The 118892-nt window shown below is 54.6% G+C and overlaps 6 protein-coding genes across 21 annotated transcripts; all 6 read right to left on the reverse strand.

Annotated features, from left to right (window-relative positions):
• Positions 1–9082: 9082 nt before the first annotated feature.
• PFKFB4 (6-phosphofructo-2-kinase/fructose-2,6-biphosphatase 4) lies at positions 9083–45863 on the reverse strand. Of its 2 annotated transcripts, XM_061195350.1 has the most exons (14): positions 45714–45863; positions 39984–40100; positions 39728–39824; positions 33466–33532; positions 31000–31074; positions 30582–30638; positions 30088–30209; positions 28177–28384; positions 27452–27598; positions 16118–16222; positions 14496–14625; positions 14328–14390; positions 13382–13446; positions 9083–11569 (listed from the first exon to the last, which is right to left on the reverse strand). In XM_061195350.1, exons 1-14 carry the CDS (start codon positions 45808–45810, stop codon positions 11510–11512), a joined length of 1410 nt encoding a protein of 469 aa, XP_061051333.1. In that variant the 5' UTR covers positions 45811–45863; the 3' UTR covers positions 9083–11509. The 2 variants fall into 2 exon arrangements, with proteins under 2 accessions (XP_061051333.1, XP_061051332.1); XM_061195349.1 differs by lacking the exons at positions 9083–11569; positions 13382–13446 and having other exon boundaries at positions 13827–14390.
• Positions 45864–51136: 5273 nt separating this feature from the next.
• On the reverse strand, positions 51137–51463 carry UCN2 (urocortin 2). Its single transcript, XM_061195352.1, has one exon. The coding sequence runs from the start codon at positions 51461–51463 to the stop codon at positions 51137–51139; it is 327 nt and encodes a 108-aa protein (XP_061051335.1).
• A 1068-nt stretch (positions 51464–52531) lies between these two features.
• On the reverse strand, positions 52532–84244 carry COL7A1 (collagen type VII alpha 1 chain). The gene is made up of 118 exons (XM_061196718.1): positions 84160–84244; positions 83498–83678; positions 82690–82849; positions 82511–82604; positions 82257–82418; positions 81928–82091; positions 81721–81850; positions 81502–81618; positions 81253–81399; positions 81051–81167; positions 80826–80975; positions 80615–80743; positions 79459–79602; positions 79245–79370; positions 79000–79143; positions 78272–78391; positions 77973–78116; positions 77490–77615; positions 77243–77389; positions 76855–76980; positions 76357–76503; positions 75995–76129; positions 75763–75909; positions 75545–75681; positions 75141–75267; positions 74909–75055; positions 74652–74824; positions 74519–74554; positions 74408–74434; positions 74268–74312; positions 74132–74194; positions 73614–73685; positions 73483–73518; positions 73303–73338; positions 73049–73120; positions 72871–72948; positions 72596–72622; positions 72460–72513; positions 72256–72318; positions 72105–72164; positions 71952–71987; positions 71708–71752; positions 71593–71628; positions 71192–71236; positions 71075–71110; positions 70921–70953; positions 70538–70570; positions 70314–70367; positions 70178–70237; positions 70047–70082; positions 69869–69949; positions 69733–69768; positions 69491–69535; positions 69182–69253; positions 68893–68937; positions 68618–68644; positions 68402–68431; positions 68191–68271; positions 68079–68114; positions 67968–68003; positions 67797–67877; positions 67504–67539; positions 67033–67095; positions 66709–66753; positions 66051–66086; positions 65943–65978; positions 65736–65831; positions 65592–65627; positions 65470–65505; positions 65306–65353; positions 64939–64974; positions 64685–64807; positions 64406–64606; positions 64280–64315; positions 64146–64199; positions 63894–63962; positions 63774–63818; positions 63596–63658; positions 63403–63447; positions 63041–63076; positions 62870–62905; positions 62678–62722; positions 62427–62459; positions 62287–62349; positions 62161–62196; positions 62001–62081; positions 61796–61864; positions 61618–61653; positions 61496–61537; positions 61296–61340; positions 61162–61206; positions 60593–60628; positions 60450–60509; positions 60201–60308; positions 59950–60021; positions 59760–59795; positions 59484–59543; positions 59317–59361; positions 59050–59085; positions 58902–58937; positions 58771–58827; positions 58563–58634; positions 57935–58006; positions 57656–57691; positions 57285–57365; positions 57003–57056; positions 56861–56914; positions 56724–56786; positions 55611–55673; positions 55390–55506; positions 55130–55207; positions 54979–55032; positions 54760–54808; positions 54027–54059; positions 53792–53878; positions 53475–53564; positions 53189–53392; positions 52532–52879 (listed from the first exon to the last, which is right to left on the reverse strand). The coding sequence occupies exons 1-118, from the start codon at positions 84242–84244 to the stop codon at positions 52854–52856; spliced, it is 8829 nt and encodes a 2942-aa protein (XP_061052701.1). The 3' UTR covers positions 52532–52853.
• A 4228-nt stretch (positions 84245–88472) lies between these two features.
• LOC133095404 (cytochrome b-c1 complex subunit 1, mitochondrial) lies at positions 88473–97437 on the reverse strand. 6 transcript variants are annotated; one of them, XM_061196721.1, is made up of 13 exons: positions 97327–97437; positions 96933–97076; positions 95295–95381; positions 94058–94187; positions 93668–93866; positions 93007–93086; positions 90998–91113; positions 90616–90759; positions 90315–90475; positions 90107–90192; positions 89528–89616; positions 89106–89181; positions 88473–88665 (listed from the first exon to the last, which is right to left on the reverse strand). In XM_061196721.1, the coding sequence occupies exons 1-13, from the start codon at positions 97393–97395 to the stop codon at positions 88601–88603; spliced, it is 1446 nt and encodes a 481-aa protein (XP_061052704.1). In that variant the 5' UTR covers positions 97396–97437; the 3' UTR covers positions 88473–88600. The 6 variants fall into 6 exon arrangements, with proteins under 6 accessions (XP_061052704.1, XP_061052705.1, XP_061052702.1 ...); XM_061196722.1 differs by having other exon boundaries at positions 96933–97073; positions 97327–97433; XM_061196719.1 differs by having other exon boundaries at positions 96933–97103; positions 97327–97423.
• Positions 97438–104613: 7176 nt separating this feature from the next.
• Positions 104614–105470, reverse strand: TMEM89 (transmembrane protein 89). Its single transcript, XM_061195353.1, has 2 exons — positions 105177–105470; positions 104614–104799 (listed from the first exon to the last, which is right to left on the reverse strand). The coding sequence occupies exons 1-2, from the start codon at positions 105468–105470 to the stop codon at positions 104614–104616; spliced, it is 480 nt and encodes a 159-aa protein (XP_061051336.1).
• A 995-nt stretch (positions 105471–106465) lies between these two features.
• Positions 106466–117904, reverse strand: SLC26A6 (solute carrier family 26 member 6). 10 transcript variants are annotated; one of them, XM_061196734.1, is made up of 23 exons: positions 117803–117852; positions 117002–117038; positions 115786–115944; positions 115564–115703; positions 115213–115323; positions 114501–114664; positions 114139–114303; positions 113909–114061; positions 113512–113594; positions 113280–113427; positions 112894–113007; positions 112646–112723; positions 112217–112312; positions 112019–112125; positions 111781–111850; positions 110711–110803; positions 110521–110625; positions 110106–110198; positions 109118–109297; positions 108856–108910; positions 108464–108600; positions 108118–108242; positions 106466–107335 (listed from the first exon to the last, which is right to left on the reverse strand). In XM_061196734.1, exons 3-22 carry the CDS (start codon positions 115902–115904, stop codon positions 108228–108230), a joined length of 2226 nt encoding a protein of 741 aa, XP_061052717.1. In that variant the 5' UTR covers positions 115905–115944; positions 117002–117038; positions 117803–117852; the 3' UTR covers positions 106466–107335; positions 108118–108227. The 10 variants fall into 10 exon arrangements, with proteins under 10 accessions (XP_061052717.1, XP_061052713.1, XP_061052712.1 ...); XM_061196730.1 differs by lacking the exon at positions 117002–117038 and having other exon boundaries at positions 112894–112959; positions 117803–117904; XM_061196729.1 differs by lacking the exon at positions 117002–117038 and having other exon boundaries at positions 109118–109294; positions 117803–117904.
• Positions 117905–118892: the final 988 nt, after the last annotated feature.

Here is a 118892-nt window from a genome sequence, read left to right on the forward strand (position 1 = left end):
TCTGGGAACCCCATCTCTGAGGACACTCTATCACCCTGCCTCCTGCTGTGACACCCCTACCCCCGTGGTTACTCTACCCTGAGTCCAGGCAGGCTCACCCCTGCCTCAGAGCAAGCCTGGCTCCCATGGCCTGGTCTGAGGGAAAGGAACTGGCAGTTCCCAGACACACATTATACCATCACCTGCCTCAGGATTGAGCCAGCAGAATTGGGCCATCCTTGTCTGCTGCCAGAGCAGGGCTCTCACAAGGCACCCTGAGAAGTGGCCACGGCTAACAGGCCTCCACTGCCCCCTCACTGTGGGTCAGGGCATAAGGGAGCAGGACCCTATGGGGACTTCCCCGGATAGATCCCCTCCCCCATATCCTCTGCTGTAGCTCCTCTCAGAAGTACCTAATCAGAAGTATCTGATGCACATTTCCTGAGTTGTTTTATAGATGCTAAAACTACCACCAAATGGAAGAAATTAACTACTTGATGATCATGAGCACCTAGCCCCAGGATTGATAATGTTAACACCTGTGACATGGCCCTGTTACTTCACCATCAAACAATCAGAGAATTGTGCACATGCTGATCACATACCCTGTGACTCCCCTCCTTCACCTGGCCTTTAAAAACACTTTGTCGAAACCCATGGGGAGTTGGGGTGTTTTTTTAAAACAGTTTTTTTTTAAATTATTTATTTATTTATTTTTGGCTGCATTGTGTCTTAGTTGTGGCACGCAGGCTTCTCTCTAGTTGTGGCGTGGGCTCAGTAGTTGTGGTGCATGGGCTTAATTGCTCTGTGGCATGTGGGATCTTAGTTCCCCAATCAGGGATTGAACCCATGTCCCCTGCATTGGAGGGCGGATTCTTAACCACTGGACCACCAGGGAAGTCCCACTGGGGGTGTTTTGAGCACTAGCTGCCCTGGACTCCTTGCTTAGCACCCTGCAATAAACGCTGCACTTTCCTTCACCACAGCCTAGTGTCAGTAGATTGGCTTTACTGCACTCAAGTCAGCAGACCCAAGTTTGGTTCTCAGTAACGAGTCCCCGCAGAGTCAGGGATAGGGAGGTGGACTACTGTCTTAGTCCCTTGGGGAGGCTATAACAAAACATCATAGATTCAGTTATAAATGACAAACATTTATTTCTCACAGTTCTGTAGATTGGGAATTCCAAAATCAAGGTATCAGCTCATCTGTGTCCATTTAGAGCCTACTTCCTACCTAGTTCACAGATGACTTCTTTTCCCTGTGTTCTCAGGTGGCAGAAGAGGCAAAGGAGCTCACTGGGGCCTCTTTTATGAGTGCACCAATCCCATTCATGAGGGCTCCACCCTCATGGGCTAGTCACTTCCCAAAGGCACCACCTCCAAATACCATCACCTTGGGAGTCAGCAGTTAAACATATGAATCTGAGGGGACACAAACATCCAGCCTATGGCAAGCATTCTTTTTTTGCCCAGGGTTTCTGACCTGCCACCCACTCTGCACCTGCCACAGTTAAACTCATTACACTCAAGGCAGAAAACATGAAGTATCACACTAACCAGGCCCCTGAGCCAGTGTGTACATCCGGCGTGCCACCACGTTTCTCACCTGAGCGCAGGGGCTTCACGTAACAAGGAGTGAGGCCCGAGGAGACAACTCGGGATGCCCTCAGTGCAGTTCCCCAGACCTAGGAGGCTAGAGTCCTCCTCTGGGCCTGGTTCCTCCATGGTCCCCCTCACCACTGGTCAGAGGGACTCAAGACTCAGCATGCTGTGCTGGGCACACTGTGGGGGCAGAGGGGTGACTGCCCCCAGGCAGGATGAGGGGCCCTCCCTGACACAGCCCAGCCTCATCCCAACCGGCTGCCTCTGCCCCCTCAGCTCCACAGTCTGAAGCTGAGCACTGCCCAGGTCCCCCTTCCCCACGCACAGTGGCCACCACACACTCCCCTCCATGTCCACCTCGCCAGCCACCTTCTGAGGCCTGTTTCACACCATGGGTGCCCCGCCTTGCGCCTCCCACAGGCTTGGTTTCTCTTCATAACTCAGTCCCTGCCCCCAGTCAAACTCCTAAGAGTTGTCCTTTATTTTTTTCTAATTTTTACTGGGGGACTTCCCTGGCTGTCCAATGGTTAAGACTTCATGCTTCCACCGCAGGGGGTGCGGGTTCAACCCCTGGTCAGGGAACTAGGATGCCGCATGCCACGTGGCCCAAATAAACAAATAAATAAATAAATTTGTATTGGAGTATAGTTGATTTACAATGTTGTGTTAGTTTCAGGTGTACAGCAAAGTGAATCAGTTATACATATATCCACTTTTTTTTAGATTCTTTTCCCATATAGGCCATTACAGCTAAGAGTTGTCCTTTCTCACCTCCCATCGCCTGCCTTTGGCCTCTCATCCCCATCTAGGGGCTTCTCTCCTGGCCTAGTCCTCCCTGACCTTTTCAGTATTGGGTTCCCTCATGCCCCCTCATCTTCCCACACCTCAAAGACACCCGTGTTAAACCTTCATGGTTGAGCATAGTGGTGGCTCCAGGACCCACCCAGAGCTGTGCATGGGCAGGAGCGGGTGAGGCCAGGAACACCCAGTGGCTTGGAAGTCACAGCCACGCATCCAGCATGCATGTGCCCATGTGTGTGTTCCGGGGGGGGTGAGGGGGGGCGGGAACGGGCAGGGGTCCCTGTGAACAAGGCCTATGAAGCTGGAAACTGTCACTTCCACAGGTTGCCCGAGGAAATCTGCTTCTCCCGGACAGAAACCAAGCTCCCTGTGCCAAACTTCGGGGTCTCAACAAGACTGAGGAGTCCCACGTCCATGTAAGGACCCAGACCAGCTGGACTAGCTCAGCAAAACAATGCCAGGCCACAGGTGAGGGGCTGGCAGCTGGGGACCTTTGTGCTTGGCTCCGCCCCCTCAGACAACCTTTCTTATCAGGCCCCGCCCCACCCCCTTTCATTCCAGTAGGTGCCCTCCCCTCCTGCTTGAGGCAGACCCTACCTTAAATTCTGCCCCTTCCCCATCTGGCCTACCTGAAAGGCTCACACTTTATCTCAGGGCACAGCCCCCTGTGCCTCTTGTTGTCCTGTCCCAGGCCGGTGGCACCTCAGGCCCTCCCCTATGTCCTCACCCTCTCCCTCTGTATTTCTCCCTCACACTGCCTGCTGATGTCCTGGACCATCTGTTTGTCACCTTCCTTACCTCCCACCCACACCTCTCCTCTGGCCCTCCCCACTGCTCACATGCTCACCACCCACCAGCATCCCAAGGCACAGTGGACCCTGCCCTGCCCTCCCTCCCAGCGCTTTTGGCCTCCGAGAGTCTGTGCCCATCCACCACCATCCTTGCCCTGAGGACTCCCAGAACTCCATCTCCAAAGACCTCCTCGGCTTCCATGGGCAACTCATTGTCCCCAAACCTCTGTCCCCATCTCTGCCTGGTCACCCAGGCATGCTGCCCAACTCTCTCCATGCTCTGCCACTTTCACCTCCAGAACATTCTTTTACCCACCACTGACCCAGCTCTGAACTCACCTGCTCCCCTCAATGCTTCCTGTGTGGATCTCCCTAAAGTACAAATCAGTCACACACCCTCGCTCTAAACCCTGCAATGGCTCCCTGTATCTCTTAAGACAAAGTCCTGATTTCAGTCCCACAGCACTGAATGGGGCTCCTTGTGCTTCCTTGCTCTCAGCACCCACGACGTGCATTCCGCCACCTTCTCTGGCTCCCAACTTAAACACCTCCTCCTCCAGGAAGCCTCTCGAGATGCCAAGTCTGGGTTAGGGCTCCCCTCAGTGTTCCCACAGCCCTTGTGACCCCCCAGCCCAGCACCAAACCTTGGGTTATGTGGGTGTCTTCTGCTACTTTGCGGGCTAAGTGAGGCTGGGACTATGTTTTCTGTATCCAACACAGGGCCATGCACACAGCAGGTGCTAGATAACAACTGGAAAAGGAAATAAAGGATCTCCTTTAGCCCATTGACCACTTTCCCCTGAGCACCAGCCCGGAAACCGCTCCCCCTGGGGGATGCGCTGCCTCAGCCTCCCCAGTCCCCTCTGTGGGTTCCACCCACCCCCACTCCCACCGCCCTAGCATGCATCATGCTGAACTATAGCTGTCTGTGCATCTACCTCCCTACCAACCACATCAACCTTAGTGCTGATGCCCATAGTAGATGCCTGTCCAGGCCCGTCTTCTACTTTTCCCTCCACATCCACCCCCTATCCCACCCTGTCCTGGGGTTCCCTCTTTCTCTTTCTCTCTTCTCGTAGTCAGTCGTCAGGCTTAGGCAACAGAAGGCAGTTAAGTTGCAGGAGATCCATCAGAGGGTGGGAGGAGAGTGCATGAATGGCGCTGTTCCTTCCCTACTCCTTCCCCAAAGCTCCTGTGGGCCTTCAGACACACCACACCCCACCGCCAACACCACCCGCTCCACCCTCACAGCCACAGCTCGAGCGTCCCTCCATTCAGGGCCATAATGCTGAGAAATTGAGATTTTTATCTTGAGAGCCCCAGGGAGTGACTGATTTAAGAGATCCCTCTGGTAGACAGATTACAGTAGAAACTGAACAGGAGTGGGGGTGGGGCGTTGGCTCCCACCAGGTTCCACTAACCCTTCCCCTCCTGGGCCTTGACCCTGTGGGTTGTGGACAGGGAATGTTGCCTGACTTTCCTGTAAACAAAGAATGTTGCCCGCTATCCCAGTTCTACAAGAATCAAGCCATTAGCCACTGCAGCAACCCACGGATGGTGCACCTGAGGGGAATTCAGGATGGAGAAAAACAGGAAGCGTTCTGTGCTTTGGATACTGACCCTAGATAGTTAAGATGCATATCAAAGGAATAATTTCAATGAACCCAGGTCCTTGCATGTTCCCATACATAGAAAAACATTAACTTGACATGTCTGTTCTTTGTGATTAGTAATCTTGATGTTCAACTACATATTTTTGTTTTTGTTCTTCCCACAAAAAAACTCCTGTAGATCCTGGCTCCTCCCTTATCTCTTCAGAGCAATTCCTCAGAGCTTTCTGAGAGGCTGTCTTCTGGGCTTTAGTCCTCAGTAAGGTCCCACACAACTTCTAGGTTGTGCATTTTTCTTCAGTCCACAAGGCCTAGGGAAGGAAAGTGCTCCCAATGCTAGCCCCAGGTGCTGCCACCCGAATTCACCCACAGCTCTGTAAACGGCCCTTTTATCGGACTCTCCTCAAATACGCACAGTGTTAATAATGACTATTTTCTGGGACTTCCCTGGTGGCTCAGTGGATAAGACTCTGCACTCCCAGTGCAGGGGTCCCAGGTTCGATCCCTGGTCAGGGAACTAGATCCCACATGCATGCCGCAACTAAGAGTTCGCATGCCACAACTAAGGAGCCAGCGAGCCGCAACTAAGGAGCCCACCTGCCGCAACTAAGACCCAGTGCAACCAAATAAATAAATAAATATTTTTTAAAAAGACTATTTTCTGCTGGGACTTTTATGTGGCAGTCAAGCTGTATATGGGAACTCTGCATGGGGCCAAAGCAATACCCAATGATGCTCAGAAAGCCCAGTGTCCCACGGTGTGGGTGGCAAGGTGTGGGTGGCATCAGCCTAGGACTGACCCACAGGGCCAGAAGTGTGAGAGCTAAGTAGAGCACAGCTCTCCTGCCATTGCTCTTCAGCAGCACCTGGGCTCCCTTCCTCCATTTCAGAAGGCAGAAATGCCAGACATCCACTTCCCAGCTTCCTTTGCCCGAGGCTCAGCCAACCAGATGTACCCTCCTTGGAATCAGATGTACCTTCCCTAGAGTCAGACGTACCTTCCCTGGAGTGTGCCTAGCGGGCTGGTGACCAGAGCCTCTGCAGTGGTGGGGGTCACGGCAGCCAGGTAGCAGCATGCAGTGTCTGCCAAAGCAGAACTGTGCCTTGGACATGGCCTCTTTGTCTTGTCCTCCTGTGCCCTTGGTGGTTCTGGGAGCCACACAAGTTCATTTTCATAAATTCCATTTCTGATTACGTTGGGCAGAGTCAGTTTCCTCCAACTGATAAAGTTGTCAGCAGGTGACCAGGGAAATGGGGGTGCATCCGGAGTGGACGTTTGCCTGGCTGGAGCTAAAGGCCGTGGAAATCCAGCCAGGATGAAGGGAAAGCCTTTGGCAACCCCAGCAGGCTGAGGAGACAGAGCTAGTACAGCCATCACCGGTGGTGTGGTACAGATCTTCCACGACTTACGATGGGGTTACTGATAAACCCCCTGTAAGTTGAAAATGTATTTAATACATCCAGGACATTGGTCGCCTCCTCAGTGAGGACTTCATACAACCCTGAACCACGCCCTCGGCTCTGTCCCAGCACCCTCTAATACACTACTTACCTCTTTACTGTGTCTTCCACCACTAGAATGTCAGCTCTGTGAGGGAGGGAGTTTGCCCCTGTGCTTGCTGCTATATTCCTACTGCTTAGCACATGGTAGGCGCTTAATGTGTTAAGTTAATGAATTAAGTGAAATGAAGATGCATATGAAAGAATTAGAGGAATCAGATTGCAACCAACCTCCAGCCCTTCTCCACCTCCCTTGCCCACTGAAGCAAGGTGTCCTCCCCTGAGACCTCATGAGGGAGTTACTTTGCAAGGGGAGTCAACTTTTCTCATGCCCCTCCTCCCCAACTCCTTAAACTAGAGATGGATACCAGCATGTCTGGAGACCTTATTACAAAGTCAGACCCAGAGGGGATGGCGTATGTATCAAAAGAATTTAAGACTTTGGTATTTTACATTAGCTAAAATATACACACTATGCCGGGGGGGGGGGGGGGGGGGGGGCAGGGAAAGACTGAGGCCCTAGACCATGGAGATAAGAACATCAGCTTAGATAGGGTAGACTTTATCAATGCAGGTGAGCTTGCCAGGAACTTTGGATTCAATGTGCAGGCTTAAGCTACTGGGGGTTGTTCTGCCTGTCTATTTGGTTGGCTGAAATGAAAACAGGGTCTCACTAAATGCAATTGAGATGCCAAATGCTCCCTGGTGTAATGTAGAGGAAAGAACCCAAGGCCTCAGGAAGATTCACTCATTCATTCAAAATAAATGTTGGACTGAATTTGTCAGGGACAACTCACCTTTTCCCTGAGTCCCTGGAGACGACCCAGAAGATACTCCCTTCACCAAGGCCCTAGGAAGTTCATCGCTGAGAAGTTTCCATTTGCCAGGGCTGCTGTAACAAAGTACCACACCCTGAGTGGCTCAAACAACAGAAACTTACTGTCTCATAGTTCTGGAGGCTGGAAGTTTGAAGCCAGGATGTCAGCAGGATCCATGCTGTCTCTGAAGTTGCTGGGGAATTTTGGATGAGGGGCACACCCTACTCCAGTATGACTTCATCTTAATTTATGACACCTGCAACCACCCTATTTCCACATAAGGTCACATTATGAGGTATCGGGGGTTAGGTCTTCACTGTATTAATTTGGGGGCCACAATTTGACCCATAAGTACCATAGTCACGGCTGTCCATGGGTCAGAGATTCTGGTTGGAGACACTATAGTTGAAATACCTTCTTGATTTCAATGCAGATACCAGGATCTTTGGCAGGATCCCCAGGCCCCTAGGACAAAAACTGATGGGGAGGTCAGTAGAGCCCTACTGGATGTGTATGACAAAAGAACTAGAGGGCTGACCACCAGAGACCTGACTGCAGAGGATAGGATCTCTCACCAATTTTCCAGATAAGATCAGTTCACAAACCCAGGGGCCCTTGAAGGAAGTGGGGTGGGTGCCCTGTAAGGTGGGCCCTGTGAAGACAGCCCAGCTTCATGCTGGTACTTTCCCCACAACCCTTCCTAAAGAGACCTGTAGCCATTAGCCAGGGTTTGGCAGATACCACTTCTGGTCTACCCCATTTTCCACTTTTAATAGAACAGTTTTTGTTTAAACAACAATGTGTCCAGTCCCAGGGGATGAATAATGATTGGTCTAAACCAAACATGGCAACTCGCCTTTACAGGTGATAATTATATTTTATTAATATATAATATACAATCATAGTATAAATATAATTCAAATGTTGCTGAAACCTATGTCTTTGCAACAATATTTCATTCTATCCAAATATCCTCTGATCCTACCTGATGGCCACTGTTTCCCAGCAACCCAAAATGCTACAAAATTCTTCAACCTAACCATATATAATCGCTCTTTCTAGGTTGTGGTAGAACAGTGAACCTGAAGAAAAATTCTGATAGTGTTGTATTTCATTCCTTCTGTTGTTGCTTTGCTGTTAAAATCTTCAAAACCTTCTTCAGAAAGTGCAAGGAAGCCTCTAAGGAGGTCAGGTATCCACTCCAGGAACTCTGTGCCCAGAGACAGGGTGGGGACCATTCAGCGGTCCCCCAACCTCACCTACCAGGAAGACAGTCATAGCTGATATCCCTCTGAGCCTGGGAATGAAGCCCAGGGGTTCCTGTCATCCACTGTGACACAGCCGCCCTCTGCCCTGACACACTAGGAAAGGCAAATGCCCAGCATTGTTATGTCCATGGAGGAAGACCCCTGCAACACCCCAGCCCCAGGGCAGAAGGTGTAGAAAGTCCAACAAGATTCTGAGGCATGGGGAGGAGGAGGGATAACTTTGAAGCTTGGGATTTACATATACATACTACTATATATAAAATAGATGACAAGGACCTACTGTATAGCACAGGGAACTCTAGTCAATATTCTGTGATCACCTATATGGGAAAAGAATCTGAAAAAGAATGAATACATGTATACATATAACTGAATCACTATGCTGTACACCTGAAACTAACACAACATTGTAAATCAACTATACTCCAATAGGACACGGGTTCGAGCCCTGGTCCGGAAAGATCCCACATGCCGCAGAGCAACTAAGCCCGTGCACCACAACTACTGAGCCTGTGCTCTAGAGCCCGCGAGCCACAACTACTGAGCCCACATGCCACAACTACTGAAGCCCGCGTGCCTAGAGCCCGTGCTCCACACCAAGAGAAGCCACAGCAATGAGAAGCCCACGCACCGCAAGGAAGAGTAGCCCCCGCTCGCCACAACTAGAGAAAGCCTGCGCGTAGCAACAAAGACCCAACGCAGCCAAAATTAAAAATAAATAAATAAATTTATTTTAAAAAACAACAACTATACTTCAATAAGATTTTTTTTTAAATGCAAAAGGAAAAAAAAAATTCTGAGGCATAGGAAAGGGTGCCCCTTGTCATCATCTTCCCCACGCCAGAAGTGACAAAGAACACCAGAGAATCAGCCAGCACGCTCCACCCACAGCCTTGTGCAGGCCCTCCATCCTCGACCCAGCCTCTGGTTCCCCTCTCCAGGGATGCCAATATTTGGGACCCACATTTCCAGGGACCCTACGTCTGTTTCTGTCTCAGTGGTGAGGGTCCAGCAACCTAGGTCAGCCCAGAGAAAACCCGGGCCCTGCCCAGGGCTCACTCCAGGGCAAGACGGTTTCCGCTCCAGGGATGGGTAGTCATGGGGGTGGGAGCTGGACCAAGGGTCCCATACAGACCTGTTGGGAGGGAGCACAGCACAGGGGTTTGCAGAGCGGCTGGGAAGAACCTCACCAGTGGCGAGCTGGCCACACGACACAACCTTAGATTATTCTTTTTTTAAAAAGTATTTATTGCAAAGAATGTTGGACACAGTGTGATGTGTGGCTGAGATCCAACAACATCCATTCCAGGGCGAGCAGGAAACATGTCTTCAACAGGAGCACATCAACCGTCCTGGCTACAACCGGGCAGCCAGCCAGGTGGACGGCTGCCCATGCAGAGCTGGCTCAGGGTGAGCCCTGCTGGGATCCCAGACTTCCCTCTGCCCCATCCCAGTCCTTGTGACACGTCTCCAGTAGCCCCTGGCTGCCCTCTGGACAGAGAGAAAAGGCCTCGCTGGTCTCACCTCAGCCAGCCTGAGGTCTTGGAGAGGTGGTGACATCTAGATGTACATGCCGCTGACCAAAGGGACCTGCTATGGCCAACAACTGAGCATGACCAAAAGTCACCAATACTCTGGCGGACATGGAAGCAAAGGCTGCAGTCCCCACATCCCAAAGGCAGTGGTGTGGTCCTCTGGCCCTGGGTCTAAGGGGCCTGGGGCTCTGACAGGAGATAAGTCCAGAAGGAGGGTCCTGCCACGGCTCTGTCCTGGACATCTCTCCACCCATGTCTGTCCATAGCTGCTGTGGCACTCAAGGCCGAGAGACCATCAGCCTGGGCCAGGGACACAGGATCCTGGGGCCTGACTTCACCAAGGACCACCACCTGTGGACAGCAGCGCATCCAACTACAAATCCACACACTTCCTCACCCAGCCTCACAACTTGCTGGCCAGCCTGTTCTCCCAGCTACAAAACGGGAGCCGGAACCCGCGGCCCAGCCCAACTCCCTGGGCCCAAAAGAACTCAGGGGCGTGACAGATGGCAGGCTTCCCGAGGTCGTTTTCATCAGGCTCCTGTGTACAAGAATCAGAGGCTGGGAAAATCCTGCCCTGGCCGGGGGCTGCCTCCAGCTCTGGGCTTTCCCGTGCTTAGTCCCGCGGGTAGAGGTCAACAAACGCCAGGACAGGCTTTGCAGGACCATGCAAGCTTTTCCGAATCCTTCACAGCAAATGCAGGTCCCTGCCACCAGTGTACACTCTTGTGTGGACACAGGCAGCAGTGGGCAAGGTAGCCCAGTCGCATGGCCGGGAGAGGAAGATGAGAGGGCAGCCTCTCCCTCGAGCACTGGGAAGGGCGACTCATACAACTGTCCCGTCTTCACGTCTTTCTTTACGTGTTGCACCATGAGAGCAGTTGGAGAGGGGTGGCCTTGGCTACCAGCTCCCACGAGTATTCCAGTGTAGGCATAATTGGGAACGGGTAATTGCAAACACCCCGATCCCTGCATGTTTCTGTGCATTCCCATGTGCTGAAGTGAACACACTGCTTTCCTGAGCGTCCACAAATGCAGACGCACGGACCCAAGGGTCTGGCCAGTGGAGGTGGCTGCCTTGGCGGAAGCTCTTCAGTTCCTGGCGAGGCAGGATGGGGAGGGCTCTTTCCCACTTACTGAGGCAGCAGCAGCTCATGAACACCTTACCTCTGGCTCAGGAAGTGGCCAAAGAGAGGGCAGCAGAGCCCTGGCAGGGGTCCCCAGGTCTACCCAGGCAGCTCGGCCTCAGTGGGTGGAAATATCACAGCAAGTGCTTTCCGTTTCACATTTTTGGGTTTCACACTTCACAAAGCCCACCCGGCTGGTGAGAGAGAACAGAAGCATCAGGGGCTGGGAAACCTCTCACCAGCCCGGTGCAGACGCAGTCAGGCCAAGTGGTTTTTAGCAGCAGGTTGGGCACCGCATACGACCCTGTCGCTGTCAACAAGGAAACAGGTGGGCTGGGGCAGGGATTCTGGGTGCCACCAGCCATGCATGGCTTTGAGGGTGTTCCTGTGTGGTGACTGTCACACAGAGCAGACGGCCTGGAATGACCTCGTCCGCAGAGATCAACACCTGCCCGCGGGTTGCAGTGGACGACACACGGTCACTGGTGAGCAGGGACCGTGACAAGGGCTTCCTCCGGAGGCCGAGAGATGTCTACATTCTGCACAAAATTAAACACACAGAACACTGACCCTTTGCCAAGGACAGACAGTCACCACTATCTGCTTTGCTCATCGCTATGGCCGCTGGACTCACATTCTCACCCCGAGGAGCCCCGGCCACAGGACTTAGACCCCGACCTTTCCTAAGAGCTAGGGGTCAAGAGCCTCTTGACACGTGGTGGGTGACAAACACCAGAACAAAGGTGGGGGATGGAGGACACCTCCAGTTCCTGCTTGCTCCTTGCAGGCAGGTCAGGCATTACCCAGAGTGAGGCCATCCCCGCCTCCTGCCGCAGGTCTGGGTCAGGTGGGGAGAAACAGCTGGCTGGGAAGGGGACCAGCTCCTGAGGGTGCCCTCCTCCAGGCTATGTCGGTGTGTTGGTGGACAGGTGTCAGATATGGCCCCAGCAGCCTGCGGACATCTCCTGTTCTACAGCCTGGTCTGTCCCCTGAGAGCTGGGGCACAGGGCCCCCTGCACCTCCTGAACAGCCCCCCTCCCCTGCCTCAGCTGCAGAGCCCAGTTCTGTCCACAGCCGGCTGAGTTCAGGGCATCTCAGGCCTAAGGGATGGGGGTCAGAGACTCCCCTCAACTCTGTAAGACTACGTGATCCTATGTGATCCCTGATCTTGGTGGCCCAACGGAGCAGGTCACCAATGACCTGGGCCACAGCCCAGATCTGCAGGGAGGGAAACATGGCCCCTTTGGCCACACTCCTGAGTTCACAGGGCTGGCCACTGGAATTGTAGGGGCAGGTGCAATTCTCACTGGGGGCAGGCTTCCCAAGGGCCCCTTTCTCACCACAACCTGCCCCCAAGGATGGGCCAGGACCTGGAGATCCTGCCCACCTTAAAAGGAACCATCCCAGAACCTGTGGCCAACAGAAGTTTGCCTCTCAGAAGCGCCTACCCAGAGGCAGGCAGGGTGCCTGCCAACTACCCCATGGCCATGTTGACTCCTGCAAATGGACCGGGGCACCAGCCCCTGATGCTTGCTGGGTCCAGGGGCCTCTTTCACCATCACCCCGTCAGTGCTGGGGGCCCAACGCCTTCTGGGCTTTCCTCAGCACGAGGGGCCTGTTGGGACATCTTCCCCTGAGACCTGTGTGTGCCAGACTGGGCCTGCATCGGACTCTCAGGGCAAACAGGGAAGAGGTTTACACAATGACTGGTTCTGGTGAGGGGAAGCAGCCTTAGGAAGTAGGAGGACACGTCCACACACCTCAGCCTGCGGGGCCCAAGGCCTGCACCCTGGGCAGGGACCCAAGGCCCAGCACGTCCCATTGTGGGTGGCAGCAGGCATGACTAAGGCCCCAGGAGCCTTCCTGGTGCAACAGACTCTGGGAATGGGGCCCAGAGGGGCGGTCCTGCTCTTGGCCTCAGTGGGAGAGGAAACCAACATGGCAGAAGGATCCCACACGGGCATGAAGTGCTTCTGGGCAACACTTCAAGGAGCTTCTATCTTTAACGCTGGGGGAACACAGAACAGAGACGTGTCCTTCCGCAGGAAGGTCTCTACGCAGCACCGAGACACCCTCAGCCTCTGCACGGCCCTTTCCACAACAAAGCAGGACATTTTTCACTTTTACTTTTTAAAGGTGCTCAAGTTGGACAGGTGCTCATGAGGCCTGGGCTGGTGGGACATGGAAGCGCCTGCCCCCTGTAGGCCTCTAGCCTCTGTTCTGGCCACAGCGTCACCCTGACAGAGAACTCAAGCTCACTCACTAGATGCCCCAGCTGGGCCTGGCCCTGGGTTGCTGTGTCTGGACCCCCAGAAACGTGCCCACCACCCCAGCAGTGACCCGGCTGCTACCTGAGGCCTGTCCCGGTGCGTGTTCACGGCCGCCACATTCAGGAATATGGACTCCACTTTACAACCTGCCAAAGGGAAGATGCAAATCCATTCCGCCTCCTGAAAGGCAGTTGAGCCACAGGGGTAGAAGCTTCTCCCGGGAGGAGGCCTTCGGTGCTGTGGGGCTGAGCAGACGCCTCAGCCTCACTCCAGTCCTCCCACCTTAGGCAGCCGCGGAGGCCCCGTGAGGAAGCACTAGGCAGCGTGTCAGGCCCGAGCCTCTGGGCCACTGGCCGGCGCAGGCTCGCCGAGGAGCCCGGGTACCAGGCAGAGCCACGGTGAGGATGAGCGGCCCACCTCGGGGGCTGAGGGCGGTCTGAGAAGCAACAAGCCTAGCTCAGTGAGGGGTCACTACGCTGAGCAGACCCGCACCCAGCCCCGTCTCACACACGAGGCGGGATCACCACGGTGCCAGGCGCTCAGTGCAAAGGGGGACGAGGCGATTAACACGCACTGGGATGAGTTCAGCTGCCACTGAGCTTTACAGTGATTGTCCCGAGGGCACAACCACGTGAGAGTGCCTCGTCCAGTGTTGAAGGGGAGGAGCCGGGACCCAGGAGGATAGGAAGTTGTGTGAGGCCTCTGCTGGCAGAGCCCAAGGCAGAGGTGCATATTTTCGGGTCTGGGTCCTGGGGGCCGTGGGGCTTTCTGGGGGATTTTGGAGAAACCAGTAGAAAAACCCCTCATGTGGGTGGGTGATGGCTAAGGAAGGATCATTGGGGAGGCTTCCTGTGGCCACAGGAATTAAAACAAAAAAAATTAAAAAGCAAATTGGGAAAGGTGGTGGGGTGGAAGGAGGAGGAATGAGCATCTAATGAAATTTTCAAGGGAGGGGTTTGCAGAAAATCACGGAACCCTGCAGAGAGCCCGTCTGGCAACCAGGTCAGCATGCGGGAAGCTTCTTTACCATAAGCCACAGGGGTCAGCTTCAGGACTGTGTGCAGCGGACACTTGAGGTAGGGCAGCTGTTCTGTGGACACAGACGGAGAGGGCTGGCACCAGGGATGCCCAGGTGACAGTCCCCTTCAATCTCTCTCACACACACATCCCACCTCCCCAGGGGCAGCGTCTGCACCTGCCGCCTTGTCAAGGAAGTAGGCCAGGAGGCAGCGCATCACAGCCTGGTGGCAGATGACCAGCACGTTCTCTTGCCGCTCCAGCTCCATGATGACAGGCTCGAGTCGCTGGACCAGGTCCTCATAGGACTGCAAGGGCAAGTGGGAAGCGTCCCTCAACCCAGCTCCGGGGGTAGGGATGGAGACGTTCTGGGTAGTGGGCTACCTTCTCCTGAACTCCTCACCATTCTGGGAGGTTGGTGACGACTGGCAGTCTGACAAAGGGATCACCTCCCCTATCCCAGGGCCAGGCCCCAGTAGGACCGAGAGGGCAGTGCTGGGGCTTAGCCTGCGTCCAAGGGGCCACCTCCAGGCGCATCCTGGGGCCCTTTGCTGAACTGGAGGCCTGGGCTGGTGGGATTCACATGCTGGCAACTGATGACAGGTGGAGAAGACACGGCTCCCTTCCTACCCACCGCACGTGGAGTACACAGAACGAGGCTTGTGGGGAGGGGAAGCAAAAACTTCCCAAACTTCCCAGAGTGCAACCTGTCAGAATGCCTGAGCTCCCAGGAAGGACCCTCACAGTCTGCCTGCCCTGTACCTCCCCTGGGGGCCGTGAGGGAGCCCTTGGACCAACCCCGGTGACTGGCAGGTCTAGAGCTTTTCACTGGGAGACCCAGCCCTGGGGGTTCACCCCTGTTTGCACACAGTGAGCCGTCCTTCAGAAAAAGAAAAGGCCTCAAGCTTGGAGCTGAGTTTGCCCCATGATTTGATTGGGAGTAATACCAACATGACTTGTGCCAGCCCCTGGTATTTCTGGGGAAATCCTAGATTGCTTCTTTTGGCAACTAACTTCCCTACCAATTTCCCCCCTGTATTCTCAACTTTGAGCAGCCAGCTGCTTTGTTTCTTTTTACTATTATCTGGTTTGGTTCTAAATCTGGGCTCTCCCTCACAGTATGATGTGGGGAAATATTAATGCTACCCGAAGCTGTCCTATTCCCGAGGACAGCACAGCATAGGCACCTGTGAGCCTGGCATTTGGGCGGGGGGTTTCTGCATGTGTACATGTATGTGTGTATGCAAACCTGTGTGTCTGTGGGAGGTATTTTTATTTGGCCACTGCCCCAGGTCACGTCCTAGAAGTGGGAGATACATGAGTCAAAGGTGACACTGTTTCTACCTGGGGCCTGGGCTGAGGCGAGAGCCAGTCTGAGGGGAGGTGACAGTGCAGGTGACTTATGGTAGCCACGACTCACCTGGGGAAAATGAATCCCTAGGTCTGGATTCAGGGCTAGGGGTGGTGTCTGGAGCTGCAGGGAGGATGGGGTCACCCTATGACACTTCCAGGGATGGGGAAAGTAAAGATGGGAAGTGATGGGAAACAGGGCTCCAGTAGGCCTCAGGGTTGGGATTCCTGGGCAGCACTGCTCACCCACCACCCAAGGAGGGGCCTGCAGCCTGGGCCACGGCTGAGAAGTGGTGGAGGTGACACACACACCCAGGCTGTCTACCTCTGAGGCCAGGCCCCTCCTGCTGCCCACGGAGCCTCTGCAGAGCCCCTCGGGGCCCTCAGTCACAGGCGGTCCTCCCAGGCAGGCAGCAGGTGGCTGGGACTAAGCCCCCATATCCCACCTACCTCCCCCTTGGGGTACCGGTACCGGTACTTGTCCTGGTCTCGCAGGGCAAATTCCAGTGGATAATGATCCTGAATTTCCTCGTAGGTCATTTCCTCACAGACGCCCTAGGGAGACACCGCAGTCATCACACCGCCCACACCAGGCCCAGGGATCAGCCCTGTGTCAGGGGGAGGGCATTCCTGGGCCACTGGGCCTCTCCCAGCTGGGAAGAGCAGGCACCCTGGGAACACTAAGCAGGGGCAGCCTCACATTTGGAAAAAGCTATCACACGTCTTTTCCACCCACCCATCGTCCATCCATCCAGTTTATGCCATAAAAATAAAAACAGAAATGTTAACTATGTGTCTTTTCTAATGTGTCTTTTTGTCTTCTGTGCTATGGAAATACTAGAGCAGAGTATGGATTATTGCACAGGCTATAAAGTAAGATTTCCCTCGTGTCATTCAGGATACACACACACGCACAGCATAGAGTATCGTATACAAATGCCATTTTAAAACAAAACAAAAGAGCCCAGAAAAATGTGTGGACTGACCGGTGTCAGTCCTTCTAAGGCTCAAGCCAAGAACCAGCACACAGGAGGTGCCCAGAGAGGAAGCAATAAAACGCCCGTAATAAAAAGCTGCTGGACTATTTACAATAGCCAGGTCATGGAAGCAACCGAAATGCCCATCGACAGACGAATGGATAAAGAAGATGTGGTACATATATACAATGGAATATTACTCAGCCATAAAAAGGAACGAAATTGGGTCATTTGTAGAGACATGGATGGATCTAGAGACTGTCATACAGAGTGAAGTAAGTCAGAAAGAGAAAAACAAATATCGTATATTAACGCATATATGTGGAACCTAGAAAATGGTACAGATGAACCGGTTTGCAGGGCAGAAATTGAGACACAGATGTAGAGAACAAACGTATGGACACCAAGGGGGGAAAGCGGCGGGGGGGTGGTGGTGGTGGTGTGATGAATTGGGCGATTGGGATTGACATGTATACACTGATGTGTATAAAATTGATGACTAATAAGGACCTGCTGTATAAAAAAATAAATAAAATAAAATTCAAAAAAAATATGTGAGAAACTATAAAGTGGGGGTCGGGAGAACAAACTGTGACACTACAATTCATAACACACACAATAAACAAATTATTCTGAAAAATAAAAAATAAAATCAAATAAAAAGCTGCTGGTTTCTACCTTTGTCCTCAGGGTTTTTTTCCTAGACAAAGCCTTGGGGGCAAAGTTGTCTATTAAAAAGGAAAGATGATGAGGAAAATTTAAACCTATAAATGCCTATATCAAAAAAGAAAGATCTCATATCACTAATCTAATCTTCTACCTTAAGATACTGGAGGGACTTCCCTGGTGGCACAGCGGTTAAGAATCCGCCTGCCAATGCAGGGGACACGGGTTCAAGCCCTGGTCCGGGAAGATCCCACATGCTGCAGAGCAACTAAGCCCGTGTGCCACAGCTACTGAAGCCCACGCGTGCCTAGAGCCCGTGCTCCGCCACAAGAGAAGCCACCGCAATGAGAAGGCCACACACCGCAATGAGGAGTAGCCCCCGCTTGTCACAACTAGAGAAAAGCCTGTGCGCAGCAATGAAGACCCAACGCAGCCAAAAATAAATTAATTAATTAAAAAAAAAAAAAGATTAGGGGGATTCCCTGGCAGTCCAGTGGTTAGGACCCCATGCTTTCACTGCTGAGGGCCCGGGTTCAATCCCTGGTCGGGAAACTAAGATCCCACAAGTCACAGTGTGGCCAAAAAAAAAGTGATTAGGGTGATGGCTCAGAAGGAAGTGAAGGACAGTAGAGAAAGCCTCTATTGCCTTAGAGAATACGTATATTAGCACGAACAGAATGTTGCTAGAAATATGAATGTTTAGGGATTCCTCTGGAGGTCCAGTGGTTAGGACTCTGTGCTTTCACTGCCGTGGCCCCAGGTTCAATCCTTGGTCAGGGAACTAAGATCACGCAAGCTGTGTGGCGCGGCCAAAAAAAAAAGAGAGAGAGAGAGAAAAGGCAATCTTTATCATAAAGCAGCAGAGAACTTGGCTGAACTGTGTTCTAGTGTGGGCAGCTATAACAAAAAAGGCAGATAATGACAAGTGATAAGGAGGATGCAGAGAAATCAGAACCCTCATACACTGCTGGTGGGAATGTAAAATGGTGCGGCCACTTTGGAAAACAGCCTGGCAGTTTCTAACAAGCTTAAACGGAGTTAACATGGGGGACTCCCTGGCATCCCAGTGGTTGGGACTCTGTGCTTTCACTGCCAAGGGCCTGGGTTCAATCCCTGGTCAGGGAGCTAAGATCCCACAGGTCACACAGCACAGCCAAAATAAAAAAATAAAACAAACAAAAAAACATAGAGTTAACATATGACCTAGCAATTCCACTCCTGGCTATCTACCCAAGAGAAATGAAAACACGTCGACACAAAAACTTGTACGTTCAGAGCAACATCATGCCTAAAGCCAAAAAATGGAAACTACCCAAATGCCCATCGACTGGTGAATGGATAAATAACATGTGGTATATCCATACAATGGGATATTATTCGGCAATATACAGGAACAAAATACTGATACATTCTACCACAGGAGGAATGAAATGTCCAGAATAGGCCAATCTATAGAGACAGAAAACAGATTAGTGGTAGCCTAGGGCTGGGGGGAAGGACTGGAAGGAAATGGGGGTATGGGTACAGGGTTGCTTTTTGGAACAACAAAAATGTTCTAAAATTGATTGTGGTGATGGTTGCATAACTCTGTGAATATACTAAAAACGATTGAATTGTACAATTTAAATAGGTGAACTGTATCATATGTGAATCATATCTCGACAAAGCTGTTGTTTTTAAAAAAGGAAAAATAAGACAGTAAATTGTGGATTGGGCTAAGAAAAAAATCACAACATTAAAATAGAAGACTAGCCCAAGGCTGTTTACCAGAACAGAGGAAAGAACAAAGATAAACATGGAAAGATGACTAACAGATCATAGATACTAGGATAGTTTCCAAACTAAAGATAAAGAAGGGAATCCAGTGTATCTAGGAAAATAATCAGATTAACCTCAAAGGAAAAAAAGATCAGGGCTGCTAAGGCTTCTCTGAAAAACCAAATGCTACAGCCATATCCATGCCCTTGGAAGGCAGACACCAGACCCCTAACCTGCGTCAGGGAGCTGCTATTTGCACGAGAAAGAAATCAGGGCTGGAAACCTCCTGTAACTCCCACCAGCCACAGCTGATGAAAGCCCACAAAATGGGTTAAATGAGCTATAAAATGGGTCACAGAAATTGCTTACTCTTTTGAAAGAGTTCATCAATTCTAAAGAAGAGCTACAACAGATTAAAAAAAAAAAACCATGACGCTATACTCTGCCCAATTACAGTTAAAAAAAAAAAAAAAAAAAAAGGGCAGAAAGGAAACAAATGGAAATAACACATCCTCATAATTCCCAACAGAGTCAAGAATTATTTTCCAGTTACTAATTTTGATAAGTATATTTTAGTTATTCCTTTATTTACAAGCATTCTGCTTAAGAATGTTTTTGAAAAGCTGTAAGGTAATGACTACTGGAATAAAAACACTGCTTGCCTTCCAAATCACAGAAAAGATGATGTTTATACAGAAAAAAAAAAATGAGATGAAGAGAAATCTGCAAGGTACTGGGGGAAAAAAAGGACAAAGATAGCAATTGTAATAATAAATATGAATGGGTTTAGATTCCTAAATGAAAAAAGCTCTCAGGCCAAAAACTAAACCAAAGATATGTTCCTTTCATCTAAAGAAATGACAGAAAAAGGTTAAAAATAAAAGGGAGTAGGCATAACAATAAAAACATGGACAAAAAGCAAGGATGCCAAATTAAAACCAAAGTGAGATACCACCTCACACTCATTAGAATGGCTACTGTAAAAAAAAAAAAAAAAACAGAAAAATAACAAGTGTTGGCACAGATGTGGAGAAATAAGAACACTCGTGCACTGTTGGTAGGAAAGTATAATGGTGCAGTTGCTATGGAAAAAAGTATAGCGGTTCCTCAAAAAAATAAAAATAGAATTACCATATGATCCAACAATTCCACTTCTACATATGTACCAAAAAGAAATGAAAGCAGTGTTTCAAAGAGATACTTATATACCCATGTTCATAGCAGCCCTATGCACAATAGCTAAAAGGTGGAAGCAACCCAAATGTCCATAGATAAATGAATGGATAAGCAAAATGTGGTATATACATACAATGGAACCATAGTCAAGCTTAAAAATGTGATTCTGACATATGCTACAACATGGATGGACCTTGAGGACATTATGATAAGTGAAATAAACCAGTCACAAAAGGACAAATACTATATGATTCCATTTATGTGACATACTTAGAGACAGAAAAATCATACAGACAGAATCAAAGAGACAGAAAGTAAAATGGTAGTTGTCAGAGGCTGGGTGGGGAGGAGAAATGGGGGTTATTGTTTAATGGGTATAGAGTTTCCATTTTATAAGGCGAAAAGAGTTCTGGAGATGGGGACTTCCCTGGTGGTCCAGTGGGTAAGACTCCGCACTCCCAATGCAGGGGGCCCAGGTTCAATCCCTGGTCAGGGAACTAGATCCATCATGCATGATGCAACGAAGATCCCACGTGCCACAACTAAGACCCCACACAGCCAAAAATAAAGTAAATAAATAAATAAATAAGTAAATAAATAAATAAATCCGCATGCCACAACTAAGAGTGCACATGCTGCAACTAAAGATCCTGCATGCCGCAACAAAGATCCCACATGCCGCAACTAAGACCCGGTGCAACCTAAATAAATAAATAAATATTTAAAAAGTAAATAAATTTATAAACATTAACATGGTTACAAAAATAAAACTATTAAAAAAAAGAGTTCTGGAGATGGATGGTGGTGATGACTGCACATTGTGAATGTATTTAATACCACTGAACTGTGCACGTAAAAATGGTTGTTAAGATGATAAATTTTATGTTATGTGCATTTTACCAAAAAAAAAAATTGGAAAAAGAAAAGCAGGGATGATAATATTCAAATTAGTCAAAGTATAAATCCATGCAAAAAGTGTTTTATATTGAAACAGGAACCATCCAAAATGAAGGCTGAGCCACAGTGGAGTAACTGGTACCAGATTTGCTCTCGGCCCAACATAAACAATTCAAAAAAACTGGACAAAATGTATGTAACAATTGTTTGTAGACACTAGACAACAGGCAGAGCAGGGTTGTGATCCTTCAGAAGGGACACAAGGAGCCTACGACTGCAGCGATTTACTGCAGGCACTTCCTGGACTGCAGAGCATCACAAGAAAAGAAGAGGACACAAAAAAGAACAAAACTGAACTCCTAGAGCTTAAAAACATAACACCTGAAATATAAAGTTCACTGGATGCTAGATGAGTTTAACAAAAACAGCAGTAAAGATAAGTGAGCTTGAAGATATAGCAATAGAAGCTATCCAAACAGAAACTTGGAAAGAACAAAAGACTGAGAAACAATGAACAGAAGCTCAGTGACCTGTGGGATTATCCCATAGGTTCTATATACTATACCAAATGGTCTAACATACAAGAAGTTGGAGTCCAGGGTAGGAGACAGGGTAGCAGAAAATATATTTAAAGAAATGATATCTTAAATTTTTTTTCAAACTCATATTTAGAAACCTAGAAATCCAAGAATCTCAATGAACTCTAAGCAGGATAAACATAAAGTAAAACATACCAAAGCACATCATAATCCAATTGCTTAAAATCAATAATAAAGAGAAAATAGAGTAAAAGAAGATCCATTATATACAAAACGAAGATAAGAATGACAGCAAACTTCTTGCTAGAAAACAGTGTTACCCAGAAGACAATAGAGGTGGTCCATTGGTGGTCCAGTGGTTAAGAATCCGCCTTCCAATGCAGGGGACAAGGGTTTGATCCCTTGTTGGGGAACGAAGATCCCACATGCCACGGGGCAACTAAGCCCATGCACCACAACTAGAGAGAAGCCCACGCACCACAACTACTGAGCCCGTGCCCTCTAGAGCCCGCGTGCCACAACTAGAGAAGCCCACACGCCGAAACTAGAGAAAAGCCCGCACGCTGAAACGAAGAGCCTGCGCGCCGCAGTGAAGACCCAGTGCAGCCAAAAAAAAAAAAAAAAGAAGAAGAAGAAGAAGACAACAATGGAACAGCATCTTTTAAATGCTGAAACAGAAGGAAGTCTGTGCTGTTTCCTCTCATTTGCCCCTCCATATCCTTCTGCTTCTCCACCTGCTCTCTGCCCCAGGAGGCTGACCTTTGTGCACGCATCTACAAGGCTCCCATGGCCACTAATGTCTTGTTGGGCTAGGCCATGAGGAACACTGGCAGGAGGTCACAGGGAGGGAGGAGAGTGAGGCTGAGATGTTTACTCTGACTCCCTCCTGAAGAAGTTGCTTTCAGCGGTCTAGGCCCTCACCCAAGGTTCCATTCCACCAGGCTGCCCTTTCCTCACTGCTCCCTGTCCCCAGGTTCCTATATCCTCTCTCTCCTCTGCCCAAGGGAAGCAATGGTCCCTGTTGTTACGAGGTCCCTATATCCTGCCCATTATCTTTGAAAAAGGGTCCTTTTATAAATCCTCATTGAATTAACCTAATTGGAATGGCCATCTGTTTCCTTTTATGTCCCACAAATTCCTAAGTCATGAACTTCACTTTATAATAAAACATCAAAATATGTGAAGAAAAAAAGGTAAAATAATGCAAAATTCTTGAAAATGCAAGAAAAATCAACAAAATTATAATTAGAGTATATTTAACATTCAACATGATCAAATAGAAAAAAAAAGACAGAAAATTTGAATGATATAATTAAAGTTGAAATTAATGAGATACACAAACTTTTTCTTTTGAAAATTTTCAACCATATAGAAAAGTACAGGGCTTCCCTCGTGGTGCAGTGGTTGAGAATCCACCTGCCAATGCAGGGGACACAGGTTTGAGCCCTGGTCAGGGAAGACCCCACATGCTGCGGAGCAACTAAGCCCGTGCGCCACAACTACTGAGCCTGCGCTCTAGAGCCCATGAGCCACAACTACTGAGCCCACGTGCCACAACTACTGAAGCCTGCACTCCTAGAGCCCGTGCTCCACAACAAGAGAAGCCACCGTAATGAGAAGCCCACGCACCGCAAGGAAGAGTAGCCCCCACTCGCCGCAACTAGAGAAAGCCTGTGCACAGCAATGAAGACCCAATGCAGCCAAAAATAAATAAATAAATAAATAAATAAATTTATTTTTTAAAAAAATGTACAGACGACAGTATAATGCACCCATGTACCCACCTCTTAGCCATATATGTTAATAACACACAGCTAATCTTGTTTCAACTAAACCTATACTTGCTTCCCTCTCCTCAACCAATTTTGAAGAAATTGCTTTGAAAGAAATTACTTTGAAGAAAATGCTAGACATGACTCCATTTCATCTTAACTACTTCAATATAAGACTCTAAGAGTTAGAAAGCTTCATTATCACACACAGACATACATACACACTGACACATACACCCTGTGATTCCTCCATATAATTGGATAATGGAGATATATTGGATGTTGTATCTAACTAACAGGCAACAGACCTTGCTTTCAAATGGCCATGAGATGTTTATGAAAATTTACTATCTAGGCAACAAACAAAGCCTCTAAAAATTCCAAAAGGCTGGGACTTCTCTGGTGGCACAGTGGTTAAGAATCCGCCTGCCAGTGCAGGGGACACGGGTTCAAGCCCTGGTCCGGGAAGATCCCACACACCACAGAGCAACTAAGCCTGTGTGCCACAACTACTGAGCCTGTGCTCCAGAGCCCATGAGCCACAGCTACTGAGCCCGCATGCCATGATTACTGAAGCCTGCACGCCCAGAGCCCGTGCTCAGCGACGAGAAGCCACCACAAGGAGAAGCCCATGCACCACAATGAAGAGTAGCCGCCGCTCGCCGCAACTAGAGAAAGCCCACGCGTAGCAACGAAGACCCAACACAGCCAAAAATAAATAAATAAATTAAAAAAAAAAATTCCAAAAGGCTGAACTGCAGGTCACATTCTTGGACTTCAACACAATAAAATCCATCAGAAAATCATTTTAAATGCTTTCATTATTGAAGAAGAAAGAATGACTATAAATGCCTCAGTCAATAAACTCTAGAAGCTTTTTTAAAAACTGAAAGAAAGTAAAAGGAAAATAACATAAAAGCAAAAAAATAAATGAATTCGGAAATAGAAAAACAATAGAATTGATACAATCTGAGATCTGGTTCTTTGGGGAAAAAATTCAATGAGTGACTAACTCTGACGTATCTAATTAAGAAGAAAAACCCCACAATATCAAAAGATGGGCACAGAGGTAATAGTTGATACTGAGCTACAACTACATGAATATACTCTACTGTTATGTACTAATAACTTATTCTCATGAACAAATAAATTTTGAATAAAATAAACTATCAAGATAACTCAGGGATGGAGAGATAAATAGCAAGTGATAAAGCAGGTATTAGGACTTTCCTGGTGGTGCAGTGGTTAAGAATCCGCCTGCCAACGCCGGGGACATGGGTTCAAGCCCTGGTCCGGGAAGATCCCACATGCCGCGGAGCAACTAAGCCTGTGCACCACAACTACTGAGCCTGTGCTCTAGAGCCTGCGTGCCACAACTACTGAGCCCACACGCTTACAGCCCATGCTCCACAACAAGAGAAGCCACTGCAATAAGAAGCCCGCGTACCGCAACGAAGAGTAGCCACCGCTCGCCACAACTAGAGAAAGCCCACGCGCAGCAACAAGGACCCAACGCAGCCAAAAAATAATAATAATTAATAAATAAATAAATAATAAATAGACTTTCTAAAAAAAAAAAAGAATATACAACAGAAACACAAGGCACTTAAACTGGGAAGGTAACAACTGGATTATCCTTATTTCAGAAGATATGACAGCTCCCTGAGATAAAGCTAAGATAATCAACTGAAAAAGTACTAGAGCAAATAAAAGAATGGTCACAGGTTTTCTGTGGACCAGCAATAACCAGACGGGGGACAAGATCTTATTCACAAAGAGGCTTCCTCCATGAGGCCAGGTGGCCCAAGCTGCCAAGGGACCCTCTGGAGATGTCCCTGGTTAACAGCCCACTGTCAGCCTTCTTGGCCTGGCTCCCTACATGAATGCTGTGCCTGTGGCCACTCCAATCTCATAATGCCATGGACGCCCCCTTTCCCTTCCCCAATCTTTTCCAGCGGGGATGGATTCCATGGCATGTGGCTTCATCACCTTCCTCCCTACTCCTCACCTCCTCTGTCCAACTTGCTTCCATCTCATCCATAGGGACACAACTGAACAAGCTCGTGAGCTGAATGAGTGTCTGCCTTTTCCACAGCTGCATCCATCTGCTGGGGGTGAAGGATCGCCCCCAGAACACAGACAAGGGGGCCACAGAAGACTCCTGGTCTCCAGACAAGCCAACTCTTCCCCTTGGCTAACGCCCACTGGAAACTCCTCCTTCCTTTCACTCTTGAGTGAAACCTCCATGAAGTTCTGAGACACAGTACTCTATGGCCACCTGCACCCCTCTCCTCTCCTGATACCCTGGAATCTGGGCCTCCGCCACCACTCAGGGCCTCCTGTCATCTCATTCTCTCCCTTTCTACCAGACCCTCACCATCAGCTTACACACGGCCAGGTCTCCCTTGACTCTGAGTTCCTTGCCCCCCACTCACTTCCCCACCCATTCCCATTGGGCACCAACCCAGTAGGCTCATGCCAAGAATCCCACTGGTCTTATGACATCCCAATGGTCAGTTTGGAGCCTGGCCTCACTCCGCCTCCCTATGGTATCTCACCCCACTGACCACTGCCTCCTCCTCTCTGCCTTGACTCCCATGACCCCATCAGCGTGGTTTCCCTTCCACCTCACCAGACACCTGTCCATAGCTTCCTCCACAGCCCCTTAAATGCCAGGGCTCCCCTGGGCTCTGTCCTGGGTCCTACTTCGCCTCCCTCAGCCACCCGATTCATTCCACAGTTTCAAGCACCATGTCTGTGGGGGAGATGCCCAAGCCCCAACTCTCTTTGGAGATCGGATTGGCTCCTGGGTACCTGCTCTTGAACATCTCCCAGGAACATCTTCCTTTCATTCACTACATATTTACTGAGCACCTACGATGCGGTGAACAAAGTAGATTAGTTCCTGCCCTCAGGTGAGCTCATCGCCTTCCTTGCCCCAGAACCCTTCCCAGTGGCTGGAAATCTGGAGCCATCCTAGATCCTTTTTAGACCCCTGGTTGGGCATCATCAGCCTCTATCCTTTCATTAGGATCTTGGTCCCCAGCACCTGGCCCAGTTCCTAGCACAGAGTAGCCTCACATAAATATGTGATAAATAAATGAATAAACATCCCTCAAGTCCATCTACTCCTCTTTCACTGCCGTCACCCAAGTTCCAGATGTCATCACCTCACCAGGCCACTGCAAGTACCTCTAACTAGTCTCCCTTCTCCAGCTTGTCCCCCCACCTCATCCCAACAAAACAATTCTATCAGTTGGGGTGATCTCTGTAGGATTCAAATCTGATCTCGAGACTTCCATATCAGGCAATGGTAGACTAGCTTGTTTTAGACTAACACTCCACTGAGAGCTACTAGAAAAGCCAAACAGAAATAAATAAATAAATAAATAAATAAATAAATAAATAAATCTGTTTGCTATCACCCTAGAGCCACAAGGCAGAGAAGACCTGAGGGGCCAAGATCCTGAAGTGAAGGGAAGCCCGAAGAGGCGAACCTGGTATATGGCATCATTTTTCCCTTTGAGGTTTTGTTGATTTGAAAGTGGCAGTTAAAAGCATGACAAGCCAGCTGGTAGGCAAAATGGCTGAAGAGGGTCAAAAGGTATAAACTTTCAGTTATAAGATAAATAAGCCCTGGGGATGTAACGTACAGCATGGTGATTATAATTAACAATATGTATCATATATTTGAAAATTGCTAAGAGAGTATGTCTTGAAAGTTCTCATCACAAGAAAAATAAAATGTGTAACTATGTGGTGATGGATGTTAACTAAACTTATTGTGATAATTATTTCACAATACATACATACATCAAATCATCACTTTGTATACCTAGTTATATACAAAAGAAGGGAAGGAGGGAGGGATGAATCAGAACCCTAAACAATAATGAAATGTTAAAGAAAAAGCTCTCCCTGACCCCCTTCAACACTGTCACCCTGAGTGAGCGCAGCTGTGCCCAGAGCTGGGCAGTGGAGGGAAGAGATGGTGATTACCGCATCAATCTCGTTGAGAACTTTCCACTGCTCATAAGGCACACCCAGGGCCTCAGCCGTCTGGATTGTCCTCTTCATCTGGCTTGTCCAAACCTTTAGGTCCTTGATGTTCTGATCCCTGATGAACTGGGCCAGACTCCTGGCAAACTGAAACACATCACAAGCAAATTCAGATGCACAGGTCCTGGGCTGCCCTCAAAGGGTCCGTGGGGCCCAGCCTTAGAGAAAACAGGTTTGGCAAAAAACACGAACTGACTCTCGATGACACCGACACCCACACCCACAAGTGCTGTCCTTGTGCATTCTTCTGAGACCCTCAGTGTAGTTCCAGCTGTGACTCATCAGGTCCCCTGCCCGTGCTCACCCCCCGACCATGTGCCCTAGGCTGTGTGACCTTCCCACTGAGGTTTCAGTGTCTCCCCTGGACTGTGGCACAGCATCAGCTGCACTGTAGCGACTCAGCTCCCTCCCAGAATGGCATGCCTCTCCAGGGAAAGGGAATCAGCTGGTGACAGCTCGCGTGCAAGCCAGAGATCCAGGCATCTGCTTGGTGACCTTCCCTACACAATGGGAACATTCCAGACTGAATGAGGTCATCCACCTGGATTGCATGTTAGCTGGAGTCCAGCACCAGCACACGCACATGCACACAGAAATAAACACACGCACACACACATAAACACACACACACACACACACACACACACACACACACACACACTGACCTCCCTGCCCCGGGCGGACAGTCCTGGGTCCCCGCCAATCCGGCCCTTGAGGTTGAGCTCGCTTTCCCCGTGCCGGCAGAGGTAGATGGAGCGGGGCGTCACATGGATGTTCATGAGGTAATACACAATGCGGCTCTGGATGTGGTCAGCCACGCGGTTCACGATGTAGCTCTGCCCCACGTCCATGATCTTGATGTAGGACAGATCCCTTTCCAGAGAAGGTAGAGAGAAGCCTGTGAGTGTGACCGGGGTCCTTGAGGCCACGCCCTGCCAGCTCTAGGAACCAGCCTCAGAGCCTTGCATCTCTGACCCACCAGGCTTGAGACCACAACACACAGGACTGCCAGCTGGTACGCGAGTGATGGGGGTGAGGTGGGAGCAACACGACACGCATGACATACAGACAAACCCCGTGAGAGGTGCTCCACACTCATCATGCTCCCAAAAGGTGACATTCAAAGCGAGGGGTCAGTCCTACCACATCGGGACCTTCATCGCCGTGCTATGTCCCCCGGGCCCCTCTTGCCTACCTATGAGCTCTCAACGTACTATCTGTAAGGTGAACAAGAGACAGTTTTTTCCAGGATTGACCTGGGAGTAGTTGGCAAATGCGCTTCCCCTCCAGTCTTCCTGGTCAGCCATCCATGGGCCTGGCCTTTCCTTCCCCCAGCGAACCCTCCCCCGAGAACCCAGCCCGGGTCATGTGTGTGTGCCGAGTGGCCGCCATGTCCCACACCAGGCAGCAGGTAGACGAGACAAGAAGCACAGGAGGATGGTGCTGGTGGCAGCAGCCAATAAGCCCAGCTCTGCCGCTTTCCCTGCTTTGGACCAGTGCAGCCCTGCAGCGTGGAGAACAGAGCCACAAGGAGCAATGCCATGCTGGGGGGAGACCAGGAGAACCACAGAGGCCGGGGCAGCAGCACTGGATCAGCGCCAGCCTCGCTGAGGGGACTCAGTCCAGGGACTGTCCCGCAAACATCCCAGAAAACATCCCCCCAGCAGTCACTTGACTTCCTTGGTTCGTAATTATATATTCATACGTAATTATAAACAACCCAAGTACAAGTTCGTATTCCACCCTTTTCACTTAATGCTACATAACATACACTTTCCCATGTCTCTTCAGCATGATTTATAAGGACTGTGTAATACTTTATTCAGTTATTAAAGTTAACTTAATTACTTAAGTGTTAACTTAATTACTTAAGTGTTATTCACTTAACCACTGCCCCCATTTCTGCTATAATACAGGAGTTGGCAAACTATGGCCAGCAAGTCAAACTCAGCCTGGTTTTGTAAATACAGTTTTATGGGAACACAGTCATGCCCATTTATTTACGTATCGTCTATGTTCCTTTAGTACTAAACGGCAGTTAAGTAGCTGCAACAGAGACTGTATGCCCCCAAAGCCTAAAATATCTACCACCTGAGCCTTTACGGAAAGAGCTTGCCGGTGGCTGGCTGCTGTCCCCACCCAGCACTCAGTCCCACAGATCCCTGTTCCAGAGGGCGGCGGGCGGGGCTCGCAAGCACTGGTTACTGCCAGCTGTTCGTAGGCAGGGTCTGGGCACCCCTTCCCCTTCTCAAAACACAGACCACCCACTGAAAGAAGACCGTGTACTGTTTGCAAAAGCCTTGTGAGAAGACCCTCTGCATAGAAAACAGGCTTGATTTTCTGATGGAATAGCAGAAAACTGTGACTCACAGAGCTCCAGATAAAGCAGCTACGGTTCTGCAAGTCACCTCTGGGCCATGATTTCCACCCCAAGGAAAGAAACAAAAAAGGACAGACCATCTCTGCCCGCAGAGGTGGTCCCTCAGCCCCACCACCTTGAGGAGTCACAGGAGGCAGCCGAGTGGACCCCACCTACCACCCACCGCAGCCGAGGACACAGTGCTGCCCTGCCTCACCTGTCCAGGTCCTCGTCCAGCGACTCATACGAATTCTCATAGCACTCGATGCGCCTCATGAAATCTTCCGTGGCCTCATCGCTATCGTGGTTGACGTAGTCAGGGCTGCCCAGTTTCACTTGCTGCCGGGGTCAGGCACAGAGCAAGGACACGTCAGGGCCGGAGGTCAGGCAGGTCGGAGACCAAGGAGGATGCTGGGTGGAGGGGAGGCTGGGCAGGAGGACTGGCCTCCCAGGGGGCCTGGTCCCATTCGGAAGCGTCCAGTGGCTCCCTGGTCCCAGCTCCCACACCAGCGCTACGAGAGTACTACTGGACATCCTGTGATCGCAGTTCCCACCCGACCCAGAGATCTACCGCCTTCCCCCCTGCCCACAATGTTCAAGAAGACCAAGTTAAGGTCGGCCCAGGCACCAGCCTAACCTGGAGATGGACCTCACTGTCACAGGCCATCTTGGCTGTATTACTGCTCCCACAGGGTCAGATGCACCACTCACCACGATGTTGGCAGCTATGACCTCAGGATCCACACAGATGGACTCAACAAAAAAGGTCTGCAGCAAAGACCAGGGTGGGCAGGAGGGAAGGAACCAGAGACACATTTAGGGCCCTGAGCCTGGCTCCCCGGAGCTCCCTACCCACTGAGGGCCATGCTGCCCAGAGGCCCTTCTTCAGGGGGTGGGGTCAGGTCAAGGAGCACAGAACCAAAGCAGGTGCCGCCCTATGAAGGACTCTCCCACCAAGACCCCCACTTCCTCAGAAAGATAACTCCAGGTGGAGAGAAAATCAATATCCCAAATCCACTCAGGAGCCCACCTGCCTGAGGCCGGTGGGCCTCAGGAGGCCGAGAAAGTGGCCCCAGAGGGCCCGAACGTGCCACAGCCCAACCAAGGAGGTAAGCCAAGGAGGCCTCACCTTGTAGCCGTTCTGTTCCCCAAAATTAAAGATGGTCGCTCTCCGTTCTCGGGTGGTATTTGTTGCATCAAAAACCTAGGACCAAAATGGGGTTAACTCAGCCTCTGGCCCTGGAGAAGGTGGGAGGCCACCCGACAGCTGTAGCACAGGGACCGGATTTCTCATCAGGACCAGCTGCCAACCGGCCATCCGCCTGGCCAGTCTCCTTCAGACCTGCAATGGCTGCGCTGGTCCTCCCCTTCCTTGGGGAGCACCCCAAGGAAGCTGGAAGCAGGGCAGCAGGCACTCACTCACAAGACTTCCAGTGAAACTAGTTAAACTTGGAGAACTAAACCCATGTTTACTTCCACTCCATCCTGTCACCCCAGTAAAATGGGAACAGGAGAGGAGAGGAGATAGGAAATGTCAACACAGTTTTTTAAGATAGACACGTGGTAACTGGCTCAGAGAAACACAGAAGACCAAACACAAGCCTATACCAACCAGAGCACACCTGCTTGTGCAGAACCACGGTAGTCAAGAACAGGGCACAGGCATCTCTGAAAAAATGGACAAGTGTGCAGAAGAAACGGGAGGACTGGCTGGCGACGCAAGTGGAGCCCCAGGCCCCCTCCTTGCCTCCTCCAGGCAGTCTGTGACGCCCTCTGGGGCCTGCCCAGCACTCAGGTGCAGCCCACCCAACCAGCTTTTAGAGCGTAACTTTTTACAAAGGGCATTTGACCAGGGCTCACTGGATGCTCCAGCAAAACCTCTAACATGAAAAACAAAGACTAAATCAAACAGAATAAAAGGAACTTCAAGAAATGAGGACAGGGAGGGACTTCCCTGGTGGCGCAGTGGTTAAGAATCCACCTGCCAATGCAGGGGACATGGGTTCGATCCCTGGTCCGGGAAGATCCCACATGCCGCGGAGCAACTAAGCCCGTGTGCCACAACTACTGAGCCTGCGCTCTAGACCCTGCGAGCCACAACTACTGAAGCCCGCGCGCTTACAGCCCGTGCTCCACAACAAGAGAAGCCACCGCAATGAGAAGCATGTGCACCAAAATGAAGAGTAGCCCCCGCTCACCACAACTAGAGAAAGCCCGCGTGCAGCAACAAAGACCCAACGCAGCCAAAAATAAATAAATAATAAATAAATAAATTCATTAAAAAAAAAAAAAGAAGATGGGAGGGGAGTGGGGACTCAGTTGTGAGAAAGCAGCAGGGGTGGTTTAACAAAGTAAAATATATGACATTTCTCTGAGCTGCTGGAGAAGAGTTTCCTGATGGAAAGGGTCCCCTCCAAGGACCCAGCATTGTGGAGAAGACCCACCATAAAGCACATCACCTTGAAGACCCTAAAAGCTTCCCCAGAGGAAGGGGCATGAGAAGCCCCCAGTTTCCTCTAGGAAATAAAACTTTTTTTTTTTTTTTTTAACTTCTTTTTGGCCGCAATGTGCGGCTTGTGGGATCTTAGTTCCCTGACCAGGGATTGAACCTAGGCCCTCAGCAGAAAGAGCATGGAGTCCTAACCACTGGACTGCCAGGGAATTCCCTAGGGAAAAAAACTTTTAAGGAGGATCAGCAAATCAGAATGACATCAGACTTTCCCACAGCCACTCTAGAAGCCACAATACAATGGAGCAATGTCATGAAAATTCTGAAGGAAACGTTCTTCCCACCCATCCATCAAATGTGAGGATAAAGAAAAGACATTTCTAGACATGCAAGCTCTCACAAAATTTACTTCCCAAGTACCTTTCCCAGAAAGCTATTAGAGGATGTGCTCCAACAAAACAAGTCAGTAAAGCAAGGAAAAGCAAGACATGGGATCCAGGAGCAGGGCATTCAACTCAGGAGGGAAGAGAAGGAAATTCCCAGGGTGACAGCTGTGCCACAGACAGACCTAGAGGGCAAATGATCTAGATGGGGCTGGGGGACAGAGCTCCAGGATGCATGCCTTCAAGAGGAAAAAGGAAGGAAAAAATAGCCCGTGTTTGACTACATAGGGTTGGGGTAGGGCCCTTTCCTGCAGACACCCTTGCTCAGCCTCGTCCCGCCTATCCATCTGACTGGAGGGGCCAACACAGAGGGGGAATTCCCTTATCCAGCATTCACCTGATTCCTGGAATAGCCACCAAATGTTGGGCTGGATGCTCTCCACACCAGGAGAAATCACATTTGCTAAAGACTCAGGTAACATGACACCTCTAACTTGTGGAGTGGCCAAGAATGTGAGTATTCAGAGGGAAGCCCTGCAGGGTCAAACACAACCACAAGCCCAGAGGGAAATTCCTGGCCCACATCTGGCCTCTGGCTTCTTCCAGCACAGCAGCTGCAGACTTCTTCCCAGGGGCTGGTACCCAGGGGTATCTAGGGCCACATACACCCTGCCTTCCCCTCCAGATGCCTGATAAGTAAAGGGGTAGAAGTATGTGGGCTCCCACATGTCACTCCCAGATACCACCAGGGTGTTATACTCACCGCCACATGCCCCCCCTCCTCACTAAGGAACCGCCGAACGTCTCGGAGGGCTGCCAGGGCACACTGCCTTCAGAAAAGAAAACACAGGTCAGCCAAGCACCTGACTGGTTGCTGCAGGGCAGTAGGTCAGGGATATATTCTATGCCAGACAGGAGAGGGGGCAGACCCTGGGGCCCCTTCTCTCTTTTCAAGGTTTCTCTTTCCTTGAGAAGATTTTCAGTGTTTGGTAACCCTGCTCCTGGTAGGTGGAAGGCTATGTGTTCCTGGCCATCAGGAATACTTTTTTCTTTTTTTAAATTGGAGTATAGTTGCTTTACAACATTGTGTTAGTTTACACTGTACAGCAAAGTGAATCAGCTATACATATACATATATCACCTCTTTTTGGATTTCCTTCTCATTTAGGTCACCACAGAGAACTGAGTAGAGTTCCCTGTGCTATACAGTAGGTTCTCATTAGTTATCTATTTTATACATAGTATCAATAGTGTATATATGTCAATCCCAATCTCCCAATTCATCCCACCATCCCCTTTCCCCCTTGGTATCCATACAGGAATAGTTTTTGAAATACCACTTTTCTGTACTTTCCTTCTTCATCTCATCATGTACAAATCCAGCCTGCCATTTTGCCATATTCATGATTTCTAAGTGTCATGCATTTCCCCTATCAAAATAAGCACTTTTAAAACCAGACACTCCCTTGTGTGTGTGTTGGGGGCAGGGCAGGCGGGTGCCGGTGGTGGGAAAGGAGAGACAGTACTGCTGGCCCCCAAGGCAGCATTAAGCTTAATGTTCAATTTTCCTTTCTAGAAGGGAGATGCGGACTAAGAATGCCACCTGGTGTATCAGCAAACAAAGGGTGTTGCAGCCATCAAGCCAGCAGCCACTGCAGCCGCCCCCAAAGGTGCCCCCTTAGGGGACTCAGAATGGGAAAGAACAGGACACTGGCCCCAGAGAGCTGAGGTGCATATCAAAGGAATGAGCCCACACATGGCACCTACCTTACCTCTGCAGAGCAGTCCCTCAGTTATCTGAGAGGCTGTCTTCTAGGCTTAAGTCCTCAGTTTTGTTCACGGAATAAAACATAAGTCTCAGCTTTTAGGCTGTTCATTTCTTTCAGTGGACCAAGAACGCCCTACATGATCCCTTCTGGAGGAGGGTGCCGTGTCTCTGCCTCTCGCACCCAGGTCCACAGGTGCTCTGGAAGGGCAAATCCTCACCATGACTGACCACTGACTACACTGTCTGTCCTCAGACATCTCAGCCTTTCCGTCTATTGCTGCAAAATGGATTGCCACATATAAGGATCTTTCTGACTTTATCCATTTCTCCTATAAGGTCCGAAGATAGATAAATCACTTTGACTTTTTATCTATGGAGGGGAGCAGAATTTGCCACCCCAAAATATGTCTCTTTGGCATAAGGATTATTTTAGGCTGATTATTTTTATGACACTGCAGACACGGGAGAAGCTCTGAAAACATGAGTAGAAGTTACCCTTTTTTGAGAGACATTTACAAGTATAAGGGAAATCTCCATTTGTAAGGGGGTGTCCCTCGCTGTACCAGGAGGAGGGAGATGACCTTATCTCTAGAAAGTATTATCAATGCTGAAGAAAGATTGAGTGATTGATTGATTTAGGCCACGCCAGACGGCTTGCAGGATCGCGATTGAACCCAGGCCCCAGACAGTGGAAGCTCCGAGTCCACAGCCAGGGAATTCCCTGAAGGCGTAGATTTAAATCTGCATAACAACCTTACCCTCGTTTACCGAGCTTTTCCTGGTAAATTCCCCTGACTCCTCACCCGCAACATCTTCTTTTCTCTTCAGCTGAAGATGGTATTTAAGGGGAGGGCTTCCCAGGTCTCTCACATGTATGTAGGAGGTATACGTGCTATTAAACTTTTTTTCTGTCCTGTTAATCTGTGTCATGTCAATTTAATTATTAGACCAGCCAAAGAACCTAGAAGGCAAGAAGGGAAAATTTTTCCTCCCAAACACTATTACCTGTACTTATTTGATGTAAGAGTAAAGTTAGATCTCCCATTTGTTTGATCTTGGGATTTTGTGTGTAAACCCCTAGTGCATCAAAGGACTGTGCCAGGCCAAGCCAGGCCAGTGTGCCCAAGCATGGAAACAGAGGCCGACCAGACTGCTGGGGTCACGAGGAAACTGGGGGCAGAGCTGAGTCCAGGTCACTGGAAGGAGCTCTGCTCTTATGCCTCCTTGTGACCTTTCTGTGCCCTATTAGGCCTTTCAGTTAAAACCCCAAAGTGCTTTCTTCTGCCAAAAAACCTGATTTCTGAGAGTCCAGGAAGCTGGCATTGATAAGGACAGAGTAAAGGGACAAAGTAGGTGATTAGTTAATCCCACTAAGGGATCGGAAGTAAAGGAAAAAGTATGGGAGACATCTGTAAGAAAATGATCACTCAGGAAAGCAGGTTTGCTTAACCACAAAACCAAGCAGGCCTTGCTTAACAACAAAACCATGCAACAGAAGCATGAGACATGCCCCCAGACAATAAAACAATGGTGGAATGAGACCCACATCCTGCCCAGTGGTAAGTTAATGATTCTTAGGACATGCTCCTTTGTGCTCACTAAAATCAAAAGCATAAGGAAAGGGTGACATTATACTGAAACCTGAGCTGATTTACCATATTTTAGTATAGTTACCACCTTTTTGCTCATTTCCATTGCACCATGACAGTCCCAGTTTGACCACGTAGGAACAAGAAAACTCCCCCCCCACCCCCATGTGGAGGAGGAGGAGCTGATGATGGAAGCTTGATGTCTACTCAAGGATGAGGAAGAAGGTGGTCTTCTACCCCTCCTCACTTTTCATTTGATTATAAAACTGTAGCCCACTAAGTTCTGGGCACGGTGCCCTCCCGCCCACCCGCTTGTAAACCTCACAAGTGTCCTATTCTAATAAATCACTTATCTATCAGTTTGTCTCTCGCTGAATTCTTTCTGCACTGAGACATAAAGAACCAGAGCTTCTCAGCGCCCCCCACATCCCCGAGACACATTTCTACAGTTTCAGCATGGCTGGGGCCATTTCTTGCCACCCACATTTAGAGCCTCATGTTCTGGGCTAAGATCTCTGTGGGCTACTCTGGCTGAGGCTGCACCAAGTAGGAGGGATCTCAGGGCCCAGGTGGAGATGCTGGGGGAACAGCCTGGGAGCCTGCGCACGTGTGGGTGTGAGTGTGGATGGGCATGCACGCACATGCATGGGGGGATATGTGTATGTGTAAGTCTGTGAGTGAGCATCTGTGAGCATTCCTTGGGCCCCTGTGGAAGTGCAGCTGTGCACATACAAGAGGGTGTGTGTGGTTTGATAAATACATTTGGTCTTTGTCCTGGGTTCTTGGCAGAGCTCCTAAGACCCTTGGAATTTCTTAAGTGATAGGAGTGATTTTTGTCATTCACAAGGAGCCCCTTCCAATCACACCTGAGTTGATGTTAACGTAGTGACTCAGGCTGGGGCCCCTAGACAGCCTCAGCAAGGGGCTGATCACCAGAAAGTGATGAAAGGGTTGGAACATTCAGCCCTGCCACCATCCTCCAGGAAGGGAGGTGGGGGCTGAAGATGAATTGAACGATGAGAGTTGAAGAGCTTCCAGGTTGAAGAGATGAGGTGCTGGGAGGGTGCCAGACCCCGAGACGGCTGGAAGTTCCCCGCACTGCCCCCTTCCTTGCCTGTACACCTCTTCCACTTGGCTGCTCCCGAGTTGTATCCTTTATAATAAACCAGTAAACACAACTCAAGTATGTTCCTGAGCTCTGTGAGCTGGAACAGTAATCTGCTGAAGAGGGGGTTGTGGGAACCCCCAATTTATAGCCAGTTAGAAATACGGGTGCCCCCCGCCGAGACTTGTGACTGGTGTGTGAAGTGGGGTCAGTCTTGAGGGACTGAGTCCTTAACCTGTGGGAACTGATGCTAACTGCAGGTAGACAGGGTCAGAATTGAAATGAATTGAACTGTTGGACACCAGTTGGTGTCAGAGAAAACACCTCAGTGCCCCCAAGCCCGTGTGTAGTATGTGACTGAAAAGGCATAGGTATGATTGAATGTGTTCACATGCACATGGGGTATTGCACACCTGTGTGCACGATTATAAGTTTTTATATGTGTCCAAACATGCACACAGAGGATACGCACGTGTGTGAACGCCCATGTGTGTACATACGGTATGTGTACACACCTTCCTGCGGTATGTGACTGTGTGCACATATATGAGCATGCCTGGTGTGTATTTACACACATACCCATGTGTACATAAAAAGGGAGCACCTGCACATGTACACATGGCTGTACACGCCCTCTTCTAGATCTTCCACTGTGCCCAGTGTTAGGGACAGACCTCCACATCGTGCAACTCCAGGAAGCTCAACAATGTGTACGTACCTGGGCCTCTGGGAAATGCAGGCTTCTCTTCCCAGGTTTCCCATTTTTAAAAAGTCTGATCTTTCTATTTTGCCAATTATCTGTGGGACATTTTGGGCTGGTTAATGGGAAATGGCCCCATGGCCCAGGGGCCAGACGCAGGCTTTGGATACACGAGGGAGAGTTTCTAGGAACAGCCAGAGGGTGTGCCTACACAGAGGCACACGTGAATCTGCCCCCAGCTTCTACTGCTGGGGCCTCTGTTCCAGCTGGGTGACCCTGGACCAGTTTCCTTACCTCTTCTGAGTCTGGGTTTCGCCATGAGAATTAATCCCAATGTTCCTACCTTCAATGGGCAGTCTGAGCAGAATGACCAGCGAGCTCTGGGAATGCCAGCTTCCTTATTCTCCCCACAAACACTCTGGATTCAGACAGGCCTGGCTTCAAATCAAACCCTGAGGGATCCCAGACAATACCACCACTTCCTGACCTCAGTCTCAGCATCTAGGGGAGTGAGGCACCACAGCCCACTGTAGGGAAGAACAAAGCAGCTAATGAGTGCCCACAGCTTGAGGTTGTTGCAGAATTTGCATTTGATGCAACCTTTGATCTACAAATTGAGTACTTCCGGAATGATGGACAGGACAGTTTTTAGTGGTACATGGGGTTAGATTTAAGTCTGGACTCTGTGAAGTTACTTAGGATCTTCTGTGAGACTGCTAAGCCTCAATTTCCTCATCTTTAAATTGGGGGGCGGGGGGCGGCAATGGGCATCACACACGCAGCACACAGTAGGTTCAAGTATCAGTACCCTCATTTTTGTCTGTCTGGGTCGTTATCACAGAGGGTCCACCCTTGAGTTTTACCCACAATTCACAGTTCGGCCCCAGAGGCCTGAATGTCAGACTCCACTTCCCTTCTTGGTGCAGCAGCCCGCCCAGCCCCATTGACCCAACAGCAGAGGCACAGAAGGGCCAAGCCCCACGATGGGGAACTCCTGCCCCCTGGTGGCCAGAGAGGGAGCAGGCCAACCACGGCCATAACCAGGGGCTTCTGGCCTGGGGCTTGATTTGGGAAGGTCACTAGAGCTGGGCCAACCTCTGCTCAAAGCCCTCCCACAATGGCTGGGCCCAGAACAAGGGCAGAAAGCTTCCTGATCCCTCAGTTGACACATGCCGAGAACAGCATAGCATAGCTCCTCAGACCACAGCTGGTGCTCAGTTTTTCTGGAGAAAGCAACCAATTCAAGTCTGAATAGAGAGGGGGAGTGGTATCATATGCAAATTTCCATCTCGTCACCCAGCAACACTGAGGCAACTTCAAAGGAAAGCCAAGGCCTACCCAACACATGCCAAGAACATGACAAGCATCCTCCAAATATCAGTAGCAGACTTATCCTGGGGCAAGGGAGGAAACGCCCCAGTTCTGGGTCTGATCCTTCTGGCTTTTCGAGAAGGTGTCAGGAGGTAGTCCCACTCCCACTCTGCCGCACCCCTGAGGCCCGTATCTCTGCTTCACCTTGGGCTCCCCTCCCTATCAGAGCCCATCCCCATGGATGGCCTGGGGTAAGTAAGCCAACCGGCCCTGGCTAAGCCTCCACCATCTCCCTGAAGCTCCATGCTCCCCTCCCACAGATATCCCACAGGGCAGGGCAGGGCGAGCCACCAAGGGGCCACATACCCACTCCCTTTGTCCCCAAACCCATCACATCCTCACCCCCACCACATCCTGAGAGGTCAAGAAACCAGCCCTGTTACAGCCCAAAGGGTAGGGCAAGGCCAGGGCTCAGGAACAGGTTGGTCATCACTAGCAACTGGGCTCCAGGGCCTTCTTCATAAACAAACACACATACGCACACAAACTCACTTCCTGATTTTCAGGCCCTCTTCATTGTCTGGAAGGAAAAACTCAAAAGACTTGTATGTCTTGACCATGTTCCGGCGATACTGGCCAACGTTGAATTCTGGGGGAAGGGAGAGGCTCAGTTTTCACACAACAGCATCCCTCCCCAGCCCCTGACCTTGACCCACCCCCGGGCCCTGTGGCAGTCCCGCCTTCTCACTCCTCCCCGCTCCCCCACAAAGTCCCAAAGCCCCCTTGGAAAGCCAAGGCTGAGTCTCACCCCGTGTGGGCACGCCAATCCAGTTCAGGTAGCGGGTCAGCTTCTTAGAGATGTAGGTCTTGCCCCTGGCAGGCAGCCCCACCATGACAATGAGCGTTGGGCAGTTGGTCATGCAAACTGAAAGGCAAGGAGCAGTGTCTGAGGAGGCCGGACCCCTCCCAGTGGGTCCCTCCTTCCAGGTCCGGCATCAGATGTGCCTTCCCAGGCTCCTGGCAGCAGAGAGCTCCCTGGGCACCCCCAGACCCTGGTCTCTAACCAGCGTTGGCATGCCCAGTTCCCCAGGCCTGTCAGTGCTCAGGGAGACGCCGCGGGATCTCGCCAGCATTTACCATGATGTGCACCATCAGATATAAAGCTAGAGCTGCCACGGCCCTGGCTAAACTCTGCGGGGGAATTCCCCTGGCAGGTGGGACAGAGCCAAAACCCAGTGGGGTATTCAATGCCTGCCTGTTATCCAGGAACCCGTCATTCAGCATTCCTGCTCACACAGCACCACTGCTTCTGCTCCCCAGGGGGAATTTCTCTTCATCTACAAAGCCCAGAAGCTGCTTCTGCGGTGAGTGCTTCCTCCAAGGCACCTGCGTGCCCACCTGCTGTGCCCTCTCCCTCAACCCAGTCATCTCGCCAATGAGTCTGCTCTCCACAACTGATCACTTGGGGTGGAGGCATCCCAGCAGTGTCTGAGCCATTCGGGATCCTGAGGCCTGGCAGAGCTGGTGCTCAAAAATTGTGGGCAGGGAAGGAGACGGAGGCACCTCAAAACCCACCAGGGTGAGGGCCACAAGGGGCTGAGACCAGAGACCCAGGCCAATGCCACAAGGGCGGTCCCTCTGATAGCTAGCCACCGCCATCCCATGTGCCACGAGGTCGGTGTGCCAAAAAGAGAAGCTGCCAAGGCTAGAGGCGGGGAAGAGTCTGTACCCAGCCCCCCAATCCATGGCCCACTAAGACAGACACCAAGGCAGCAGAATTGCCAGACTATGGGATCCAGCTCCGCTTTCAGTGTGGTCTCACCTCAGAAGCCTCAGGAAGCTTCCCTTTCATCGTCCTCAGGACCTGGGCCAGGTAAAACCACAGCAGACAGATGGACAGAGGTGGGGACCTGTCACTACCCCTCCTTTGCCCACATAGCTCTGCAAGTGCTTTCACCTGGTAGCCCTCCTCAGACAGACTGCTGGACCCCACCCTTCACCTGTCTCCCTCACTGGAGATGGAGTGCAGAGGTGGTCAGAGTCAGTCAGGCCTGGGTTCCTATCTTGACTCTGACACTTACTGGCAACTCTAAGCCTTGGTGTCCTCACCTGTAAAATGGGATGATAATCCCTCAGCGACGCCTAGCAATATCCCCATGTAAGAGCTGGAACACTTTCAGGAAGCTGTGCCCTCTGCCTGGACTTGGCAGCCCACCTGGCTAAGGACACAGATGTATCTCAGGACTGCCCTTGGGACTTGGGGTGCAGAGGCAACTGTCTGTCTCCAGGCAGGCCCCGAAGAGAAGTAAAAGACCCTGCTTGCCAGTGGGGGCTCTGTCGTTCTTGTGCATGACCTATGGGCAAATGTGACCCATTCTGCGAGCCCCAGGGGAGAGAAAGAGGGGATCCTGCAGACACAGCCTGACGGTGAGTAAGAGTGAGGAAACTTGCAGAAAAACCTCAGCGTTGGGACTTCCCTGGTGGCGCAGTGGTTAAGAATCCGCCTGCCAATGCAGGAGACACGGGTTCGAGCCCTGGCCCGGGAAGATCCCACATGCCGCGGAGCAACTAAGCCCATGCGCCACAACTACTGAGCCTGCACCATAGAGTCCGCGTGCCACAACTACTGAAGCCCGTGCGACTAGAGCCCGCGCTCCGCAACAAGAGAAGCCAGCACAATGAGAAGCCTGCACACCGCAACGAAGAGTAGCCCCCGCTCACTGCAACTAGAGAGAGCCCACACGCAGCAACAAAGACCCAACGCAGACAAAAATAAATAAATAAATTTATTTTAAAAAACCCAAAAACCTAAAACAAAAACCTCAGCATTGGCTAAGGTGAGAGAAAAACAAGTTAGGCAAGGCCCTGCATCCTGAGGGCCAGGCCAGTGCTGCTGAGTCCTGGGCTGTTTGCACAATTTCTGGCCGGTTGGCCAGGGCTCCCAAGCAACCACAGCGCAGTGCATCAGCTACTCACTGTGGGGAAAACCTGCACCCAGCCTGCTCCCTCTGATGAGGCCACCCCTTCCCACTGTTCCCTGAAGGGCTCTCCCACGACCCCAGGGCTGAGGTTCTGCATCACCTCTTCACAGCTTCCATCTTCCCAGAGACGCCCCTGGCCTCCTCCCACAGCGTTTGGTGACAGCATCCCCCGGCCCCATGCACAGCCATGGTGGGCAGGCAGGGCAGCAAATCAGGGCTGGGCACAAAACGAGAGCAATAAATTACCTATCACCTCTGTTCCTCAAGATAAGATCCCAAGTCAATGACACAAAAGAAAATTCAAAGTACAAGTATATTCACACCAGCCCTGCTTGCAACAGCAAAACACTGGGGAAGTCCCAGCAATGGAGAAATTGCAAACCGAGGCCCACACGGAGGGAACACACTTGAACCAAGGGCGGGTGGACCAGGTGAGTGGGGGCATGCAGTTGGAGCTGCAGCTCTGGGCCCTCAGGACCTCAACATTGAGCAACAGGACAGCAGAACACACAGTTCAGAACGTGGGGCATGTGCGGAAGGAAATCTGAAGACGTGTCAACTCAGCTTTTCTCACTAGTTCCTGTAAATTATCTGTAAATTTGCTCAAGGCCACAGGAGCCCAAGGAGTCGAGAGGCTGAGACAAGCCTGGTGCTGGTGACTACTTTCTGGTGGTACCTCCACAGGGGCAGCCACAAGTCCCTGGAGTGGGTTCCAGAACTGAGTCTTGAACTGCACCTGCCCCGACTTCCTTGGGCCGGGCTGGGGAAGGGAGAGTTCTTTAAAATAAAGCAAACTGGAATCACTGTCCTGTTCAGAGGGGACAGAAAGTTGTCTCTCCTACTGTCCTGCGCACACACCAGTCGTGTCCTTACCCAGGCAGTCTTGCCACCTTTTGGCTAAGAAAAGCTATCAAATACTGTCCTTTCTGCCATGTTCCCCGAGTCCCTTCTCCATCTCCTACCCCATCTACCCCCAGAGCTCCTCCAGGTCAATGACCAGAAAGGTAACAGCTTCCAGGCCCTCTGTGTAGCCCTGAATTTTATCAAAAGGAGGAAGAATTGCTCATGAAGAGTGGGGGAGGAGAAGGCAGGGAACATCCCTCAGCCAACCAGCCTCTGTTGCCCTGAGGAGCTCGGACTAGACCCCAAAAACAACCCACCACACAGCACAGACTAGGGCCCCTCATCCTCTTCTCTATAAAGCCCTGAGATCAAGTCAACTTCCACCCACCCTGACCCTCAGGTTCCCGCCTGTCCTTGTGGTCCTCCAATCTAGTTAGAAGCCCACTATGCAGAGGGTAAAATGCTGCATGAATACGGGCTTGGGACCTGAGGTGCTGGTTCCTTGTTCATTCCCTGCTCACTCCCTCCTTGCTGTGAACTGTGAGTCCCTAGCCTGGTGTCCAAACCCCCACACAATTTGCAGGTCTCATCTTTAGCCTCTTGGATGCTACCTCCTCCTCCAGGAAGCCCTCCTGTGCCAGGCCAGCTCACAGTCCCACCCACTGCAACACCCTGAGGCAGTGCCATGGCACGAGCCCCTCTGCTCAGGCCAGAGCCACATTTTAGTTGCATACCTGGAGCTTGGAGAAACACAGGCCTGCCCCAGGGGCAGTGAGACCTGGGCAAGTCCCCTCCCATTGGGCCTCAACTCCTTTGCCACCTGAAAGGGGGTTGGCTTGGAGCTTCAATCCCTGACTTTGAGATATGGAGAAGCAAAGAAACAACAGTGATGATAAATTACAAAATTACCTGCTACCATTTATCAAGCACTTATCAAGAGGCTCACAGGACTTCCCTGGTGGCGCAGTGGTTAAGAATCCACCTGCCAATGCAGGGGGCACGGGTTCGAGCCCTGGGCCAGGAAGATCCCACATGCCGTGGAGCAACTAAGCCCGTGCGCCACAACTACTGAGCCTGCATGCTGCAACTACTGAAGACCGCACGCCTAGAGCCTGTGCTCCACAACAAGAGAAGCCACCGCAATGAGAAGCCCGTGCACCGCAATGAAGAGTAAACCCCGCTCGCCGCAACTAGAGAAAGCCTGCGAGCAGCATCAAAGACCCATGCAGTCATAAATAAATAAATAAATAAAAATAAATATATATATATATAAAAAAACTTTTAAAAAAGAGGCTCACAGCAGCTTCATAGTGCAAGGATGATGACTGTCTCAGTCTCACAGATAAGGAACCTGAGACCTAGAGGGTAAGCTCTTTGGCCAAGGTCACCCAGCTGAGCCACGACGCAGCTTGAGTGCTCCTGCCTCTAAAGTCCACGTTCTCACTCCTTCTCCTTTATGTAACAACGGAGGCCACCCCCTGGTTAGGACAATACAGCCCTAACACGGACTGACTAGAAGCACAAGAGAAAGGGGCCTAGCCCTCCACACCTCCGGAAGTCTGGAAGGAAAACTGGCTAGGGTGTAGCCATAGTCCCTTAGGACTGAATACTGACTGGAAAGCCATGGCCCCAGGGCTAAAAGCAGGATCACAGTTTCAGCAGCCCACCAGGACCTACATTATGGTCAGAGTCACGACCCACCAGAATGTCTGGTCAAAGCCACGGCCACCCCTACCAGGTTCCACAGTGTGCTAAGAGATGCACACACTCCTCCCCTAGGACTCACATCCTGGTCAAAGCCAAGGCCCCCAGGCTAGCCTCAAAGCAAGAAGAGCACCAAGCACTCTCTCCTCTCCTATCATGCCCAAGCAGAGGTCAGGAGTGCAGGGAGACCACAGCACGTAACACAATCTCTTGACCTCCATTTCCAAATCTGTATCAGAAGCTGGACTAGATGTTCTCTGAGGACCTTGCCAACTTGCAAATTTATTACAACGTTTCAGTTACTCCTAAAATAAATCTTTGTTTTTCTTGGTAATAAAAAAGTTGCAGACTCATTTAAGGACAAGCAGAAAATCAGTGAAGTGGGTTTAACACCTAGGATCACAGGAAGAGTAAGCCTCTTAACGATTCCTTGAATTTCAGCATATGTTCTAGATGTTTCCACCCTCCAGTTTTACCACTCACCCACAACCCCACCTGGATGCTTACACAGCCATGGACACAAAGACAGGCCCATATAACAAAGTGGTCTCACTGCCTCTATCCTGTCCACATCTGCACTTCCCTGAAATTCCTCCCAAAACTCGATTTCAGGCCCAGAGATGGGCCTTCCTCCCCGCCTTGGGCCTTTGAAAGTTCTGGGCTCAGAGAGACCAAGCGAATCTCCTAGGGCCAACACAACTCAGACCGCGGCCTGACTACCCGGCCCACGCTCTCTGGCCAGCTGAGAGGGCAGGACCGAGGCTCCAAGTCCTCCCCTGACCTGAGGCGGTGGGGACAGAGTGGTGTGGGAAGGGTCCTGCGCCCTCCCCTAGGTGATGGCGGCCAGACCTAGCTCCCGCCGAGCCGAGACGTCGCCACACACCTGTCCCCGCCTCCCGCTCTGCCACACCTGTCCCCGGTTCCCCACCTGTTCCCGGCTCCCTTTCCCTGTAAGACCAATGCCCATGCCCATGCACCGCCCTCCCCCTTCCCCGCGGACTCCGCCTCACCACCGCGCTGGCAGGCGTGCAGAGCAGGCCGCCCATTGCTGTACGGCATCCAGATCTTCTTCAGGGGGTTCTGGGTCAGTTCCCGTGGGGACGCCATCCTGGGGCTCGGAGGAGTCGGACTGCGCTGCTTCCAACCCAGCAGCCGGGCCACCTCGGGCCACTCGATGCCCCGCCCCTCAGCCCTGCCCCTCAGCCCCGCCCCTCCTGTAGCCGCGTTGACGCCCGTCCAACTCCCCGCAGGCCCCGCCCCGGAACGGGTAGGCTCCACCCCAACTGAAGAGCGCCTGGCCTCCTACCACGCATGCCCAGCTCGCCTACTAGCGCGTTTTGGACCAAGCGGGCCCGCCCCGCATGCCAGGATGGGGGACGCGCATGCCCAGCTCCCCAGTTTCCAGGCTTGGATGGTGCAGGCCCCGCCCTGAATGCCGGAGCCCAGCACACCCAACGCGACCCTGATGATTTGCATAGACTTCACCCACGGCTTCGCCCTGGGCGTGCCAGGCTTGCCCCCAGGACACCCGAGGTCCCGCTTCCCGCTCTGCGTGACCTCAGGGCCCCCAGGAGGAGGGGTTTGCATGCGTTGGGGTAGGCCTGCGTGACGCGCAGAGCTTGATTGGTCAGGACCAGCCTGGCGGCCCCTGCGTAACTCTCATCACTGGCCCGGTTGTCAACTCCGCCGCGCCCCACCGGCCTTGTGCCCCGACCCTCTCTTCTGCTCCGAGTACCGGGACTCTCCACTGCCCACAGGAGCAACCTGCTCAACCACGCTGAAAAAGCTCCTTTACCTCATGGACAGGGACAGAGGACAAATCTCAAAATTAATCGTGTTTCTCTCTTTGCCTTAGCTGCTGGGGAGCTCGGGCTAAACCCCAGCCCACCTGGAGCACGTGAGCGGTACCTAGTAACCAAGCTCCCTGGGGACTCACCGAGCCCTGACAGTGTCTTACTTCTCCTTCCAGGATTTCATTTTTACCAATTAAATTTTAAATCATAAGTTTACACATTTTTTTCTTTAATGAGCCTCTGCCTCTTCATCAGGAAAATGGAATACACACTGTCATGGATCTTACAAGATTCTGGTATGCGTTAAAAGTGTCAGTGTCTGAGAAATCCATTCTAAAGCACATTAATGTTATCATTTATTATGTTATTTATCTTCCTCCTGTCTCTAAAAATGCAATGGAGGCAAGGGGCAAGGGAGAGAGCCTGAGTTCGGGAACACCTGGCCTACCTCCTCTCTGTCTCCTCAGCCCAGCCTCTTAAGCTTTGTACACTTTCTGCCCCCGACCTTAACTGACACTGCTCGAGCCTGGGTCACACTGCCCTCTAGCGATGTCCTCCACCACACCCCCTGGCAGGATCACTGCATCCCCAAGTTCTCTCTGCTTAATGTGTGCCCAGCCAGGATCCAGGGGTTGGGGCACGGAGAGAAGTCTCCACCCAGTGTTCCACAGGGGCAGCACCTGTCCCTCTGCCCTCCTTGCCACACCCCTGCCTTGAGTCAGTCCTCCAAGTCACAGCCCAGCCCTTCGGAGCCTGGCAAGGACCCTTAAGATGACTGATACAGATGTTTTGCCCACTTCACAGGAAATGAAGGTTAAGGAGGTCCACGTGCTAGAAGCCCACGCAGACCTTCCCTGGAAGCAGCTCAAGCTGCCTCCCCAGGAAATGCCCTGCCTCAGACAGAGTCAACCACTTCCTCCTTCTTCAGCCTCCCTCTTCAGTGTCCACCGTCCACCTCCTTCCCCACCTCATGCCCAGCAGCTGGCACACCCATGGGCAGCTCCTGATGAGCAGGATGCCCCTAGTGACCTTCCGCCCACTTCCTACTTCTCCAAAGCCACTCATTCTGTTCCTGACAAGTCAGACAGATAGTGTATGTCTCCTGGCCACTACCAAGGCCATCCTGGGGCCACCCTAGCCTCAGAGACCTTGTCACCACATACCCACACCCTGTCCAACCCCCAGCAGTCATTGCAAAGTCTACCTCATCTAACATCCACAGACACCCTGCACCTTCTCAGGCCTGCCATTCTCCTCTCCAACCCTCTTGGAATGTTAGTCAAAGGCTGGGGGTAGGGGACAGCCAGGGCAGGGCAGGAGGCCAGGGCCATGTCTGGGAAGCCATCCTCACCTCCAGAAGTCTGAGTCTGGCTTCCCAGGAAAAGCAGTGGCTCTGTACCTCCCACTCTTCCCCAGTCTGACCCTGGGCTGACCCAGACATACCTTCCCAAGTCTCTATATCCAGTGCGAGGCCACATGTCAACAGCAGGAGGAGCCTGGAGCCCCTCCCCAAGGCCAGGGTCTACATCTGCTCTGAGGATACTCCCCTCCCATGGCCCCATTTCTCAGGTAGGAAACTGAGGAAGGGGAGAAGGGCCCAGTGTCACAGAACCGCCAGCCCACAGTGCAGGATGGACTCAGCTCAGCTCCCAGCCCTTCAGAACCTCACCTCCCACACCTTGTACTATAACCACACATCCCACCTCCACACTTGCACTCTTGCATGTTCCCTCCATTGAAATGCTCTCCTGGCTTTCTGCTCCCTCAGTGTCAATAGATGTCCGATAGAATAACTGGCCCTCATGGCTTTCCCTCCTTGGGGCCACCCCAGAGCGAGCCAGCTCTCCTGGCCCAAGGGTGGGAGGTGTGCTAGGATGTCAGTGTGCACTTGTGTGTGAACACATCCTGCTCAGCTTTTCCTCACCGTGAACCTGCCTGGCCTGGCTCCTGTGGTGCCCTCTGCACTGACCACTGGACCTCCTCCCAGTGTCAGTGTCCCAGACTACAAGCTGTGGGGTGTCCTCAGTCTTCAGTCCTCAATGCTCAAACTCTTCCCAGTCCACGTATCTGCTGGCCAGACCTGGCCAAACCGACAGCCACCTTTTGCAGCATATGGGCCCAGGGACCTCAGTGCATCCCACACAGACCCACACACCAGTGCACGAAAGCATGGTGTGCACACAGCCACTGGTGCACACACACTAACAGGCCCTGCACCCAGGCTGATGCAGAGACAGGCCAGCTGCAGTGAGGCCTGCTGCTCTCTGCTGTCTCCCTTCCCCTTTATTCCCTCCTCCTCTCCCCTCTGCTGTCACTGGGAGGTTGGGGAGTTCTTAGGAGTTCCAGCTTCCTCTGGCCATTTCTAGCCAAGGATCATCCTGTGTCTCCCTGGGTCCAGAGCTCACACAGGGTGTGAGGTTCCAACTTGGGGGTAGAGAGCCATGTAACCAAGCAGCCCGTGAACCCTGGTCTGCACTTGCTGATTCCAGCCTGGCACAGGGCACACAGTAGGTGCTCAAAGTGACTCAGGACCAGCCAGAGCACACAGTAAGGTGCTCAGAGAGGTTCCTGACTGGGACAGAGCACACAGTAGGTGCTTAGAGCAGCTCAGAACCGGCACAAGGCACACAGTAGTTGCCCTAGAAATGCTGGTTTAAGGGCTAAAGTAACATCACATGAAAAACTTCCCAAATGAGCCTCTGGACCTCCCCGAACTGGTATGACCCCTGAGGGGGGACCTGGATAAACATGACCCGTTGGAGGCCAGCAAAGGGCAGAGCAGGAGGCCCCCTGGGAAGCTCCAGATGACTGTCCCTCCCCCTGGGCTGGAGGAAGAAGCTATTTATAGTTCCCCCTTGGCCCAGCTCCTTCTCCCCAGCAAGGCGCCAGTGTTCCCCCTCCTCCACGCCACTGACAGACTGATGCCCCTAAGAGCACCCCTATTCCTGGAGAGACCCCCAACACTGTCACACCCCTTCTAGCACCACCTCCACTTTGCCCAAGTCTTTTCCCAATCCCCCCACCCTCTCCACCCTGCCCCGTGCCTACCCTGCCTGCTGCTCCCTGACCCGGGGTCCGTCAGGGAGCTGCCTCCTTCCTTGCCTCTGTTCATCCTGCAACTGAACTGGCCTGGGCCGCCGCCCCCTGCAGCTCGGAGTCGGGCAGCCCCGCCCTCCAGGCTCCGGAGAGAGCCCAGCTGGCCGGGTGGCCCCGCCTCTCCAGCCCCGCCTTGGGCCCGCCCCCCAGGGCTGCTGACAACTGTGAGATCTCCGTCAGTGTCCCCAGCCCTGGGCAGCCACACTTCCGACAGTGCTACCTCTTTCTCCAGCCCTCATCTCCAGCTGGAGTTGTCTACACTACCCAGAATACCTGCCCCATCTGCAGGCAAGCCTGACCACACTCTCCAGAAGGTCAGTCCCATCCCCGGCACAGCAATGGAGTCGGGGTTGTGAGATTAGGCAAAACATATGCCCTGCACACCAAGGGACAGGTCAGTGAAATTGGGGCGGGGGGAGTGGGGAGAGGAGCAACGTAGCCAACTATGACTCCGCCCTCGTGTGTCACTGCCTGGGTGCACACTACTGTGTGATTCTTGTCTATCCCATTCTCCGGTCACTACATGTATTGAGCGCTTTCTGCGTGCCAGAAACTTCATGTACATTACATCACTCAGTGCTCACAAGAAACTTGGTGGCATCACTCTGCTTTACAGAGGAGAAAACAGGCTTGAAAAGGTGAGGAGGTTTGCTCAGGACAATTCGATGAAGGAAGGGCAGTTGGGCCAGAGCCCCAGCAGCCTGAGCTCCTTCTCGCCTGAGCCATGTGCGTCCAAGCGCAGAGGCTGGGTATGCAGGGTTGTGGGTAAGACAGTGCCTGGCTATGTGTTGAGCGTGCTTCATGTAGGTTTGGGGGACAAGCTCCTGTTCCTCCCAGCCCCCTCACATGGCCTCACCTTGCTCACACGCACTCACAGCTGTTAGATACACAGAGATGCAGCCACACATGCGTGCACACCCCCCCCACACACACACACACACAGGGCAAGGCTGCCACGGCCACAGACCTCCCACGTACGACCATCTCACTGTGCCTGGAGATGCCCCTGATGGCCCCATCCATCTGGGGTGGGTGCTGCCTCATGCATGTGACCCTCTGCCAGCATTTCTCTGTGTGGTGACCTGTGGGAGGACAGGGCAGACCTGTGGGTCTGGTCTTAGGTGGGCTGGTCTCCGATGCAGTGATGGTCTCTTGTGTTGAGGTGCCTGAAAGTGGCATTACAGTGACCACATGTGATGGTGTCCAGATGCTCTGTGACTGGACACAAGTGGGACCCAGACATGATAAGACTCCATGCAGTAGTGACCTTCAATGGTAGTGTCCAAGCTGTCCAGACATACTGTAAGCCTGTGGGGCTCCTAGGAGTGGCAAGACTCCACTTGGCAACCTGACACAGCAACATCCAGGCTGTCCAGACACACTGTGACTCTGTGAGGCACTCTGATATGACACCACATGGCAGTGACCCCACGTGGCGGAGTCCTGATGCACTGTGCCCAGATGTAGTACCGTCCAGCTCTGCCGCTGCCTTGCAGGTCTCCCCATCCACGCTGGCTCCATCATTGTGATCCCCTCCCTCAGGCTCAGCGGCGACCAACATGGGCCAGGATGTGGGCATTGGCAGCAGCCTGCTCCCTCACTGCCCTGGCCCGGGCCTGCTCCAGTAAGATCTGCAGGAGGCCAAGGGGGACATCCAGCGAGAGGGTGATGTGGGGGCCAGGGCCAGGGTGGCCCCAAACAGTGGAGGGGCCTGTGGTGCTGGCTGAAGGGCTCTCCGAGGTCACAGGGCAGGGAGTGCCCTGGGGAAAGTTCTGAGGGAGGAGCCGGAAGCCTGGGATAGGGGTTGCTGGGACAAGCAGAGTCCTGCCCAATGTCAGGACCATCAGCACCAGCAGAGCCCACCTGGTCATCGTGTGGTCAGGCTGCGAGGAGAAAACAGGTTCAGGGCAGGGGCCCTGGTCAGCTATGGCCCATGGACAGAGACAGATGGGGAAAGCAGAGAGACAGAGAGCAGCCAGGCCAGGGACAGAGAGAGACAGAAACAGAGATGAAGGGACAAGAAGAGAGCCAGAGTGAGACAGAGAAAACAGACAGAGCCAGGCAGAGAAGGGGTCAGAGGGACAGAAAGAGTGAGAAAGCGAGTGAGAGAGACAGAGATAGACAAAGTGATGGAGAAACCCAGAGACAGAGAGCCACAGGTACACCTAGATATGGATATATTTTATAGAGAGAGATGGGGGGGGAGGGAGGAAGAACAAGAACAAGAAGAAGAAAGGGAGGGAGGGAGGAGAGAGGGAGAGGGAGAAAGAGATGGAAATGCATGAGAGGGAGGCGGAGCAAATGGAGAGTGGAAGAAAAAAGAGACAGAAACTGCCCCAGAGACAGTGCGATGGAAATAAGGATGCAAAGAGAAACACAGAGGGACCAAAGGGGAGCCTGAGGTCTGAGCGAGAAAGCTTGTAGTAGATCCAGGGCAAAGAAAGGCAGGAATGGGGGTCCTTGAGGCAGAGAAGCAGCCAGAGATCCCAGGGTGCCTCAGGTTCAGAGACCTCCACTGACCCAAATCCCAGATCCATTCAACCCCAAAGGCCCTGCCCATCCCCCTTGACCCCAGTCCTACCAGTAGCAGCCTCCTCTAGGGTAAGCTGGGGCCAGGCAGTGCTGTGCTGTGGTCTGCCTCTCTGCCCCCTTCAGGGCCCATTTATCTCCCTCAGCCCCTGGGCTGAGAGCTGGGGCCTGTCTCCTGGCTTGAGGCAGCCCCCCACCTATGATTCATCCCCTCCTGGGGAGCAGTGAGGACATATCCTCGGCCCCTACCCTGTCTTCTTTCTGGGGACAAGTTGGGGACTGAGGGTCACAGGACAGTGACCAGGGCTGGACAGAGGGACTCTGTACCCACTTGGGATGGTACTGCCCTCCCAGGGAAAACCTGCCCTGCTGACACCCACACCTCCCCAAACAGTCACAACAGGGGCCTTTAAACAGCAGCTTTAATGCCCCCCAGAATCAGCACCATGTCATCACAGGCTTGGGTCAAGGGGCAGGTCAGATGCGGTCAGATTCAGTCACATCTGCTCAGTGCCCACAGCCATCCCCACACTGAGTCATCTGCCGGGGAGGCAGGAGCCACAATGGGGGTTTGTCCACAAGGGGGAAGGCTAGACCCATGGAACAAGTCACTGAAATTAACGGACACACTCATGCACGCTCATGTGCACGCAGGCCTCTAGCACCAAGGGGAGGGACAGCAGGGTCCAGCTGAGACACCGACTCCTCCAGGGGATGCTGAACTTCAGCTCATCATCTGCCTAAGCTCCGGGCAGCACCTGGGTGGGGCAGGTTGGGTTCAGCCATCTGACCTTACCCATCACATCGGCCACAGAGAATGGGGAAGCTGGGGGCATAGGGTGTGGAGGCTCTGCCCGCAGAGAGGGATGCTCCCTCAGGTCTTTAAGGGAGGGAGCACTGAGGGGGGCCATACTGGGGACTCCACATAGAACTGGGGTTCTCTACTCAGCTCTTTGGTCTGGGGTGTCTGTTCCAGGTCCCCCAGTCTGAGGGGGCTTCTGACCCAGGACCCTGACCCTGGACATGATCTGGGTAGGCCCCTAATGGGATGGGAGGTACGCCCATACCTGTCCCCTGGCTCTGAGCCACCCGGGGCGGGCAGCGGCGCTCACAGGCCTCACGGGTCCCAAAACGGTTGGCATTCCCTCCGCAGCCACCATAGACAAAGGGGTGACAGGCCTCTATACCACCTGCCACAGCCCGATGATACCAGCGCAGGGTGTAGGCAGTACAGGAGCCCTCGTCCAGTGGAAGTGAGCAGGGGTCCGGGGCTGATGGAGGTCAGAGAGGTCAGCAGGGATGGGCTCTGTCTGCCCCTCCCCAAATCCCTCTGGGCCCAGCCCCCTTTCTCACCATCGCCATCCCAAGGAGCCTCAGGGTCCTGGTATTCCTCCACGGAATACTCAGAGTATTCGTACTCATCGTCCTCGGGGGGCACCTGGCCTGCACGCATGGTGAGGTGTGCTGTGAGCAGGGTCCCGGCAGGGCCGGGTTCATGCTGCCCAACCCTGGCCCTTGGATGGGGTGGGCAGCACTGGTCTCCCACGTGTACAGAAGAGTGTTCCCTGCATGTGGACCCTACACGCGTGGCATGGGCCCTGCACACATGAGCAGTCCCGTGTGTGTCTGTGATCCCACCCCACACGCCCCACGGCTCCAGCCGTCCTCACCTTCCTCCTCTGCATGGGAGACGCGGAGAACGGGCACGGCGTGGAGCTGGGGGCCAGAGGTGTCTGCAGCGTAACTAGGGAGGGGTCCTAGAGCCAGAAGCAGGGGCACAGGGCCCTGGGGTCAGCATGGTGGCCACCCCAGCCAAGCCCCTGCTTAGAGGACCCAGGTGATGGGCACAGCAGGGCCTGGGGTGAGGAAAGTTCCGGGAGCAGAAAATACCAGAAAACTACTCACGTGATCCAGATGTGATAAACTGGCCCTGGCAGGCTGGAGGGGTCAGAGAGGGGGCAGGGAGAGAGACAATAACAGAGCAGGAGACAAAGATGGAAAGAGGCAGGGAGAGAGACGCACACGGGGGCAGAGACATACAGAGGGGGACAGCAGGAGAGAGTGACAGGCAGGAGAGAGTGACAGACAGGAGAGAGAGGAAGGGAAGCAGATGCAGAGAGAGAGAGAAAGAGAAAGAAAGGAAGGGGAGAAGCAGACAAAGGGCGAGAGTGAAGTTGGGAACAGGCCAACAAAGGGCAAGAGAGAGAGGGAGAGACAGCCAGTCAGGAGCCGGCAGGCATGGAGACAGAGGGAAAGCAACCACAGAGAGAGGCGGAAGGAGACGAGCTTCACTCTCTGATGCCCCCCAGGGCCACCAGAGCCCTCCACCCAAACCCTGGCTCCATGTCAGGCCCTGAGGAACCGGCTCTGCTCACACCTCCACCCCCTCCACACGCCACCATCCTGGGCACCCAGGAACACTACGTGTCCCTCCACCTCTGCCTGGGTCTCCATTTGGGGAAGTCCTGTCAGCATGTCTGTCCTGAAACACCTGTGTGCTTTTTGTATCCATCTGTCTCCACCCATCTCCTTGACTGCTTGCCCCTTGGAAGTTCTGGGGATGCTGCCTGCCCCTGTCTAGGGGTACGGGGATGGAGTGGGGTGGTACCCAAGAGACTGTGGGCTGGACCCCACTCACCGCAATGCTGACTCATCTCCTGACGCACAAGGCCCCGAATGTCATCCTCCTAGGAGCCCAAGACCACAAGGGTCATGAAGAACCAATGGATCACAGAAGGACAAAGGGTACATGATGCAGGGATCATGGAGGGACAGCGCTGAGTCAGGGTCCAGGGTCCAGGGGGTCGGGGGTTGGGTGCAGGAGGCAGAGCCCACAACCCCCATACCCAACACTCACTGTCAGTTCAGCTTCTCCCTTCTCACCACGGGGCCCTGCAGGTCCTGGCCGCCCCTGTGTGCAATGGATAGGACCAGGCTGTGACCTCTGATCTCACGGACACCAGAGGTCACCCCAACCTTTGATCCCAAGCCCAGGAATCCCCACTCACCTGCTCCCCTCTCTCTCCAGGGGTTCCAGGGACCCCAGGGGCCCCCACCACAATCTCTCCAGGGGGACCTCGTTCACCCTGTCAGACAGGACCAAGTAAGCAGGGTCAGAGGCAGTGGGGGTCAGAAGTAGGACAAATTGGGATCATAAGTTCAGAGGTTGGGGCAAAGATATTGGGGGAATGGGTTGCAGAGCCAGAGGTCAATGAGGTGTGAAGGGTCAGTGAGGCTCAGGGGTCTGAAGTCAGTCAGGGCCCCTCACCTTCTGGCCCTGAAGTCCTTCAGGGCCTTTGGGACCAATACTGCCAGGTGGCCCGGGGGGACCACTAGAGCCATCACTGCCCCTGGGACCTGGGAAGCCCCCAATTCCTGGAGGCCCCTGAGGAGAGATAGGTCAGAGTCAGTGATGAGAGCTTCCAAAGATGGACCCACTTCCAGAGAGTACAATCTCCTCAATTCACCATGACCTTAGCCTCAACTTACCCGCTCCCCTTTCTCGCCCTGGTCACCCTTGGGTCCTGGCTGCCCATCAAAACCGCGGTCACCCTGGGAACAGAAAGAAGCATGAGAGTCCCTCTGCCTTGGCCTACCTCAGCTCAACCCCCATAAGCCCCCAGGCCCAATGGCCATAACCTCAAGTACCTGTGGCCCTACCAGCCGGAGACCCTCAATCTGCCATGATCCCCATGACCCTGACCCCACTGTGATGCCCCTTGCCCTGACTCCACCTATTTCCCCTACACTGACACTCCAACCTCCCCACTGACCTCCACCCACCGTAACCCCTCAGCCCTGAGGCATGTGCTGCTCCACCTCCCATCCCTTAATCCTAAATGTGCATTGTGGGGACTTCCCTGCCAGTCCAGTGGTTAAGACTCTGCGCTTCGGAATTTCCCTGGTGGTCCAGTGGTAAAGGATCCACCTTATGATGCAGGAGACGTGGGTTTGATCCCTGGTCAGGGAACTAAGATCCCACATGCTGCGGGGCAACTAAGCCCACGCGCCACAACTACTGAGCTTGCGTGCCTCAACTAGAGAGACTGCATGCCACAAACTGCAGAGCCCACACGCTCTGGAACCCGTGCGCCACAACTACAGAGCCCACGCGCCCTGGAGCCTGCGTGCCACAACTAGAGAAGAAAAAACCCGCATGCCACAGCTAGAGAGAAGCCCGTGCGCCGCAACATAAAGCCCGCACACTGCAACGAAAGATCCCGCATGCCTCAATGAAGATCCCACGTGCCGCAACTAAGACCCAACGCAGCCAAAGAGAAATAAAAATAAAATAAATAAATAATAACTCAATCTTAAAAAAAAAAAAAAAAGACTCTGTGCTGCCACTGAGGGGGCACGGATTCAATCCCTGGTCAGGGAACTAAGATCCCGCATGCCACACAGTGTGGCCAAAGAAAAAAAAAAAGCACATTTTGACCCCAACCCACCCTGAAACCTTACGACCAGCCCCACTCCACCCCCCAATGTCCCAACCTTTCACGACCCAAAACCTTCCTTGACTCAAAACCTTCACGACCCAACCATGCCCTTCCCTGCCCAATCCTAAACCCCCGATGTCCACTGTTGAGAGAGACCCCATACCTTGGGACCGATCAGGCCTTCCTTCCCAGGGACCCCTGACTGGCCTGGAACACCCGGCTCCCCCTGGAGAAGAGAAGACATTAGCCAGGCCCTGGCCCACCCATCCACTCCTCATTCTGGGGGTGCCCCACTCTCACCAACTCTCCTTTGCGTCCTGCCAGCCCTGGGCGGCCCGGGGGACCAGCTTCTCCCTGCAGGGATCAGGTGGAGGGATCAGTCTTAGGGCCCAGGCCTCACAGCCCCACACATCCCCACGCATATGCCCCATCACCCCTGTACCTTATCTCCCTTCTCTCCATCAAGGCCACAGGCTCCCTTAACCCCCCGTTCGCCCTGCGGGAGAAAAGAAGTGAAAAATGATTTCCAGATACCTCACCCTGTAACCCCTTGACCCTGAAACTACTCTCCAAACTGGCCTTAGATACGCCAACCTCTGACCTTCCAACCTCTAACCTAACACCTCACATTCAACCCCGGATACCCCCACATCTTACCCCAGATACCTCACCCTCCAACATCAGGTCCTCCTGATTAGGGGGAAAAAAACAGTCCCCTTCCCACCTTGAGGCCCCGGGGACCCATGAAGCCAACATCTCCTTTGTCTCCTCGGACACCAGGGGCTCCGTCTTTTCCTCGGGATCCCTGGGGGGAAAGGGGTCAATGTGAGGCCAGGGGAGGTCAGTGAGGGATCAAAGGGAATCACTTTGGATGTAATGGACAGGGAACACCATAGGGGTGAGAATCATCATTAGGGGCCAGAGCCACTGGAAGGGCAGGGTTTTCCATGGGGATGAGGGTCACCATGGGCAGGGGTCACTAAGTGGGTGGAACCATCATGGGGGCTACTGTGAAGGTAGGGGTCCCTGGACAACATGAGAGCACTGGTTCACTGTAAGGTCAAAGGCCACTACATGGGCATGTGGGCATCTTACCGGCTCACCAGGGATCCCTGCAGCACCAGGCTCACCCTGTGGGAAACACAGATGGGGGAGGGCAGCCCTTCAGTGTGACTGTCCCCTATGCTGGCCTGTCTGCTGCACATGCAGCCACTCGGTGACTGCAGCCAGGGCCCAGGCTGCACAAGGAGCCCGTGTGAGCACATATGGGGCCAACAGCGAGGGAGGCAGGAAACCCTCCAATGCTCAGAGGACACCCCTGGGACAGGGGTGTGTGATGCATGGCTCTGGGTCTGTACCTGGGGCGGGACTTGCCTTGGGTCCTGTGAGTCCACGCACCCCCAGCAACCCGGCTGAGCCCTTGTCTCCAGGCTGTCCCTTGGCGCCCTGTGGGAGTGACCAGGAGAGGGACACAATCAGGACCAGACCAGGCTGCACGCTCGGAGAATGACTGGAACCTGCTGGCTGGGGCGGAGCTGGCCAGTGCTGCTCCCACGCACTTCCCCACGGCCCCTTCCCTTCCAGCCCACACCCCAGCAGGGTGGAGCTGGGGACTGTGGCTCGTGGGGTGGCTCATTTCTCACCCCAGGACCCCCAGATTCCTGCCACTCCTCTTACCACTGGGACCCTACCCTTACCCCTAGCTGGAGTACCCCTAACAGCCAAGGAGCCCCCTTCCCATTCCCACAGGCACTCTCATAGAGCCACAGTCCAGACTCCCCTTCTCACCTCATATCCAGGCCCTTGAGCCCCTCCCATAGAGCCCCCAAGCTCTCAGCTACCCCACAGAGTTGCTACAGCTGACAGAACCCCCTCACCTCTGACCCCCAGAAAGCCCCCTCCCATCCTCCCCTCCTGTCCTCACAGACCCTCCATGGAGCCCCCCAGCCTGTAGGACCCCCCTCCTCACCCTGTATAGAATATCCCAACCTCATTCCCATACCTTTTCTCCAGCATCCCCACTGTCTCCCCGAGGTCCTTTGTCACCATCTATGCCCCGAGGCCCTCGTTCACCCTGGGTCAGGGTCAGAAATCAGGGTCAGGGGCTAAAAGTCCCTTACCCTCTGAGGGTTTGAGCTCTCAGATCCCCTGGCCCAGCCCACACAGAAGCCCCTCCCACACCCATCTGCACATGGACCAGACCCACTCACCATGTCCCCCTTGGCACCCCGTGGCCCCGGAGGCCCCATAATCACAGCTGAGTCACCCTGAGTGGACAGTGGGCAGTCAGAGGAGTCAGGGGCACCCTTAGTCCCCTGCCCTCCCCCATGCGCACACTCACCTTGTCACCCTTTAGCCCTGAGGCTCCAGTGTCACCCTATTGGGTGGAAGAGTGTGAGTCTCACCCAAATAGAGAAGTCCCAAATCCTGAGTTGCAAGATCCATCCCCACCCACACTGACCCCAGGGGCCTCTTCCCCATATCCTTACCTTCTCCCCACGCTCCCCCCGGCTGCCTGGGGGACCCTGTATGAGAGAAGAAAATGGTGAGCTAAGGGAATTTGTGGGGACTACTGGGGAGATAGCTCAGGGGGCAGGGGAGGACTGGGGGGCCCGGGGGAATGGGGGAGACAAAGGACCAGAGAGTAGCCAAGGAGAACCAGAGGGCTGCAGAAGGCTGCAGAGTGTCACAAGGGCACAGAGGGCACAGGCAGGGGACTGAGTCACATCACTGGCTCTTTCCCCAGGGGGACCCACCATGAGTCCTCGGGGTCCCTCCAGGCCGGGGCGGCCATCTTCACCCTGGATGGTGACAATAGATTCAGTGACTCGATAAGTTGGAAATCAGAGGCGAGAGCTGTGATGAAGGGAGTCCCAGGGTGGCTCCCTGGAATGGCCATGGCTGCAGAGCAGAACATACGTACCCGGACACCTGGCTCCCCACGCTCGCCTCGGGCCCCAGGCGGCCCTGCTCCAGGGTCTCCCTGGAGATCAATAGGACACCAGGGATCAGTGAGGGGAACTGGTGGAGGACAGAGGGTCATGGGAGGTCGGTGGAGGTTGGAGGGAGTGACAGGGGTCAGTGGAGATTGGAGGAGGTGACAGGGGTCAATGGAGATTAGAGGGGGTGACAGGGGTTAGTGGAAGCTGGAGGGGGTGACAGGGGTGAAAGAGAGAGCCAGCAGCATTGTCCCATCTACCTTGTCTCCTTTGAGTCCAGGGGCCCCAGGTGCTCCCTGTGGGCAGAGTGAGGTGAGGCTTCTGTGCCCCTCAAAGGCACACACACATCTAGCCACACAGTGTGGCATAGTCCCCAGCCTAAGTCCCCACATGGACAGACTCCAACACACAGCAATCAGAGACATGGGGCATTGGGGCACTTCTACTCACCGCTAACCCAAGGGGTCCAGGTGGCCCCAAGGGACCTGGGGCTCCCTCTCTCCCTGGGGGGCCTGCCAGACCCTACAGTGAAAATGAGGCAAGAGAGGCGAAGGGTGACTTGGGAACCTTCCTCCCGTGCTGTCCCCCCAAGACCAGGAGCCCCCTCGGCAGGGTTGGGCCCCCTTCTCCTCCTCACCCAGTACCAGATTCAGAGGTCCTGAAGTCACCAAGTCCCCACATGCAGCCCTTAGCGCCCTTACCCGCTCTCCACTGGGGCCCGGCTGACCCATCTCTCCTCGAGGGCCTGTCTGACCGGGGAACCCCACAATACCAGGAGCACCAGGGGTGCCAGGGGGGCCCAAGTCTCCCTGGAACAAAAATAGCAAAGGGAGGAATGGCTCCAGCAGGATCCCTTCCCAGGACTAGCCCCAGAATACCCTCTTCCTCCCACCTCCAGGCCCCCCACCCCACCTGCTGCCCCCACTACTAGTGATGGGGCATTGTTTTACCTTTAGACCTGGAGGACCAATTGGCCCAGGGGGCCCCTGGACCCCAACTCCTGGGTCACCCTTCAAGGGAAAGAAGAGTCAGATCAGGCTCAGGGAGTCTCAGGACCATGACCCCCAGCAGGAATGCTTTAGGGCACACATACCTTGTGACCTTTGAGTCCTGGAGCCCCTTTCTGACCCTAAAAAAAACAAAGTAAACAGCATTTGAGAGTAGGAACATGAACCCAGAGCTCAGGTATAGCCCCAAAACATTCCCAGGGGAGCTCAGAGGTGACCACAGCCATTTGGGACCGAGGATGCGAGTGCAGGTACGTGGGAGTGCAGACAGGAGCAGGAACTCAGACATGTCCCATCCCAGGGAGCTTAGACATGACCACAGACATGAGCTCAGATACGGGAGCACAGACAGGGTGGGGAAAGGGGCAGCACCAATACATGACGAAGGAGAGGCCCACAAGAACTCCCATGTGTCCTGAGACCTGGGAGATCAGACAGGCGCACATGTGCTCAGACACAGGGGGGAACAGAAGACCTAGGACAGGCACGTGGAAGCCAGGAGGCGTGACCCCCGCATGCTCCCAGAGCAGGACCCTGAATGCTGGAATGTTCAGCCAGGCTCGGGTTCAGATGTGCCCAGGCCCAGGAACGGTGCCTCACATCCACAACTGCACTCCTCAACCCAGACTCAGGCTCGCCCAGACCCCAGACTCACATCTTCACCAGGATCTCCAGGCTCCCCGGCACGGCCGGCTTCACCCTGCATAGAAAGGGTGGTGAGGGTGTCTAGCCACCCAACCGTACCCCTCCCTGCCCAATGCACAGGCCCTGGGGCCAGGCCCACCTCACCTTCTCGCCTCGCGGCCCCGGCAGTCCTCGGTCACCTTTGGCTCCCTGTGGATACAGGGGTCAGGAGGACACATGGGTGTCAAGGGCACAGACAGCTGAGACTCAAAGAGGGAGCATGAGGCCTGGACCATGCGGGGCATATTATGGAAGGTGAGGGTCACGGGGGTGGAGGAACTATGCTGTGGAGGTTCCACACTCACCGGCTCTCCCACCAGGTCTCCAGCAAGGCCTCCAGGGGCGCCCTGATGAGGGAAAAGGGTCAGTGGGGTTCCTCAGCCCCTAACCCTTGTCCCCCCCAAACCGGGGCCTCCCACACACTCACCTTCTCTCCCTTTGCTCCAGGGGGCCCGACCACAGCCTGCAGGGAACTCCTGGTGAGTTACCTCGCCTCCTGCCACCTCCCCATCCCCACCCCGCCGTCCATATGGAAGGGACAGACTAGGCTTGGAGGTGAGGCAGAGGAGCAGATGCGGAAGGTGGGGGTCAGGATCAAAGATCACCTGTCCAGGGGTGCCCATGGGTCCAGGCTCTCCTTTAGGTCCGACAGGGCCAGGCAGACCTGGTGACCCCTATGGCAGAACGGCGGGTGGAACTCAGTGCCTCTCCACCCCCTGCCCCTGCTGCCCAGCCCTCCTCTTCCTCCAGGCACACGGCTGGCACAGGTCCCATCACATGCCCACAGCGAGCTCCCCTCAGAACACACACCGGCACGCCAGGGGCTCCTCTGTCTCCGTCCTTCCCACTGGCACCATCACGACCTGGCACTCCCGGCTTCCCCGTCTCCCCCTGAGAAGGGAGAGCTCTGTTAGGGGCCTGCCCCCTGACTCCTGACCCCCGGAGTCCAGCCCTGATTCCCAGGACTCACCACTTGTCCAGGCAAACCTGGTGCCCCCTGAGGACCCTGAAGGAAACAAGTCAGATGTGAGAGGGACATGGAGAGCACGGGACCCAGAGGGCAGGGACATGCTATCCCTGCAGGGGCCTCACTCACCACAAGGCCTGAAGTGCCAGGGGGACCAGGAAGTCCCACAGCTCCAGTGGGTCCAGGCAGGCCCTGGAGAAAGAAAAAGTTCAGGGCAGTGCCAACCCCACCCAGCTCCCTGTGACTAACCCATGGGCTGGGTCACTCACCCGTCCTGGTGGTCCTGTCTCTCCGGGCTCCCCCTGCCAAAACCCCAGAGACTGCATGACCCCACAGATGAACGAGAGGCCCTTCAGCCCCCATCCACAAGCAAAGCCCACATGGACAGGGCACCTTGGTGCTCAGTCACATTACAGGGCAGTGACATTCCCAGAGGTTGGCAGATGTTATCCTGGTGCAGACAGGCTGCTCCAAGCCACCACCTCCTTCCAGCCACACACCCACACATGCCTATACTCACCTTCAGGCCAGAAGGTCCCTGGGGTCCCGCAGGGCCAGCAAGACCCTAGAAAAGAGTATCAAGGGCAGGAAACTGGGGTCAGAGTCATCCACCTGGACTCATGGACTAACACAAACAAGTTATCCAACTGAGTCATCAGTGGGGACCAATGCCTGCCCCACCCCCACCAGGCAGTGCTTCCCCATCACTCACCGGGGCACCGGGTGGTCCAGGGTCTCCATGGCCACCCTGTTGGAGAGAGAAAGAGCCAGATGAGTGGGAGCCAATCCCACCCTCCCAGGGAAACTGAGGCAGTACTGCCCATTGTAGGGGTTGCCCACTGTAGGATGGGAGCAGGAGGGAGCAGGATTCTGGGGTACTCACCATTGGGCCAGGGGTCCCCCTCGGACCTTGCAGACCCTGGATAGAGAAGGGGGCTGCTGAGCCTCAGTCTGGCCTCACTTGGGCCTGTTCCTGCCCTCTGGAGACCTTTGCCTGAGGGCCCCACTTCTGCACCTCCACCCCTCCCAGGTACAAATCACCCCGTACCCACAGATTGCCCCACATGGACAATACACATGGGCCTGTACGCGTACACAGCCATCATGCATCTGCACTCAGACCTGGGCACCCAGTCACCACACCCCGGCACTGGTCACTGGTGACACGTGCATACGGTGGCCAGCACACAGCAAAGGGTAGCTGTTCCCCAGAATGTCGGCCAGGCTGTTTCTGCCATCACTCACCGGCTTCCCCTCAGGCCCAGCCACACCACGCTCTCCTGGCAGACCCTAGAGAGAACACGTTTAAGGCCACACTGTCCTCGTTCCCCATCCCAGCTTCCCCCTAGACAGTCCCAGGCAGAGCAGACTCCAGCGCGGACAACACAAGTGAGAGCCGTGTACTTGTGCACACATGGCCCGTGGGGCAAGGACTCACCGGGCTGCCATTTTGACCTCTCTGTCCAGGCTCTCCCCAGTCTCCCTTGATGCCTGGCTCACCCTGCAAGCAGAGTGTCATGCCCTGAGCCCCCATCACTGCCAGGTGCCCACAGACATGCCACCCCGGCATGCCCTCCCGCAGGGGAGGGGAAACATGGTGGGGTGGGAGGCCTTACCCTGTCTCCTTTGGGGCCTCGGTTGCCGTCACTGCCTGGCTCCCCCTGTGGGGATGACATGTCAAGCCAGGCGCCGGCGCCACGGCAAGGGTGGCCCCCAGGTTGATCCCGCACACTGACCTTAGTACCCTTGAGTCCAGGGGGTCCTGGTTCTCTAGAGAGTCCAGAACCTGGCTCATCCATGGCCACCTACAAGCACAAGGTCACAGTGGAGAGATGTGTCTGTCACAGAGGCATGGAGGGGTCATCCCAGATCACAGGGTGCCAGAGGGTTGTAGGGTCAGAGTCACCACATGGAATTTCTGGGGCTCAAGCCAATGGTGGCCTCTTGGTGACAGCAGTCACAGGTTTGGGCAGAGCTGGGGTGATCACCTTGGGGCCAGGGGGGCCAGGGGGTCCAGGGAGGCCAGGAGGGCCGTCTCTGCCCTGCAGAAAAGAAGGAAATGGGTGGCCACCCCAACACAGCCCATAGGCAGTCCCGCCCGGTAAAGCCCCCGCCAGCTCACCTGTTCTCCACGTTCTCCTTTCTCTCCCCGTTCTCCCTGAAGTGCAAATCGCAAGGTGGGGGCTATGCCCATGGGGAGTCCAGCTCCTCCTGAGCCCGCCTCCCCGGCCGTCCCAGCCAGGCTCACCCTCTCTCCTGGTCTCCCTGCCTCTCCCACACTCCCAGCCGGGCCTGGGAGCCCAGGGATACCAGGCTTTCCAGGTTCCCCAGCAAGGCCGGGAGGTCCAGGGGGGCCCCTCTCCCCAAGGGCCAGGCCAGGTGGCCCCTGAGGGCCAGGGTCTCCACGATCTCCCTTCAGCCCGCGTTCTCCAGAAAAGCCAGTGGGGCCCTGGAGGAACAGAAGAGTAAATGCTGGTGTCAAGCACACCGTCCACAGGAAATGCCCCCCTGAGCAGCCAACACACACCTCCTTGCCTGGGGGGCCCCGCTCTCCTGGGTCCCCCTTGGGGCCACGACGCCGTTCAGGCACAGGCAGGAAGCTGCCAGAGCTCTCTTCCCAGCTCTCCACGATCTCCCGCAGGGCAGACGTCTGAGTGACAGTGAGGGGTCAGAAGAGCAGGGCCATTACTGCAGCCTCCCACGCCCTGGCCTGGCCCCGCGGGCATTACTTTTCCCATGGGGTTCCCACCAGCCCCCATGCCCAGCCCCCAAACAACCTACCTTGATGCCAATATTTTCCAGCAACCGCTCCACATTCTGGGGACACAAACTGGGTGAGGGGCTGCCCACAGAGGAGAAGGTCCCACACTGCCCCCCAAAACAGCCTCCATACCCTCTTCCCCAGACCTCTTGCCCAGAGGACCCTTTAGCCCTTGGTTGAGGTGGCTCGAGGTCACTGGAAGCCCCTCCCTGACATGTCCCCGCTGCCCAGGTTCCCCTCAGTGTAGGCTACAGGAATCCCAACAGGGCAGGGGGCTGAGCACACAGCACAGCTCCAGTGGGGCCTCACGGCAAGTAGAAGGGGACAGAGGTGGCCGCTACAGGCGTGCACATAACAGTCAAGGGCCAGGTCCCAGGCTTCACTCACCGCCGTGCTCCCAGGCTCTCCTCTCAGGCCACGCTCTCCTGGGAGGCCCTGGAGACACCAAGAGACAAGCTGCTGGACCAAGCTTGGGGTTGGGGCTAGGGGCGTGTGTGCGCATGTGCAGGTGCTATGGCTACCGGGGCAAGTGAAAAAGATGGGGGCCTCACCTGTTCCCCTTTGGGTCCAGTCTCCCCACGGTCACCCTGAGAAAAAGAATGACCAGTGGGGAAAATGCCCCCACTCTGGGCAGCCCCTGACCATACCCCCCACCCAGCATCTGCACACTCACCTTGGAGCCCAAACCTCCCGGAACACCAGGGAAACCCTGAGATATGTCAGAACACAAAGAAGTCACACAGGATCATGGCCTCCCAGGGTGACAACATAATGGCCCCTGTTGCTCCCAAGTCCTGGAACTACCCTGGACACTCACCTGGCCAGGAGGGCCGACCTGCCCTGGGAGGCCCGGGGGGCCCTGGAGTCCAGGGCTACCAGGAGCTCCTCGCTCACCCTTGGGGCCATCATGACCCTGTGGAGGATGCAGCCAGCATCAGGACCCTGAGACCCCAGAAAGGAGTGGAGCCACATATCACAGGGTCAGGGTCAGGGGTCAGAGGTTGCAGAAGACTCCAACACTCACTTCTCTCCCAGGAGCGCCCGAATCTCCCTTCTCTCCCTAAGGAAGACAAGGGTGCTTCAGACATGGCCCCAATCTGAGCCAGAGCAGACTCCAAGTGAGGGGACTCACCTTCCTCCCATCTTCTCCAGGGTCCCCAGGTCCTCCCTGCGGGCAGAGGACTCACATCAGACCCAAAAGAATTAAGAATTAAGAATTGTCTGTGTGTCTTGGTATCTGTCTGCAAGTCCTGTGTCTACCTCACTATGTGTGGCCGTATGTATACAAGTGACTGTGGATACAAATGCATATGTCGGTCTGTCCCCACATGTATCACACGTCAGAGCCTTGGATGTGTGTCTCACCACACCTCCACAGAGGTACACGTGCAGCCCTGGGGCCAAGTCATAGCACGTGTATGGGTGGAAGTGTTTGTGTGTCAACATGTCTTCAGTATCCCTGAATAGGGGCTTCACACCTGTGTGTTGGCACCTCTCCATCTGTGTCTGAGGCTCTTTGCCTGTGCCCACGGCTGTGGTTATATTAGCTTGTGTTGGCCCATCCAGGCACAGGTCGGCACGTCCACTTAACTCACTGTGTCTGTGAGGCTGCCTGTGTGTGCACATGGACGTGTGCTTCAGGATGTATCTGTATGTGTGGGCTACGTACTCGGGTGTTGGCACATGTCAGCATGTGTCTGTGTGTGTGCCCCATGTGTATGGCACATCTGGGCCATGTCCATGTGCTAGCATTTTTTGGAGGTTTCACTGTGTCTACCCTGGACACTCACGTTTTTCCCATTCAGGCCAGGCTTGCCATCCTCGCCTGGCTTTCCCTGTGGGAACAGATCATTGGTCAGAAGTCAGGGTTGGGGTGAGGGCAGTAAGGGGGCAAAAGGGTACCAGGAGGGGACTTCCCTGGTGGCACAGTGGATAAGACTCCGAGCTCCCAATGCAGGGGGCCCGGGTTTGATCCCTGGTCAGAGAACTAGATCCCACATGCATGCCACAACTAAGGAGCCCGCCTGCTGCAACGAAGACCCAGTGCAACCAAATAAATAAATAAATTTTTTTTTTTTTTTTTAATAAAAGGGTACCATGAAAGTGGGACTCACCAGTGCTCCAAGGGGACCAGAGGGGCCAGGGGGGCCCTGTTCTCCTCGAAGGCCAGGAAGTCCCTGGAAAAAGTCTTTGCTAGGATTGAGAAGGCCACTGATATATCTCTTGGGGCACATCCATGGACTTGGAGAACCCCACTAAGAACTTCCTCCAGTGTAGAGTCCCCCCAGAATTGGGAGGAGCCATTGAGGTCCCAAGGCTGAGACCCGACAGGGTAGGGGGCCCCTGCTGAAACTCCCAAGGGAAGAACCCTCAGGATTTGGGGGTCCTACTATAGCACCCAAGGCAGAGAAGGTCAGAAAGCAGGACTCTGCTCAAACCTGCCTGCCAGGGACTGGGACCCTCCCAAGGACAGGGCTGGACCAACTCCCCCTACTCCCGCTGATACTGTGACTATGAAGACCGGGCTACACAGTTCATGCTGGACCCCTGAGCCGCCCTCCACCCTAATATCTCCCCATACTTACGTCTCTCCCTGGGTCCCCAGCCTTGCCTATAGCACCCTGAGGAGAGACTCAAGTCAGGGAGTCCGCAGTGGTCATGGGGTCAGGGGCACTGCCCACTGACAGGGTCACTAGCTCCTGTGAACCCGAGGCCTGTCAGGCAGTAACATCCCCCACCCAGGCAGGGTACTAGGAGAAGACACAGATAACCCATCTGACCCCAGAGTTCATCAAGACCCAGAAGACTCCAGTGAGTCTGGAGCCATACAAAGGGGCAAGGGAAGGGGCGTGACCAGGCAGTGACCGCCACGACTCACAGGCAGCCCAGGGGGACCAGGGGTTCCTGGTTTCCCATCCAGTCCACTGCGGCCATCCAGGCCAGGGGGGCCCCGGTCACCCTGAGGAAAACAGAGTGGTAAGAGGCCTCGAAGGATGAGATGGATCTGAGAGCCCAGGCTCACAGTCGGAAAACCTCCATGCCCTCTCACCTTTTCTCCTGCTGGGCCTCGAACACCTGGGTCCCCCTGAAGGGAACAAGGTCAGTGAGAGGTGAGGGCAAGATGGGAACTTAGGCTGATGGGGCGAAGTGTGTCACTCACCTGTGGGCCGGGGGCCCCCCGAAGTCCACTGATGCCCTGAGGACAGGGGGAGGAAGAAATCAGAGCAGGCTTTCCCAGGCCCACACGTTCCCACGGGATAAGCCACACTCACTCTCTCCCCAGAAGCTCCAGGGGGGCCGGGGTCACCCTTGGGTCCTCGAGGACCCTCCTGTCCACGGTCCCCAGACTCTCCCTATGGTAGAGACAAACGTGTTGAGGGAATAGCACTAGGGCCACAGGCATGCCCGAGGCAGAACCTGTCATGGGGGTGCTGGGATGCTTTCCTATGCTCACAGCTTCACTCCACCCACGGAACATGATACCTTCTCTCTGACTCCAAGTCCTGTGTCCACCTGTGGGGGGAATGGCCAGTGAGAAGAATAGTTCAAGTAGGGGAAGAGGAGTTGGTGAGGATCAATGAAGACATCAGGGGGCAGTGGGGGAAGTGGGAGTCAGTGGAACGGATGAAGGGACACCGTGTGGGGCCAACAGGGGCAGGTGAGGGAGATGACAGAGAATCAGACCCAGTCAACCCTTACCAGCCGTCCAGGGGGTCCTGGGGGACCCTAGGAAAGGAAAGAATTGTAGTCAACAGGAGCCCTGCGGCCCCACGGTATGGCTCAGGTTTGCCTCAAGCTCAGCTCTGCTCCCAGATTCCCTGCACCCCAGTGCCAAACCCCAGAAGCCAGGTCAGGCCTGGAGGTGGCCACCAGGGCTCCCGACCTTGACCTCCAGGCCCTTAACGGAGGTGCTGACCAGACTGAGCACTGGAACCCTGTATCCCTCCCGAGCCCAGAACACCAGCACTACTCACTGGCTCCCCACGGTCACCCTTGGGTCCAGATGGTCCAGGGCTCCCCTGCAGAAAGTCAGAGGGTCAGGGTCAGTGAGGAGAGGCAGCAGTTTGGGGGAGCTTTGGAAACACCCTAAGGATTCATGGGGATCCTGGTGGCCTTTGGGGGTTGTGATGAAGGGGTCAAAGGAAATGAGGATTGTGAGGGTTTAGCACTGCAGGGTCGGGGTGGCAGGGTCAGAGGCTGGGAGTTGGATGGTTGGAGATTGAAGCTGAGGTTAGAGTTCAGGGGTCAGAGGTCAGGACTCACATTTCGTCCATCCTCTCCAGGATCTCCCTGGTCTCCCTTCTCACCCACAGGCCCCCGAGTTCCAGGTGCCCCCTGAGAAGAGCAGCTGGTGTGAGACAGACCCTCCCAGCATTTTGCAGATTCCCCCATGACCCCCATACTGCCCCTGCTCTCCATCACCCTGAAAACCATGTCAGAGTTTCCCATCACCACATGCCTCCCTCCAGACTCTCCCATCACCCTTTCTCCCCTCAGAGTTTCCCACAGCTTCATGCCCACCTCCTATAAGTTGTCTCATCACCCCCCTTACTTCTCCCCGCAAAGCCTCACCCGAAGGCCACGCTCGCCAGCTTTTCCAGGCAAACCTGGTTCACCCTGGTGGTGGAGAGAACGCCACATCAAACAGGTGAGTTAGGCTCAAACTAACTCAGGGAGTGGTGACAGAGAAGGGCCTGGGAACCAACTGGACCAGAGGCAGGGGGGTGGACTGGATAACCTGGTGGAGCCCCAGCCCGCCAGGGATCACAGTTCAAGGGTAAAGGATCAGAAACCACAGTGGGAAGGAATCTCACCGGGGGACCCTCGTCACCTTTCTCTCCAACTTCACCCTGTGAGACATGAGAGTCAGCCTTGGTCCCCAAACCCCCAGGGAGGCCAGCAGTACCCTACTCCCCATCCCCCAGCACTCCCCCAGTCCAGTCCTCTTACATCTCGTCCTCGGGGGCCGATGGGTCCTGGGGAACCAGGACGCCCAGGGTCTCCCGTCTCTCCGGGAGGCCCTGAGTCACCCTGTGGAGGAGGCAAGAGTGATGCAGCACGTATAGCCAGCCCTTGAGGGGAGGTGACCCCAGAAACGTTGATGTTACCCAAGGTCACAGGCACTCACCGGGGGTCCTGCTCTGCCAGTGAGGCCAATGGGACCCTGCAGGGCATGGGGAGGGAGGTAGGACTTAGTTAGGGCTCCCAGGCACCACCTCATCTCCTTCTGTCACACTCCCCATCCCCACATTTACTCACCCGGACTCCAGGGTCTCCCTTGGGGCCAGGGTCCCCAGGAAGAACCAAGCCAGGTGGGCCCTGGGGGAGGAAGGATTAGAGGTCAGGGGACACAACTGTCACCTGCCCTAACCCCTAAACACTTCCCCACACTTACCCGTTCCCCTTTGACTCCAGTAGCTCCTTTGGGCCCAGAGAGCCCTACGTCCCCCTGGAGGTGACAAAGACCATCAGCGTCAGCCACAGGCTCCATGAACCCCACCACCCAGCGATCATGCCACAACTGTCATGACTTCCGGGCCTCCAGGAAGGCCCAGAGGCAGGTCCTATGACCTTGATCTCAACCCTGTAACAGCTTCCCTTCACTCTTACCAGACTTACCTTCTCTCCTTTAGCTCCAGCACCCCCAGGTCCCTGAAAACAAACAGGACAGACACGGCTTGGCCCTGCCTAGGGATCACACTACTACAGCCTTGATTGGAGTTGGGGTTATATACAATCAGAAGTCTCTGCCCAGAGGTCACAGGGTCACCACTGGGAGCAGGGCAGGGGTTACACAGGGCTCACGACCTGTATGGTGGTCATGGGGTCACAGGATCACAGCCAGGAGTCGGAAGGCATGTTACAGCATTAGAGTCACAGAGCTCTGAGCCAGTCCAGGGTCCCAAGGTTATGGGGTCATAGCCTGGAACGCTGGTTTCCAGGCGGGTCACACTGCTCAAGGGCCTGTGCAGTGATCGGAAACACACCCTCCCTTCACTCACCACTGCGGGGTCCCCAGGGCGACCAGGCTCCCCCTGTAGAGAAAGGATAGGGACAGGGATGGGTCAGGGACCCACCTAGGAACTCAAGGCCCCAGTATCCCACCTGCCACAATCCCTGGTATCGGGGGCACTTGACTCCCAGCCCATGACCCACCTTCTCTCCTCGGCGGCCAGTGGGTCCTGGTGGCCCCTGCACATGGAGAAAGCATGAGCCCAGGATGGGGAGGAACACATGAAAGCCCTACTCCTGATCCCACAGTCACATACTTACTTCAGGACCCTCAGGTCCAGGACGTCCAGCAACTCCTGGTGGACCCTGGGGAAGAGGAGCAGAAATGCTGACCCAGGTGGGTGGGGGCAGAGGGATTATGGCAGATAAGGCTAGAGGTTCAGGATGGGGGTCACAGAAGATCAGGATTTAGGTCAGCAGGGGTCAAACTCGGCAGGAAGACAGAGACCAGGTCAGTGCAAGTCAAGGTCAGTTCAGCAGGGTCAGAAAGCTAAAAGCGGGTCCCTGGGGTTGAGGGTTAGAGCCTGCATCAGCAGAGATTAGGAGTCATGTGAGGAGGGGTGGAGGGCCAGGGGCAGTGGAGATCAAGGGCAAGAAGTCAGAACCAGGAGGGGTACGGAGCCAAGGTCTGCTGGCACCGGCAGTGGGGTCAGTGGGCTCACCTGTGGTCCTGCTGGGCCAGGGGATCCACGTTCGCCCTGATGGAGCAGAATGGGTCAGAGCTGAGTCTGGCCCCAGATCCTCCGGGGCCCTGAGAGCCCCCCAGGCTGCACTTACCTTTTCTCCAGTCTCACCCATGGCCCCTGTTAGTCCTCGGTCACCCTGAGGGGAGAGAGATAGGAGAGGGGCCTTTACTGTCGAACCCCAGACAAAGTGTCTCAAACTCCAATCATCTGTCTCTGAAATCACAGCCTCTGACCTGGGGACAACCCTTATCTCCTGATCCTCCTGCCTCCCCTAATCCTATAGGGGTCCCAGTGTGTCACCTCTCATACCTGACCCCTCACAAAATGGCACTTACTTTGGGGCCAGTGTCTCCAGGAAGTCCCCGTAGGCCCTGAAAGGGGTTCAGAGATTCAGGTTTGGGAATAAGGATGGAGTAGAGGGTTGATGGCTGAGGGTGGGGGCTGGAGCTATGCCCACCACACTCAGAATCCCTGGCCTCCACACTTACCGGCTCACCTGGGGTCCCAGGTTGTCCTGGGAGGCCTGGGGCTCCATCTTCACAGTCACCCTGAAGGAGAAACAGGTGGGTAGAAGACCCTACTCCCAGCACCCAGAGGCCTCACCCCAGAACTGGGACACCAAGAGGTCAGGTCTCCCACCTTTTCTCCTTTTTCTCCAGGGGGGCCAACTGAGCCTTGGGGTCCACGGCTTCCAGGAAGACCCTAGGAGGAAATGAGTAAAAATGTGAGCCCCAAACTGAGGTCCAGCACCCACCCACTGCCCCAGCAGAGCCCCCAGCTCCTCTATCCACACCCCAGAGCATGGCCCACAGGGTCCCCAGCAGAGCCTCAAGGCTCCCTCACCGGCAGCCCAGGCTCCCCTAAAGCAACGCTGCCGTCACCTGGTCCAGGGGGGCCCTGGGAAAGAACAGCAGGTCAGGGGATGGCCAGGGGGAATCAGACTCCAAGCCACCCCCAGCATAACTTGCCCCTCACTTACCCGCTCCCCACGATCACCTTTCTCACCCTGGAAGAGAGATCATGACACATGACCCTGGACTACACCTCCACACCCCAAGATACCAGGAGGAATGAGAGTCTTGGGGTCAAACTGGATTACAAAGTTCGTGGAGGAACTGAGAAGTCACGGGTGGGGGTGGTCAAGAGGTCACATGAGCTCAGAGTGACCAGTAGGGGTTGTGTGGGTTAGAATGAGGTCACCAGGTCACTGGATCACATGGAGGTGATAAGACCATATGGCGGTCATGCCCTCACCTTCACAGCTGTTCCAGAAAATCCTGGGGGACCACGGGGTCCTGGGTCTCCCAATGGGCCACGAGATCCAGGGGGACCCTGATGGAAGAGACAAAATATAAAGCACAACCCCATAGACCCACCCCATTGGTTCCCCCATCACACATCACTCCCCCCCCAACCATATTCTAGAACTTACTGGAGGTCCAGGGTCCCCTTTCTGCCCAGGAAGCCCTGGGCCCTCGCCTCCAATGACTCGTCCAGGCTCTCCCTGCAGGACAGAGAACAGCAGGAAGGATTCAGGGTATGGGAGCCTTGAGGTAGGAGAAGCCCCTAGAGGTCCCCAGCTATTCCTCATCATGCCTTAGGCCCCACACAGTGTCTGTCCTGGGGCAACCCTGTTCCTCCCTGGGACATCCCAGCTTGGTTCCCTCCCCTCCCTCCTTCACCTACCGGCTCCCCCTTTGGGCCTCGAGGTCCTCGCTCTCCCTGAGGAAAAAACAGAGCAAAGGGTGATGCTTGGTCTCAGCGCATTTCAGGGTGGGCCCCTACAAGCCAACCCCGCTCCACCACCCCAGCTCCCCACCCTGCAGAAAGGGCTCTGGGAAGACACTGGGAGGCAGAGCAACTTACTGGTTCTCCACGAGGACTGGGCCACCCGGGGGAGCCCTGTAAATGGAGGCCAGAGTCAGACCAGTCAGACCACCTCACCCGCTCAAGCAAAGCATCCCACCACGTGAACTGCGAGGGCAAGGCTTGCTCACCTTCGGGCCAGGGGTTCCAGGAGTCCCAGGGCGGCCAGGGCTGCCTGGAGGCCCATCTGCCCCAGGGAAGCCCTAAGGAGGCAAAGAGGTTAGGGCAGGAAGGGACCCTCCCTCAGTGTCCCTGGTTCACTGGAGGAGCCCCGACTGACTATTCTTCACCTGAAGGCCTCACCCCACAGGCCCCTGAGCGTTGTTGGGGGTACAGCAGTGGGGCAGGGAAGCTGCCCCTCTGAGCTGAATGGAGCCGAACCCCAGGCACAAGGGCAGTGATGAGGCCAGGGCCTTCCCTGCCTCTTGGACTTGGAACTTCCACCCGGGCTCTCCAGGGGATCTCAAAACCCTACTGGTCCCCCCTAATTCAGATCCTTCCCCAAAGTCTCTGCTATGGTTGATAATGTCCACTTAGGCTTCTAGTAATACTCTGTGTTTCTAACTCTGTTTTTTCATTCCCTCTTGTAAAAACCCTGAGGAAGCTTCGAGGATTGTCTTAGGGGAACCTCAATGGTCTCTACACTCACCCTCTCACCCTTCGCAATGGTACTTCCAGGAGGTCCCTGGGGGCCAGGAACACCCATCCTGCCCTGAGAGGAGAGAGCAGGTGAAGAGGCAGTACGCCGGTCAGGGGACAGAGGACAGGTGTGGGGAGGCACTCACCGGGAGGCCGGGGGGGCCAGGAGACCCGGCTTGTCCTTTCAGCCCCTAGGAAGGATGATCGGTGAGCCCTGTGCTGCTGACCTCCCCCTGACCCACTGAGCCCCCCAACCCACTCTCTACCCCCCACCAGAGCCACTCACCATCTCTCCGGGTTCCCCCTTCTGGCCCTGGGGAAAGATGTGTTGGGCGATGGTCAGAGTGGCAAGTTCCAAGAGTGGCCCTCACCCACACTCTCAACCCTGGACACTTACCTTTGGACAATGCACCGAGCAAGGCTCTGGCTGTAGCTGTGGACACAGGGTCTCCTTGAGGTCAGCAGTTCTACCAAGAGCCCCCAGACCCGCTCTTTTTCACCACCTAGTCCCCCAGAGGCCCCTTCCAAACCTGGGTGGTCAAAGCCGTCTGACACAGGGCTGTTGCCAGACTACTGACTGCCCGGTCCAAGCTTGGACCATCATCCACGGTGAAGAAGGTCTGGGCAGAGTCCATGCCCGGCACCAAGCGACGCAGCTGTTCTGGGTCAGCTCCTGCCAGGCCCAGCATCATCACTTTGAGCCCTAAGGAGGGGTCCAGCAGCCTGCATGACGACCCTGCTGGGGCCAACCCTATTCCCAGGCCCCATTCCCACCAGCCCTGCTCACCAGCAGCCTGGGCCTCACGGATAGAGTTGAAGATGTCACCTCTCAAGGGCTCATCCACCAGTAGAACCATCACCCCCGGCACGTGCCGGCGTCGTCCAGGGGCATCTGGTGCCAACAGGTGTCTGTGAGCTGTAACCACAGCTGTGCCTGGGAGAAAGGTCATGTCAGAACCCAGGGGCACCAAGCTCCCAATGGGAAAGCCCCAAGAATCCATGTCCACTGTAGTCCTTACCCAGGTTGTTCCCACTTGGGTCCGTGTAGGGGATGTTGCGGATCTTCTGCCGGATGACACTGAGGTCATGGGAGCTGTTCAGCGAGAACAGTGGGGAGGGCCGATGACTGTAGGACAGGAGGCCAACCTAGGGTGGGGAGACCACAGAGCCTGGGGAGGATGACACAGCAGGGACAGGGGACACAGAGCCTGGTGGAAGACACAGAGCCCAAGGTGTGTAACTAAACCTGAACTATTAGGGGGTCAGTAGTGATGGTAGGATATGGAGCCAACCAGCAAGTGAGGCGATCTGGAGCCTGGGGAAGGGCGGGGAGAAAGCCTGGACCAGTAGTGGGACAGGGAAATGGTGTGGGACCAGGGGTGGGCAGGGACAGGTAGGAGTCTGGCTGCCTCTGGGGCCAAACCTGGATGGCCTGTGGCCCAAGAGGCCCAAGTGCAGACACCAGATGCTCCAGGGCTCGCTTCACAGCCTCTGCGCGATGAGCATTGTCTCGAGTGGTATGCAGCAGGAACACCACGTCCATCAGGCCGTGGGGACACACTGCAGGAAGGGGGCTGAGTTACTGAGGCAGTCGGCCCATCTAGCTACTCTCTTGGCCTCCTCCCACTGGGCCCACCATACCTGGGGTCTGTGTGACAGAGGCCTCAGGACCCTGTACACCCTCCCGGACAGGTGTCAGGGAGAATATGTAGGAGATGCCAGGCTCTAGCCCTGCCACCCGCTGGGAGCTTGAGATCCCCGGAAGTGTCTGTGAGGCCCCAGGCAATTCTGCAGAGGACAGAGCTCAGTTAAACAGGAGGCCCTCCATGGAGCCCCCACTGCCAGCCCACCCTAACACTGGCCTCCCCGTCACCTTGGCCAGGGCCTCTGAGTGGCTGCCAGGATAGGATGTAGCTGGATACCCCAGACACCGGGGTCCAGGCCAGAGTCACTGAGTCGACTGAGGTGTCTACAACACGCAGTTCAGTGCTTGGGACACGAGGTGACTCTGAAGGAGGAATCAAAGACTAGGGATCCGAGTATGTGTTCCGAGAACCCAGAGGAGAGAGATCTAAGGAGATCCTGGGGCAGATTCATCTTAGTGAAGGAAGTGTCACTGGAGGTCATGCTGGGATCATCCCGGGTCAGGAATGGTAGGGGGGCTACAGGAGGAGTCACTCAGGGTCATGGGGTACAGGAAATCAGGGTGGGTCATCGGTAGGGGTAAGAGCACACCAGTGTATGCAGTTACTTCTGAGGGGGGCCCTTCTCCAGCTGTCCCCAAGACACTCAGCCATATACGGTGGTGGGTCGCTGGCTCCAGCCCGTCCAGTTCGTAGCTGCTGAGTTCCGGCCCCAGGACCCGGGACTGTTCCTGGCCACCTGGGGCAGGAATGAGAGGGGGGCAGGGGCACGTAGGAGGATACTACAGACCGGCATTAATGGACACGCCCACCTCACTGACCCCCTCGTACCTTACTGACAATGACGCTGCCAGCCTCACTGACTGACCCTGCTGATGGGGACCACCCTCCTGACTGATCTCCTCATTCTTGCTGACCCTGCCCGACTGACCCTCATTGATCCCACGCACCTAGGTGACTGACACCAGGTACCTTCAGCGATCCCGCAGACCCCCACTGACAGACCCTGCCCACTCTCACTGATTTCGCCGACCCCACCCCCAGCCCCGCCCCGCTGGTCCCTAACCTCCCTACCGGGGGCACCTCTCACCCTCAGGTCGCCAACGCAGGCGGAAGCCTCGTGCCCCGGGCACCGGCTGCCAGCGCAGCCTCAGCGAGTGCTCCCCTCGCTGCACTACACGAAGTGTCTCCAGGGCTGGTGGAGCCTCCTCAGGCGCTAGAGAGAAAAGCACAAGAATCAGGGAGGCTCCGCCCCGCCACCGATCTCTGTGCCAATCCCAGACCAACCCTGGAACACGCACAGCCCCCAACCGGCCCCACTGCCTATCCCAGGCTACATCCCTCCTCCCCCACGAAGACCCCGCCCCCACAGGTTCACTACCAATCCCTGGCCCCTTTTCCATTCCCGAGCACAAACCCCGCCCCCAAACCGTCCAGGGCACCAATCCAAGGCTCGCGCCAGCCCGAGCTCTGCCTACGCGTGGTGACGACAATGGAGACAGGTGCGCCCTCACGGTCCCCCACAAGTGCAGTCACTCTCACTGAGTAGCTGACTCCGCCTTCGAGGCCCCGTATCTCAGCGGAGTCCGTGTTTCCTGGGAGCATCTCCTGTCTCGTGGGGCCACCTGGCCAGGCGAGCATACGGCAACGGTCAGGGATAGGGGTGGCTGACCAAAGGGGCCAATCCCAGCCAGGAAGGGCAAGGGCAGGGTCAGGGAACCATACCCTCGCTCCGGCCCCAGGCCAGTCTGTAAGCTGTGGCTCCAGTGACCCCCACCCAGGTGACCCGCAGAACATCACTGGAAGCATTGAGGATCTGCAGCTTCGAGACACTGCCCACGGGCTGAGGGTCTGGAGGAAGACGCAGGGAAAAGGATCAGGGGCCACTGGATGGCTGGCAGAGAACAGGGTGGCAGAACAGGCATGCTCAATGCAGGGAGGTCTATCTGAAGGTCAGTATGAGGTTACTGTGGACGGGGCAGTGTAGGCAACTCCTGAGTGGGAGAAGATCAGTGCCTCAGAGTGGGCAGTGTGGAGCAGCCAGGAGGTCACTGTGGGTGGACTCCTAGTCAATGTGGGGTACGTCAGTGTGGGGAGAGAAGTCATGAGAAGAGCTGTGATGGAGCGGGCAGCTGGAGCAGTCAGGAATACGCAGCAGGACAGGGTAGCCAATGAGATGTGGTTGGCAGATGGCCAGGGTCCACTTACCAGTCCTTACAACCACAGAGGCAGGGGTCCCATCCACACCAGCCACACGGGCCCACACATGCACTGTGTACTCGGTATCTGGCTCCAGCCCATCCAGCTCAGCCACTGTGGCCTCCCCAGAAACCAACTGGGATTTCTCTGGGCCTAGGAGTGAGAATGAAGGTAGCTCTAGAACTAGCCAGACGCTGCCCCGCAATGTCCCACCTGGACCCTGAAGAAACCCCTTCTCCCATTCCACCCAGACCTGCCCCCGACAACCTCCAAAACCTCTGGTCCCTTCCCAAACCCCTGGTGCCCACCGTGGCCTGAGTGCCAGGAGACCCTGTATCCTGTGGCACCAGGAACCCTGTTCCAGGTGATGGTGACAGATGAGCTGCTGACTTGAGTCACACGGACTGTCTTCATTGGGCCCAGTGGGTCTGGTGGGGAGAGGCAGTGGGGAGTCTGATGGAAGAGCCAGTGGAGGGTCTGGTGGGGGAGGATTTGGGGGGGACATCTAATAGAGGAAGGCAATGGGAATCTAAAGGGAGGCAAGGATTTGATAGCAGATGCAGTGAATGGGTCAGATGGGGAAGGAGTGGGAGTTCTGACAGAGGGGATAGTAGAAATCTGAGGTGGCAGGTGACAGAAATCTGGGAGACCAGAGGGTCTGACAGAGAAGGTAATAGGGTTCCAACGGAGGCACTAGGAGGCAGTGAGGGGGTCTGACAAAGAAGAAAAGTGTAAGTCTAAGAGGATGGTCAAGTCCGGCAGAAAAGGCAATGGGGTCTGAGAGATGAGGTGGTGGAAATCTGAGGGCAAGAAGAGCGGGGTGTTAGGGGACAGGCAGAGGAATATGAAGAAGGCAGGGGCTTAAAAGGAGGCAAGGGAGACTGAAGGGGGAAGCAGGGCCTCTGAGGGAGGAGGCAGTGGGGATCTAAAGGGGGATTCTGGAGTTCTGTGGAGAAGCAAGGGTCTGAAAGGGAAGGCATGGGGGTCTGAAGGGCCACTGGAGAGAGAGAGCCAAGGGGCTGGGTCAGGCCCTGACCAGTTCGAGCCACGGTGATCGCAGGTGGGCCCTCCTCTTTCCCTCGCAATGCCGACACAGCCACCTGGTAGGAGGTTCCAGGTCTCAGCCCCATGATATCTGTGGCAGTAGACTCTGAGGGCAATGTCTGGCTGGACTCCAGACCTAACGTCAGAGAGAAATGTTGGCATGGCTCCTGCCTGCCCCTTGGTCCCCCATACCCTGATTGTTCCCCTCAGCAACCCTCCCGCACATCCCACACTGACCATTGTCTGTCCTCCAGCTAACCCGAAATCCACTGGCTCCAGGCACAGGTCCCCAGGCCACCCTCACTCGTGTTGCGTCTGACGCCACTACCCGCAGCCCTGGGATGGCAAGTGGGGTTTCTGGCTCTGGGGATTAAAGATAGAGGTCAGGGATCAAAACCAGGACCAGAGTGAGTCAGGCAGCTGTCCCCCACAGCCCTCCTGCAGTGCTCACCCCGGCGGACAGTGAGGACGCTGGCATCACCCTCTCGGGTGCCTACTCGAGCTGACACCCACACTGTGTAGCTCAGCCCAGCCCGGACGTCATCCAAGTCAAAAGCTGTCTGACTCCCGGGAAGCACCAGGCTCCGCTCGACCCCTATGGGAGAAGGTAGGATAGGCAGGCAAGGGTCAGTGAGAGATGGGAATGTGGGATGAAGGTGCTCAGTGATGGACAGAGATAAAAGATGAAAAGGGTCAGTGGGGGCAGGACAGGAATACAGACTCAGACGTAGAGAATGGACTTAAGGACACGGGGAGGGGGAAGGGTAAGCTGGGACCAAGTGAGAGAGTGGCATGGACATATATACACTACCAAACGTAAAATAGATAGCTAGTGGGAAGCAGCTGTATAGCACAGGGAGATCAGCTCGGTGCTTTGTGACCACCTAGTGGGGTGGGATAGGGAGGATGGGAGGGAAACGCAAGAGGGAGGAGATATGGGGATATATGTATATGTATAGCTGATTCACTTTGTTATAAAGCAGAAACTAACACACCATTGTAAAGCAATTAAACCCCAATAAAGATGTTAAAAAAAAAAAAAAGAAAAGAAAAGGGTCAGTGAGGGATGGGACATGGGACGGAAAGGGGTGAGAGATAAGGACAAGGGATAAAAGGAGTCAGTGATGGATAGCGACACAGGATAATGGGCCAGTGATGAATGCAGACACATAATGACAGGAGTCAGTGGACAAGGACATAAGAGGTACGATGTCAGAAATCAGCGGACAGCGACATGAGTTGACAGGTCATCGACAGACAGTGAGGTGGAGTCAGTATTGGATGGGGACATGGGAGGACAGTGGTCACAGCTAAGGTTATAGAAGGGCGGGGGTTGAGCTTGTGGTTGTGGAGAAGGGTGAAAGCCATGGCCAGGGAGGTGGGGCAGGGAGTGGAGACAGATCCAGGTGAAAAGACAGGCAGGGGCAGGGCAGGGAGCAGACAGACCCTGTGACAGGGTCTGGTTCAGTGCCATCTTGGGAGGTGGATGGACAAGGAGAGAGGAGGAGGCTGTAGAGACCCCGGAGTGGAGAAAGGCTGGAAAGGCTGGAATGGTTGGAAAGGCTGGAACTTTAGTGTGTGTACGGGTCTGGCTGTGTCCCCCTCACCCTGGATGCTGCGCACGGTGATCCGATACTCGGTGGCGCTGGGAACTGCGCTCCAGGACACTCGCACCCGCTGTCCAGGCAGCTCGGTGGCCTGTAGGTCTGTCACAGGGCCCACGGGCAGCTCTGGCCCTGTTGGACAGCACAGCCTGAGAGGCAGCCTGGGGCCCCTGTACCTTCCCCTCTCACTTGGCCGGGCCCACAGAGCCCTCACCAGGGGGGACCACAGTTGCAGGCGTGGCCACCTCGCGGCCCTCTAGCAGCGTGTAGAGTGTGAGGCGATACTCAGTGCCTGGCTGCAGCCCATCCAACTGGTAGCGGGTCACGTCAGAGGGCAGCACCACCTTCTGTGGCACCTCCAAGCCTGCAAGATGACAGGGTCAGGCCAGCTGAGGCCAGGTCCGGACCCAGCCTGCCCACCCCGCCCTCCCGCACGGACCACTCTCACGCCGCCACTCCAGCCGGTAGCCACGGGCCTCAGGCACCAAGTTCCAGGAAAGAAGGATGGATGTGGGGCCCAGGATGATGGGACGCAGGGTCTGCTCAACAGAAGTGTCTGCCCAGGGCACATGGGAGGTCAGTGGCCTCTGTGCCCTGCCGGCCTGCCCACCCAGCCTGAAGAAAGCACCCAGCCCTCTCACCGGTGCGGGCAGTCAGGGAGGAGGCAGGCCCCACGCTCCGGCCAAGCAGGGCGCTCACAGTCACCTCATAGTCTGTGCCAGGCTCCAGGTCACGCAGCAACACTGACCCCTGCCCAGGCGCCAGCTCCTGCTGCTGCGTGGCCCCACCTGCATGGGGGGCACAGAGGGGTCAGTGGGTCTTGCAGACTGAGGACCCTACAGTCCTGTCTGAGGTGCAGGGACTTCCTTCAGCCCACACCTCTCACTCACCACTGAAGACCCGCCATGTCACGCGGTAGCCAGTGGCACTTGGCACACTCCGCCAGGCCACCAGGAGGCTGTGGGCTGTGGTGTTCTGGATGGTCAGCTCCGGTGCCTCCAGAGCAGCTAGGGGAAGGTCCCACCAGGGATTAGTGAGTCCAGAGTGGGGAGGGGTTACTGGGATGGGTGGTTAGGTGAGCGGGGTCAGAGGTTAGCAGAACTGCTCACTCGTCCGAGCTGTCCCGCTCACGGCCTCCCCGATGCTGTTGGCGTAGAGGGCAACCACCGTCACTTGGTACTCAGTCAGTGGCCGGAGACCCTGCAGCCTCACGCTGGTCTCACCTGCTGGGACGCTCACCTGCCCAGGGTCAGAGGTCACTTCATCTTGGCCAGCTAAGTCCCCAGCCCTCCACCTACCACTGCTGACATCCTTACCTCCCGCCGCTCACTCGACAGTGGCTGTCCCAGCCCCGTCAGGGGGGTGTACTGGACCTTGTAGCCAGTCACAGGGCCACTGGCCGCTGTCCACTGTACTCTCAAGGATTGACTGCCTGGCTCAGACAGCACCAGGTCTCGTGGACCAGAGGTTGAGTCATCGGCTGGGAAAGGGGCAGTCAGGCAACCAGGCAAGAGGATCAGGGGTCAGCACTTATGGTACAGCACTGGGCTCAAGGGCCAGGAGCACATGGGATGGAATCAGCACTCCCAGGTTGGGGTTCGGGTCAGGGTCCAGGTCAGGGCACACAGGGTGGGCAGGAACTCACAGGGCAGGGCCACAGGCACGCCACCTGCAGTTGTGCACACCCTCCGGGAAACAAGAGGCAGTAGCGTCCTCAAGATGTTGAAGTCGTTGACGAAGAAGAAGAAATCGCTGGTCGGCTGCGAGGCGATTCGCTTCAGCTCCTCAGGGTCGGCATTCTTGATCCCTGAGGTGATGCCCAATCAGGGCTCAGCTGCCCACATGCCCTCTGACTCATCCCTGCCCCAGCTGACCTGTCACCCCAGCTTGGTAACTCACCCACAGCAAACAGCTTGACTCCCTGCCCCTTCAGCCTCTGGGCAGCTGTGTCCACCAGGTCCTGGGACTTCCCATCTGTGATGAGGATGCAGACCTGGGGCAGGTGCAGGGTCAAGTCAGGACTGCCTCAGACACTTACTTGGGGTCACGTTGGAAGGCATGGTAGGGTGAGAGATCACCTTGGGAACACCAGGTCGGGCCAGCTGGGGCAGAAAGACACGGTCAGCCACGTGGAGAATTGCAGCTCCTGTGCGCGTGTTGCCTCCCTTGTAGCTGAGCTCTCGGATGGCACGGATCACATCACCTCCTGAGCCAAGCGCATCCAGGCCAAATTCTGTCCTGTGGGGAGGGGGGTGGCAGCAGGCTAGGAGCAAGGACTTCTTCTGGTCCTGGCCTCTAAGAGGCCTCTAGAATGAGGGTTGTATCAGGCCCCCTTGAGGGTCCACTTGGTTCTGTGATTCCTACCTTCCATCTCTGAAGCTCCCAAGCTAACAAACTCCTTAGGTACCTATCTGTGTCGTGCCTGTGGCTGGGCCTGGGCAGGCCTGGACCCCTTGGGGCTCCCAGGCTCAGGTACCAGGATGTCTGGTTAATTAAATAATGGTAGGAGGAAGGGCCCAGTTATAAGGAGGTGGACACTGGCCAGACAGGGAGGCCCTCTGCTGAGAGAGGCTGAAGGCATCAGGAGGCTAGAACATGGAGAGTCCAGCAGGCACAGGGCATCTCAAGCCACTGGGTCCCCTTCTAGGCCTCTCCATCTCTAGATCAGAAAACACAGCTCCTGTCTTTGGCAGGGCACTATTCAGGAGGGGTCTCAGATGTCCGGGCTGTACCTAGGAGAGCCCTGCTTCTATCTTAAGAAGATGTCCTGGCTGGTGGGAGGGGGGATCCTCTGGGTTCCCTAAAGCCTGACCTAGGGGTTTGGGGGCTCTCTGCTTCTTTCTGGGGGTGGGGTCCTGGTGGGTCCAGCTGTGGGGAGCCACTCACCGTGGGTCATCGCTGTACTGCACGGCAGCAAAGCGCACACCCTGTGCACTGGCTGCCCCGGAGAAGGGCAGCACCAGCCCCTCAAGGAAACCCCTCACTTCGCGGAAGTTGCTTCGGCCAATGGACGAGGAGCCGTCGAGTAGGAACACGATGTCAGCGGCGTAAAGGCGCGTGCAGCTCACTGGGGCGGGGAAGAGCGATCACGATTTCTTCTTGGGGCCCACCCGGGGCCCACCCACCCCCTCCCCTCACTGTGGTCCCCTGGGGCTGGGGAGGGGGAGTTGGCCTCATCCACTGTGCAAACCGGCCCAGGCTGGCTTGGGCCTGGGAGCGGTGGAGGCAGCAGAGGTGGGGCCTGGAGCGGACTCTCCCGCGGAGGACTAGTGGGGAGGGAGAGTTGCCGGAGCGGGTGTGGATCTGGGACTGAGGTTGGCGTCTGGGGACCAGCGCGGAGTGACATAGGGTAGGGGACCCACGCACAACTGGATGCAGTTTGGGAGACGCAGTGTGGGTCGCGGAGGGTTTGGGGAGTCCAGGGAGAGTTAGGAGAAATGCATGAGGAGTCGAGAAGGGTGGGAGGCGGGATCCAGGATGAAGGTCGAGTGGAGCCGCGGGTGGCAGGGTGCAGTGCCCTGGATGGGGTCCTTCCCTGCCGTACCCACCTCTCTCCCTGTGCTGGGCCCACACTCGGGGCGCCCCTGCCAGGATCCCCGCGCAGAGCGCAGCCACCAGGAGCTGCAGCCTCATCCTGGGTGAGGGAAACGGTCAGCCAGGACCCCGCCTCTGTCCCTCGGCCTTGGCGGGTCCGAGCCCAGCGCTCTCCCACCCCCAGTCCCGGTCTTGCCTGCCAGTCCGCCGGCTCCAGTCGCCAGCTGCTGCCGCAGTCCCACCGCCACGGCAGAGAAAAGTCCCTGATCCCGGGGGCGGAGCAGCGGGCGGGGACCCAGGCGGCCCGCCCCCACCCATCGTCCCAGAAGTCGCCGCCCCTGCCACCCCTCCCCTGGACAGATGATCTGACTCCACTTAAGTGTAAAGACCCCCACCTCCCGTGGCTTCTGGGATTTCCCCAGGAGGTTTTCTACAGATAGATGTTGAGGGATCCCTCTCCAACCCCATCTAGGGTCAGAGATCTTGGCTGCTTTAGGTCAAACAGACTAGAAGTGACTGCTGGAGACCAGACTTCAGACAGGTTCCTGGGGATGAAAGACGCAGCAGGATGTTGGTGGGGTAGAAGATGCAGCTGGAGATGACTCACCACCCCCCTTCCCCCACCCCACCCCCACCCACGACAGGGCTACCCAGACAAGCCCTCAGGCCATGAGTTCCGCTGGCCTCTCCTGTGATTCAGCCATCCCTCTGTCTGTTGGGTCTACTGTGTCCCACCCCAATCCCCTCAACGGGCAGAGCAGCCCCCAGCAAATGAGGGGTTCTAGGCTCATGCCAGGGAAAGCAAGGCACTACTGGGCTGCATCCAAGTAATGCCTACCCCCACTTTGGAAGGGGAAGCCAGGAGGAGAAAATCTGTATTGTACTTATGCATACGTGTCCATCCCAGTGTCCTGGACCCCCTACTGTGCCCTGAACCAGCCCCAGGCAGATGCCATCCAGCTGTCCCTGCAGGGAGGGGTTATCCATGTGTGGAGGGTGGACAACCCACAGTGACAGCTCATCTCTCAGGAATCCACCCCCTCCTGCCTGTGCCCCCACTGGTGCGCCTGTCCTGCTCCAGCCAGGCCCCCCTACCCACACATTCTCATTTTGGCCCCTCAGAGTCCCCTCCTCCAACCTACTCTTCTTCTGCATTGGGTCTTCGTTGCTGCACGCGGGCTTTTCTTTAGTTGCGGTGAGCGGGGGCTACTCTTCGTTGCGGTGCGTAGGCTTCTCATTGCGGTGGCTTCTCTTGTTGCAGAGCTCGGGCTCTAGGTGCGCGGGCTTCAGTAGTTGTGGCACGCGGGCTCAGTAGTTGTGGCTCGCGGGCTCTAGAGTGCAGGCTCAGTAGTTGTGGCACACGGGCTTAGTTGCTCCGTGGCATGTGGGATCTTCCCGGACCAGGGCTCGAACCCATGTCCCCTGCATCAGCAGGCGGATTCTTAACCACTGCGCCACCAGGGAAGTCCCCAACTTACTCTTCTTGAAGACCCCCTTCCACCCATCATCTCTGCCAGGCCCAGAGGTCACCCTGGGCTCCTCCCTCCCTTCCTCACTGCCCTCAAGGTCCACCTGTGGTGTCCACCTTCATAACTACCCTTTCCTCACTCCTCTTCCCTTAACCAGGCTGAGTTCCCGCCCGTCTCCCTCAGCTGGCTTCTGTGATTATGGACAGTCCCCGCAACACACCTGCAGGCCAGGGACACTCTTTGTAATATACGTATGTGTTCATTATAGGGGTTGATACCGAGGCAGAGAGATACTCCCAAGAGCAGGTCCCCTGTTACTTTTTTAGGCCTGGAGAATACTTCTACACTCACCACTGCCATAGGGCCCCTTCCAACGTGCCTGGCCCCCCAGCCTCTCCTGGGGCTCCACAGGCTAATGGGGGACAGAAGGGGACAGCACTTCTGTTGAACTTGTCTGCCTTGACCTCCTCTAGGGCCTGAGGTCTCTGGTATGGCCAGAGCTGGGGGCAGTAAGGACCATCCACACTGCCTGTTTTCCTATTGTCCAGAAGGCTTGAGCTACAGGGACAGCCCCAAATTATCATGAGGTACAGCACTGTGATCCATAGGGCCCAGAACCTTTTCCCTAGGTCAAGGTCTCTTCAGCCATGTCCCAGGACCCCCCAACCCTTTGAAATCTGTCCTACAGGTGAGGGCTGCAGAGAACCAGTCGTGCTCTCATTACAGAGGCAGCCCCTGCCCGCAAGACCCTCACCTCTTCTTGTACAGCAAGGGTGGGTGAGAGCAGGGCAGAGCTGGCACATACAGTGTAAACATACATACACATTTGGGTCTAGCCTTTAGGGGAGACCAGAGGCTCAGTTGAGAGGGTGTTCAGGCAAACCTCATCAGAACCATGAGGGGTCCCCCAAAAGAAATGGCTGCCTGCTGTGAGGGGGGTCACTCAAAGCATGCTAGGAGAGGCTGTTGGAGGCAGAAGCAAGGTTGAGGATGAGCACAGGTCTGGCGCTCGGGGGAGGCTCATGAGCAGGGGTGTGGCCTCCTGGCAGGCACAGCCTAGGGCCCAACCCCAGAAACCAGCTCCCTCCATAAACACACTGGGGCCCTAGAGTTTTCTTTCTCCCTCCCACACTCCCCTGGACATTTCCTCCTCTGGCTTCGGTCACCACCTCTGCTGGATGGCACCATGTCTCCAACTGGGGCCTCTTCTGGGGATTCCAGCCCCACACATCCCACTGTCTTCAACACCTCCAAATTTCTCAGAACTGTGGCCAAAGCTGGGCAGGTCATCCTCCTCCGACCTGCCCCTCCCCTGTGGTACCCCAGCCCTGCTGGGGATGCTGCCCTGCTTGTGTCCCCCAAAGCCCACTCCAGCTCTTATTATTGCTGTGGTATCTGCTCTGCCACAGCGCTGCTCACCGGGACCACACAGAAACCCACCCTGAGTCCCCAGGCTAACTCTCAGCTGACCAAGTCACTTCTCTTCCCATTAACTTCCAATACACCTCCCCCAACATGCCTCCAAAGTAAAGATCAAATTCCCTGGCTAGGCATGCAAGGTCCGTTAGGACCAGATCACCCGCTCGAGCACTCTGTGTCCAGCACACCTGTAGCCTTTGAGAGTCAGGCCTGGGCTTAGCAGAGAAATCAAGCCCCATCCTCCAGGAGCTCAAACTTGGGACAACACGCTTGGCACTTGCTGTTCCCCAGCCTGGATATGCTGTGTCTATAACCATCCAGGGGAGGGCCTGTCAGGGTTCTGCACTGTCCAGCAGCTTCTCTCCAGCTGTTCACAAAGTAGGATGACCTGAGTCCCCCAGCCTTGGGTTCTAGAAAGCACTTGACAGTTATTTCCTAATTGACAACTTGTGGCAACAAACAGGGCTGAAGGGAAAAGCACTGGGGTGGGGTGGGAGCGAACTGAGGGCTGTTTTGGCCACTGCAAGGCTGGGATGCTGGGGAACTTCTGAATAGTCATCTCTCAAGAAACCTTGTCCCAGAGCCCTGTCCACAAGTGCCAGCAGCACCTCCCTCACAGCAAAATTGGGCCCCACACTTCCATTCCCCCACTGGGATCCCAGGGAACCTGACTGTGGAAGGGTTGGGGGGCACAGGAAGAGGGGCCTACCTGCCCACCTGCCTTGGGGACCAGAGCCCAAAGGTGGCAGGGGGACTAGACAGTTGAGAGCTCCACCAGGTCCTCAGGGAGATGGGGAGGGGACTGCCGGGCCAGCAGCTCAGGACTTGCCTGGGACAGACCGAGTCTAGGTAGGGGGCTCAGGCCCCACTGAGCTCAGGGATATTCTTGGAGCCTGAGTCAGCGGCAAATCAAGGCAAAGGATTCTTGCCTTGCCTGTCCAGGCAACAGTTAGAAACCAAATGGGAACACTATGCCCCAGGCTCTCCTCCTCCCAGAATCCAGAGTAAACATATGAAGGAGGCTTCCTCAGGGACATTCCTTGGCCTCTCCTGGTCCGTCTGGGTGCCGCCGGAGGGTGACCGCACGGGACCCACAGCAAGGGGCTTCCCACCTGAGCCCCCTGAGTTCCCAGGCTGGGACCTCTACCAGGGCAAAGTCTGGGGCTGCAGTTCCCATGGCCTCCCACACCTCACTCTTGGGACAGACTGGCTACAAGCATTGCCCATGCGGCTAAGTGGAAACAGCTGGCCTCAGCTCCCTGCAGGCATCAAAGGCTTCCGGCCTCTGTGCTGCAGCCCCACGCTTGCCCCTGGCTAAGGACACATCAGCATGTGGGAAGGCAGAAGGATCTAGGAGATGCAGAACCGGGAGGAAGTCCCTGCTCCCCAATCCAATGCCCAGTGGACTCCATGCCAATGCCAAGAGAGGGACGAGGCAGTTCTCAACACAGGACTTTATTGGTTGGTGGTTATCTGCAGCACAGGTTTGAAGGACTGAGGTGGTATGCTTGTGGTTGGGGGGACCACAGACCCTGGCCCCGCCCTCTTGCCTGCACAGGCTTCCTGCCTAGAAGCGCAGCCAGAACATGCCGCTACGGATCCGGTTATAATCTGGAAGCTGTTCAATGGGGCCTGTGGGGATAGGGTGGGGCATCAGGGTGAGGTACCTGGCCTGTACAGGGACACCTGGCCCTGCGCCGCACCCCATCCAGAGCTGCCCAGAGCAGCACAAGACAGGCTTGGAGTGGAAAGAGGGAAGAGAACATTCCTCCAGGGGGTGCTGAGCCTGTCCCTTCATGCTCTGGCCTTTGGAGCTCCACCCCACACACGGAGGTGTCCGTTACCCGGCGGGTGTGGGGTACTGATGGAGGCACCTTGGCAGGGAGTCAGGGAGCTGCTAGGACAGGTTTTCTGAGCAGGAACTCCCTGGCAGCCAGGCTACTGAGCAGAGCCTCTTAGGGGCCTCAACGTGCTGCTCCCCGGGAAAGCTGGGGGATGGGGGAGCAGAGGCAGAGGGGAGGCCAAGACAACGGCCTGAGGAGGACAAAGAGCAGACTTTCTAGGCCACTCACCCAATCCAGCCACTGCTGGACACTGGTCATAGAAGTACTTGGAGCAGACCTCACGCACGATACTGGCATCCACCTCCTGCAGGATGAAGCAGAGGGCACACTGAGTGACAGGCACCTGGGGACCACCTCTGCCAGTCAACATTATCCAGCCGCCCAAGATCTTCCACACGTACCATGGAGCTGCCCCTCAACCAAAAGGGGAAATGCAGCAGGGCTCTCCCTGCTGTAGATTTCCACGAGCCCCACCCATCCCTACAGCCATCAGTGCCTCTGCCCTGCCCTCCAATTACACCACCAAGGCAGGTGACGCTGCCTAGGACACCAGGGTTGCCTATAGGAGCAGTCTGCACTGCCTCAACTCTCCACTCTCTGGGAGTCTGCCAGGCCAAGACTCCAGAACCTCTCCCAGGGGCCCTTGTTACCGCAATCCGGCTTTCCCACTCAGCCAGGGGGATGCGGCGGCCATACGTCAGAAGACTACGTCCAATGTCCTCACACACAGGAGTGGTGCCTGCAAGGGTTGGGGGAAGTTTACAGGTCCACATGGTCCAATCCACGTGGGTCCGAGCCATGCATGCGAGGGTGCCCCCAAGAGGCCCCGGCTGAGAGCACTACCCCCGCCCACCAAGCAGCCCACCTTGCTGCCAGTGAAGCGGCAGGGAGTGAGTGGGCACAGCGTCCTCGGCATATGTCCCAGAGAGGCTGCCAAAGTGCTTCATGGTACACACAGAACCTCCAGCGTTCTGGGCTGACCTGGACCCTGGTCTGACCTAGACCACAACCCTCACTTGTACAACCACCTGTCACTGTATTCATGGGCTGATGATCTAGCCTACCCACACCTGTACCTAAAACCCCAGGCCCCTCTGAGAGGGGTAGCGGTGGGGTATGGTGTGACCTTCAAAGTTTTCATTTCCAATCTTGGTTAGGAACGGTGGCCACACTGGGACTGTCACTGCCAGTATGCACTCTACCCCTTGCCACAGGGCTGCAGGACTCACCATCCAGATGAGACACCAGAGCATTTCTGAGAATGTTTTTGCCCCGGACCACCTCGCTCTCTGTGGCACTGGTGCAAAGGCGCATCCTAGAGCAGGGGTGGGGTGGGATTCATCCTGAGAGACGGTGCTGTCTCTGAGCCTCCCACGGTCCTGCTCAAAGGGCCCTATTCCCTCCCCACCTCCCTGGCAGCACTAGGCCGCCACTCACCACTGGCCCTGTAGGAAGAACATCATGTCGTCGATGCTCATGTGGTCGCAGACAAAGTGTGCGCCCAGTAACCCTGTCTCTGCGTAGCAGATGTTGAAGGTCTGGAAACTCTGGCACAGCTTCTTGGTTGCAGCAACTGCAGCCAGTGGGCTGGACAGGTGCTACCAGGGATGAGGGTGGTCAGCACCCACCCTCCTGTCTGCGGTCCACACCCCAAACCCCACAGTACAAGCGCCCACAGCCCAGCTCCCTCTCTTCCCTGAAGACAAGGTCCCATCCCATGCCCACCCCTGGGACTCACCGTGCCACCACCGTAAGTGCAGTCATAGTGGCCAATGATGGCATTGGCCACCTGGAGGGCCACATTGTCCGGGTTGGCCCAGCCAGGCCCCTCCACTGCAATGGCCACATGGGCCAAAGGCAGGGCATCATCACGGTGGCGGATCTGAAACAGTACATGGCAAAGCTGAGGGACAGCCAGACTTCCCAGGCGACCAGCAAAGGTGCCAAGTGTGGGTGGAGAGTGTGCATCCAAGTGTGAACACGTGTGCCTGTGAGGCAGCAGCCACAGGACACCTGCCCAACTCGAGGCATCTCCAGAGTCATGAAGATAGCCACGCACACGAGGGTGCCCCCAAGAGGTCCCGGCTGAGGGCACTACCCCCGCCCACCAAGCAGCCCACCTCGCTGCCAGTAAAGCGGCAGGGAGTGAGAGTGGGCACAGCGTCTTCAGCGTATGTCCCAGAGAGGCTGCAGAAGTGCTTCTGGGCGAGGTCTAGCAGCTGCCGGTGCTCCACCCCTGCCGAGACAGACAGCAGAGTTACTGGCCAGCCAGGGCCCAAGGCACAGGGTAGGGGAGATCACACACAAGCAGACGACCCCATGTCCTGCCTTGATGGGAAACACCAAAAGGAAGACGTGACATCAGGACAAGGTGAGGGAAGAGGACCCTTCACAGACACACTCTAACTCATGGGCGGGGCAGGCACCTCAGGGTCAAACAGCTTCCATCACCTCAGCCACAGAGAAGCAGCAGCATGCTGAGCTTCAAAATGGGTTCCCCTGGGCTTCCCTGGTGGCACAGTGGTTAAGAATCCGCCTGCCAATGCAGGGGACACGGGTTCGAGCTCTGCACCTGGAAGATCCCACATGCCCCAGAGCAACTAAGCCCGTGTGCCACAACTACTCAGCCTGAGCTCTAGAGCCCACGAGCCACAACTACTGAGCCCACGCACCACAACTATTGAAGCCCGCGTGCCTAGAGCCCGTGCTCCGCAACAAGAGAGGCCACCGCAATGAGAAGCCCGCGCACCGCAACGAAGAGCAGCCCCCGCTGGCTGCAACTAGAGAAAGCCCGCGGGCAGCAACGAAGACCCAACACAGCCAAAAATAAATAAATAAATCTATTAAAAAAAAAAAAAAAAAAAATGGGTTCCCATGTGACACATTCTCACCAGCACCAAGGACAAGACTGGTGCTCCCTGGGCATAAGGCCACCTGCCCTGCCTTCTCCCTCTGGCCCTTCCTCAAGCAGATCCTGTGGGGGCTGGCAGGTGAGAGGGCACAAAGAGGTGCTATGCAGGGCTGTGACTAGCTCCGGGGTCCCCTGAGAGCTGGGGACGTTTACCAGTAACATTACAAACTCACGCCTCAGGACCCCTGCTGGACCTCACCTCTGCAAGAGGAGGCCTTTGCTGCCATAGCGCCTTGACCAGTGGGCGCTGTGGTAGTAAGCAGCCTCCCCCAGGTACAGCCTGCTAGGTGCCTCTGCCTCTTATTCTTTCCTTCCCTGAGCTCAGATCCTGTTGGACTCAACAAAGTCTGATGTGTCAGTAGCTCAGACTGCTCTTGGTCCCGAGGTTCACTGGCCCCAAGGCCACCAATCATGTTCTTCCTATCAATCTTTCTTGCCCAGTCAGCTGTCACGACCTAAGCTGGGAAAGCACCCTGGGCCTGCTCCCGTCCCCTCCCCGCCACATCCCCTCCTCTGTCAGGTGTCTACCTACAAAGCCACCCTGAGTCCCCGCACTTCTCTCCCAGCTCCTACCGTCCCCCACCAGGCACCTGCCACAAGCACTCCCTGCGCCTGCCCACTTCCGCTCTGGCCCCTACACGGCAGCAGAGCGAGCCTCAAAACACACACCAGCCCGTGACACTGCTCTTCTCCTCCGCACAGACCTCCCACTCCCGACCGAATTAATTCCCACCTCTCTTTAAGCCTCTGTTCAAACGACACATGCTTCAAAAGCACCTCCCTACCCTCTAACTCTGAGTCCCCCATTAAAGTCCCCCTACCACTCTATGCCTTCCTTTCAAGGCACTTCCCATCTGTCATGCAATGTCTGGTTTGCCCACTGACAAGGCCAAGAGAAACAAGCCTGAGGGCTTGAGTCTCCCACCAGCCTACAACCTGGGTCTCCTACGACCAGGTGGGGTTGAGAAAATCCTGAGGCCTGTACTAAAGAGGGGTGTAGCATCCCTGGGCGGCCAGTTTCAGTGGTGGCGGCAGAGGAGAATCCGACCCCACCTCAAAGAGCATGGAAGAGCGGTCACTCCCCTCAAGGACAGGGTGGGAACAGTGTCCCCAGGAGTGGAAGATCCCTATGGTCAGAACCGGGAGACTTGGCCCTGGTAACCAAGGCCACAGTCCACCCCCCTATTACCACAGGGCTTCAACGAGCCCATCGCTCACCTCCAGCTGCTGCTAAAACCATTCGAGAGGCCTTGTAATGCCGGCTGAGGTACTCAGTCAGGTCTGCCCGAGACAGCTTCCTGCAAGACATACAGCCAACTGGTCAACACCGCTCCCAAACCAGAATGATCTGGGTCACACAAAACGGGGCTGAGGAGACAGACCAGGAGACATGGCTTCTCTGGAGAGCAGGACCCCACACACCAATTGGTCCTTGCCCCATTTCTGCCACCCACCACTCTGGGGCCCAGAGGGCAGCCCTCATTGGGCCCCCCTCACATCCCACCTCAGGACAGCCTTGTAGTCCCCTCTGAGGAGGGTGGGAACTGACAGTGGGGGCTCTTGAGGGGCAGCAGCAGAGCTCATCCCACCAGAGGACAAGAAGCCATGTGGAGGGATACCCAGAGCACCCTCCCTCAGGCTGGCAGGACATGCATGGAAACGTACCCTACAGCAAAGCCCAAAATTCAAGTGAAAACCACACAAGTGTTAAAAAAGAATCACAGGGACCATGTGGCAACATAGAAAATGTCTCCAGTTGTGTGAATTAGGAAAATAAACAGCACAGACAGTAGATCAACTAAAAACAAACTCATGTGGACATGGCCTGGCCATGCCAGAATGAGGGGACGAATTCCACCCCAGACCAGCCAACGCTCACCTGACATTCTCACTGGACCCCTCCACGGCCTGGGCTAGAGGTGTGCCCTGGAATGCCGTGGCATGCAGGTAGTCAAAGACCACGTCCCGCATAGATGCATCGTTCTCCTGCAGCTCCTGCAGGATCACATCACGCTCCTTCTCAACCTGGGAGTCTTCTAGGCTGCAGTTCTGCACAATGTCGGCCAGGAGCTCCACAGCTGGATGCAAGAAGGACAGGTTTGGAGACCAGTAACAGGACAAAACCCCAGGCCTGACACCACTGGTTGCTTTGTTGCAAGGCCATACTCTAAGGGTAACCCCATTCTTCAGCCAGGCCAGGGGCTCCTGAGTGCCTGTCCTCTGCACTCCTGGAGTCCTACCGGTGTCCCGGCCCCATCCTCCAGCGTACCTTTTGGCAGGTCCTTAGACAGTGCCTTGATGTAGTAAGCTGTGTGCTCCCGGGTGCTGTAGGCATTAAGATGGGCCCCCATGCTCTCCACCTCCTTCTCCAAGGCACTGCCAGGCCGATTCTTTGTTCCCTGGAACCACACACCAACAGGACAAATCAGGAGCCACATGGGAGCCCAGGACCCCCATCCTCACAGGCTAAAGTCCCAGCAGGACCACTGGTCCACAGGTATCTCCCTCAGCAAAGACTCTGGGGTTACACGGCCCAGAGGCTGTGCTCACCAAGTGCTTAGCAGGCCTTAAGCCAATCAACATCACAGCATCGTGGACCAAGAGAATGAAGACATCCAGGGGCCAGGAAAGAAGGGCATGGCCAAAGCAAGTGTTACCTGAAATCCAGAGCTCCCATACCAAGAGGGCGTATAGCATTTGACTGAGAGCTCCCATACCAGCCTGACCTTACCAGCACTCCCTCTCCTCTTATTGACAGTCATGGTCAGGTAAGCTCGCACCTGTGCTCAGGTGATGCTACCACTACCCACTCTCCCTCATACCATTTATACGACTCTGTGTGTGCGCTATGGCCTCTGTAGGACTCAACCTTAGTCCAGTGTGTGTGTATGTATGCGTGCGCGTGTGTGGCAGTGCTGCTGTCCAATGATACACACACGTATCAATGTGTTGAGACTGACACACACAACTGTGATGATGGACCTGGCTAGCTGCCCATTCCTGCTCCACAACACCACCTATCCCGTATCTTCTCCATTTTTTTCATTCATTTAAGAACTCAGTCTCTACTCCATGCGAACACGAGGTGGCTTAGGAGCTGTTCCCATCCTCAAGAAAGCTCCTACTCACTTCTACAAACAAGAGATGCACAGCATTTTACAAAAACGAAATCTGTGGGTTTGTTACAATGCACGTGTACATCCACAATTCTACATCCATGCATGCACACAACACAGGCCTGGCCTCTGGTGAAGAGCAGGGCTCCTATGGCTCCCTGGGGGTTTTCTGGCTCTGGGGGCCTTGTGCAGGGGTTCACCAGATAGGCGCTCACTCAGAAGAGGCCAAGTCCACATGACTCCTCCCAGAAAAGTCATCCAGAGATCTCTTTCCCCCGCTACCCTGCTAAAACCCATAATTGAGGAGGTTGACTTTTCTGACCTGCATCCTCAGGAGGGACAGCAGGAAGCCCTAAGCCCAGGGGAGATGCAGGACTTTAGGAGCCTCACCTTGAAAGCCAGATGCTCCACAAAGTAGCCTGCCCCGTTGTTCTTCTCAGTCTCATAACGGCTGCCAGCATCAATCCACACCCCCACCTGGACAAGAAACCACCAACAAAGGTAACAAACAAACCACCTCAGCCCCCCCTTACACCCCACCCTGCATGACCCAGCACAAGCCCCAGACAGGGGCTCACAGTCCCACGCTGGGGAAGAGCTTCTCAGCAGGACCCCTGTGCTTAGAGGCACAGGGCACCAGCTGAATGACTAGTCACACTGCATCACCTCTCCTCCCTGCTCTATTTCCTGACTGGTTATCGAGACTCGCAGGGAAGATTCAAACCAGGCATGTTCACCTGTCCCATCACCACAGGAAATTCTTAAATTCAACCTCACTTTTCAGTTGATTTTTTGTTTCTTCTAGGCAAGCAACTCATCATTTGAAAACAACTTCTTTTCTCCTTCCTAAAAATTATACCCTGCCTTTGTTCTGGTGATTGTGTCCTTTCGCCATTAAAGAAGAGACTATTGGCTTAAACACTGAACACTTTATCATCATAAGTAGCCTTCATTCACACTTAAAAAAAAGTTTTAAACAGAGCTGGACACCTAACACTGCAAAGTGTCTCCTTGGCACCCAACGAGAGAATCTTATAATTTTCTTACTAGCCTCCTGGTGTGCTGTGAAACACAAACCACTCTACTCACCCCCACGGTGACATAGACCTAATCTCTTAATTTACTATTTGTTTCACAGCTGACTTAAAATGTTCACATCTACTTTCCTAAGAGGTGTTGATATACGTACTATATGTCATAAATTCTTTACATGAACATCTATTACACATCTAACATCTTCGAAAGATACGTTTTACAGTCCATGGCATCCTTTGATTATAATTGGCAGCATTCTTTTCCTGCCACTAGAGCACAGTGATGCTCCTTACAATCTAGAGCATCTTAGTGTCCACGAAATACAGCATTCTCTACCAAGCTTTAACAGGCTGTGGTTCGGCTTATACAGGTGCCATGTAATAAGGAAATTGCCCATCACCTTTTGCTGTGTTCAGTAACAACTTATATCACAGGACATTATTTGTTCCTGGAAAACTGAAAGAATTTACCAATAAAACCACTTGAAGCTTGGGGTGGGGAGGAGACGGTTCGCTTCTTGAGAATCTTCTCTGTTTATCTGGCCAAGATTTCTATCTTTGAGTGAATTTTGAGGAAAATTATCTATTTAACTGGAATTTTCTAGTTGATTTCTTCTGCAATACATTTCCAGTCTATTCAAGGGATTATGATTTTGGGCCGTGAGGCTGGCAGTCACCTAATGTCTCTGAACCCCATTTTCCTCATTGAAGGATCACTTCTCTCATATGGGCTGCTGAAGAAAAAGCTGAAAAAAGACTTGGCCTCCTGATTGGCAAGCATCACACGCTAAGTAAGTGTTGGTTACGGTGAGGATTGCCCCCAAGAAGTCAAGGCGTGGCTAGGGTAGGGATTGGGGTAAGAGGGTCAATCCTGAGGTGGCTGAGTGGAGTCTGATCCAAACCACAGAGCACTTGAGCCCAAGGTCACACCGCGACTTGGGAAAAGAGACCATGCCCAATATGGAGGTGCAATCCCGACAGCGGACCCACTCACCGTGCAGGTAGGCTGGGAGGACTGCTCCGAGGCCACTCGCAGCCCGTTGTCCAGCTGGCTGACCTGCGTCTCCGGCACGCTCTGCAGGGCCTGGGCGTAGGTGGCGATGCCCCGCAAGACAGGCGACCTCAGCAGGGCCGGCTGCTGGAAAGGGGCGACCAGGACGGAGGACTAGATTGGAGGATCGCTCCTTAGCTCTCAGGCCTGCAGTGGGATCCCCGTCCCCGCCCCCAGGCCAGCCGCGAGACTCCCATGCGTGCCCTCGGCCGTGACCTTCCCACGGCCCTGACCCCGCGACCTCCCCATTCTCGACACGCCGCCGCTAACAGCCCGCTCCCGGTCTGCGTTCCAAAGACCCGTTCCCCATAACTCTGCGCTCTCGCTGACACCTCACCAAGCGGCGGCTGCGCACCAGCACTCGCGTCCCGGCGCTGGCCGCCCGGCAAACCGCGGAAGCCGCCATCTTCTGGCTCCAGTGGCCGCTGAGCCGCGCCACGCATGCGTAGAGTGGACGCGGCGGCGCGCGAGGCGCAGGCGCAGTACCGCAGACTTGGCGCTCGGCTGCTCCCTGGCGGAGGACGCCGCGGATATTCATTCTCTGCTGGTCGTTAGTTCTTGTCTTCGCGTCCCTGGGTACCACTGCGTATTAATCCATCTGGCTAGTCATCGTCCTGCGCGGGCCTGTTCTGGATCCAGTCCATCTTCCCTCTTCACCCGTGGTGGTGGCGTGGGGGGCAGAGTGCGCGATGTTTCTCGCGAACAGTGGGCGCCTCCACTCCACTGAGTGCTCAGAGCGGCCGGGCGGGCGGGGAGCGCAGCCACAGCATGTTTGCGAATCGCAATCCCAGGGCTAAACCACCAGGGTGGAACCTGGGACTATGAGGCTGCTGCTGAAAGTCACGGTTTTCTCTTTAAAGGAATGGAGAAAGTTCAGACGGTTGACATGGAAAGAATTTAGCAATATATTGCTAAGAAAAAAACAACAGTTTTAGAGACTAATTTGTGAAAAGGATTCCTTGTTTGGAAAACAAAACACACAAAACAAAACGAAGTGCTTTTTCTAATAGGCTACATAGAAAAAAATCCAGAGGAACTCACTCTAAACTCTCATTCAGGTGACTTACAGAAAATGAATTCAGAGGAAGGGAAAAGAGGCTACCATTTTTACACTTCTGTATTATTTTAATACATAATTTTAAATTTTTAGGGAATTCCTTGGCGGTCCAGTGGTTAGGACTCTGCGCTTTCACTGCAGTGGCCCGGTTTCAATCCCTGGTTGGGGAACTAAGATCCTGCAAGCCGCGGGTCTCAGCCAAAAATAAAAAAGTAAAATAAAAGTAAATTTTTTACAAAAAATGTTTGTTGCTTTTGAAATAATAGCATATTTCTGAACTGTACTTCCTTTTACGGGTATATGAGGTTTTCTGTGATCTTCAAAATATCACTCAAAACTTTCTTTTATAAAAATCAGACAGAAGATGCTTAAGTGTGCACTGATAAATATTTTGTGAGCTAAAATTATGTTATGATCTTGATATGAAAAAATAAAGTGAAATAGAATCTCCTAATTAGTTTTTTAAAAACTAGTTTTTAGAACCGTTTTATATTTACAGAATAATTGAGCAGATGGTACAGAATTTCCCATATATCCCTGCCCACATACAGGCATGCACAGTTATTCCTATTAATACCTTACCTTATTGTGATACATTTGTTACAATTAATGAACCAATATTGACATATTATTATTAACTAAAGTCCATAGTTTATTCAGATTCCCTTAGTTTTAGTTTTTACCTAATATCCTTTTTCGTTCTAGGATCCTATCCAGGATACCACATTCCATTTCGTTGTCATGTCTCCTTAGACTCCTCTTGCCTGTGACACAACCTCTTCCAGTGACCAGCGTATTGTGCACCTTCCTTCTAGCAGAGCTCCCCCAAAGAGCTCACTGCCTCCAATTCCTCTCCTCCCACTCTTTCCCAAACCCACTCCAATCCCACCCCCAATTAATTCCTCCAAAACCACACCTGTAAAGGTAATCAATGAGCTCCATGTTGCTAAATCTAATGGCCAGTGCTCAGTCTTGTTTAAAGTGATTGGCCACTTTTTCCTCCTTAGAGCCTCATCCCTTCTCCACCTTTAGTTTCCCATGCTCTCCTGTTCTTGTCCTACCTCCCTGTACATCTCAGTTAAACATGCTAAAGGGCTTCCCTGGTGGCGCAGTGGTTGAGAATCTGCCTGCCAGTGCAGGGGACACGGGTTCGAGCCCTGGTCTGGGAGGATCCCACATGCCGCGGAGCAACTGGGCCCGTGAGCCACAACTACTGAGCCTGCGCGTCTGGAGCCTGTGCTCCGCAACAAGAGAGGCCGTGATAGTGAGAGGCCCGTGCACCGCGATGAAGAGTGGCCCCCACTTGCCACAACTAGAGAAAGCCCTCGTACAGAAACGAAGACCCAACACAGCCATAAATAAATAAATAAATAAATTTTAAAAAAACAAAAATAGCCAAGAAGTTTATTTAAAAAAAAAAAAACATGCTAAAGCTGGGACTTCCCTGGCGGTCCAGTGGTTTGGACTCCACACTTCCACTGCAGGGGGCGCGGGTTCGATCCCTGGTTGGGGAACTAAGATCCTGCATGCTGTGCAGCGCAGCCGAAAAAAAAAATGCTAAACTTGAACTCTTTACTTTCCCTCCCAAACCTGTTCCCCCCATAATTGTCTTCATCTCAGTAAATGACACTTCCATTAACCAAGTTGCTCAGGCTAAAAATCTAGGAGTCATCCTTGACTCTTCTCTCTCAAAATCCACACCCAATCTTTTAGCAAATCCAATAATTTCTAATCCAATTACCTACCCCCCCCCCCCCCGCCTTCCCCCCCCTCCCCCGCCACTGCTACCCTGGGGTGAGAAGGGAAGGACAATGAGACAACCAGGAAGTGTGATGTGGTAGACGCCCAGGGAAGGATATGTTTCAAGAGATTGGTCAAAAAGGAAATGCTGCTAAAAGGTCAAGTACAAGCAGTGGTCATTGCAATGATTTGGCAAGAGTCTTTGATGACTCATTGATCTTCTGGAATTTACTTGGCCTATGGGGTGAGGTGAGACCAAAATACCCTTTTTCCCCCTAATTTGCAAACTGAATTTTGTAACAATTCTTGACCAGGCCTCATTTCTCTATCCATCTCTGAGACTCCCTTTATTCCCCCCAGAGAGTCTCAAAACTGTAAAAGCAGGTCCATGCGGGCTGCCTGAGAGGGCTCTAGCACTCACCTTACTCTCCTCACTCAATATTTGATATACACTTCAGTTTATTCTTCTAGATTTTTTCTTTTTCTTTTATTTTAATTTTAGTTTTTAAATTGTGCTAACATATACATAACATTTAGCACCTTAACCATTATTACATCTTAACATTATACAGTTCGGTGGTATTAATTACATTCAAAATGTTGTGCAGGGAATTCCCTGGCAGTCCAGTGGTTAGGACTCAGCACTTTCACTGCTGGGGCCCGGGTTCGATCCCTGGCCAGGGAACTAAGATCCCGCAAGCCGCATAGTGCAGCCAAAAAAAAAAAAAAAGTTGTGCAACCATTATCACTATCTAGTCTGCTTTCAAAACTTTTTCCTCATCCCAAACAGAAATTCTATATCCATTAAGCAATAACTCGCCATTTCCCCCTTCCTCAAATCTCTGACAACCTCTATTCTACTTTCTGTCTCTATGAACTTGACTGTTCTAGGTACCTCATATAACTGGGATCATAGAGTTTTGTTGTTAAAAAGATAACAGGCCCAAAATAGAGTCACTTATGCTAAGCCCCAGGCCACCAAACCAAGTCTTAGTTTTAGTTGGGCTCTCCCAGAAATGGAATCTTAAACCAGTCAATCAGGAATCTCCTGATAAACACATCTGCCTGTTATACTATGACATCCCCTAAAGGAAAGTAACTTTGCAATAACCAACCTGCTTTTTTTGCCGGCTATAGTATCCTTGTTCCCACTCCCTTTTGCCTATCAAAATCTTTCATTTTTGTTCAGCACCTTGGAGCTCTTTTCTACCTGCTAGATTGGATGTGCCTGATTTGAATCAATTTTCGCTCAAATAAACTCTTAAAATTTTTAAACATGCCTCAGTTTATCTTTCAACATTGTCCTTTTATCGTTGGTTTATTTCAATTAGCATGATGTTTATCTATTTATCTGTTGGTGGACATGGGCTGTTTCTACCTTTTGGATATTGTGAATAATGCTACAATGAACACTCACTGGCATACAAGCATCTGTTTGAGATGCTGCTTTCAATTATTTTGTTATTTACCTAGGAGGGGAATTGCTGGATCATATGGTAATTATATTTTTAGCTTTTTGAGCAACCACCAAGCAGTTTTCTGTAGTGGCTGTACCATTTTACATTCCTGCCAGCAATGCAAAAGTGTTCTAATTTCTCTACATTCTCACCAATATTTGTTATTCTCCAATAGCCATCCTAATGGGGGTGACATGATATCTCGTGGTTTTGATTTGTATTTCCATAATGACTAGTGATGTTAAGCATCTTTTCATGTGGTTATTGGCCATTTGTATATCTTCTTTAGACAATGTCTATTCAAGTCCTTTGCCCATTTTTGAATTTGTTTGTTTTTTGTTGTTGAGTTGTAGGAATTCTTTAGGTATTCTGGATATTAGTCCCTCCTTAGATATATGATTTGCAAATATTTTCTCCCATTTTGTGAGCTGTCTTTTTACTCTCTTAATAGTGTTCTTTGATGCACAAATTTTTTATTTTGATGAAGTCCAATTTATCTATTTTTTCTTTTGTTACCTATTCTTTTAATGTCATACTTAAGAAATCATTGCCTTCTCCAAGATTATGAAGATTTCCATCTATGTTTTCTTCTAAAAGTTTTATAGTTTTAACTTTTTTTTTAAAAAAAATTTATTTATTTATTTATTTATGGCTGTGTTGGGTTTTCGTTTCTGTGCGAGGGCTTTCTCTAGTTGCGGCAAGTGGGGGCCACTCTTCATCGCGGTGTGCGGGCCTCTCACTATCGCGGCCTCTCTTGTTGCGGAGCACAGGCTCCAGACGCGCAGGCTCAGCAATTGTGGCTCACGGGCCTAGTTGCTCCGTGGCATGTGGGATCTTCTCAGACCAGGGCTCGAACCCATGTCCCCTGCATTGGCAGGCAGATTCTCAACCACTGCGCCACCAGGGAAGCCCCTATAGTTTTAACTTTTAAATTTAAATCTTTGATCCTTTTTACTTAATTTTGTATATGATGTAAGGTAAGGGTCCAACTTCATTCTTTTGCATGTGGATATTCAGTTTTCTCAGCACCATGTTTTGAAAAGACTATCTTTTCCCCATTAAATGGTCTTTGCACTCTTGTTGAAAATCAACCGAATATATATGTGAAGGTTTATTTCTGGGCTTTCTATTCTATTTCATTGGTCTATATGTCTATTCTTATGCCAGCCCCACACTGTTTTGATTACAGTACCTTTGTAGTACATTTTGGAAATCAGAAAGTTTGAGTCCTCCAACTTTGTTCTTCTTTTCCAATTTCGTTTTGGCTATTCAGGGTCCCTTGAGATTCCATATAAATTTTAGGATGGGTTTTTCTATTTCTCTTATAAAACACCATTGGGATTTTCACTGGGATTACACTGAATCTGTAGAACACTTTGGGTAGTATTGCCATTTTAACAGTATTAAGTCCTCCAATCAAAGAACATGGAATGTCTTTCTATTTATTTAGGTCTTTTAAATTTCTTTCAGCAATGTTTTTCAGCAAGAAGAAATCAGGTGGCACCTTCAGCACTTCACTTGGAAATTTTTTCTGCTAAATATTACAGTTCATCATTGACAAGTTCTGCTTTCCATCCAAATACGGGTTATGATTCCACTAAGCTTCCCACAACTATTTAACAAAGATTCCTTTTACTCCTGGTTTCCAATAACATGTTCCTAATTTTCTTCTGAGCCCTCAATAGCAGCATTCTTAATGTCCAAATTTCTGCTAACAGTTGTTTGAAGGTAGTTTTGGCTTTTTCTATTATGCTCCCTGACATTCTTCCAGCCTTTGCTCACTGCCCAATTCCAAAGCCATTTCCACATTTTTAGGATTTGTTACAGCAGTACCTCTCACTCTTGATACCAATATTTAGTAGTTTTCTATTGCTGCCATAACAAATCACCACAGACTTAATGGCTTAGAACAAAACAAATTTATTATCTCACAGTTCTGTAGGCCCAAAATCCAACATGGATGTCATTGGGCTAAAATCAAGGCATTAGCAGGGCTGTGTTCCTTTCTGGACGCTCTAGGGGAGAATGTGTCCTTGGTCATTCAGGTTATTGGCAGAAGTTAGATCATAGTGGTTGAAGGACTGAGGTTTCTGTTTTCTTGCTGGCTATCACCCAAGGGTCATTCCCAGCTTCTAGAGGCCATCTGAATTCCTTGGATCTTTGGGTGGTGGAAGATCTCTTCCACCACCTTCAAAGCCAGCAGCAGAGGATTAGTACCTCTCACACTTTGAATCCGACCAACTCTCCTGCCCTCCTCTTCCACTTTTAAGAGCTCATGCAATTACACTTGGCCCACCAAAATAATCCAGAATAATCTTCCCATTTTAATGTCTTTAACTTAATTCCATCTGCAAAATCCTCTTTGCCATGTACTGTAAAATATTCACAGATTCCAAGGACATCTTGAGGGCCATTATCCTGCCTACCACAGCCTCCCTAGGAGACACCAACTCCTGTCCCTTCCCAGCCTGCCCTCTCCTGTGCTCCAGAATTCCTTCTTTCCCCTGAAATCCTGACCATCTTATAGTTCGTGGAACAGGTCAAGGTCTCTTTCCCCACCTGGCCCTTGTATGTGCTTATCCTTCTGACTGGAGCACTCTCCCCATCCTCTCATCACCCCACTCACCCTTCAGGTCCCAGCAGTCAGCCCACACCAGCCCTACTCCAACTGGCTCAGCACAACTCTCTGCAGAGGAATTGAGTTTTTGAGTCTGCTTCATCACCACCTCTACCCTCCCCTATTTGTGAGTGGGTGAGGGAGGAGCCTGTTCTGTTCATCAGCAGATCCTGATGCCTATGGTAGAAGGAAGGGAGGAAGCAGGTGAGGGCCCCTTTGGGGAGGTTCAGCCCTCATCCCACTTCCAGGGGCTTTAGAGCAAGGGCCACTTAGGTGCCAGAGCATGTTTGAGATGTCACAAAGATGAAGGCAGCCAGGGCCCTCCCTCTACCCCCAGCCCCAGCTCAGGCCCCACAGGCTCAACCAGGAGCCCTAGCTGACTCAGCCAGGTGGTCACCTCTGGGCTGCCCACTCTGGACCACCCACATCTGCTCTGATGGCCAAGTCTTCTCCCAACACACTGGGGGCCCCTGAGGAGCCCCAGAAGAGCAGTTGTATTTATGAGTGGGATCCCTAGAGAGGAGGGGTCAGTTGGTGTGGGCAATGGAGCAGTGTGAGCCAGCCTGGGGCCCACCTGCCCAGCCATCAGTGGGCACCGAGGCCTCGATGGGTGTGCTGGCTCTAAAAGTAGAAAAGGGGCACAGGGTCCAGACAGGCCTGGAGAGAATAAGACACACAGGCCTGAGCCTGGCCCAGAGCCTCAGGCCATCCCCGCCCCAACAGGCCACCAGGCAAAGAGAGCAGTATGTTGGGTCACCCGCTCTGGGCAGGAGTCCCCTTTATTTGGGTTCGCTGCTGGGTGGCTAGACGCTGCAGATGGCCCTCAATATGGACCAGGAGGGCATCCAGCATATGCAGGACCCCAAGGAGTAGGGCACGGTCTGAGATCGGGGCCCGTCGTTTCCAGGATGCACAGGGCTTAGCCGTCACCTGCGGATGCTGAGGATAGGACCAAGAGGCAGGAGTGAGAACAGAGGAACGGGACAGAGGTGTGGTGGGAAGGGGGACTTAGGGTGATGGAGGATCGTGGAGGGTCTGTTGCGGCCTAGTATGGTCATGGGGCCCATGGAGGCTGGATGAGGAATAGGGATATTAAAGAGGGAGGATGGGGCAGGGTACTACCCATGGGAAATGGCCAGGGACTGTTGGGTGTGGACAGATGTAGGGACCCTGGGGTGTGAGTGATGGGGGAGGGGCAGGGGGAGGGGCAGCAGGAGGCCCACAAGACATGAGTGGGAGGATGGGTAGAGAATTATGAGCTCATTGGGTATGAACAGAGGTAGGAGGCTGTGGGGACAGAGCAGTGCCATGCTCACCTCACTCTTAGTGGCCTGTGAGCGCCGCCGTTGCATCACCGCACGGCTGAGCATCAGCATCATGGTAGTGGCGACGGTGACCCCAGCCACTGGGTAGATGCGGTTCACCCCCAGGCCCATCCAATGGCCAGGACAGCCCAGGCTGCCCTTGCAACCCTCCAGGCTGTTTGGCTGGCACCCCCAGGGCTGTAAGTCTAGCCCCACCTGGTACCACAGGGGCCGTGACCAGGTGTGGGTGCGGACAGGCATCGCTAGCAGAAGCAGCCATGGCAGGAAGGACTGTGCGTGCAGCATGGCTGCTGCAAGTACTAGGGGCCGGAACCTGGGCGCCTGGCAACGGACAAACACTCCTCCCCCAGGGGCAGGTGAGGCAGTAGGTTCCAGCTGGGCCCATGGCTTTCAGGAGGGGCGGCCTGGCCAGAAAATATGGGGCAGGGGGCGGGATTCCAGGGCCGGGGAGGAGGGCAGGCTTGGGGCCCAGGAATGAAAGAATGCCTCCTTCCCCCTCTCCCTCCTCCTCACCTAACATACAAACCCTAAAATTCTAACACCCAAAGCTCCTAATGCTGCTCTCCACCAGTGGCAGCACCAACCACAGGCCAACCAAGCTAAGCACACAGAGCTGCTCCCTGCTCCCCTATGCCCAGACTCAGCCCCACGGTCCACGTCACAGCAGAGTGAGCACTCAGAAATGTGGGCGCGCACTCTCTGAATAAAGCCTGAAGGCTCACCCTGGCCTATGAGGTGCTCTGTGCTCTGGTCTCCCCTCCTGCCTCTTGTAGGCCTCCCTGGTGTTCCTTGAACACACCTGCTGTTCCCTACACTAGGAGCACTGTCCTAGAAAGAGAACTCTCACGGCTGGATTTCAGCTCAAGTGTCACCTGCTCCCTGAGTCTCCCTCCCATGACCATCCTGGGTAACACAGTCCCTTCTCTTTCACGTGACCCTGTTTTATTTATTTATTTGGCCGCATTGTGGCATGTGGGATCTTAGTTCCCCGACCAGGGATTGAACCCGTGTGCCCTGCAATGGAGGTGCAGAGTCTTAACCACTGGACTGCCAGGGAATTCCTGACCCTGTTTCATTTTCTTCAAAGCATTTCCAAGTACAGGTATACCTTGGAGATACTGTGCTTCGGTTCTAGACCACCACAATAAAGCGAGTTGCACAAATTTTTCAGTTTCCTGGTGCATATAAAAGTTATGTTTACGCTACACTGTAGTCTATTAAGCGTGCAATAGCATTATGTCTAAAAAAAAGTACATACCTTAATTTAAAAAAACACTTTATTGCTAAAAATTGCTAACCATCATCTGAGCCTTCAGCGAGTCACAGTAGTAACATCAAAGATCACTGATCACAGATCCTCCTAACAAATATAATAATAATGAAAAAGTTTGAAATACTTCGAGAATTACCACAATGTGACAGTGACATGTAGTGAGCAAATGATGCTGGAAAAATGGCACCAAAAGACTTGATTGACTCAGGGTTGCCATAAACTTTCAATTAGTAAAAAACACAGTATTGGCGAAGTGCAATAAAACAAGGTCTGCCTGTATCTGCAAGTTCATGTTTGAGGTTTACCTTCCACTCCAGTACACAGGTTCACTTAACAGGTATTTACCAAGCACTTCCTTGTGCCCGGCGCTGTTCCTGGTGCCTGGAGGCAGTGTGACAAAGGGCCCTGACTTCCTGGGCAGGGTTTTGGGGGTGGGGAAAGGACAGATGATTTGTGAACACAGAGCAGGGCACTGACACAGGCCAGGATAGAAACAGCCAGGCAAGGGGTGCCTCTGTGACTTGCAGGGCAGGGCAGCCTCTGTCCACTGGTCCAGCACAGAGCCCAGGGCCTGGTCGGGACCTGCGACCGGCAGGCTCACTTGTTTTGGCAGGTGACGTGAGCCCAGCGCTGTTGCAAGCTGTTTGTGGCATTTACTCATTTAATACTCATTGAGGAACCCGTGAAGTGGGTACTATTACCATTTCTGCTCTCCTGATGAGGATACTGAGGCCCAGAAAGGTTCGACCCCCCCACCCTGGCCCCCAGTCACTCAGTATCAGCTGGTCTGAAGGCCCATTGCTGCCCACTGGGTCACATGCCCAGATGTTGGTGTTTTATGGCAGAAATCAACACGTGGTTCTTGGCTGACGGTGACCTGCAAAGCCCAGGTGATCTAATTACACAAATAAGCATTTTTCCCAAGTAAATCAATCATGCACATTCTTTCCTTTCTTTTCTTTTCTTTTGGCTGCACCATGCTGCTTGTGGGATCTTAGTTCCCCAACCAGGGATCGATCGAACCCTCACCCTTGACAGTGAAAGCATTGAGTCCTAACCACTAGACTGCCAGGGAATTCCCATATTCTTACTTCTCAATGCAGACCGGCAACACCTGTGAATACCCTGTGCTTCCTTGGCTGGTTGCTCAGGTGTTCACACCACACCCTCTAGGGGCTGCCCAGTAGCACCAGGCCTGCTCTGCACCTTATCAGGGGTCCCTGAGAACAGGTCATTCCTGAGAAGCAGCTCTGATTCCAACCATTTTACAGCTGAGGACACAGGTGCCGAGGGCTGTGTGTGGCTGGGGAGGAACTTGGACCTGGGACGCCCCCACCCTGGGCCTAGCCCCGCAGCTCTCCCTCCTGCTCCACACTCCCCCTGCCCGACCCTGCCCTCCCCGAACTTTCCCCCCAACTTCCGACCCCAATTCCCACTTTGGGGCATAAGAAGGGTCAGGAGCCAGGGCTGTGGACTATACCCTTGCCCATGCCAAGCCCCCACCAAGCCACAGCAGAGCCTGGCATTGGGCAAACAAATCTTTATTCCTGAGGCTAAAAACATGCATGCTCCTCCAACTTGGCCAGTGCCTTATCCCAGGCCTAGAGCACTGAACTTGGAGTCCCAGGACCTCCATCCCTGAGTTATGTGCGTGCGTACGGAGGGGACTCCTGGGTGACATCTGGAGGCAGCCCAGGGGTAGGGGGTCCTCACGGGTATCCTGTCGCAACCTCCAGAGGTGGGCAGTCTCAGGCAGGGTGGCAGCACGGTCAGAGTTTGGTAACCTGGGCAGGGAGAGGAGGAGAGGCTCCTGTCAGTTTCCGAAGGACATACTACCCCCTCCCCCGGGAGCAGCTTCCTGTAAAGGCAGGAGGGGAAGGCAGTGGACCCACTGGGGGCAGAGCTAATCAGAGCCATCGAGGAAGGGTGGACTTCCTGGAAATGGGGTCAGGATGGGACAAGCAGTAGATAAACAAAAAGAGCTCAGCAACAGAGGTCAGCTCACCAAAACAGGGTTGACAGGGCTGGACCTCGGGTGTTGGAGTGCAAAGATGACAGCATCGTGAACAGAGGCAAAGAGATGCTGCTTGGTGATAGATGCATCGAAGAAGTGTCCCGCCTCAAGCTGCGTGACCACGGGAGCTGTAGGCAAGGAGTTGGTCTCCCCTGACCCGCAGAACCCCCAGGAACCCCCAGGCACTGGCGGAATGTCATCCTGACCACCACCCCTGAGGCTTATAGCTAAACCCCAACTCTTGACCCTTGACCCCTCCCTCCCAGGACACCTCTGACCTCCAGTTTCAGAGAAGGACTTTTTCCTTGTGCTGCCTGGCAGATTCCTTGGCCAGAATCCCCACCCCCTCCCCGGACCGCTCTTGCTGTCTGCACCCCACGCACAGTGGCAGGCGGCCATGTACACCTCCACCTCGATCTCCCGGAAGTCACGGAAAATCTGTGGCAGAAAAGGGGGCCAGACTCAGAGGGAGGCTCAGGGGCTCCGAGGGGGGACTTGGGCAGGCTGGGGGGGAGGGAGTTCAGAGCGGGAGCTCAGAGGATTGGGGGTTAGGCTCAGAGGGCTCTTGGAGTTAGTTATGGGGTCAGGGTTGAAGGGCCTTGTCCTCCCCCAAGGCCCTTCTTAGGGGTGCCCCCAGCCCCTTACATTCTTCAGGCTCTTGAGACACACAGTGTCCACGAAGGAAAGGGAGCTCAGGTCCAGGATGAGGCTGTGGAAATCTGGCTGAGGCAGGCCCAGGGTCTTCAGTGAGGACATGTCTGGGGCCTTGGCATCTTCTTGACCCCTGGCTGCTGTATCCTCTAGCTCAGTCCCTGCGCTCACCTGCTGGGAAACCAGACACACTGCAAGGGCCGCCCACGGTGGGTAAAGGCAGGGAACATACACAGACGTGCAGAGACACACAGGATCAGACGTGTAAACGGCCACGTATATGGGACATGCAGTGGACACATGAGGATATGGAGACAGGGAGCCTGTATGTAAAGACAGGAGGGACACATGGGGACACACAGGAGAGGGTGCCCAGACTCCGGGAGCACACACAGACATGCATCTACTGCTCTGTTACCTCCTGGGCCCATACTTAACAGGGACACTTAAGAAGGAAGGGCATCAGAGACCACGCCCCATCCTCAGTCAGCCAGAGTGACTGCCTGAGGATGGGGACAAACCAGAAGAGACACATGGACACACGTGCACACACAGATATCCTGGCACCCTGCCTGAGTCTTTTTTTGGGGGAGGGGGGCACTGCATGGCATGTGGAACTTCCCTGACCAGGGATGGAACCCATGGCCCCTGCACTGGGAGCGTAGTCTTAACCACTGGCCTGCCAGGGAAGTCCTGCCTGAGCCTCTAATTGAGATTCGTGTCCCCTTTGATCCCAGATTTTTCCCACATGCCCAATCCCTTCCCTCTGCCCATGAACACAGACTGCAGGGTTCTTGTAGAATTCATAAATTCAAGGTCTTTGGCTAGGCCTCAGATTACAGATCAGAGAGCCACAAGCAGAATTCTATGGCATATCACTAGAGATCTCCCTGCAGAGCATCTGATCCATCACTCCACTCCACACATGGGCACTCTCATCCCTGCAGCTCATGGTTGGCCACTCTCCCACCTCCAGCCTCACCTTGGCCTTGGAGCCCTCCACATCGTTGCTCTCGATGTCTGTGACACTGGTGTTGACATTGATGGAAATGGAAGTGCCCTTGGAGGCGGCAGCCTAGGCCAGGAAAGAGGGGGACCAGGAAAGAGGTGTCCCAGCTGTCATATGACAACCAGGCCAGGCAGGTGGACCAGGAGCTGAAGCTTGGGACCAGGGCAGCCAGGCTGAAGGCTGTGGGGTTTTGACCTACTTTGGGAAGAGGACTGTGATGGTTCACGCCATCATTGGCTTAGGAGGCGGGAGAAAAACAAAACTGCCCCCAGAACCCTGACCTGCAGGGTCGCTGGGGGCATCAGGGAGAGAGGAGGAGGGATGAAGAATGAGGGTGAGAAGCCAGGAGGCTGGGAGAAAGGACGGGTGGGGTCAGAAGGGCCCCTGCCTGTTTCGGGAGCTTATTCTCTTTCTGAAGTCGCTTCAGCTTTAGCTCCTGCTTCCTGAGCAGTTTCTTCTTCTGGGAGATGAGGTGGTCCACGTTCACACCGCACTAGAGCAAAGGGCAGGGCAGGGGATGTGGACACTGGGGAGGTGAGAGACCCTCTGCCCCTCCCGCTGTGGACCCCAGGCCTCACCCTCTGCTTCAGCGTGTCACTGTAGAGCTCAGCGTTGGCAAAGTACATGGTGGCCGAGGAGCGGAAGACCTTCACGCCCGGGACCTCCCTGGCCTGGGGATGGGTCAGGTTGTGGGCGGTTGAGCCCTCGTCTCTCCTAGCTGCATCTTGTTCTCTTTCTTTCCTCCCCTGTGTACCCCAGTACCTGCCATCACCAACCCTCTGCTTCCCAGCCAACAGAGGCCCGGCCTGCGGCCCGTGCCCTCCCAGGAGCTGGTGGGGTCATCCTGACCCCTCAGCTGGGCCTGTCAGAGCTGCTGCTTCTTCCTCCAGGGCATCCTGAACCTCTCCCACCCCATCTCCCCTGTCCTTCTGCCAATACCCAGGCCAGGTTTCAATGGCTCTTAGCTTCCGCTTGGGTCTCCAACCCCAGCACTGGGGTCTGTTTTCTGTATGTGGACAGAGAGACCCTCCTCAGCTGCCAGCCCAGCCAAGCCTTCCCCGGCTCCCACCCCGCTCAGGACACTCCAGGTCTCTGCTCGGCCTCTGGGCCTGAACGATGTCCCTGCGCCACCCCCCACCTCCCTTTCCATCCAGCTGAGCTTCTCCCCTCATGTCCTTCCCTCACTCTGCCTCATCATACTATGCTCAGCCTCCAAGGCTCCATCAGGGAAAATGAGCTTGTTTTATTCCAGAGCCCCCACCTTTGTTCCCAGGGCTTGACATGAGACTTCTCAGGAGGTAAAGGACGGAGATTCAGTAACCCCACTGATGAGGTCAGCAAACAGCCTCCCCTACATTCTCGTGCCCCAGATCCTGCCCCTCTACATTCCTGACCCAGGGCTACTCTGCAGGATGGGGCTTGTACCGCGGCCTTTAAGACAGACTCCTCCCCCAGGCCCTAAGGCCCCTACTCTGAGTATGGGGGTCAGAGACCCAAATTCCTCCCTTGAAATTCCAAGGACCAAAGCACCCTTAGCGCCCCACCCCCGTGTCCTTGCCAAGTACGCAAAGACCTGATAAGGGATGGCCCAGTCTGCCTCTGTCCCACCTCATCCACGCCATCCTCTGGCTTAGCCCCTGCCACTCACTTCTGAGTACTCTGCCACGTCTCTGTAAATATCTGTGTCTGGCACCTGCCCCAGGACAGAGTAGTGGGGCCTGTGAAAGAGAGAGTGTGAGAAGAGGGGGGCATTAGGAGAGGGGGCAATGAGGGGGTTCTAAGGAGCCTTGGGTCACCCCCCAAGATGTGGGAAAGCTGGGGGAAACCAGCGTGGACCTCACTCCCTCACCAGCTGGAATGAGGGGGGAACCAAAGGGGTGACTCACAGCTGTGTGCGGACCACCACAAGCAGCAGGGAGAAGACTACCGCAACTGCCAGGCCAAGGTCCAGGTTCAGCAGGATGGTGGCCACAAAGGTCACCAGCCAGATGAGCTAAAAACAGCAGGGTAGTAGTCAACAGGGTCTAGAAGGGTCACTGGGGCTGAAGGCCCTGACCCCACCCCTGGGCTCCCAGGCCTCTCACCAGATCCACTCGATTTGCCTTCCAGAGGGAGCATATGTCGGTGAACTGCATCAACATGCCCTTCAGGTTCACAATGATGGCAGCAGCCAGGACTGCCTGAGGGAGGGGGAGGGTCACCAGGAGCTACTGAGAGGTGCGGGATGCTGACAACCCTGACCAGCCGGCATAAGCCAGACTGTCCTCAAGCACCTGGGTATGACCCCGAATGACACTAACCACCTCCTGCCCCCGAACCTAACAACTTGGGTCTGACTCTCAAAGATTCTTACCCCTGACTGTTGACTCCAAATCTCAACCCAGAGATCTCAAGCTTGAAAAACAGGGCATGACCCTGTATCCCTCCCCCTCACCCAGGCCCTGACTGACTGATCTGAGTCCCTGGCCTGGCCAAGGCCCTCAAGCCTGGCTGGGTGCGGGATGGCGGCTCACCTTGGGCAGGTCTTGGAAGAGTTCTCCAAGTTTGACGATGATAATGAGGATGAAGAGGGAGGAGATGGCTCCAGCCACCTGTACAGTGGGAGTGAGCGGGCAGATGGGTGGGCGGGAGTGTAGGGGAGAAGGAGGCGAGAGCAGGGGGAAAGGGGGAGAAGGGGGGAGGGAGGAGAGCAGGGGGTAGGACCACCCAGGCAAAGCCGTGTGCGTGCAGATGCACACCCAAGCCCACACCTGCAGCCCACCTGTGTGTTGCCCCCGGTGCTCTCCTGTACCAGGCTCCGAGACATAGAGCAGCTCACAGGGAAGCACTGAAAGATGCCCCCGATGAGGTTACTGAGGCCGAGTGCCACCAGCTCCTGATGGGGGTAGTGCAGGTGTGAGGACACATCACGAGCAGTGCGTGGTCACTGTGTCCAGGCCTATGCATCCCCAACCTCCATCCCCACTCGGTAGCCCCCAAAGACTTGGCCACTGTCCCATGTGTCCTGCTCTCCCACCCTCAGTCCCCCATGTGGCCCCAGCACATCTGTTTGCTGTTTCCCTGTCTCCCACCTGATACTCCAGCCCCCCAGGCCCTGGGGTCTCTGTACACCCGCCCCCTCCGTGTCTCACATCCCATTCCCCAGACCTGGTTGCTGTCCACCCGGTAGCCATGCCTCAGGGCGAAGATCTTCCCCAGCGAGATGGCAATGGCGAACCCAACCACAGCGATGGCGAAGGCATTTCCCACAAGCCTTGCGAACAGCTGGGGGCTGGGGGCCACTGGGGGCACCAGCCTGTGAGGGGCATCTGTGAGGCCAAAGGAATGCTGTGGCCCTGGCCACCCAACCCTCCCTGACCTGACAGGGGCCGGAGCTCACCCTGCAGGGATTTTGCCCACGACATCCACCCCAAATCTGTGCTGCAGTCCCACGCCGTAAGAGATGCCTGTGGCCCCGATGAGCTGCAGGGAGAGGACAGAGTCAGGGGAGGTAGGTGCTGGCACCACCGTTAAGGGGGATGGAGAAATCACTGGGCGTAAAGAGAGAGGCCTGAAGCGAAACCTTCAGAGGGGTGGGCAGAGATCAGCGATAGGGTAAGAGATGGACACCACCATTTTGGGGAAAGGGAGATGCTGTCAGGGGCTGTCGGCTGTGGTCCCCCCAGTCCTCAGTGCCCACGCCAACTAGTCTTTAACTATCTGAGGGACGCCCACACGGCAGGGACTCCTCACTTGCCCTTCCCCCTGCCCCCCCTCCCCCACACCAGAATTCGAACCGTGAGCAGCTCCCCAGGGAGCGGCATGGGCAGTTGTCGCCGCAGCTTGTCATTCAACAGCTTCACCAGCACGAGCACCACCCCTGCCACAACTGCGGTGACCATGGTGCCGACCACAGTCTGGGGCAGCTTCCAGCAGACCTCCAGTACTGTCTGAGGGGAGGGAGGGTCACAGCCAGCACTCAAGGTCCTGGGCCCACCCACCCTTCCCTCCTCCCACCCTCACTCACATAGATGAGGGACAGTGGCCCAGAGCGGCTGCTCAGATGGAGGCCAAACACATACTTGAGCTGCGAGACGAAGACCTGCACAGACGCAGCTGTGGTATAGGCTCGGACCAGAGGCTCTGACAGATAGGTGACCACGAAGCCGAAATGGACCAGGCCCAGCCCCACCTGTGGGGTGCACAGGGCAGTCAGGGGAGGAGAGGGTCCTGGGGGTGGCCGGGGCAGAGCCCAGGGCAGGTGGGATCAGAGGGGGATGAGTGATGAGGAGGAGGAAGATGGTGATGGCCAGACACTCAGGGGACCTGGCAGATGGGGTGAGGGGTGGGTCTGGCAGTCAGGGGCCTGTACTCCTGACTGCTCCGCACCTGGAAGAGGCCAACAAGGACACTGAGTGTGGAGGCCACCTGCACCCGAGCAGCATCTCTGGCCGCCACATCGACAGTGGAGTTCGAGGCCTGCAGGAAGGCTTCATCCGGAGCCAGTGATTCTGTCACACTGCCCACCATCACGGACATGACAGCAAAGGTGCCTGCGGGGGCAGATCAGGGTGGTCTGAAGGGGAGGGGGCACTGCCCTGCCCTGGAGTCCTGGTCTTAAGGGAGAGGCCAGGAGACACCCAGTTCTAGACCAATATCCTCAGACTTGCTGTGCAAATAGAGGCAGCGCTGGCAGTCAGGTATGAACTCTAAGTTCAAAGGCTCTTGAGTGTGGCTAGAAATGTTGGCCCTGCATCATCTACCTTGTCCCACCTGTGTCCACTGGCTCAGGACCACTCCCCCTGTGAAGAGTGGAATGGGGAAGGGGACATGGCCTGCCTCAGGCTCTCAGGTCTATGCCAAGTCTGGGCCCCTTGAGTTGCTTCACCCACCCGTATCCTCCTGGGCCAGGGCCTCTAGGTAATCTGAATCTGTCTCCACGGTCAGAGGCCCAGTCCTGCCTGGAATGACTCTTGGGCCAGTCTCCCACTGGCCTGGCATCAATGCCTCCCTCCCTCTTCCCTGCGTTTCCTTGCCCTGCTCAGCCCTCCCTCACCCTATCCTCCGTGGGGAATGTGGGCATCCTCCTGGCTCCACTCACCCACGGAGATGTGCCGGGAAGTGCCGAACAGGAAATAGATAAAGACAGGATAGAAGGAGCTGTAGAGGCCAAACACGGGGGGCAGTCCAGCCAGGAGGGCATAGGCCAGGCCTGGAGGTGGAATGGTAGCAATGTAGACTTGGAGGCCAGGGTCTTGAAAGGATGAGGAAATCCCAGCCCTGGGTCATGGGCCATAGTTCCAGGGGCAGGGGTCATGCTTCTGGCTTTTGGCGGAGGGGAGGGGGGAGGCGGGGGCAGGCAGTGGTTCACAGATTACAGGCCAGGGCCTTGAAGGGTCGGGGTCACCATCCAAGGGTTGAGGGGACAGTCTCGAGGTCAAGGGTGGCTCACCCTGTGGTAGCTGCATAATGGCCACACTCAGGCCAGACAACAAGTCACCCAGAAGCCAGTCACGCACAGGATACTGGGGTAGCCAGGCCAAAACTGGGAAGTACTGGAGCAGAAGGGCTCGGGCCCGAGCATGGGAGCACCTGGGGACACAAGGGTAGGTATCACAGACAGGGGCTACCTGAGTCCTGCCAGTGCCCCCAGTCCCCCCCACCTCAGCCTCACCGAAACCAGGTTCGCCACTGGAGGGTCCCAGTTGCTGAGCTCCGGCTCCCCAGCTCCTCCAGCTGTTCTTGGTTCAGCAGTGGCCGCTCCACATGGTAATCTCGCCTCCTCAGCTCCATTGCCTGCGTTGTGGACAGCAGTGCCTGTGTGTCCCTCTGTCTGGGTGGTGAGGCCAGAGACACAGTGAGGGCACTCCTGGCCCAACCTCCCCTAGACCTCCACCTGGGACCACAGAGTCGCCCACCTGACTTTTCTAGGTCCCAAGATCTAGGTAGGTCCAACCCCCCAGCTGGCTCCTGCAGGCCCTATGCCCAGGCCCAGGCAGGGGCAGTACCTGAACTTTGGCTGGTGGAAGACTCTTGCTGGGCCAAAGTCCCCCACAAAGAGGCAGCAGGATGAACACAATCCACACTTCAGTCCAGCCCTGAGTGTTCACCAATCTAGGTTCCAGGCTGACTGTCCCTCCCAGCCCCCTCCTCCCAGCCCCAACTCTTCTCCAGCCAATCCCAGTCCAGTCTGAGTCCTTATCCAGCTGCCCCACGAGCCCAGCGCATGCTGTCTGAGAGCACACGCAAGGAAGGAATCCAGCAAACCAGGCAAGTCTCTCTTCACATGAGAAGCCTCTATGAGAAGGAAAGTGTTGGGGCTAAGATTGCCCCCGGGCCTCCAGCCACAGGGTCCAGGTTGTAGATCTGGACAAGCTCAGGCCTAATCTGGGAAAGCCAGGGGATGGCTCTCACTGGGAGGGAGAGTTTTCCCCCTGGAAAGAGAAGTCCCCATTTCAAGGGGGGACAATCTCACCTGGGAATAGATCTCCGGGAGGATCTCGCCTAAGGAGAAGCTCTCACCTGACAGGAAAGTTTTCACCAGCTAGGTAAGTTCTGTTCTGGGGTGAATCTCTGATCTGCCCAGTGGCTACCACCTGATTAAGGGAAACGATCTCATTTGGGAATAGGAGATCTGGGGGGGAAGGGGGGCAGTTCTTACCTGGGGGAAGCTGTCTCAAAAACAGTTCTCAATTGGGAATAGGAGCTCTTGGAGGGGGAGCGCTTACCTGGGGGAAAGCTTTCACTAGCAGGGAAAGTTTTCACCTGCCAGGAAAGTTCTGATCTGGAGGGTATTCTCACCTAAGGGAAGCTCTGACCTGGGGGAGGTTCCCACCTGTAATGGGAGAAAACTCTCACCTGGGAATGGATCTCAGAGGGGGGAATCTTACCTGGAGGGAAGCTCTCCCCTGCTGGGAAAGGCTTCACCTGTCAGGAAAGTTCTGATCTGTGAGAAGCTCTGACCTACGGTGAGGTTCCCACCCGAGGGGCAGGAGCTCACCTGGAAAGGGCCCCTAACCTGGATGTCCCCGTTGGAGGATGCAGTGGAGTGGGTGCGAGGACGATCCTCAGAGACTCTTGGCATTGCCGTCTCACAGAGATCTTCGAGCCCCGTGGCCCCTCCTCTGTGAGTCACTCGAGGTCTTTTAAGGGCTCCCACTCCCGCCACCCCTCCCCCTCCCCCCCCGTCGAACCCGTGCTTGGAGGGAGGGGCTTAGATCCTTGACCCCTCCCTCTAGGAGGGCCCAGCGGCCAGAAGGGCCGGAGCGCACAATCCCGGACCAGTTGCATCCCTGGGTGGACCCAGGCCCCAGCTACGGACACTCTTGCAGCCACGTCCCGGGCCCAAACGCGCCGCACCGGCGCACCTCCTGGGCCGGGGCTCCTCCGCACACAGCCGCCGGGAGGCGGCCCCCGGCTAGCCCTCGGACGGCGCTCGAGCGGCTTTCCGCACAGCCCGCAAGGGCTGGGGTCGCGCCGGCTCCCGCCCCATCCCTCGCTACGGTTGGGCAGCCGCCTGCAGAAAATCGACAAAGCGGTAAACCGAGGCGCGGCAGGCGGGAAATGCCTGCTCCGGACTCGGCGGTACCCTTTCCGAGCTAACCCAAGCCGGGCGCCTGCTCGGGGGCCAAGGGGTGGCCCGCGCCTCGCGGACTCGAACACTGGGAACCGGGGCCGCGCCCTGCACTCACCCCAGCGCTTCCGACAGCCCCATGGCGGGTAGGCAAACCGAGAGGCGGTAGTCCCCACAGCTCTATCGAGAGGCCGCAGCGGCCCGAAAGGCGGGGCCGGGACGGGGGCGAAGCCTGAGGCGCGCTCCCAGGGGCCAATCCCCGGGCAGGACGGGGAAGGCTTGGGCCAGTCAGCGTGCCGGGGCGGAGCCTAAGGGGCGGTCTCCCGGCGCCGCGAACCCTGAGGAGGGAGATTTAACCCCTTCCTCCCCCTGGGCCTTGGCTTGTGCTCCCCCTCGTGGCCCGCCTAGCTCTCCTCCCTGAGCCGGTTGTTATCGCAGAAGTGGGACTAAGGACCCGAGCTGGCCTGGCCGTAGCCGCGGCCCCAGGTCCCTGAGTAGGGTGGGGCCGATACCACCAGGTCCCGGCTTCTTGCGGAGGGTCCCCGCGGGACGCGGAGCAGGATGTCTAGGGTTGCGGTTGGTGACCAGAGCCTTATCTTTCCGTGGGGTATCCGGGTCCATGGGGCCTCTCATGCCTCCAGTTGAGGGCGCCACCCTCACTCACGCTTTCCCCCTGAGACCTGGCATGTCTCTGAGACCGAAGGGGCTCAAAGGCCTCCCTTCAACGCTGGGCACGCAGACCTTAAAGGCTGCGAGGTTCCCCTCCCCCGCACATAACACTGGCCCGGCAACAGGCCCGTTCTGCCTGAGTTCTTGAGGAACGCGGTGTCCTGGCAGCTCCAAGTCTGAGAGGCTGGCCGGGGGTCAGCGCTGTCAACGGGCTGAGGGCAGTTCCTAGGGTCGGTATGAAGGCCAGGGCAAATGCCAGGTCAGGGCTGCAGGCCCTGCGGACTGAGGAAGCCATCATGTTGCTGCCTTGACCAGGCCTTACTCTCAGCACCTGTGCTCATACTTCAGGCCCAACCTCAAGGCGAAGGGACAGAATTCAGGATGAAAGAGAAAGAAACCTGGTCCAAATCTCCAATGAAATGAGATAAAAATAGCCGAATATTCTTGGGGAAGGGGGAGGGGGCAGTGCTCAGATTTCTCCCAAAGGTCAGCCCAGCCTGAATCATTCATAGCCACCTTCCTACCCCCCACCCCCAAAC

The sequence above is a fragment of the Eubalaena glacialis genome, chromosome 7 (genome assembly GCF_028564815.1).
Source record: "Eubalaena glacialis isolate mEubGla1 chromosome 7, mEubGla1.1.hap2.+ XY, whole genome shotgun sequence".
In the NCBI taxonomy this organism is placed as follows: domain Eukaryota; kingdom Metazoa; phylum Chordata; class Mammalia; order Artiodactyla; family Balaenidae; genus Eubalaena; species Eubalaena glacialis.

What these genes read in the sequence shown, in the direction of transcription:
- TMEM89 (XM_061195353.1), bottom strand. Translation starts at nt 105,470, where the DNA reads ATGCTGCACGCACAGTCCTTCCTGCCATGGCTGCTTCTGCTAGCGATG. An exon ending in CACAGGCCACTAAGAGTGAG is followed by an intron (nt 104,800 to 105,176) that starts GTGAGCATGGCA and finishes TCCTATCCTCAG; the next exon opens with CATCCGCAGGTGACGGCTAA.
- LOC133095404 (XM_061196719.1), bottom strand. Translation starts at nt 97,395, where the DNA reads ATGGCGGCTTCCGCGGTTTGCCGGGCGGCCAGCGCCGGGACGCGAGTG. An exon ending in GTCTAAGGACCTGCCAAAAG is followed by an intron (nt 93,867 to 94,057) that starts GTACGCTGGAGG and finishes TCTTGCATCCAG; the next exon opens with CTGTGGAGCTCCTGGCCGAC. An exon ending in TCCAGCAGTGGCTGGATTGG is followed by an intron (nt 88,666 to 89,105) that starts GTGAGTGGCCTA and finishes CTATCCCCACAG; the next exon opens with GCCCCATTGAACAGCTTCCA.
- UCN2 (XM_061195352.1), bottom strand. Translation starts at nt 51,463, where the DNA reads ATGACCAGGTGGGCTCTGCTGGTGCTGATGGTCCTGACATTGGGCAGG.
- COL7A1 (XM_061196718.1), bottom strand. Translation starts at nt 84,244, where the DNA reads ATGAGGCTGCAGCTCCTGGTGGCTGCGCTCTGCGCGGGGATCCTGGCA. An exon ending in GCCCTGGGGACCCCGCAGTG is followed by an intron (nt 70,571 to 70,920) that starts GTGAGTGAAGGG and finishes GTTTGTTTTCAG; the next exon opens with GGACCTGGGGGTGCTGGAGC. An exon ending in GTGGACTCACAGGACCCAAG is followed by an intron (nt 57,692 to 57,934) that starts GCAAGTCCCGCC and finishes TGTTTCCCACAG; the next exon opens with GGTGAGCCTGGTGCTGCAGG.
- SLC26A6 (XM_061196727.1), bottom strand. Translation starts at nt 117,825, where the DNA reads ATGGGGCTGTCGGAAGCGCTGGG. An exon ending in GTGGTGGTCCGCACACAGCT is followed by an intron (nt 111,851 to 112,018) that starts GTGAGTCACCCC and finishes TCTCTTTCACAG; the next exon opens with GCCCCACTACTCTGTCCTGG. An exon ending in GTCTCAAGAGCCTGAAGAAT is followed by an intron (nt 108,911 to 109,117) that starts GTAAGGGGCTGG and finishes TTTCTGCCACAG; the next exon opens with ATTTTCCGTGACTTCCGGGA.
- PFKFB4 (XM_061195349.1), bottom strand. Translation starts at nt 45,810, where the DNA reads ATGGCGTCCCCACGGGAACTGACCCAGAACCCCCTGAAGAAGATCTGG. An exon ending in GATTGGCGTGCCCACACGGG is followed by an intron (nt 39,825 to 39,983) that starts GTGAGACTCAGC and finishes CCCTTCCCCCAG; the next exon opens with AATTCAACGTTGGCCAGTAT. An exon ending in GAGGGCCTGAAAATCAGGAA is followed by an intron (nt 33,533 to 39,727) that starts GTGAGTTTGTGT and finishes TCTTTTCTGAAG; the next exon opens with GCAGTGTGCCCTGGCAGCCC.